We start from the raw sequence: 134,119 nt of genomic DNA, 5'->3' as shown, positions 1-134,119 counted from the left end.
TCAACATGTGTTGTTGCAAAATGGAATTTATGTTCACGTGGTTACTTTGGTGAGACAACATCACATTCTGGAGGACATTTGTATGTAAAATGTATAGTTTTGCAGTCTTTAATACCAGCAGTTACAGTATTATAAATGAAGTCATTCTAAGCTTTTTCTACACAGGGCTGTTAATCCACTTTTGGTTTTGTTGCAGACTGAAGATCTAAGCGCTGCTGCTGTTTTTCCACAATATAACCTCTAGCTATAACCTCACAATATAACCACAAAAGCAAAAAGTGTTTTGCTGTTTAAAAAAAAAAAACTCACCAAAACTACTGTTTAAAAATAGGAGCAAAACTGGATTATCTTGACATCATCTAAAGGACCTGTAAACAACTATGAGTAGGCAATGATGAGCACACAATGGGCCTGTTCAGACAACATGCTAAGCCATGGTTAGCCACTAACTCATTTGCAGCAAATGGTTAGTGAGCATGTTAAAACTGTGGTTATGTAGACAGCATTGTTAGGAATGGTTCACACAGCATGCTGATTCACATGATATGCTAAGCCTTAATGTGTTGCTCAAAATACTTAAACCACTATGGCTTAGCATGTTGTCTGAATAGGGTCAACAAATACCTCATGTAGAAAAAATTTCTATATTTAATACCAGTTTGGACTAGTACTTGCTGAGCAGTGGTTTATGTGTTCCTTCCACATGGGAATGCAGATATATATACACACTCCTGCAGGAATGACTTAAATTATATAAATTCATAATATAAAAGGAGAGTCTAACTATTTTGTAACCTCCATAAAAAAAATGAGAGAGTTCATCAGATTTGTTTTCCCTCTACTATGGAGCTGGATGTTTAAAACAAAGAAGTCCAAACATTTGCAAACATATCCCCCCCCATATTGTAAGATCTGCATTTACTATAGATCTGGCGGTGTAGAGAATCACCACTTTTTGTTTATCTGGGCAGAAATCAGGACTAAAGAACAATTTAGCCAGGAGTTGTGCAAACGTGATGAATTCATGGCAATTAGGCAGGGCAGCCCGTCTCCAATATTTCTCCTGAATGAGCTCTTACTGTTATTGTTGAATATTTCATTTCTTCAAGGCTCCTTCTACAACCCCACATCTGGAAGCTCTCTGAACAATGCAAGTCTCCTGAGCATGTCTGTGCTAGAGTACAGCCAAAAATGGAATCCCCATCCCACACGAGAGTCTGATGTTTCAAAATTCATTTCCATTTCCATATGGGATGGAAAAATATTGAAATAATAAACCATTGTTTTTTTAGTCCAGAGTTGTTTGGGTTTTGTACATCACACACACAAAAGGTTGCCTTTTGAAATTTCAGAATCTTAGGACACAACCCAAGAGCTGCTGGCTGAGGGACTACAGGATTCGGTAGAAGCCCTGCTATGACAGATATATTCATGGAACATCTCAGATATGTTGGTGGAATATTCCAGGAGTGGAATTGTTCCACTGGTGGAGATACACCAGCAGAATGGCTGAAACAAAGTGGAGATGTGGGTGGGATGTGGGGATCACAGTGGAGGAACACACTTTCATCACATCTTTTCCCCTTTCAATCCAAGCCACACACCCCTGTTGACTGGAACATTGCACCTGCCCACTCCTGGAACAGGAAATTTCCCTCCTGTTGACTTCAAAGCAATGGGGGAAATGTAAAAAATAAGCACCCCTATATCAGCAAATGCCCCATTGCCTTGACAGAGCATACAGGGCTTTTCTACATGAGGCTTTGAACCCACCACTTTACCAAGGCTTCTTCCAGATTCTGTATGGGATTAATATCAGCTCCTTTACACGTCCCACCCCCCATGGGGTTTCTTTCTATGCCTTTCTATATGTTCCATTACAAAATCACTAGGTGGCATTGTATGTAGTGGAATTGTAGAAATACACTAGATGTTCATGATACCGTTCAAGATTTACCCAACTTTCCTTGTTAGGGGAACCCACCCCACTAAAATAGTTGCAAAGCAAGGGAGAGGCCCTGAAGGATAACAACATTGTGTAAAGCACCCACAAACATGACTGAGGAATCACGAGTGCACAATAAATACCTTGTGTAGAAACAATATAGTATAACTCAGCACCCAACTGGAGCACACCACTACCAGTCTATAAATATCACAGAGGAAGACCATAACTCATATGAGGTGTGCAGCATGGGGCTAAATCTCTCTGGCCCCTTGTTGTAAATATGTCCAAGTTGTACTACTGTAGTGTACTGTACATGGGGCTGCCATTAAAGACAGTCTGGAAACTTCAGCTGGTGAAGAATGCAGCTGCCTGAGTGTTGGTGGGGGTGAGGTGATTAGATTATATAAAACATATACTGCACCAGCTGCACTGTTATCTGTATGTTTCTGAGCCCAATTTAAAGTGCTGGATCTGGCCTTTAAAGCCTTAACTGATTTAGGATGGAAGGACTGCCTTTACCCATATCAGTCTCCCCGAACTTTTAAGATCAACAAGAGAGGCCTTCTCTTTTGCCCCTCTGTGAGGACAGTTAGGTGGGTGACCACACAAGAGACGGCCTTTTCCACAGTAGCCCACACCTCTGGAATAAGTTGCTCTTGGGGGTTCACCAGGCCCCATCATGGAGAACTTTTAACATACCCTGAAAACATAGTATTTTACTTTGGCCTTCCCTTGATATATTTGCTGTTGTTGCTAATTTTAATTGCTGATTACTGTGTTTTTATTGCTTTTTAAGACCGTATCGGTTTTTACTGTACGCCATCTTGGAAGGACTTCTCTCCTGAAAAGTGGCCAATAAATATTTTAAGTAAATAAATAAGAAAGTGCAGACAGCATAGTGCATTTAGCATGAAGGCCTAAAAGGGGGTTTCTAATCGCATTCATCCGTATCCTCCCTGCAATCGGGAACCCTGATTGTATAGGGATCTGGTCGCAGGGAAGATTCTAAGCATGTTTAGCCAAACTCACTTAGAATCTCCCTTCAGGCTTTGATGCTAAAAATTCATACGTAAAGATCAGTCGTGGGAGGCAGGGATGTCGGAAGCAGGACCGGTACATGTGCCCCGCCCTCCCCATGTGTTCTTTGAATGTGCGTATACCTAACACCCCAATAGGGCTAATCAGAAGCAGTGTTAGAATAAAACAAGCCACATTATGTACAGTGAGTTGCTGGCCCAGGACTTTCTTGAACAGAGACGGTTCGCTTGTGCAGTTTAAGTGCGGCACAAAGTTTGAGATACAGGGAAATTTGTGTTCTCTTAAGGTATACCAGTCTCAGAATTCCTTGTGCATTGACAGGAGGGAAGGACAGCTGGTGAATCATAATCAGGTGACATTGATCCCAGGGGCAGTGAAAGCCAGTGCTGCTGGTAGGATTTATGTAAGTAAATGTTTCATGTATACACACACAGACACACTACAGTACCATGGCTGGCTATAAACACAAACCAACCGGAAAGAAACATAAGGAGGTTAAACAAAGGGAACCAAATGTTAAATGACACTAATCAATAAAAAAAACACAAGGCTTTTCTGCATTCTGCTCAGGCAATACACTAACTAGGAGAGCAGATTAACAAAATCAAAATGAAAACGACTTTAATACAGAGACTGCCTTTGAGGCAACTGATGAAGAGGAAAACCTCCCAGATGCATCATGCAGCTCCAACCTAATCAATCTATCTATCTATCTATCTATCTATCTATCTATCTATCTATCTATCTAACACTTAGGTATGTTTCCGTAAAGGCTTCAGCTGATACAGGTTGCTAAGCAACAGTAACAACATGTAATGTCAGCTGATTCAGGTTGCTAAGCCCCTCGCCTGACTCCTTTGGGCTTTCCAAGGTAATCCCACCCCCCTTTCTGCCTCTTCGCTCCAACCCCCCATGAAGGGGACAGCACCACAGTCCGGAGCATGAGCGAGGCACGGCTGGGGCCCTTGGTGGCCGGGTGGGAGGCCACTTGCCTGCTGTGAGCCTCGGCCTCGGCCTAATCTCATGCGAGCTGGGCATGTGGCCCAAGGCTGACAGGAACCCTGGGGAGAGGGTCCGGATCATGAGCGAGGCATGGCCGGGGCCCTTGGTGGCTGGGTGGGAGGCCACTCGCCTGCTGCGAGCCCAGGCCCCGGCCTAATCTCATGCGAGCTGGGCGGGTGGCCTAAGTCTGACAGGAACCCCAGGGAGAGGGGGACACCTGCTCCCCCTCCCCCCAAGCTCCCTGCCCCCCAGGTCTGCCAGATGGCGCTGTATCGGTGGCCTCCAAGCAGCCTGCGCCCCCCACGATGATATTTAATTAATAAACAATGGCATATGTTATGCCGGGTACAGCTAGTTCTTTCATAAGATGGCTAGGTGATCACCTTTAACACGGCCATATTCAGAAGAACTTTTACAAAAGCAGGAGAGAGTAGCATGACAATATCTGATAATATTCTATCTGGTGACCTGACTTTTGAAGAAATGTGGAAGTCAATGCCAAAAAGACATTTGTAGGCATAATTTTGCTGATTCCCCCCCTCAAACGTAGGACTTCCAACATGAGAATAAAATGCCAACAGACTGACTTGTTTGGAGTACTACCAACCAAGCACTGCACTGTTTTCCATGTTGACTATTTCCTGAAGTAAGACACAAACAACACATTATGCTGGCAAAAAATTAAGGGTATTCACTGACTGTGAAAAAATGGCATAAACTATTTATTACACTTGATGAACATGAAAATAACATAATGTTTGCTACTGCCAGTGGAAGGAATGACAACAGTAATTTTAGATGGTGCTGCAGTGGAGGCTGGTGGCTCCGATGTCAGTGGGGTGGTGAATCTTCTCCAGCTGTCAGGCAGAACCACTCAGAATCCTAAAGGATTCTTTGGAGTCTTCTTTTAGAGTCCTGGATGGTTTTGAGTGAAACCTGGAGTAGATTCACCACCCCACTGACTTTGGAGCCACCAGACTCCACTCTGTTGTGGTAGTTGTGTGGTCTGGGAGAATAGGGCTGTACCCTCTAATCCAAACCCCACTAGAGTTCTGTCTGCCTCCCAGCTGCCACCACTCTATGAAACCTTTTCAAAAGTTTCTCAGCAGATGAAAATGCCTGGGCATGATGTCAATTTGCGGCACTCTGTCCTCTACTAATATTATCACTGGGCTCCTTCCTTGAACCATTGTGCCTACTCCTATTTGATTATTTTCATACTTTGGACACTTTTCCAAGGTGAAGGGGCACAGTACATAATAATCAATCTTATTTAGAAGTTGTTGAGGCCATAATGTTGAAACCTTTAAGCAGAAGTCTTTACTGCCAGATGCAGGAGGGAATGTATTGACAGTCCATGGGGAAATGAAAGCCCCAGTTTACTTATCCTTAGTTGTTATGTTAAGTCAAGGAAGAAGGGGGGAGGGAGATAGGCACAGGCAAAGAAAACACCAGGGCCTGCTCCATTTGGCCTGCCCCCTTCCTCCATTTGGCCAACTGGCATCAACTGCCCTGTGGGATGCTGGTTCCTCTTCAAGCGGAGCTGGTTGTGTTCTTCAGTTCTGTTTTTGAGCATGTGGCTCCTCTTGCATCAGCTATGTTTTATAAATACTATAAGCCACTTTCAGGTCTCTAGTAAAAAAATGGGATATTGTCCAGTTATGGTTGTGTTGGGGCTCAGCACTATGGGAAACTAGGGGCAAGTCCATTTAGCAAACCCAGAAAGCAAAGGATCAATGCACAGTTTTATCAGCCCAGCAAAAGGGCAGTTCAAAGCAGGAGAAGTCACCAGGCAAAAAGGTCAAGAGCACAGCATTACCAGTCAAGGAGGAAAGTACCAAGAGTCTGAGAAGTGGTCAAGGTCAAAACACAGGTTAGCAGTCCAACACAAATGCAGTCCAAAGGTCAGCAACACAGAGGATCCATCACAAAGTGTGGCTTCAAGGCCCTGGAGCTAGTAGGAAGACAGCCCAAAAGCTGTCAAGTTCCAACTGAAAGGGAATTTCTGCAGGTATAATTTGTATGCATGCAGCACCTGGTAAAATTCCCTCTTCATCACAACAGATAAAGCTTCAGGAGCTATACTAGTGTGACCAGATATAAGATAGAGCCAGGCCCCTGCAGCTTTAACTGTTGTGATGAAGAGGGAATTTCACCAGGTGCTGTATGCATGCAAATGACACCTGCTGAAATTCCCTTTTCTACACAACTGTTAAAAATACAGGAGCCCTGTCCTCCTTTCCGTATGGTTACCCTAGCCTGGATGGTTGTGGGCTACATGTTTGGAGCAGGTCACTTCAATATTATATCTTTTGCACTGGCTGCCTCTTCACTTCTGAGCCCAATTCAAAGTGCTAGCTTTGACCTCAAAGGCACAATCCTATGCAGGTTTAGACAGACAGATGTCCCACAACTTCCAGTATGCTGGCTGGGACTTTTTCTATCTAAACATGCACAGGATTGTGCCCTAAATAAATAAACTTATCGTGAGAACCATTTTTGTGTGAAGGTAGGAAATAAGGCTGCAATGCTGTTCCCAACTTTGTTAAGAGCATAGTGTATTCTGTGTGCTCGCTTCACTCCGGTAAAAGCCCCCCTTAGAGTTCGTTTGTCATTACACATGTGCTCACTAGAGTTGCATGTCTGTGTGCATGACGATGCGCAACAACAGAGTAAAGCTAGGGTGACCATATGAAAAGGAGGACAGGGCTCCTGTATCTTTAACAGTTGTATTGAAAAGGAAATTTCAGCAGGTGTCATTTGTATATATGGGGAACCTGGTGAAATTTCCTCTTCATCACAACAGTTAAAGCTGCAGGTGCCCTGTCCTCTTTTAAATCTGGTCACTCTAGTATAGCTCCTGCAGCTTTAACTGTTGTGATGAAGAGGGAATTTCACCAGGTGCTGCATGCATACAAATGTCACCTGCTGAAATTCCCTTTTCTATGCAACTGTTAAAGATACAGGAGCCCTGTCCTCCTTTTCATATGGTCACCCTAGAGCTAAGGGCACCTACAATGGTGGAGGTGGAGCTTTTGTTCCGTTCTTCTTAAAAGGCTGGCCTTTCTGCAATGAGAAAAATGGTGGAGGAAGCACTGGGACCACTCAGAAAGATTACCAATGGATGATGGTGAGTGATGCTGTTCTAGTGTGATAGCAGCCTAAGTCCCAACCCCTCCCTTCCCTGGCCAAAAAAGATTTCTAAGATTGAAATAATTACCAGAATCCAAATTTTATATACTTCCATTCTGAAGGATCAAAACAACTAGCCTGTCTTGATTAGGGGTTTACCCTGGAGTGGATTTAGAACGGTGGCAGGTCATCTATATGACGCAACTGCTATACTGAAACCATCCAGGGGCAAACCACCTAAACTCTGCTTTAAAAAAATGTCAGGCACTTTGCTGGATCAAAATGCAATACTGCCTACTTGGGCAGTGCCCAATCCCTAAATTAGGCCATCCTCTCTTAAGTGGTGGTGGCAGTAGTGGCAGTTGAGCTGTATCAGTAAGGGGGACGATACCCTCCCATGCTGACTCCATCCACTCCCCAAAAGCCCTTTCTTTCTATTAACTCAGGGATCCTGTATACATGCCAGAGGGAGAAAGAAGCCCTCCTTTTCACTATTCTAATCCCCTTCCTCCTAATTAGGGTCTTCAGCCCCCTCCTCAAGTATGTTTCTCTTTTTATTAGGGAAACAGTTGCCAACTGAGGCAGGAAAACACCCGCCTACCCCTTTATCCCCTTGCTTGTTTGCCTCCAATTCATTCCTGGGGCCCGGCTGGCTGGGGGGAAACATTCCTATTTCCCTCATTCTAAAGAAAAGTGCCTGCTAATTAGTGGCATGAATAGCTTTGAAACCCCCCCCCCCAACCCCGCCTTTACTCACCTGCTTGTGAGGAAGACGCTTAGCAGGCCTCTGGACAAAAAAAATCAAAATAAAATGCCCAGTGGTAGGAACAGAAAATGTGTATTAAAAATGAACCTACTGAAAATGCTGATGCAAATATTATTCTCCTATAACCCAAGAGCACCCAAAGAAGGGACCCATGTACTATGCAACTCAATACTGATAGCTTTGTGCAGGTGCTTTGAGATTAATAACAGACCCTCGTAATCATGTAGTAAAATTAAGTTGACAAAACAATAAGATGAAAGAGAGATAAAAGTTAGGGCCCTGTAATCAAAGAAGTTTAGGCAAAACTTGCTGTTGTTGCTGTTGTTCTCTGGACTATGTGAACATTACTTCAGCGCCATTACTAGAGGGAACAACAATTCTGGAAAGTCTCACTGTTATCTAGCATATTGTAGAAGTGTTGCAAATATACTCTCCCTCTATGTATGCCTCCTGCAGGCCAAAACGGAGAGGTGTGTATGCCTTTGAGCACAAGCAGAGACATGCAGGCATGCAATTGCACACGCAGACATATCCTTAGGGCCACACAGTGGGTGGTTTTGTCCTAGAAGGAGGGGAGCACATCCTCCACCTCGCCCCCAACATTTCACTCCAGAGTTGCTTACTCACCACTCCCAGTCTGTACAGAGGAATTGGAAGTGTTTGCTAAGACAGACTCACTGGGGTGCCTCACCCACAAACCAGCTGACTTCCTCAGTCTGCCAGATGGTTATCATGGGAACGCCTCATGCTGTATACAAGTGGGAAGGGGGCTTAAAGGAAGACGAATCCCTTCCAAAGACACTCATCATCAACATATTTCTCAAAGCTGTTTTAGAATGGTGGGGGGGCAGGAGGAGGAGGAAACACATCCTGATCAGTGACTCATCCCGCTGGCCAGTACCCGCCCCTGCTCCAGCAGGCCCAATTGGGGCCATCAATCAGCCACCGATCAGCAGCTGACATGCATGGTTGTGCCAAGTAGCACAGTGAGGCACTGGTGCTTGTCTGGAAATACAAGAATAGTTTTCTCACCCATTGCTGGGTAGACTTCATGCACTCTCTCTCTCTCTCTCTCTCTCTCTCTCTGTGTGTGTGTGTGTGTGTGTGTGTGTGTGTGTGTGTGTGTGTGAGAGAGAGAGAGAGAGAGAGAGAGAGAGATGCCCACTGCGTCTCATTTCTCAGCCAGACCCAAAATAGGGTGCTGTCCCAACATGTAGGAACCATAATCATGCTTTCTATATAAATCTTGCCAGTCTTGGCATGATTTGTGGATCCTTTAATGTATAGACCCCACCCCCCACGTTACTGCTTGCCAAGAAGATTATTGGATTCACATGAAAAACATAATTAACACCAAAAATGGCTTGGGGAGAAAGAGAGAGAGAGACACACAGTTGTTGTAAGCACACTTCTTTGGAAGTAAATTCTATTGAGTTGAATGGAATATGCTCCCACTGTTTAGGACTGAGGAGGCAGCGAAGGACTGAAACACACACACCACAAAAAAGAAGAAGAAAAGAAATGAACTTTCCCAAACAGAGGGAGCATTTTGTATCAAAAATTAATAGTTTGGGGAAACTATTACTGCTCACCCATCCTAAAAGTAGGCATCCAAGTGAAATGGTGATAATGTCACAATGACCTGGTTTGCATGATCATGGCGGGGGAAATAAGCATGTGTGCTGGTGGAATTTGTGTAATTACCCTCTGTGGCACAGCTTGCCATGTCATCTGAAGCTGGCAGGGGTGGCTTGCTGCTGTGGTTAACAAGCCACCCCAGAACAGCCAATAGGTTCTGGATGGCTTGTTAACCGTAACAACAAGCCACCCTCGCTGGGTTTGCCTGACATGGCAAGCCGACTTGACAAGGGTAATTATGTAAATCTCCCCAGCATGCACAGTGGGGAAAAGAAGCCAATGTGGCTTCTTACCCCCACCATGATTGTGCAAACTGGGCCAGCCTTTGGAATTCACTGCCCCAGGTTATGAGTAATGGTAGAACCTAGTGAGATGCAGGATACCTGCATGAAGGCAACAGGAGCAGATAAAAATTACTGGTGTGAGAAGCATAATTATTCAACATTGCTGGATATGGCACCTGTTCCCTAGAATGGTGGGGCTCTCCTTATCAGAGGTTGTAGACCAGGTTATATGAACTATGGAGCTGCTTCGGGCTGTTTGACAGTTCTTGGGTCCTTTGGCACCAACATGATTGAACTCAGGAGCATAGATTCGATGTCAAAAGACTCCAGAATGGATATTGAATGTGGGACAGAAAGGAGAGGGCAATTTACAAGGAATGTAGCTTACCACCTACATTTAAGAAAACGTGGAGCAGTAAGGAGAGGAAAAGAAAGGGAAGCATTAGAAGGGATGAATGTGAGCATGCATGAAAACACCTTGATTTAGAGGATCAGATTAGTGGGTTCAGGACTTCTGACTCTGATGGTGCTTGCAGGTGAATCTTTTCTTGAGTTATCCCCCTCCCACAAACACAGAGGTTATGGGGGGTGTCCAGATGTTGTCTTCCATGTGTAACCCTCCTGTGTTTTCCCACCGTTCTTTCACCTTTTTTCTTAGCATATTTTATTATTATTTTTGCTAAAGTAGGAAAATAGCTGCCCCATGGCTCTTGATTGCCAGCACTAGGAGCCATGTGTCTGGAAACACCCTAAGTCCCCTTCCAAAATGTGTCTCTGCCTCAGTGGCTCCCTGCAACAGCTCATAAGGACTGCAGGGAGCTCAGAGCCAGTGCACAGCCAGGTCCCTTTGTTGAGCACAGGGGAAAGAGAACCTGCCTGTCACGTCAGACACTTGCATTTGTGTGCTGCCGTGGAACCAGGAGCATAGCAAGCTACTCCAGAGAGGGAAGACTTCTGTTTTGCTGTGTTTCCCTGCTTCTTGGGGATGGGCACTCCCCTCGCCCACCACCGTCTTTCCAGGCAATCCTTTGGCTGAGCTGCCCGTTTGATCTCTATGGGGGATCAGGGAAGGGCTGCTCTGCCTCCATGTGTGGCCCTACTACAGGCCCAAATTACTTTAAGGTGGGCGCAAAACCAATTGACAATTTGTTGTTTGGAAATGGTAGTTAACTGTTCGCTGCCAACCCGAGAGGCTGTGCTGGCGTCGATTGCAAATCCCTCTTTGAGGAATGTTTTCAGTGAGCTACGATAACAGAGTCACATGAAGTGCAGCAATCAAAACTGCAAAATAAAGTTGCAGTTGTTTATTTAGCAGCAGTTTAAATAGGACTGTAATTTAGGACGGGTTTGGTTACTTTTTGACAACAGGGTAGAGATTTACATGACAATATTTTAAAATAGATTGTACAGAAGTACAAATAGGGCCACAACAACAAAAATCCATCCGATATGTACAAGATACGGGCAGCTGCCTAAACATTATTGCATAGGCTGCTTGAAGGGTGGCATAGAAAAATGTAAAACAAAATAAGGGTCCAATCCTATGCATGTTTAGACAGAAAAAAAGTCTACAATTCCCAGCATGCCCCAGCCAGCATGGATCTACTGGTAGATCTCTGGATGAGTTGCAGTAGATCAGCAAGGGTTCCTCACACCCAGTTGTCTAACAGTAACAACAAAAAGCTTTTCCCTCCTAAATTAGGTTGCTGGAGGGAAACTAGGAGTGGGGTTTTATGTGAAAGAATTTGTGAGGTTGGTTCTGATACTGATCATAAATTCCTGGGCTGAGTATGTGCTCTGGGGCAATCTGTTCCTTAATTTGTAGTGTATGTACACTTGCTGAATCTCTGTTTTGCACCTGGCTCTGACTGATAAAACTCTAATAAGTAGATCCTGCAAGCCTAAACTATGCCTGTCCCTGAGCAACGGCCCTCTATCATCCAAGCCTAAAGTAGTACCTGCACTACTGAGGTAGCTCAAGGAACAATAGCAATGTCCTTTACAAAAGACTCCCAATGCAAAGGGAATTTGTTCAAAGCTTGCTTTCAAAAAAAGACCCCAACCTTGTCTGTTACTGTGACTGTTTACCACCCACACCCACACACAAACACATACCCTCATCAAAAGAAACCTTGCAGTTACAGGATAAGAAGCTTGGGTGCTTCCAGATGAGGCTTTTACCCTGTTATCACCTGGCCTCAACACAGAATTTTATTCAGTCATGGTCCCCTTCTATTTGTTGCCCTCCTGTGTTTACCCACTTCTACTTCCATCATTTTTCTTACCTGAAAAAAAATATTCAGGATGAAAAGCTGGAATGGTTGCACAATTTTGATTGGTAGCACACAGTAGGAGGTGGATATCTATTTTTGTGAACCGCCCAGAGAGCTCCAGCTATTGGGCGGTATAGAAATGTAATAAATAAATAAATAGAAGCACCCCTTGTGTGGGTTTTTCTGCCGCAATGCAAGCTCTGCTTTCTCCCACTTTCACCTCTCTATTGACACACTTAGCTTAACCCATAATTTGCTGTGGTGCGTGCCTGGTGCATGCCACCACCATTTTGAATATGCAACCTATGAGCATCTCGATTGGAGATTTTCCTGTGACGTCCAAAGCTGGATGTTATAGGTTAATTGTGCGTTAAACAACCCAAAGTTAACCTACTAATTGTAGGTAAACTTTGGAATGTTTAACCCATGATTAGCCCATAGTGTCTGGGTCCGAATAACACAAAGCAATCTTCCATCAGGCTGATTGTATGTGGCATATTAAGAGGCAGTAGTATTTGCAGCAACAAAATTCTGAGTTAATTAACCCATGGTTTGCTGCCATTACATATGAACTGGTCATACCATACCTGGCTCGAAACCCAGGATGGATTTCCCCCCTCCCTAATTTTTTTCAGTTGGGGTGTGTGTGGATTTACAGAGGTCTCATCATTCAAAATAAGTTCATCTGCATGCAGTCCTATATCAATCCTGTGTTAACATTCAATGTTGTGTATATATGTATATGTATATCTATATCTATATATATCTCCAGGTGCCCAGAATGTTTAACCAGTTAAACTTTTATCTGGAACTTTTTTTTTTAAGAAGTCAATCTTTTTATTTATTTCAAGCATTGTTCTAGATGAGAAGGAAAGCGGCTTTGTGATTGCCACAGGGACTATCCAATCAGTACTATATACAGCAGGTTTCTGCTGAAAACAGGAAGATTCAGATGCTCCTGAGTTTGATTCTCCTAGAAAGTTGTATGCCTGACCAAATAGAGGCGAGTGTGGATCCACAGGGGTCTCACCACTCAAAATATGTCCATCTGTATGCAGTCCTAGATCAATCCTGTGTTAACATTCAGTGTTAATCTTGGCTTTCCTCACTCCTAGAATTTCTGCTCTATTAGTTCTTGATTTATTACTGCAGGTGACACAGTTTTCCTGTGGTTGGTGAGTGGAGTAAGGAGTAAGAGATGAGTTAATTAGGATAGGCGGACACCTATGTTCAAAATCCTAATCCGTCATGAAGTTCACTGGGTGGTCCTGAGCAAGTTACTTTCTCTCAGCCTAACCTACCTCATAGGGTTGTTGTGGGGTTAAAGAGGATAGAACGCCATGAATGCCAATCTGAAATCCTGGAGAAAGAGACGGTTAAAAATGTATGAAATAAATAACAGGGCCATGCAAGTACCCAGCCATGGGTATTTAACCCTGAATCTACAATGTCATAGACAGAATGAAGCTAAAAGAATTACAGGCAGCATCAAGTTCAAGGCCCTTAGTCCAGATCAGCAGGGTTAGGTAGGTCTTTATTATTGCCTTCTTCCCAAGGCCAGTCAACTACTGTGTTCTCTCAGAGCAACCGGTTAAAACACAGGCAGGCAGCCCCACCTGCAGGTAAATCTGCAGAACAGCAGATGTCCCAGGGAGAAATTCCTATGACTGCTTGTGGGTTGCAACATTTATTTCTGAGCATGTTTACTCAGAAATAAGTCCTATTCAGTTCTATAGAACTTACTCCCAGGTAAATATGTATAGAATTTGAGGCTGAAAGCTCCATCCCACGAGCGTTTTATTGGACGTTCGTTACTGGGCTCTCACGGAGTTTGCTCAAGTCCCTCACAGGAGTCGTCTGCCTCCCGCGCGCCCCTTCTGGCCTTCCTTGCGCAACAACAACAAAACCTCATTAAGTCCGATGTTTTTTAAAACTCGGAATCACTGCTCTCTCCTGCTGTGTGCAGGAGAAGCAGCGCCATTAGAACAGTGGATTCAATGGGCCTCCTGCTACTTGTGTACTTCCTCTTCTTGAAAGAGGAAGTAACTTGAAGGAAAACACGGGTGGAGAAGCAAGGTAGGGAGCGTGTTAACTCCCGGGTGATGGAGCTATTTTTTTTTAAATTGATGACTATAATAAAATTAATGGTAAAGAAAAATGGAGGGTGGAAGGGGAATTCAGCTGAGACAGTGCTTGCCTTTCCCCATAGTCTTTCCCCACAGCCCTCCTTCACACATGAGCCCCAGGCTGAGCCAGCCAGTCCAACCCTGGGAACCCAGACCTCCCTCCTCCATGTGCAACTGAGGCAGGAGAAGAGAGTCGCTGAAGAGCTTCCCACACCAGCCACTGCCAGCACTCTGGAGTCTCTCTTGGTTTTACCACTGCTATACAAAGTGCAGAACAAATGACTACTGCTTCCTCACTCTCAACTGATAGGAGATGTGGGAAGCCCCTTTGATGTGCTCAACCTCACCAATCTGAAGATGTAGGCACCAGAGGAGACATTTCACTAAGATAGGGTGACCATATGAAAAGGAGGACAAGGCTCCTGTATTTTTAACAGTTGCATAGAAAAAGGAATTTCAGCAGGTGTCATTTGTATATATGGAGAATCTGGTGAAATTTTCTCTTCATCACAACAGTTAAAGGTGCAGGAGCTATACTAGAGTGACTAGATTTAAAAGAGGGCAGGGCACTTGTTAAAATCTTTCCCCGTTAAATATACAGGAGCCCTGTCCTTTTCATATGGTTACCATAACTAAGAGGAATGGCAGGACAGAGCTTCTAGGTAAAAAAAGACCAGGAACAAATCCTATTTCCTGAGAGAAAAGGAGTCTGGCAATTGAGTTCAGCAACAAGGGCCCACATGGAAATCAGCAGATCAGGAAGTACAGCCTTTCTCCACTTGCCGGTGGTTTTTAACTTGCAAACAGTTGTGAAACTTTATATGCAGAAATAGAGAAGCAACTTGCATGGGCAGTGGGCACCAATAAATTAGGTTTACGACAACTCATCCACTGTAATTCACCACTGCAGCCACCAAGGCTGGATTCTTGATTGGAAGGTTGCATCTCATGCACATTGCAGCTAATGGCCATCAATAGTCCTCTTATCAAATTTTGTTAGTCCTTGCTTTTAAAAATACCCAGTTATATCAAGGTTGCAATCCTTTAATCACTTAACTGGAATAAGCCCCATTGAACTTAATGGGACTTATTTCTGAAAAGACATGTATAGGTTTGCCATTGTGAGCATCTTTATGGCAGCAAATAGTGCATTGTTTGTTTGGCAAGCTTTAAAATTGGCTTAAGCTTATATTATGTAAGTTTGATAGATATCTTTGCTTCTTTCAGTGTGATAAGAAACAAACAATTCCTCATTGGCCTCATCCCCAGGGTTGAACATCAGAGCATAGGAAGACTCTAAAAAGTAGCAGGTTAAGCCTACACCCAAGCCCACAGCAGGACTCTCTCTGCTCCTCTGCATTGGGCAGAGCTTGAAAACAGGCATGCAAAGGAGGGGCTGTCTAGCTTGCTGCTATAACAAATTATATTAGAGTTAAATTCTTCTTGGTAGATTTTCATCTGGCCTCTTCTCAAGCTTTTCCAATGACAACCCTGCTGCTGTCTTAAGCTGGAGCTAGTGCAGAATGCTGCAGCTCGGCTGCTGTCTCGAGCTGCCCCTTTTCAGCATGTAACTCCTCTGTTGAGGGAACTGCACTGGCTGCCTATTCGCTACTGGACCAAGTTTAAGGTGCTTGTACTTGTGTATAAAGCCCTAAACAACTTGGGACCAGGATACCTGAGAGAGCGCCTTCTCCCCTACCAACCTGCCTGGTCACTGAGGTCATCCGAGAGCATGCTCCTGGTGGTTCCACATAGACCCATCCTCCGATTGGAGTCCACCAGGGAAGAGTCTTCAGTGTGGTAGCTCTGCTGAAGACTCTTCAGGCACTTTGTATTCCTTTCGGCACCTCCTGAAAACATCATTATTCCAGGAAGCCTTTCCTTAATGACCAGCCAAGGTTCACTTTTTATTTTGCTTCTTTTAAAATCTATTTCAAAGTGTTTTATTCTGTTTTTATTTTATTTTATCTTGTACACTGCTCTGAAATTTTGAATGGGGAGTGGTATATAAATATTGTAAATAAATAAATAATCTGTTTGGCTACAATTTGACCCTGTTGCTTCTTCTCCTTTGCCTAATGGCCCTAAACACTCATTCTCCATCATAACTTTTGTGAACCGCCCAGAGAGCTTTGGCTATTGGGTGGTATAGAAATGCAATAAATAAATAAATAAATAGATAAATCTGTTTAACTATTAAAAATAACACTATCAGTCCCTCTTCCCTGCACCTAATCTTATTAAGTTCCTTCTGCCTTCCCTCCCTCCCTCATATTTGAGGCATTATTTTAAAAAGTGAACAGAGCACAAAGAAACTGGATTCACTCCTGTGGACTGGCAGCATGGGCCCCAAGGCGGAAGGAAGCATTTGCAGTTCTCAGCTGGAATATCCGAAGGGCTTAAAAGAAGCGCTCCTGATGCGCCAAACTAGAGCTGTGCAGCCAAACTGCGAGCTGAGTGATCTTTGTTGTTAAGAATCAAGGAACTTTCTGTCTTGCGTTCTGTTTGAAGATCAAGAACTGATCCTTGTTTTGTATTTTGTGAACCGCCCAGAGAGCTTCGGCTATTGGGCGGTATAAAAATGTAATAAATAAATAAATAAATAAATAGAGTCCTAGTGTGCTTCCAAATGAGGCTTTTATTGTGCAATCATAATGCCTCAAACACAAAATTTTACAGGGGGCCAGATGGTCTTCCATTTGCAAATTCCCCATGTTTTTCCACCACTCCCATCATTTTTCTTACCAAAAAAAAAATCCATTAAGGAGACAAAGTTGAAATAGCGTTGCAATGCGTTTTGACTGGTAGCACTAGGAATTGTCTGTCTGTAAGCATCCTTGGTCTTGCTGATCCCAGCAACAACTAACTGATGCCAGATACCAGTATTTGCTTCCGCCACCAGAGGGCAATAGACAATTACCAAAAAAATCTCTCTCTCTCTCTCTCCCTGGTCTTAGTTGAGTAATATATTCCATTCTGGACTGGACAATGGCCTATTGGTTTACCTGAGACCATCTAATATTGTATCCTAGCTAAAGGGCCCAGGGTTCTTTGTCTTTCCACAAACCTGCTTACTATCCCACAACCCTATTTCTCCATACCCCATACCCCATTTATAATTGAGGCCATTGCCATGAAGCTCAGTGATTAATCTTCAGCAAGCCATACTCTTTCAGCCCCATCTGTCACACAGGCCTGCTGTCAGGCTAAAATGAGCTTCCTGAGTTCTCTGGAGGAAGGGGTCGTGTGTGGGAGAGGTTGACATCCAATCAGATATGGAGCATACTTTTAAAACACACTTTTCTCCGGGCTAATGTTTATTGAAATATGAGCACATTCTGGAAGAGTATATTTTCCCCTCTGAGAAAGATTTTTACAGCCTTATAGCTTCAAGCTGTGCCCATAGCATATTCCCAGGGATGGATGTCAGACTGACTGGTCTGTAGTTCCCAGGTTCCTCCTTTTTGCCCTTTTTGAAGATAGGGACAACATTAGCCCTCCTCCAGTCGTCTGGCACCTCACCCGTCTTCCAGGATTTTGCAAAGATAATAGACAAAGGTTCTGAGAGTTCTTCCGCTAGCTCCTTCATTACTCTAGGATGCAGTTCATCGGGCCCTGGAGATTTGAACTCATTCAAGAAAATTAGGTGTTCTTTAACCATTTGTTTATCAATCTCAAACTGCAATCCTGCCCCCTCAACTTCTGCTTCACTTTTTCCAGGGGGGTCATAGACCCGCTTTTGGGAGAAGACTGAGGCAAACCCTAGATCCAAGTCCCCACAAAAAAGGTGACTAGAATGAACCAAGTTTCACAGTCCCTCTTCCAGCGATGGGAACCTGGCTGCTGCACCATGTAACAACTGTTGGAAGATGCATGCCTTACCCTGTTGCGTGTGGGTGCCAATCCAGCAAGAGAATCCTCATCCATGCATGAGAGCCCACATCAGCAGAATCAGGGTGCTGAATCAGGGTGAATGCCTTTTATTTGACTAATTTCTGTTAGTGTAAGAATCTTTGAGAAGGCAAGGTTTCAAGTTAAACAGGACTGACCATCTTGCAGTCTTGGGTATATAACAGAATATGACCTGCTACAAATGCAAATTATCAGCCTATTTGAAAAGCTTTTAGCACTCCAAAGGAAAATTACACTGACCCACAAAGAGTTACAGATGGTTGTAATGACCCCATTACAACCCTACTGAGTTATTTTCCTAAAAGAAAATATGCACCACTCCTTTCTAACACACGCCCTTTTAGGACAAGGAGTTAGAGGGCAGAGGAAATGGCCATGGTAGGAATGAATGAAATAGTTGTTGTTGTTGTTGTCCATATAACTGAGTTGTTGACCATATAACTGAGAATTGTTTTCCAAGTCTGCCTGATTAAGAATTTTGTGTAACAAAGAAACTTACATGCTTTAGAAGTTGATCCAACCCAGTAAAAGATATCATTGTATTTGCTTTGCTTATGCCTGCACAGAAAATGCTACAATCGGGCATATGACTCCTACTGCAGGAAATGTCTCTGGAAAGCACAGGCACCTTTCCTCCCAAGCTGAGACTACATAGACTGGAGCGGCTCCATTGGTCTTCCAGCCCCCTCCAGCCATGATCCCGCAGTCCCCTCCAAGCAGCAGGCCTTCTAGGCAAAATTGTGGTACATGTGGATGTTATTTGGGCCACATGAGGTCAACGGGACCTAGAAGCGCTTTGTGAGCATAACCTTATTCCCAGGGATCAAAACAATAACATCTATAACAAGCCTCATTCCACACCCACAACCTAGCCTTCTGCCTTGAGATAAAGGTGCAGCATCTGGAAACAATTCCTGTGAAGTCCCCATAGGCCTAAGAGAGATGATTTAGCTGATACAGGGAGGAGCCGTCAGTCAGGGTGTGTATAGTTTTGATGTTGCCTAATAGGAGGCGTGTGGAGATCATTCCAAGGACTTTGTATTTTCAATTGTATGTACTAAACACTCTCTGTCTCTGTATATAGAGAGAGCGAGAAGGAGATGGGGAGGGAGGGGAGAGATTTTTCTTTTCTTTTTCACAAAACATTTTGTGTAAATGTGCAAGAGCAGATTAAGGAACAGCATAACAGACGTACATGCAAAACAATTGGTATAAGACTGAACAGCCTCAGGGCCAAACTGTGTGAGAGAGGTGTTAGAGATTTGTGGTATGTTTTCCTCAGCAGGACAGACAGCAATTTTTTTGTGGGGTGGGTGGGTGGGTGACTCCATTTAGATCGGACCGGTGCCCTTCAGATGGTCGGACTACAGTTCCCAACATCCTTAACCAGCATGGCCAATGGTCAAACTGCAAAATGGGAAAAAAAATCTCCCCCAATGCTTTTACTCTGCTCTAATCTCTCCCTGCGCCCTCACCCCAAGGTGCTTTTAGTTAAAAACTGAAACACCAGGAGAACAGAACCCAAGGGGATCATCAAACGAGCATTTTATGGCATGCTCGTTACTGGGCACTAACGGATTTTTGTGGGTCCTATTCATGACGACGTCCACCTCCCAGGCATCTCACACTCTTTTTGGCCTTCTTCCCATGACAGCTGTACTTCAATTACACTCATGTTGCACAATTGCAAAAAAGGGTTGCATCTTTGTCCAGGGTGGCTAAACATGCTTCCGCTCTTTCTTTTTCCACGCCAGAGAAGCAGGTAAGAGCAACGCCTGGAACCAGGTGACTCAGTAAATTCCAATAGGGTGATGGCCAGATTTTCTCTGTACTCTCCAGGCTATCTGTTTGCCTAGCAACCAGGTACCCAAACAAACAGTACCAAGGAAGGGCTTACCAGCAGCTTGAGCAGTTGTCATCTACCTGATAGGAGTGGCAGGCAGACAGGACAGGACAGTAAAATCCTAGTCACTCTGAGTCCTGGCTACACATTAACAGCATCTGCCAATTGTGAAATTGATCCCCCAATGTCCACTGGAGCCATGGTGGTAAGGGAAAAAATTGGTCATAATAGAGATACTACTACCAGGCTCTTTTCATGCAAATCTGGCCATTTATTTATTTGCTTGCTTGTTTCTTGGCCTTAAACACACACCTCATCCTCAATGTTAAACACGCAAAGCACCCTAAAGCATCTGTCGGGGATGCTTTAGGGTGGATTCCTGCAATGAGCAGGGGGTTGGACTCGATGGCCTTGTAGGCCCCTTCCAACTCTGCTATTCTATGATTCTATGATCACTTTTGCATATATAAGCCACCAGGGCTCCAAATTCCATATATTCCATTCCAAAGTGTTGGGGCCGTTTAGGCTGCTTGCTTGCTTGTTTGTTTGAATTCCCTACAGGTTAGAACAACATTCTGGGACTGTCTGCTAGCTGAATCTTCTGTGGCAGAAGCAACTTTGGAAGAAAATTAGTTTGTTCACGACTGAAGGAGCTAACCTCTAATTTGTACTGCATAGAGAGCAAACTGCATATTGAATACAGCAAGATCCAGCTGCCCCACCCCAGTCCAATAGAGATTCTATTTACTTCAAAGTTGTTCTTTGGGCTATTTCCACAAGGTTGTCCGTTAGTTGAACAATGGATTATTTGGCAAAGTCAAAGCATATAAGAAGTGATTCTGATTACATATGTGTTTTATTTATTACTTATTTCATAACTTTTAGTATTGTGTTAAGATGAGGTTTTGTTTTTCATTTAAAATGAAACAAAACATTCTTTGTATAAAGTGTCAATAGATCAGGCATTTTCAGGCCGTTACCAAACCATTTCCCCTCATTTGACCACTCTTAAACTGTTGTCATCTGATAGGGAAAGGGGCACACACAAACTTGAATAAATTAGTTTAGGCTGCTGAGCAATGGTTAGCCTCCCCCTCCCGCCCAGGTAACTCCTAGCTCTTGTGCTTTGACATAGACTGACAAACCTGTACAAGTAGTATTCTGAGCTTTTGCAGTTTGATCCCCTGGCAAGAGCCTAAGAAGAGCTATGCTGGATCAGACCAAAGGCCTACCTAGTCTAGCATTCTCTTCAAACAGTGGCCATCCAGCTGCATGCAGGAAGCCCACAGGTAGTACTGCTGGTATTCCCCAGCAATTGGTATAGAGAGGCATACTGTCTCGGATACGGATGGTAGCTTATCGCCATCATGACTAGTAGCCACTGTGATCTGAGTTAAAGGCAGTGAGTAGATTCTACATTCCGCCATTATAAAGCAGTAATTGGGGGGTGGGTCATTCTAACGTTCATAAAATGGAAAATATTTCACCAATCTTGCTGAAATTTACATGTGCCGGAAAGAAATGTTGGTTTTACATACCCTGAAAATTTCAAGAAGCTTGGTGAAAGATTGAGGAAAGGATGGCAGTTTAAAGTACAAAAGAAAAAAACACCTCTCTGAATCAAAATGACACTGAAAACATAGGCTGGTGAGAAAAATGATTGGAGTGGCAGTTTTCAAGAGATATGTTGACCACCTAGCAGGCAGTGCATCCCAGGTGGGCTATCTATGCACCATCGCGTTGATATCCGATTCCCTCAAAACCCTGCAGTATCACTGCAGTGAGGCAGAAATGACAAGGTTAGACAGCAGGAGGGAGTGCAGGCTATCCGGCCAGAAAATCTTCAGCGCCGGCAGCCATTCAGCTTGTCAGCCCACCCCTTGCCCTGCGTTCCTGGCCTGCCCAGAGCTACACCCACGTGTATAACCCGAACAGAGGCCACCACTGACACACATAAAAACAATCTGGTGACCTCGGAGCAAAGGAAAAAGTCCTGGTAAATCCACACTTTCAAAAAGTGCAGTTTCAGTGATGGGGGGGGGGAAGCCTCTCGTGATTGCAAGTCGGCGGCTGTGTCATATAAACAATGCAGCGCCACTGCGCAGCCATGGTAGGGTAAATAGGGCATATAGACACCTGCTCAGGTGTTAAGGAAACTCTCTTTCTGTGGCAGCTGTTTGATGGCAGCCACCAGGATTCCCTAGGGCACACCTGTTTCTCTTCAGCAGTAGCATCAATGCAAGAGAACCCCTTGCCCCCCCCCCCCAGCTTCCAATTTCCAGGTCTTTCATCCATCCCAGACACTTCAAAGCCATAGACTGTTCTCTGCTCAAATCAACACATTCCTCCTGCCCTGGGCCTTTTGTGATAAATCTGCAGTCACTTGCCTTGCTGGCTGGGGGATGATGACAGCTGTGGCCCAACCCACCAGGAGGCCACCAAGGTGGGCCAGGCTGGCACAGAGCTACCTGCCACGAGGGAGAGGAATGGGTTGGAAGAAACACCAGCAAAGACAAGGAGTCTAAATCCAATGCATTAGCTGCAGCCCCAGCCAGGAAGGGACATGGCTAGCTCTGATGGAAATCCTGTTCTTCCTGCTCACACACTGTTCTTTCTGCCAATTGGGCTATAGCTCGGGTTGCAGGCAGGATGCCCATGAAGCACTCAAGCAAGCAGCAGCTGCCAGTTCCCAGTTGTCACACCAAAGCTGCCCAGCCTGGGCACAGGGGTACCGCTTCCTTCTCATTCAGGGAGCACCATGTCCCTTGTGCTGTGGGTCCAGGTGGCGATGATGTTCCCGGGGCAATGTGCCACGCCGACGCCGGCACCAGGAGGACCGCATACCACGTCCCTTCCCTAGGGCATGCATCTTCCAGGCCTCGGCCAGACTCTCTACCTACACAGGAGCAGAAGGAAACACATTAATGCAGGCCAGTGCTGGGCAGGAATGAAGGTGAGCAGGAACCAAACCCAGATGAGCACATCAGGGTCTAAGCAGGAATTAGGGAGGGTAAGCCAAGACGCAGACGGAAGTCTTCTTCTCTCTCCTCAGGGTCACTGGGCCCATCACCTAGATTGACACTAGTGAATGATCGTCAGAGAGCTCCCCATGTGCCCTCTTTACACTCCATAGCATTGGGATTACTTATTTACATGGGACCTGCAACCAGCGTTTGCGGTGTAGAGTGCTCTTTGTCAGTGCTCCAGCCAGCCAGCCAGCCTTGCCTCCTTTGAGGATATTCCATTCCATTCCATCCAGCCTTCCCCCACTCCCACCATCAGTCAGGCCGTGTTCTGTGGACATTGAGCATGCTCCGTCCTCATTGAGCTGTGGGTGTTTTCTTTGGGGGGGGGGAGCTATGCCCCAACTGTAATTTTTTATTTGCCTAAAATTTTGGGTTGCCTCAAGCCTGCTGATACCTGCCTCCTTCTTGTGAGTGAATGGTGCTGTTTCAGCTATATAAAAATCCATGCTGGGAGGATTACGTTGCTATACAGCAGCCGTTGCCAACCCTGGCACCCTCCAGGGGTTTTGGACTACAACTCCTATAATTCACAGCCAGCTTGGCCATTGGGAGCTAGGTTGGGGAAGATTGCATTACACTTTTATCCTGCCCGAGAAGTTCTAGGCAGCATGTGTGGTTTCACCCCTATTTATCCTCGCCACAGCCACATGAGGCAGGTTAGATATGATGAGCGATGCAAAAATCACCTAGTAGTGACCTTCAAAAAACAAAAAGCCATGTAAACATTTTCTGAAAAATAAATAAATAAAATAAAATAAAATAAAAGACTACCCAACAGTGGTAAAAGGAATATAACAGGCAAACAAGGGTTGAAGGCAGCCCAAGGTATCTCCAGATGGATCTCCAGGGTAGAACGTTCCATGAAGTGGGGGTCACCATGGGAAAGGCCCTGCTCTGTGCCATTCATGTCATCTCATGAAATGGAAGAATATGGAGCAAATCAGACCCCTAAGGACTGTGAGGGAACCACGCAAGCTGAATGGGGAAACACAAAGCCACAAGCACATGAAAAAGCTATGTGGCTAGTGCTGAGTCTAGGAGCCTCTCACCGGAATCATCTGGTCCTTTCTGTTCTCCTCCTCCAGCGTGGTCAGCTCACTTGGGGACAGCAGAGCCAGGCGCAGCCCCGGCACAACTGCCCCCGCCACATTACGCACAGACCTACCCAGCACAGCCTGCAAGAAATAAGAAATAAGCCGTCAGCTCAGGGTAAGAAAGGACAGCTGACAGCCATATAGTAGTATTCATGCCATGAGCCATCCTCACCCTGGGTTGTTAGGAACAGGGTATATGGAACCAGAATCTCTGGAAGCCAGTCATGCTCTTTTCCTAAGCAGCTGTATACTCTTGCTATTGAGAGGGAATAGGGGAAATCATAAATATGGGGGGGGGGGGGACCAGCTGGGGTATGTTTGTCTTCTGCAGGTGGCTTGTCTCTCTTTCTCAACAAATCCAACTTGCTCTGTTGGCAGATTTTTGATGCGCACCTGCGCACTGCAGTGCGAATTGCTCAAGCTGTTTGGTCCTAAACAAAGTTACTAAAGGAGAACACTGGAGTGGGCCCAGCTCACTCGGTATAGAACACTGCACCTGTGCCTGATCGGCTGGGTTAAAAGCTAAGATTATATCTCAAAGGTGTTGGCAGTTCACTGAACGAGGTTGTTTGGTAACTTGGGCAGGGAGAGGGGGAGGGAGAGGAGAGAGAGAGAGAGAGAGAACACCAATCCACTGGAGAATCCTGTAAGTAGCTACAGATAAATATCTTGTTATTAATGTGCAGTGGTTTGGTGGTCCCAATTTCCCTACTCTGCTCACAAAACAATACTGGGAGCCTGAAAAAGCATGTATGTATCCAAATAAGGTGGAAGATGCTGCCTGAGGCCAGTGGTTGGACTGCATGACTTTAGCTTCATCACACCAGCGTTATACTGTGCAATCACTGCGAACTGTGTGCAAAGGACTCCTTAGTTTTCCAGCTTATCACCTGCTTTGATTCCCATGCATCCTGCTTTAATTGTGCTTCTTAGCCAAAAAAAACCTGTTGTATTTTACTACCCCTTTAAGAGCGAATCTTTTGTTGTTCTCCGAGCGGCCACTGGGGGCGCAGGAGGATGATTTGATATGTTTGAACTACAAATTAAACAAATGCTTACATCTGTGTAAATTTTAAAGATAAATACGTCAAAATTGGTAATAGATACCGTATTTCTTCGATTGTAAGACGCCATCGATTGTAAGATGCACACTAATTTCAGTACCACCAACAGAAAAAAAACCCCTAAGACACACCCGCGATTCTAAGACGCACCCCATTTTTAGAGATGTTTATATGGGATAAAAAGTGCGTCTTAGAATTGAAGAAATAGGGTATTAAGGAGGGCTTTCAGCATACCAAATTTTAATTGGATTGGATCATCTGTTGATTTTTTAATGATTTTTTACATTTCTCCCCCTTAAACCCTTTTCCTGGTATGCAAAGGATCTTAGGAGTGCCGCCGCCTGGGGTGTGATTTAGCTAACAACAACAATGACAGCTTTACACTATGGGGATAATTCGAGGGAAACGGATACGTGGGATGAAGCTCTTGGAGGGATGAGACCATCACCTGCTGTTTGGGTCCTTACTCATCCTGGCTTCTGAAATTGGCTGGGTCTGGGCTCTTTACAGGTATCGGCTGTAGTAAATGCTTTGCTAAGGGATGGCTTGGCCCCAGTGGTTTAGAAGGAGGCAGTGATTAAAAAAACACTTTTGAAAAAGCTTTTTAAAAACCCCACAGCTTTGCAAACTTAGTACCCCGTTTCTAATTCACCTTTTTGAAGCAAGATCTTGGAGCAAATGATGTCTTGTCAATCCCAAGTAGTCTTGGAGAACACTGTTTATTTAGATCCTTGCAGTCTGGGTTTGGGTTGAAAACCAACTTGATGGGTGACTTACATTGGGGAATGGATGGGTGGAGTGCAACCCTGTTAGTTCTCTTGGTCCTCTCGGCAGCTTTTGATAACATCAACCATGGTATCTTCCCCGATCATATATCCAGGTTGGGGTTTGGCAGCCCTGCATTGCAGTGGCTCTTGTCTTATTTGGAGGGTAGGGTCCAGAAGGTGGTGCTGGGGGTTCTTTTTCCACCCCTTGGCCATTGGGGTGCCTCAAGGCCCTGTCTTGTACCCCATGAAACCACTGGGTGAGGTCATCCAGAGGTTTAGTCTTGTCAGGGCTCCACCATGGGCAGTGTCTGGAGTGAGCAAGGAGCTAGGAACGGGGAGTCAAGATCAGATCCTGACCAATCAGGCTCAGAGGGCAAAGCAGAAGGCAGGACTGGAGAACGAGCCAGGAGTTGGGACCAAGGAGTAATCAGGATCAGAGGTCAAGCCATGAGGTAGGACCAAACAGCAGGATCAGAAATACAAGACATTCCAGAGCTCCAGTAGACTACTGAGACAGGAAACCCTCTTATACCTCTTCCTGACCAGGACGAGCCAATAGGCAGCCTGGACAATCAGTCCAGAAGGTTCTTCTCTGAGACCCAGCTGCAGGGACACAGCTTGCCACATGCGGCAGTGGTCAGCAATTATGGTGCTGAGGTGTCCTCCTCACTATGCAGATGACATTGACACTCTACCTCTCTTTTCCCACTTTCTAATCCCAAAGGAGTGATGAAAACCTCTGAACAGGTAGGTGCCTGGGGCAGTTTTGGGATGGATGAGAGTGAACAAGCTGAAAATTAATCCAGGGTTTTGTGGAAGTTTTGTGGGTCAAAAATCTGCTAATCTGAATGGTGGTGTGCAATTGGTCCTGACAGTTTTGCACTCACTCCCAAAGGACACCGTTTTGGAGTATTTCTGGACATGGCACTTTCTACTGAGATGACCAGGAGTGCTTTTACAAGTTTAGGCAAGTTTGCCAACTATGGCCTTATTTAGAGAAGGCAGATCTCACCTCAGTAACACGTGTTCGGTTTACATCAAAGACAGATGATGGTAATGCTCTCTGTGTGGTTCTTCCCTTAAAGATGGTTCAAAAACTTCAGTTGGTGCAGAATGTGGCAGCAAGAATGCTTTATCAAGCTAGGTGTTCTGGTCACATTACATCACATCTGTGCTACTTACAGTGGCTGCCTATTTGTTTCCAAGCCCAATTTAAGTCATTGATATTAACCTTTAAAGTTCTCAGTGGTTTTGGATCAGGTTATATGAAGGACCACCTCACTCATATGTACCTTCCTGAGCCCTAAGATCAGCATCTGAGGCCCTGCTCTCTGATCCATCAGCAGGAGCTGTTAAGATGGTGAGTACCAGGGACAGGGCCTTTTCTGTGGTAGCTCCACATCTCTGGAATACCTTCCCCAGAGAAATATGCTTGATCCTGCTCCTTGTTAGCCTTTAGGCAGGCTCTAAAGATCTTTTAATTCCAGATGGCTTTTGAATGATTTATGATGCTGTAATTGTTTTATCTGCTGATATTTTATGTGATTGTTTTATCTGATTGATTTGTGTATTGTTATTTTAATAATTTTTATGTTGCAATATTACATTGTTTTATTGTCACTGGCTATTTGGAAAGATAATTTGTCCTGAAATCTAATTTCTAAAATCAATTAAATGAAATAAATATAAAATTACTGCACTATGAGCTTTATCACACCAGTGTTATACTGTGCAATCACTGCGAATTGCGTACAAAGGACTCCAAAGTTTTCCACCTTATAATCTGCTTTGACTGTGAAGTACTCCCATGCATCCTGCTTTAATTGTGCTATAAAGGGGAAAGCCTCGCTGTATTTAGCCACTAGTTTTCGAGCGTATCTTCTGAGTGGCCACTGGGGCGCAGGAGCAGGATTTGAAAAAAATTAAACAAATGCTTACATCTGCGTAAGCTTTATAGATAGAAACATCAAAATCAGCACAGTAATAGATATTAAGGAGAACTTTAAGCATACCAAATATGAATCGGATTGGGTCATCCGTTGATTTTTTATATTTTTTTTACATTTCCCCCCTTAAACCCTCTTCCTGATATGCAAAGCGCGGCTGCCCGGGGTACAACAACAACGAAAGCTAAACACTGTAGGGGATAATTCGAAGGAAACAGGTATGTGGGATGAAGCTCTAAGACTCTCACAAGAGAACTCCTTAAGTGGAATCTTAAATCTCTGCGGCATTTTCTACCACCACCATCACCCCATCCACACACACAATGTAATGAGCACTTACAGATCCAACATGAGCCCATTCTCGAACAGCGTGGATCAGCTTCACCTCATCGATGGCCAAGCTGTTGCTTTGCAAGATAGTTTGCATGGCCAGCTCTGACAACTCCAGGAAACCGCGTGTTTGCACCACCTCCTGCGGGGGGAAAAAGATGCTGCTTTTCTGTGGGATGGAGAAAATGCCTATGTTATGAAAGAGAGTAAGGAGCCCATTACATGTCCATAGAGAGTTCAGGATTGAGGCAGTTCGGTCTGTGGGTGAGATATTTCATTAAAGTTCCTACCATGACACAGCACCAACACTACTACTACTACACACACATGCCCCATTGCACCATGGTCCCTCTTTTGAGTGAGATGGATGACAAAATCTAGAGGACAGGTGGTGTCATGTTCCTTGTATTACCAAACCTACCCCCAACATGGCCCCGGGGCATGGTCTGACAGCCCATGATACAGCAACGTTGCTGGCATTAAAGAGGTCTGATCAATGCCTGGTAGGGTGACTGCCTGGAAGCCCTACATATGACACCTTGAGTTACATAAAGGACATTATAAATTACAATTACAGTACCATAAACAAATATAGCCTTAGAGGAAGGGGGGCTATCGTGGTTTAACATGAGGCCTGATCCTTTCAGCAGTGGCTGTGATTAAGATGGTAGATGCCTCACTTGGCCTCTTGTTTGCATGGGAGGTTCTCCATACCTATTCCGTGCTTACCCGAGTACAGTTCTCAATGAAAGCGAGACAATGCGTCTGCAAATCTACCTGCCCATATGCCACTGCTGCCTGCCAAAAAGAGAACAAAAAATTATTTATTTATTATTTTAAACATTTATATTCTGCCCTATATCAATAAGATCTCAGGGCAGCGCACAGATAAAAGCATATAGTATAAAACAGTAAATATACACAGCTAAAACCAAATTAAACCATAAACCAAGTTAAAACAATATATAATTTAAAAGCAGTAAAACTATTAAAACAGTTAAAAACGATGTGCCAGCTTAGTGAATTCAACCACTAAAAGCTTTGTTAAAAAGCCATGTTTTCACTTGGCGCTGAAATAAAATCAGCATTGGCGCCAGTCGGGCCTCCAAGGCGAGGGCATTCTACAATTGGGGTGCCACAACAGAGAAAGCCCTCTCCATTGTCCCATCGTAGCGAATGTGTTGTGCTGGTGGGCTGCGGAGAAGGGCTCCTTCAACAGATCTCAAATCTCTGGCAGGCAGATATATAGGGAGAGGTGCTCCCTCAAGTATCGAGGTCCCAAGCCATTTAGGGCTTTAAATGTCATTACCAACACCTTGAATTCCAACCGGAAGCGTATAGCCATGATAAAAGGCTATGCATGAGGAGACAGTAGAGTTAGGACAGATTGAAAGAGCATCAATAAATCAGAGCGGAAGCTGTTGTGGCCTGGGTATAGGAGGAATGGGAAAGGTTCATGGGTTGAGATTGACAGAGCTGGCTGTAATTTGCTTTGCATTTCAACCTCTACACACCAAGAGTGGGGAACCTCAGTCCCCACCCCCTTCCCCCAAGTAATGATTATTTGGAGATTTCCTAGCTTTTGTGCAGTTTTCCCCCTCTTCTAAATGATTGAAATGCCTCTCTTAAGGCTTAGTTACTGACAGTAATTAAGCTACAATACACTGGTGTTTTTCACCCAACCCCTTTTGCTTCCAACCCCGCCCACTTTGCCTTTGGCCCCACCCACCACTGGAATGCAGCCCCAAGGAGCATCTCCAAAATTGAATTCAGTCCATGGGTTGAAAGAGGTTCCTCACCCCTGCTCTGAGCACAGCAACCCCAAGAAATGCCATCAGATTCAGATCATCATTGTCCTTCTGTACAGAATTTATCCCAAATAAACAAAGGAATGCCCGCTAGCACTGGATAACACAAGCCACTGAAAGAAACCATTCAACCTCACAAAGACAGTAGGTCTTTGCCTATCCTTGTTCAGGGAGCGTCTGCCAGTAGAAAGTAAGATGCCTGCCATAGTGCAATGGGATTATCTGATAGAATTTATTAAGTACCCCATTGAACTCACAATCAGTATGGCTGAAGCAGTCTTTCCCAACCTGGTGCCCTCTAGATATGTTGGATGACAATTCCATCATCCCCAACTAGCATGGTAATTGGATGTACTGGCTAGGAATGATGGGAATTATAGACCAACACAATTGGACTGAGTTAAAGAATGAAAAGAGAGTGGATTTTTTTTACCTTTTCAATTCATGTTATGGGTAAAGTGGAAACCGTAATCCTCATTAGCAAATCTAAATGAGAGAGAGAGAGAGAGAGAGAGAGAGAGAGAGAGAGAGAGAGAGAGAGAGAGAGGCTGCCTCTTGAGGTCTCTTCCCTTCCTAATCTCACCTATCTTCTTCATAAAGTCTAGTTAAACACAATACATGATGTGATATTATCAACAGATGTAATGTCGTAAGTATGGTTCAAAACCCAGTGCTATTTTTGAATTAATGTTGTCTGCGACAAGATCATTTTTTTCTCCAGACATGAACATACTTGAAAGGTCAAGCATGGCCATCTCTAAAACATAACTTGCAGATGCCACTCCTAATAGATCACAAAATGTATCTGTGGGATCTGTCCTTCATACCGTTTCCTGCAACTCCAAATGGCAACTATATAATCTAGTTCCAATAGAGTAATAGAAACATCAGTGGATTCAATGCTGAGGTCATTCTGAGGGCAGAAATACAGGCAGGAGAGAAGATTGCACAAGGCATCAGGCCCCATATGAAGTGATGATGTCTTACTCTGCTCACTCCATAGCTTCCCCTGGGGATAGAACCACTAACTGTTCTGTCAGACACAGCGGGCACAAGCTACAGGTGGGAGCCAGGAGGAGTTAAACGTGCAGACAGCAAGAAATAAACAATTTATGTTGCAGTGCGTCTGTGTGAAAACAATGTGATTGTGGCAAACCACATTATCTTGCCAGTTGCTTTCAGGATACAGCAGCCCCACCATATGGCCAAGCACGTCGTTTAAAACCAACGGTTCCAATAACGGCACCAAATGACCACAGTAAACAGCAAACATCAGTCAAACCACATACGACCACAGTAGTATCATTGTTTATCCACCTTTATTAGCCCCAGTAAGAGAGAGAATACAGTAACAGTCATGGCTTCCAGCCCTCCCAACCACTGATTCCTGAAATGGGAGGATCCTGACACATTGGCTATCCATCAGCTCCCTGTTTCACTTAGGAACTGCCAGGAGCTACATTGACATTATTCGCCCCCAGGAAGACATATAGGCCATGTTATTATTTATTTTTATTGGTTTTTTCATTACATTTCTATACTGTCCAATAGCTGGACCTCTCTCAATGGAGGTGTTCAGACGATTAGGGAGGAAAGCAACGCAGCATCGCTTGTTTCCCCAGCCCTCACGCGTGTGCCAGTCACTTGACTGGGATTACCCTAATGACTTGCACCATGTGACGGGTTGTTGTGTCACCCAAAACCAGCATGCCGCATAGTAGTGGTGACTTTTATAGGGTAGGTGAAAAGTTAGCACTGCCATGCCACATGCTGGATTCGTGCAAGTAATTACCATAATTAGCGTAATCCTGGTCATGCAACTGGCATGTGGGGGGGGGGGGCATTGTTTTCCCTGCTGATTGTCCAAATGCGGACCTAGAAATCGATGTAACAAGGTATTTTATCCTCTACCAAATTTGACAGCATGATTCATTCCAGCCTTAGTTATTCCTATATTTGTTAGAACGACTGGCTCTTTTAAGGAGAACACTGGCTCTTCCAGTGAAGAGCCCAGGCCCAAAGTCTGTAGACACAATCCCAGAAGAGCCGCACAGAGGCAGGAATTGAAATACAGTACAACTGGAGGAGGCCAGGCCTGGGGTGTAAGGACATATGTGGAACAGGATGAAGAGGGATTGGCAGAGCTGTATCCTGGCATCATAGGGCACAAATCTCTTGTCCAGCTGTCTGTGGGGAATGTAATTGTGTCCCTGGTCCTCCATCTGTTGTCAAAACATGATTAAGGTGCTCTGTAGCAGTCACTGCCTAAGGCTTGGGTGTCAGGCCAATGATACGCTCACTGTGCACACTGAGGGTGTAATTCAGGCTAGAGAGACATGGGGGAAGGGAGATTATCTGGCATGGACCATGGCAGCTCTCTGCCTTCAGTCTGGTCTGATAGGCTCCATTCCTCATCACTGCCCTAGGTAGCTGCAGCTGCCAACTTCTAGGGAGAAGAGTGGGATGGGTGAGATTTAGGGCTCCTGCTATGACCTCTGGAACAGCTAAAGGTATGAGGGAAGACAGAACAGAGGGAGTTTCCCTTTTCCTCTTGCAAACCAGGAGCTGTTAACCCTGCTATCAGGAAGCACACAAGTAGTAGAACCTCAGCAGTAGAAACTCGCTCACTGACCTGGTTCACATGCAAAACTAGCACATCATGAGTTAATTAACCTGCAGGGCTTTGTGGTGTGCGCTTGCTGTCATTTTGAATATGTAAAAAGCAATGCATGTGCACCATGGCCTGCTTGTATGTGAACCCAGGCAGTATTGGTTATACAAGAGTTAAAGAACTCTTGAGATAATTCCAGAAAAGCCCATGTTCCCCTTCCCCAACTAGTCTCAACATGGGATTAAGATAATAACACCCTAAATGTCTTGGCACCAGAATACTTGAAGGACCACCTCCTCCCACATGAGCCTGCCCAGCCACTGTGTCCGTCATCTGAGGACTTGCTCCATGTTCACTCCAGTTGCCATTAGAGGACATTTGGGACCTGGGGCAAGGTCTTTTTGGTAGCAGCACCCATATTGTGGAGCTCCTTCTCTCACAAGGTTTGGTGGGCCCACTCCCTTATTTTTTTAGGTGGTCTGTAAAAACATCTTTATTCTGGCAGGCATTTTGATCTGCCCTGGATTTATTTCTTGCTGCTTAGTTGTGTTTTAACTGGCTCTGATTTAATGCTCTCTAGTCTTATTTATTTTATAATTTTTCTAATTTGTATATTTTTTATGACACTAAGCAGCCTTGGCTAAAAGGCAAAGCATAAATTATTTTGTAAAATAAAAAAAATTAAATGTGCCCACGTTGTCAGACACTGTCGGGTTGTTTCTCTGGTAATGGCGATTGGAGGGGGCATAAAGGGGAATCCATTCTTAAATGTGTGGGAGAAGGTTAACCTTGCAGACAGATATGGGGGAGTTTGGCATACATCATAGTGCTGACGACACTCTGGTAAACTAGGTTGGCCCTAGCCACAAAGTTCATCAACCGTACACAGAGAGGTTTTTCCCTTCGCCCTGTTCTGTTTGCAGCAAAACAGGAAGAGGGAGGGAGCATCTATGCACCCACAGCTCTGTTTGTAACCATTGCTTTCACTCCTGGCCTGGGAGTGCTCATTTTAGTCTCTCATCCACCCATGTTCCACTGAGAGAGTGAGGATATGTGATGAAACTAACCTGCACACGTGTGTAGAAGAGGTTCCACATCTACGTGACGCAGCTGTAGACATTTATCACTTAGTTTGGGGGGCAAAATTCCTATTGATATGCACTGTGATGGGGGAAAGAATGAATAGGGTATTGGTGACCTGTGCACTTTTGATCACTTTAAGGATAAATGTGGGTGGTGAAAACTTAGCGATTAAAATGTCTGGACTAAATGTGAAACCCGAGTTCTTGTGCTAGTTCAGTTTTGAATGATCCATTAGTCCTCTCCATAAATTAGCCTTCATGTAGAGTTAACCTGTGGAGAAAGAGAGGAACCCCACCTGCTGGCTTTAACCCTCAATATCCATGCCAGGGGACAATCAAACCACTCTTGAGGATCCTGATTGCGTGGACCACTAATGCATAAGCAGCTGCTTATATGCAGGCTTCTCTTTTCAGACCTCCATCCTCAAGGTGAGGAGGTTGGGAATGCAGGGCTTACTCATCACACAATGGCACAGGTGGGGCCAGGAGGTAAAATCCTGCTCTGTCCTCCAGTCTTCCCCTACACGTGATGACACAAAAGGTATGGGTAAAATCTACACGCTAACCTGTTAGTCTTATAGCTTCATCACACCAGCTTTATACTGTGCAATCACTGTGAATTACGTGCAAAGGACTCTGAAGTTTTCCAGCTTATAATCTGCTTTGACTGTGAAGCACTCCCATGCATCCTGCTTTAATTGTGCTTCTTAACCAAAAGAACCGACATATTTTACTACCCGTTTAGGAGTGAATCTTTTGTTGTTCTCTGAGCAGCAGGAGGATGATTTGATATGTTTAAAGTACGAATTAAACAAATGCTTACATCTGTGTAAGTTTTAAAGATAAAGACATCAAAATTGGCAGTAATAGATATTAAGGATGACTTTAAGCATACCAAATTTGAATCAGGTTCGGTCATCCGTTGATTTTTTAATGATTTTTTTACATTTCTCCCCCTTAAACCCTTTTCTTGGTATGCAAAGGATCTTCGGAGTGCCGCTGCCTGGGGTGTGATTTAGCTAACAACAACAACAACAACGACAGCTTTACACTATGGGGATAATTTGAGGGGAAAGGGTACATGGGATGAAGCTCAGGATCATCATTAAGACAAGGAATTCTGTGACATTATAACCGTTGACCTCTTCTTTTATTTACATATTATATTTAATCCTGCTTTTGAGTGAAAAAAAAGGAGCCCTTGAAGCAGCTCATAATACAATACAATACAAACGCAATACAATCTTAATAACAGTATATTTGAGCACTCTGTGTACGATTCTGACATTGCAAATGGGGACTGTGGGGATTAAGAAATGATGGCCTTATTTACTGAATAATTTTGGGGTAGCTTTTGATATACCTAGAAAGAAGAGCCTGCATACCACCTCAGCCTGCTCACTGCTATGATATAATTTTCCTAAGGTTATAGAGTTTGCTGCTTAGGGGCAGATTTGATCATTTGCTTCAGGCCAAAAGGGAAAGCAGTGCTGATAGTGCAGGGATAACAGAACCACAGGCCCAAAATCCTGATCTTGCTCTCCAGGGGACCCTGGAAAGCCACTGCCTGGTCCCACCCCCTTCCCCACAACCATCAATCATTTCCTTGCGTTTTTCTTAATGTTTCTTCTATTCTAAGGCTTAGTTACTGGCTGTAAGAGCTTTAAGCTAAAATATGCCAGCATTTTTGGGAATTTTGGCCCTGCCCCCTTTTGCCTTTGGCACCGCCCAATAGAATGTCGACCCCAGAGCTTCTCCCAAATCAAATTTAGCTCTTGGGCTGAAAGGACTGGAGGGAATGACTGCAATGTAGAAACCACAGGAGAGCTGATTTCCTACTTTCACCACGCACAACAAATGACTGGCACAGTGATCGTGTCACCAGCTGTCAGGTGGAGTGAGAGCGGGGCCTGGAGTGAGTGCAGAGTTTCCCTTCCTCCCTATCATCAGCACTGAGACAGCCCCAGCCCCTTGGCTACAGAGATATGGGCCAGAGGCTCATTTAACAACAATAATAACAACAGCATTTTTAAAAACATGTTTTTTCACAAAAGTGCTAGACTAGAAAAATGTGAGACCTCAACAAAGCATGCACCTAATAAAACAGAACAATACTTTTGTAGAATGACTTGATGACCCCAAGGGCAAACGGTACAGCAGCACTGGGGAACCTTTGGCCCACGGGCTGAATTCAGGCCATGGAGGTCCCCAATCTGGCCTTCTCCCAGGCCCCTCCCCTGCATCCATCCCTACCATTTAGCATTTATCTTTGAAGAGAGAGGCATGATGGAGTTCTGGGCCTCTCTCTGCACAGAGAAAGGGACTCAACGGTACTTGGAGGAATCATAGAAAAGTAGAATTGGGAGGGGAAGGGCCTACAAGGCCATTGACACCAACCCCCTGCTCAATGCAGGAATCCACCTTAAAGCAAACCTGACAGGACTTCCTCTAAGTATTGGCTGAGTCCTTTGCCTTCGTGTGCTGCTCACCGTCCCAGCTCGGATGATGTGCAGTGCACAAAGGAGGAAGGAAGCTGGTTCTTGAAGGGTGACATTAGCGGAGGGGGAGAGGCTTCATGGTAGAGCCCCACCTCATGATGTCATCCAGCAGGTTGGATTGGTCCAGGAGGTAATCTGGCCCCGGGATCAAAAATGGTTTCCTTGCTCCTGTTGTACATCCTGTGATGGTCCTACTTGCAGTGCTGCAGGCAAAGGACAAGCATAGAATGAAGCTAGTGTGACCATATTTTGGAAACCAAAAAGGAGGACAACATGGCTGCCCCATGGGGGTGTGCCCACCAACATGTCCAGCCCCCAAGGGGGCGTGCCCACCAACATGTCCAGCCCCCAAGGGGGCGTGCTCACCAACATGTCCAGCCCCCAAGGGGGCGTGCCCACCCAAACATGGCCTTGGTCACAGGTCTGATTTCACAGCACACAATTAAGACAAACCTGTTCTACATTACATCTTAATGTTAAAATCACTGGAATAAAGTATAAGTGAGACATTCAATGTATCTGAAATTAACTTCACTCATTCCTACTTCTGTAGCTTTTGCTGTACGTTGAAGCTTTTGCTATACTGTGTGCTCAGCTACACCAAGCAGGGTATTCCACTATGAAAGCGGTATATAAAAGGCAGGAGCCACACTATTACTTTATAGAGGTATTCAACTGCACTGCAGGAGCTACACTACTGCTTTATAGTGGTACTGAAGTGCACTGACAACTGTTGGGGCCCATGACACATCTACACCAAGCAGGATATAACACTATGAAAGTGTTATGAAAGTGGTATATGGTATGTGTCCTGGGCCCCAACAGTTGTTAGTACACTTCAATACTGCTATAAAGCAGTAGTGTGGCTCCTAGCTTTTCTATACCGCTTTCAAAGTGGAATATCCTGCTTGGTGTAGATGAGCCCTGTGTGTGATACAGTCTTCCCTTCCCTCAAATATCTTTTCTGACTGCAAATCCTTCACTGGATGACCATAGTCTAACCTTTCCTAACATTAAACACTGTTTCCCTATCACCTTACTGCAAACTGCTACCACTGAACAAATGAAGCAGTTGACAAGTATACAACAACTAAACAACCAAGCATTCAGAAAGAGTATAAACTACTATTAGTCTGCAAACGTTAGCCATGGAACAAAATGGATTAAAGCTTGTCTTAGCTTGTTTCAACTTCAACCAGACATAACAGTCAAAAACAACCGAGAAAAACACACCTACATTGAAATTGCAATACCTAATGACAAAAATGTTGCAGAAAAGAAAAATATACGCCACTGGATATGGAAGTTAAAGAACTATGGCAACAGGAAAAACTTACAATTATTTGTTAGTCACATCAGTCACCAGCATGATATCGTGGTTGTTTTTACAGAAAACCTTCAGAAATTAGGCCTACCAAAATACATGCATGCCAACATCCAGAAAGCAGTCATACTTAAAACATGTACAATAGTCAGGACATTTCTGAATCAGTAAAAGACAACATGACTTGGCAAAGCCCATCATGTTCTTCTAGAAAAACCACCACAAGCAAGAAAAGAGAGATAGATGATGATGATGATGATGATGATAGCAACCTTGTTAATTTTTTAAAAGTTTCTTTAAAAAAGATGAACAATTGTCAGCCACTATTACAAAATATAAGTCATGCCAATTATAGTAAACAAATTGGAAAGAAAGGTCTATGGGTCTAAAATGCATTATTAAATAGGAACATCACCTCCAAATCATCCCCCCAACTCACAGAAAACTACAGCTACCCCCACTACAAACATGCACATGCATTCATTCAGTCAAACAACCAGGCATCCCATTCAGACATCAATACACTCACAGTTAGCACACCTGTGCGTCTGCATGCACGCACGCACACACACACACACACACTCAGCATCACTCACTCCAAAAACACGCATGCACACACGCATTCACTCAAAGACCCCATGCACCCCATTCACCCACACATTCTCTCTCACACACAAACCTGTTTTGCCTCCTACTCTATCTTCTCCTCCTCCTCCTGTTCTTCTACTTCTTCTTCTTCAGCGCTGGGGGATGGGGGTTCTGGAGGCTGCATTGCTGGAAGTTCCTGCACGCAGCCCCCAACCACTCACCTCACTTTCACTGCTGACCCCTCGTGGCGGTCATCTTGAATCTCGCCCGAACTCACGCGAGATCTCAGCTGTTGGCTGGGTCTCACAGAGTTCCCAGCCAGCTGCCGAGATCTCGCGTGAGTTCGGGCGAGATTCAAGATGGCCGCCGCCACTCACTGGGGAAATTTAGGCCCGGTAAATTGGGGTTGTGGTTGCTGCAGGCCCAGTAACCACAACCCCGGTATTTTGGGCCCTAAGTCCGGTTGCTCCGGACCCCCAGCTCTGCCAGGAGGTTTCTGGAATTTTCCGGAGGGTATGGGCAGCCTAAATGAAGCTGTGGATGCATTTGGAACCCAGGGATTGGTGTATACTACATGTGCATTCAAGGCTGTCATCTGGGCACACTTCTGGTGGCGGTTTTTCCTGTGGCCTACCACATCAGAGTATCACATGTGCACCAGGTTGTGCCAGGTGTCATCAACACAATACAAGCTAGATATGGGGGCTCCAAGACTCTTAGTCCAAGATATGACATCAGCTGTCCACAAAAGCCAACAAGACCCAAAGGTGTGCATACTAATGTCATCGTCTACATCAGGCTCAGAGTCTAAAAAGGCACCACTGGAGAAGTTTACCTTTTATTAGATTCTTTTAGCAGTTGTACATTCTATCAAAAGCGGTACAACTGTGAGATCCTCAAGAGAGCAAACATGAGAGAAAGGTCAACAACTATGTTTATGTCAGAATGGAAACCTTTGATAGAATATTTGAAAGAGACAGAGAAAAATGATGTATTTGTTTGTGGATATTAGATTAAGATGGGGAAAAGAAGGAAAGAAGCATTATTCTGTGAACCCGATGTATGTAAATGGGGTGGACATGTAAAGGGTAATTAAGAAATTGAGGGGCATTTCTGGCATGAAGAGGGCAAAAGAATAATATATCCTAACCTCACCCTTAAATGTTTTTTAGTGTAACTGTAGATGTTATATGTATCTTTGTTTGCATGTATTATGTGTGACGTTTGTTTAGATGTTGTTGTTGGAAAAAATAAAATAAATATTAAAAAAAAGAAAAAAAGAGAGCAAACATGAGCAAGGCCGTTTGTGGCTGAGAGTGCCTCCATAATGCTTGATGGCAGAAATCCCTTTGGATGGTAATATCCGACTTTCTGTGACACGGATCTAACCATCGACTGGTGCCCCGCCTCTCACCAGACTGCACCGTTGTTTCCTTAGCCTTCAGTGCAACTGCAGCTGCACAGCACAAAAGACTGGCTGCTCTGGAAACAAAGTCAGCACAGGCCCTTTTGTTACAGCAACGCTCCTCTCCCTCCAGCCCCATCCATGGTGTACGTGGGGGTGGGGGATGAGATGCGTATGAAGAATCCACAAAAAGGCATTGAGCATTGTTGCTTTACACCACGGTTGCTTTACACCCCTGTTAACATTCACCAAGCAACAGTCCTTTCTGCAACACAAAACAATCCAAGCAGACTCAGAGGGAAGCAAGAGAAATCAAACACAACAGGAACCCTTGTTTTATATGCACAGCCACCAGCTTAATGTGGCTTTTTTGGTCGATGCCGAAGTCCCATCAACCGGCTGCTTCCGAAGTTCAGCTGCTGAATTTGGCTTGTGTGTGTCAGCTGGCGTGAAATCAGCCAGTGGGACTCCATGTCAGCCTTGAAGAGGCAGGTGCCTGAAAAACAAAGGCTGCAGAACAACTGGAGGCCTTAGTAGGGTCCCACTGTGAGAGCTCAGATGGAGAGGGAGGGGTGAAGTTCAAAGGTGTTCTTTCTCCATTGCCCTGCGACGGAAAACACAACCTATGGGAGGTAGGGAGGACGGGCAGGCATCACAGAGGCAAGGCTGTTCGAATGCTCCTTGCCCCGGAACTAGAGAGCTGGAAAAGTTATTTTTTATAGGAAGCACATGCTAGTGCCCCTCCTTCACAGAGCGAGGCTACCCCCTGCAAAAAACCAACAACCTGCTGACCTTCTATTCCATCAGATTTGGATATGGCTTTCAAGATTCACCAATCCTTAAGAGGGCCCTTAAGCAAGAAAATGCTAACACTCCAAATCTAGCAGCCACTCTGTCACCTACTCGTCTTCTCCAGGTAGTTCAGGAATATTCGACTTGGACTGGAATATAAAACCAGGAGTGTTTCATAACTGGTAGTTATTTGGCCCCATTATGGTGCATGACCAGCTAATTGCAGGCCGCTGCTATGCACTGTGCAGTCAGCAATGGAAGACTATGAGCATCATCACCTGGGGGGAAATTGTGTTTCCTTACCTTTGCTTCTCTGCCCCCACTTCTGTCCCTCATTACTTCCTCATTCTGCCTGAGGGGAAAAAGGAAGTAAACAAAGACCACGTGGCCCATTCAGGGCCCATTTTTATCGCACTGCTTTTCCTGCACACAGCAGATTATGGCACATTCCGTTTTAAAAAAAGTCAAATTTTTTGGTGTCTATTTTGCGATGGAAAAACAAGTGGAAGGAGCAGGAGGTGGACAACATCGCTGAAAGGACGCCAGGCTATCTGAAGGAACGCCTCCTCCCATATGTACCTGCCCGGACCCTAAGGTCATCCTCAGGGGTCTTTTTCCGCGAGCCCCTGCCAAAGGAAGTGAGGCAGGTGGATACCAGGAGTAGGACCTTCTCTGCTGTGGCAGCCCGGCTGTGGAATGAGCTCCTTAAAGAAGTTCGCTTGGCACCTACATTATATGCCTTTAGATGCCTGGTGAAGACCTTTTTATTCTCCCAGTATTTTAAGAGTTTATAAATAAATTTTAACTCAGTGTTTTAAATTTGTAATTTTGTATTGCTGCTTTTTTTATCTGGTTGAGCTTTTATATTGTATTTTATATTATGGTTTTATACTGTTGTTTTATACTTTGAATGGTTTAAATTTTTGTAAACTGCCCAGAGAGCTCCGGCTATTGGGCGGTATAGAAATGTAATAAATAAATAAATAAGTGGGCAGTAGTGAGCGTGCAATAAAACGCTTGTCTGATGATACTCTATACTGCACAGCTTCACAGAACAGCAATCAGTCAGTCAGAATATTTAGAGGAATCCAGGGAAACAAGCATTCGATCTTCATTTGAAAGGAAGGGAGAAGGAGAATATTCTATTGATTGCGCTGTTGAAAGGAAGAGAGTCAATTTGGTTAATTGAAAGCTTGGTGTCATTTCTGTGTTGGGAGCCCTGGTTTATTTATAAGGCCAACCCAGGTGTCTTTTGTTTTGGAATCTCCTGGAGTCTTACGCACACAGCTCCTCAGTTATATTTAAGTAAGACTTGTTTTGACACCTCTGCATCTTCCATTTGTTAGATTGACAGATGTAGGAAATATGGCTGTTATTTTCAACACCTGACACTTTTAGGGAACTGGCTGATTATATTGGTTATTAATACTTGACTGCATTGGGAAGTTTTATTATATCAGACTGTGGCTTATGTATTTGATCAATTGAGAAGTAAGGGTGACCATATGAAAAGGAGGACAGGGCTCCTGTATCTTTAACAGTTGCATAGAAAAGGGAATTTCAGCAGGTATCATTTGTATATATGGAGAACCTGGTGAAATTCCCTCTTCTTCACAGCAGTTAAAGGTGCAGGAGCTATACTAGAGTGACCAGATTTAAAAGAGGGCAGGGCACCTGCAACTTTAACTGTTCTGATGAAGAGGAAATTTCACCAGGTTCCCCATATATACAAATGACACCTGCTGAAATTTCCTTTTCTATGCAACTGTTAAAGGTACAGGAGCCCTGTCCTCCTTTTCATATGGTCACCCTATTTAGCAGTGTCTTTTAATTATTGATACTGCTTCGATCATAATGAATTTTAAATGTTTTAATGTTAGTATCACTGAAATTAACAATTTCACTTAGATTGCTATATTATGTTTTGAAATGTTTCTTGTAATAGCGCTTTGATATACATTCTTGTATTGCTCTTGTGCTCAAAGCAGCTCATAACACATCTATGTAGGAAAATGTCATACAAATTAAAGTAATAATAATGATAGTGATAATACAATTAAAATAAATGATTGCCCAGCCACGAATGTTACAACACTTTTTCCTAACCCACTTGCACACATATTTTAAAATTAGTAATTTTCCATCTGCCCGGTCTCTCTCATTGAGGCGATTCTTCCTTATCACAGACAATTAGAGACGTGGATATTTACAAGCTTGCAGGTACCATTCTTTCCCCACCTATCCCGCAAGATCTATTCTAGTATGAGATAGTTCCCCAGCCTGTGTTCCCTGCTGTCTGGCCTGTGCAAATTATCCCTTGTCTTTTATTACGGTTGCATGTCATTGGAAGCAGTCTAGCAGTTTGTGTGAACTGCCCAGGGAGCTTCGGTTATTGGGCGGTATAGAAATGCAATAAATAAATAAATAAAAGCAGGAAGGATATTTGCAGGGAGCTTTACAGCTGGTGACATTCATCTGGGTCATTCATCGGCTATCCTAGGAAAGGTCACATCCAGTCAAAGGCTCTAGGACTGGCAGAGACAGGCCAGGGTAGGAAACATGCAACTCACCTGAAAAGCCTCACAGGCTTGTTCCACATTCAGTGTGTCTTTGATGAATTCAACACAGAGCTGGAACAAAAGAGACAGACTCCTGAACACACTTGTAGCACTGGCAACACTCCCACACCTTCCTCAACCAAATCAGAGCTCCCCAGGATTTCCAATTTGGAATGGGAGACTCAAATTCCTGCTCTGAAATCTGATCTCTGAATCTTGCCTCTGTTCCAGTTTGACCTTCAATGAGGTTTTCTGCACAATGTTATTGCTAACTGAGGGCTTCTTCACCTATTATTGCAGAGAGAACTGACCAAAACAACAACCTCCTTCTCGGCCTTACAAAACCCAATTCACAGCCACACCTCAGCTCCTGCCATGCAATAATATTGATGGTACCTGGGGCATGTCTACACAAAGGTTTGCCCCAGGGTGGCTTCCCATTAGCTGCACGTCATCTACATGACACAGCCACCATTGCAAAGCCATCCGGGGGCAAACCCTGGAAACCCTGTTCCAAAAAAGTCGGGTACTTTTTTGGCAGTGGAGCCCATGGCACCCCCGATTGGTCGCCATGGATGGCCCCTGTAAAAGTAAAAAAAAAATTAAAATGGGAGGGGAGGGGAGGAGAGGAACGGGCAGTCTCCCCCTTTTTTAAGAAAATATCTGTATCTCCACAGCTGCGCAGATTCAGATAATAAAAATAAAGAAAAATGGGGGAAGGAACGGGCAGCCTCAAGTTACTGCCCCCTCTCCTCACATCCTCCCTCTGGCTGCCCCCCTTTATTATCTGTATCTATGCAGCTGCAGAGATAAATAATAAAAAAAAACTTTAAAAGGAGATCTGGGAGGAATGGCCCCATTCCTCTCCCTCCCCCCCAATTTTTGTTTTTACTTTTAAACACCGGAAAAGTTCGCACTTGCATTCCTTCCCATGCAGATCTTGGGAAGGAACGCAAATGCGGGTGGCAAGGCACCTTGCGGCGCCAAAGCACCACCATAAAGACGGGGGCCTGAAGTTTTTTTCCTTAACCTGTGAAGTAAAAAAGGAAAGGACTAGCAAGAGCCATGTGGCGTTTCCTTTCAACCTGCCACATTTTGCATGGGGTGCAGTGGGAAATGTATTAGGCAGGTCTTGGTAACTGTAGTTGGGGGAAGAGTTGAAAGCCTCTTGGTTTACAAGCCTTTTCAGTTTATAATTTTTTTAGCAGTTTGCCTGAACCATGGGAAAAGGGGTTGTGGGAAAGCAAAGTTATTCCATATCGGTGCCTTCTTCTGCCTTGGAGATTGCTTTCTCTACATTTGCACAGCCAGAGAGCTCCATCACACCTACTTTTCCCCCCTGATATGCACCAGTGATTTTGACCTCCATTTCATTAGCGCAGCAAGCACTGGTCACTTCCATATGCACGCGCTGTTGCGCTATTTCATCTGGTGGATTATTCACTCTCCCATTCCACCGTGTCCCTTCTCCTTCCCCCTCCAGTTCATTGGTTCTTGTCCTTGATGGATGTTGTGATGGACGTGGCCTGGCCACTTCCATTCCGTTTTTGGATAACCGCATCATTATAGCCTACTGGAATTAACCAAAATGCTTACAGCTCCCTCATTTTTAAAGACAAAGAGATGGAACTTGGCAGCATGGTAGCTCTTAAGTAGGGCTTTAGGCATGCCAAGTTTGAAGATGAAGGTTGAAGCCGAACTTTTGCGTCTACGGATCAAAAAAATAAAAAAACTGGGGTGTGTGGGGGTGGGAGGAACAGGGAAGCCAGAGCAAGGTCAGAGGGTGGAGAGCCAGCTGCCCCCTTCCTCCCCCTTCCCCTGTGCTCAGCCCCCATTCCTCCCCTCTCCCCGGTGCTTGGACCGGCAGTGGCAGCAGCCTCCCGGCTGCCCCATTCCTCTCCTCCCACCCCCCCTTTTTTTTAAAAAAAAAATATTTTTATTTACAGTGTGGAGCCCAAGTTGGAGCTCCCTGTCCGACCCGTTCCCTGTCCAGCCCAGCCGATGGCGACCAATCAGGGGAAACCATTATTATTATTCCTATTATTATTATTTATATAGCACCATCAATGTACATGGTGCTGTACAGAGTAAAACGGTAGATAGCAAGACCCTGCCGCATAGGCTTACATTCTAATAAAATCATAATAAAACAATAAGGAGGGGAAGAGAATGCAAACAGGTACAGGGTAGGGTAAACAGGCACTGGGTAGGGTAAAACTAACAGTATAAAGTCAGAACAAAATCAAGTTTTAAAAGCTTTAGGAAAAAGAAAAGTTTTTAGCTGAGCTTTAAAAGCTGCGGTTGAACTTGTAGATCTCAAATGTTCTGGAAGAGTGCTCCAGGCGTAAGGGGCAGCCGAAGAAAATGGACGAAGCCGAGCAAGGGAAGTAGAGGCCCTTGGGCAGGCGAGAAACATGGCATCAGAGGAGCGAAGAGCACAAGCGGGGCAATAGTGTGAGATGAGAGAGGAGAGATAGGAAGGAGCTAGACAGTGAAAAGCTTTGTAGGTCAACAGGAGAAGTTTATATTGGATTCTGAAGTGAACTGGAAGCCAATGAAGAGATTTCAGAAGTGGAGTTACATGGTCAGAGCGGCGAGCCAAGAAGATGATCTTAGCAGCAGAGTGGTGAACAGAAACCAACGGACTGATGTGAGAAGAAGGAAGGCCAGTGAGAAGAAGGTTGCAGTAGTCCAACCGAGAAATAACCAATGCATGAACAAGAGTCTTGGCAGAAGAGACTCTGCAACCAAAAAACTCGGGGTAATGCCTGACTTTTTTTAAGCAGAGTCTCTGGGGTTTGCCCCCGAAAGGCTTTGCAATGGGGGCTGCATCAAGACAAGCCGCCAGTGAGGCCTACTAAGCAAGTGGTGAAGAGCAATGATTAAAACACCAAAGATGATGTGTACACAAATAAACCCCCCACAACAGAGATAAATGCAGATAAGTATATACTAGAGCAGAAGTGGCTACACTGACAAAACTAGTCAAAGCCTTCGAATTTCATCAGTGAGTAAAGCTGACAAGAGTTGAATGTATGAAAGTCAGGCAAAAGGGGAGTGATGCCACCCATTTGACAAAAGGAAAAAGGTCGCTCTGTCTATGACACAGCCCCTCAGCTCAAAATAACTCCTCTTGCGCTTGTGAGTTGCAACTGAACAGTGCTAATGGATTAAATCACACACCATGCTCTACAAAATGTCATTTTTCTGACCCAGATGCATACTACTCAGCCTCACACGCACACACCTACACCAGAGAAGCAGTGGAAAGCGACTGTAGACGGCAGGGCGAGAGGGCAAAGAACATTTCATTTTTAAAGAAAACAACAGCAACTAAGAATTAGTATTCTTTAATAAGGTAGATGTTTGTGATTATTCTATATCATTACAAATATCATCTTGGACAATTTAAATATTTGAAGGTATAAAATTCAGACTGGGAAATCAGTTAGGAACATTGTATGTGAGATGCCAGGGACGGGACATTGGACCGGCTCCAAGCTTCAGTTCTATTGAATGCAAGTTCTTTGAATGTATCCCTACGACACTCCCCCTAACCTGGTGCCTTCTAGATGTGTTGGACTACAACTCCCATCATCCCCAGCCAGCAGGACACTTCTGGGAAGCACCAGATGGGATCTGGCTGCCCTAGCACCTGGCAGGGCAGATGAACTACTAGGTGCTGCCAAACACACAAACAGGTTCCTTCATGAACATTAAGGAAGACCACAGACAAAGAGGCTTCTAGCATAGTCTGCAAAGAGGAGGAGGCATCATAGCAGCAGCCAGAGTAGAAACAGGCCAGATCTACACCAAGCAGGATATAGCACTATAAAAGCGGTATGAAAGCAGTATATAAGAGGCAGGAGTCACACTACTGCTTTATAGCAGTATTGAAGTGCACTGACAACTGTTGGGGCCCACTGACACATGCCATATACCACTTTCATACTGCTTGCATAGTGCTAGACATTCACACTCCTAAAAAGGATGTGGTGCATATGCTCTCCCATTTTGTTTTGCTCTGCCTAAGCGTGTTTTATTTTGCCTTCTGTGAGCAGGGCTGGGGGGGGGGGGCAGTGGGGCCAGTTGGCATGGGACTACGATTTTGAGGGGGTCTACTCCAAGTTCCCCTGGTAGAGACAAAGATGTCTTATATACATCTTGAATAAAAGTGCTTGCCATTACCTTTTTAATAAATCATTCTAGTTCATATGTATTTAGAACTGATTAGAAAATACTTAATGAGCAGTTTGAAATGGGACCTTCATTTCCATTCTGGCCCGGGCCTGTTACCAGCTTTGCCCAGAACTCACTGTCTGTGAGTTCTTAGCTCTGTCTACTGTAAAATTCAAAAGTGAGGAACAGGCCAGGCAATTTAACCTCTAGAGGCACAACTGCTCTGGCTAGTAGGGATGCTATTTATAAGGCATCTTACGCACAACTTTGCCACTAAATGTCTAGAAATTCTAGTACTGAGCCTTGGACTGGGATGACTGGGTGTCCAAGCAACTGTCTTCACGGCACCAGGTTGGCACTGCCTCCCTCCCAAACCCCATATTTTTTCTCTCCTGGGGTGGCATCAGGTAATCCTGACACTGAGGAGCCGGGAGCACAGGATTTCCAGTGGCCATGCAGGTACTGGAGTTGCCCCCTCCGCCCACTTCCTGGTGGAAAACGACCAATCACCGGTAGCTTTACACTAGGGCCCACCCCCCAGACTGGCCCCACAGCAACGTCAGATGGCAAAGACTCATACTGACATTACTTCCATTGAAAAGGTCGGGGTAAGTCCCCAACTTTTTCAATGTGCTGCTCCATGAGAAAGCCCCGCAGATCCACCGCCACCATAGGGGTTTCCCAATGTATAGACAGCCCCCAAGGCTGCATAGAGGTTTGCGAGAGGGGTGGGCTTTAATACACAGATTCACTGCATTCCCCACCCACCCCCAGCAAAACTTTGCTTGTGCCTGCTGTACATGGGAAGAAACTGAAGTCAAAACAACAGACGGCTTATTTCACAGGCTTAGAAATCGAACGTTCCGTGTGACATTGAAGACTGAGTAGCAGAACTCTTAGAATTAGCATCTTAGCAGTGAGTGACTTTTATGTGACAGAATACCTTACATACATGATGGAATGCCTCTCTGGAGTGCTTGATGACAACTATATTGCCCCAAATTCACAGCTGTTGAGATCTGATATCTTGTCTGGCCACTTGCCCAGTTAGCATACAACTCCCAATGATTTGCTCTTCCATGAACAGGGATCCTTCTTTTTGCAGAAAGGTCTTTGATCCACTGGAGGCTCCCATGGGGGAAGAAGGGTGGGAGAGAGGAATTTTGCTGAGTTCCACCCCTGTAGACCCCAGCAACAACTCCCACGCTTTTCTGGAGGATCCTCAAAGTAGATTTTCAAGGGGCATGGCAAGGGTGGGGGGAGGATGTCAGGGGACAATAGGTGAAAGTCTCCCCCACCTCCGGGTTCTGCCAGTGGGAGCACTCTGTGAAAGGAGTTCCACTCATGGGATCTCTAGACAGAAGTGAATACATTTGATTTTCTGAATTATTTTTTAAGCATTATTATTTATCTCTGCTTAATTGTTGTTGTCAAAGATAAAGAAACATTTTCAAAAACTGTAGATAAAAAGCTCATAGGTGGTACTCTATTAGCTTCATCCCATGTACCTGTTTCCCTTGAATTATCCCCTACAGCGCTAAGCTTTTGTTGTTGTTGTTGTTGTTGTTGCTAGCTAAATCACACCTGGGCAGCAGCGCTCCTAAGATCCTTTGCATACCAGGAAAAGGGTTTAAGGGGAGAAATGTAAAAAAATCATTAAAAAATCAACAGATTACCTAATCCGATTCAAATTTGGTATGCTTAAAGCTCTCCTTAGTATCTATTACTGTGCCAATTTTGATGTCTTTATCTTTAAAACTTACACAGATGTAAGCATTTGTTTAATTTAAAGCTTAAGTGTATCAAATCCTGCTCCTGTGCCCCCAGTTGCTGCATGGAAAACAACAAATGATTTGCTTCAAAACTAGTAGCAAAATAGGTCGGGTCTTCTGGCTTTATAGCACAATCAAAGCAGGATGCATGGGAGTACTTCACAGTCAAACCAGATTATAAACTGGAAAACTTCAGAGTACTTCACAATAAAAGCAGATTATAAGATGGAAAACTTCGGAGTCCTTTGCACGCAATTCACAGTGATTGCACAGTATAATGCTGGTGTGATAAAGCTCTATATGGGAGAAAGAGGTTCAACAACAATAAATAGTAGATCAGGCAGGAGAGACGGGACTATTGCTTTCCATGTTCCTGGTTGTGTAATATTTATATTTCTAATCAGCACAATAATTAATGTTCTCCACAGTAACAAACTTTATGTACAAAGATGCCTTTCTACAGAGAAGGCTGGTCATTCCATTTAGCAGAACGACATAGCTCCTTACCAGTTGCGGCCTTGCCTGAGACAAGCTGAAGAGTGCAATCGTATTGCACATTTAGAGCTCCATCACACCACCGTTTTATTGCACTTTCATCCTGCCTTGTTTACCGTTTTGCCCTGTGACCCTCACATGACGTCGTCCCTGTCCTGCAGCCACTCGCCTCTTCCCCTCCATTTTCCGTGTTTTTCTGGGGTGGAGAAAGTGTTTTTTTTTCTCCCCATGCGGGATAAAACTGCCCTTCCATCCCCATGTATTGCTGTCCTCGTGCTATGTTGCAGAATGTCCCTTCTTGGTGGTGTGTGTGTTGATGGGCAGTCTTGCTGATGAAAGAGAATGGTGAGGACAGTTCTCCTTCAGCGTGTCAAGTCGGTTGAACGGACTTTGGCTGCTCCAACCCCACTCTCATTGCTCTATCATCACCCGTTTCAACTTCCGTCTCTTCCCCCCACCCCGCTGTACAAGGTGCCCAGCCGATGAAACGCTAAATCTCTAAACTTTAGACAACAAAACCAGAGCGGCGGTGGGGGTGGGGAGAAGCACCACCCATTGAAATGAATGAGAATTAAGTCAGTCACGACTAACAACTCCCATTCATTTCAATGGGTCTACTGTAGGTAGGACTAACATTAGATAGTACCCAAACAAATTTAAAGCATTTAGCATTAACAGCATTTAATGCCAACTTACGAAAGAAGGGTAAGATGATGAAAATAATGTGGGTTATCTTTAGTTGTCTGGGAAAAGAAAACCAAAAACCAAACAAAAAACTCTCTTCAACCCTGTTCATTTTTTTTCTACATACCGATACCAATTTTAGTGAGTTTTCCAAGGCTCAACTAGGATCTGGTGGCTTGCTTGCAGAACCCAGATTAGTGAGTTGGAGGGAATGAACCAGAAGGCAGGACCCCTAACAAAGCAAGTGTCAGACTGCCATCTCATTTCTAGAGGAAATCATAGTCTTGCACTCCCTCACCTCCTGTATAATGCAATTGAAACTTTCTATGGAAATTCATTTGACCTTCCACCCCTACTTGCAGTCCCTTTGATTGCAGTGCTATAATTAGTTTCCTAGTAATGAATCAGGATGTCAGAAGACTAGGAGCAGTAAGTGCAGTGGATTGCGGGGGATGTAGGATTTCCCCTAGAAGACTAACGAGTCTCCTCATTAGCATTACCCACTGAACATGACACATTATAGCCATGGGGGTGGATCCTGTCCCCTTTCAGAGATAAATCCCAGTAGCAGTTTCTGGGAATGAGCCAAAATTAGGCTTTGTTGAATCACACAGCTTCTTAGCAACCATGCAATGCAAGTAGAAAAAGAAGATGATTAGTCCAATAAACTCTCCTTGCCAACTGGTCTGCCCACCTATTGCTGCTTCAGCCAAGGAAGAGGGCTGGCAAGTGAAGCTAAACAGATGCCTCTTGCAATAGGAATCAATGCCAATAGGTAAAAATTGCATCCAGGTGGCACAAAGTGGAATTGCAATGTCTGAAATAAGTGACACGTATTTAGGACCAAACTGTTTGAACTTTGCAGTGGAAAAGAGACAAGGGAGGAGGGGCTTGACCATTCCCCTGTCCACCACTTTTCTCATGCACTCCCTCCGCCTTAAGAGGTGGCTAGGGATGATGGGAGTTGTAGTCCAAAACATCTGGACGGCACAAGATTGTGGAAGGCTGTGCAATGGGAACTGCTTCCCACTGTACTCTTAGCTCTATTCTTATAGAGGAAAAGGTGCTATCTTCTGGTAGAGCTGGCACAGAAACAAATGTATTTCGTAAATATGCAGCAGCACAGAATGAGTAACTGCAGATTGTTCAGTCAAGGTGGTGAAATATGCATACCCCTGCATAATTTTTGCACACTGCCAATGATTGTGGCAGAAACTGAAAGCAATGTTAGCAAGCTGGGCAATATCAAAAACTGCAGGCATTCCACTAAGGGACAAGAATGGTTAAGCTACCTAATTGTTTTGTCTCTGAAGTGTGACCTTGGAAGAGACATTTACTTTTAGGAGAAAATTCTTGATTATGCCTTGAAAAGGTTAAAAGAAAAATAAAGTTTTAAAATAAATTGGTCTATTTGTATAAACTTTGCAAGTTAAAACATCAACAGTACAATATCTTTATCAGGACAGCCAAACAGTTACAAAGTCATCACACAAACTTTCCAGGACTCTTCTTACTCTTACTCTTCTTTTTAACAGAGGCTGGAAGCTTTGTTGAAAAGAACTACCACAAAAGGTTGTATGTGTTGGGTGCATGATAAAAAAGCCCCCAATATGGGTCATGATATAATTTCAGAAAAGCAGAACATGTGATTTCAGAATTAAAACAGGAACTTTTCTTTCTTGACTCATGAGAGTCATCAGATAGGAGTTCATTATAGAGGTGTATTACAAGTGTGTGCCAGTGTGGTGTAGTGGTTAGAGAGTTGGACTGGAACTGGAGAGATCTGGGTTCAAGTCCCCACTTTGCCATGAAGCTCACTGGGTAACTTGGTCCAGTCCATGACTCTCAACCTAACCTACCTCACAGGGTTATTTGAGGATCAAAAATGAGAGGAAGATGTTCATGTACACTGCCCTGGGCTCCTCGGAGGACATGGTGGGATATAAATATAAGAAATAAATATAAACATTGTCCTGCCATGGCCCCCCTCCCCCAAATTCTGATGATGAGTGTCTGGCTGAATATAAGGAGAGCCAGCCCTCACCCTTCACTGCAGCTTCTGCCGTCTGGTGACAAGTGTGCACAAGAGGAACAGCAGCATATATACAATAGGAACATCTGCCAGACTTGGAAGCCTTCTGGGTCAAACTAGAGGAGGAGACATTTTTTAAAAATTTAAACTACTTATATACCACATGATATCATAAGACCTCTAAGAAATTTACATAAGAAATACATAAAATATAAACACCAATATACAAACATCATAAAATAATAAATGCAATAGAAGCTACAGCTATTGGAACACTCCCCATTTCACCCAGCATTTAGAGATTTGACACCTCATGTAGAAATCGCTCCAGGGGCCTCTATGTCATACTGGTCTAAACAGTAACCTCATGACATGTGAAACAGCATCAAAGGAGTAACTCCAGACATGCAGAGATTGGGGAGGGAGAGACAGGAATTGCAAATGCCTCATCCTTCCTGTTTCTCCGTGATGTCCGCAATACCCAGGCTGCCATGGTAGCAGGGGAAATTGCAGGAGAATGCAACGCCCAAAATAGAACTAGTATTGAGATTCTAGAGAAGTTAGGCATTGCTTATTACTCAGGACTTGGCAGGCCCATAGCCAGCCTAAACGTTCTAGGGGTGGGGGGATGCCAAAAAGGTAGGGGGCGAGGTTTGCCTGGTTTGCAGAACTTTTAAAGACAAAATTGTAAACTGTTTTTTAATTATTTGTTTGTAAAAAAAATTAGAGGACAAAGAAAATGTAGGGGAGGCAGGACCTCCAAGTCCAACCCTGGCTAAGGCTTGGTTACAGGTTGAAAATAGCCACTTCATTTAGATTTTAGACTTCCTGAAGGTACCAACAAAGTATGTTGAGGGGGCTGGTATGGAAGCAGATAGAAATTGCTATCAGGTAAGCATATTACCAGATACAAACCCTAATATACAGTTCTAGCTTGCAGGGTTTTATATCAGGGTGGGCCGCATGCAGCATGTCCTGACCTTTACTGTAGCATCCTGCTGCCGCCACCAAAATCTGGCAGCATGGCAGTGGTGTGGAGAGAAAAAGCCTCTTTTTAAAAGCAGAAAATTGAGGTTTCCCGCTGGGATTTGGCAATCACAGCCCTGCTGCACTACCCAATTTCGGCAGTAAGCTACGAATTTCTGCTTTCAAAGGCAGCTTTTTTCTCTCCATTCCCATCACGTCACCAGATTTCAGCAGCATATTTGTCAATGTGGGTGGAGAGCAAGAAGGCAATGCAGCCCCCTGAACCTTGGAAGCTGCCCACTCCTGGTTTATGTACATCCCTTTACTGCATTTGTTTACAGTACTACCTAAAACTCATAGACACTATAGAGTGCCCATCATAGAGCCAGTGTGGTAGAATAGGAACAGAGAGGCCCAGGTTCAAATTCTTCCTCAGCTACGAAACTCACTGGAGGACTTTGGGTCAGTCATTGGCCGTTTCTACACCAGCCCAAAAATGTGGTCTGGTCACGGCCGAGTCCCTGTGCGTCCAAATAACACATAGGGACTCCTGGGGGCAGGGGGGACGAGCACGTGTTTTCCCAGGGATAAATAATCCCTGGGAAAGCCTGATTCCTCCCAGGGTCTCAGGATGATCCCGAGACCGCGGGAGGTGTGTGGCCGCCCGTCCCGGCTTCTTCACTCCTCCCCATGAGAAGCGGGGATCAGTAGAGGGAAGGAGCCAGACTGGGAGGAATCGGGGGGGGGAGTGGGTTTTTCCTCCCCACTCACCTTTCACTGAAGCGTGAGTGTGCTCTAGCTCCTGTATGGCCACCTCCACTCACACAACGTCCCTCCTCCCATCCCAGACATCATGCTGGCCATTTGGATAGGGGGGACGATCCCAGAAGGAGGTAAGTCCAGGATTGCCCCCCCTCCCTCTACACCTGTATGGTGTAGAAAGGGCCATTGTCTCTCAGCCTAAACTACTTCACTGGGTTACTGTGAGGATGAAATGGGGTGGGGGTGGAGAAAAACCATGTAAATTACCCTGAATTCTTTGGAGAAAAAGTGAAATAGAAATTTAAATAATAATGTAAAGTCACTTCTAATATCAGTTTAGGCCCTGTAATTTGTGTGAATAGCTCCAAGGCATAAAGTCTGAGGAAATGAGCATTCAAATACCTAATCAGTGGGTCTAAGATAGACCTGCCTTCCTATATACACTTTAACTTCAATCAGTTGCAGAAAACACTTGATTAAGATGTGGTCCAAGTAGGTAAGAAAGCTTGCCATGTCCTGTGGAACAATTCAGATTTATCCAGATTTGTACATATTAGCACGCCTATTACTCATAACCCACACTGAAATTCCAAGACAATGTAGTTGTAAGCAAGGTTGGCCACCCACGCTCAAACTACTGGAAAAAATTCACAAAAGGAGTACTCATAATGTAATGCAGGGGTGTTGAACTTATTTCAGCCCAGGGGCTGAATGCTATTTAAGAACAGCTACTGAGGGCCACATTCCAGTGGTGAGTGGGGCTGAAGGCAAAAGGGATGGGGCCAAAAATACCAGTACATTTTAGCTTAAAACTTAACTAAGCCTTAGGAAAGGCATTTCCACCTCTCAGAGTGGGGGGAAATTGCACAAAAGCTGAGAATCTACCAAATGATCATTGATCGGAGAAAAGGGGATACAGCCAATCTAGGGAGCGCCAGAGGGCAGGAATCAGCCCCAGGAAGGTCAGATTTGGCCCCTGGCCATGAGGTTCTGCACTCCTGCTCTTGCACATACAAGTTCCCAGTTCCAGTTCCTGTGACCCTCTCCCATTAAACACCCTGCCATTTTAGAGAGTTGCTGCTAGTCAGTGCAGACAGCAGTGGCAAAGGTGAACCCTACGAATATCCTCATAAAACCTGATTTAAGAAGATCTAAATACATCTGCCCTCATTCTTAGTTTACGTTCTCTCTCATTATAAAGGTTTCCATCTTTCAAAGGGGACGGGAAGCAATGTCACTGGTTTATTAGTATTGATAATTTAATGCATACCATGCCTTTTTAAAAGCATAATCATTGCACAGTATTTAGGGTAAAATTTAAAGAAACAGATGGCCAAAAACCTAATGGATCAGGCCTGTTTAAGACAATCCTATGACTGCAGTTGGGTAACTTGATGCTACAATAAAGATATTCGCAAGTTGTTTCATTATTTCTGTTTAGGGGGAATTATGAATTTAACATTCAAAGACATAAATAAAAACATTTTAGAAATAAATTCAGGATGGCATGGGCCAGAAGGTAGTTCTTAAACCATAAGCTATATCCTGGATCCTGAAAGATCACATCTGTATCCCAAGCGACAAGTGGAGATGCCCATATTTTCCAGGCTCCACCTCTGCCTGGCTTCTGGGTTTCAGCTACACCACTAGCTATTCCAGTTCCTAGGAAATCTAGGAAACATATTTGGCCAGTGTATAATGGAATTGGTTTCAGAGCTATCTTGTGAGGGAACCTAACATATAATCAAGATATACAACTGCACTATTTACTTCTCTAGTAGTTTCATTACATCTATGCCAAATTCCCTTCTGCCATGGAAGCAGCATCTACTGTGCAGTTGCCCAAATCACCCTCTCCATTTGCTCCATTAGTTACTCCTCTCCACTCATAGCTATACCACAGTAGGTAGTTGGAGGTGATTAACAGGAAGTGTGAGAATGAGAAGCTGGGGAGGAGCCTGAAGGCAAAACATTTTCTTAAAATTTGCAACTACCCCCCTCTGTCCTTCAGTGTTACAACAACTGATGGGGAAACAGTAAGCTCCATCTGATGAGTGTTTTATTGCACACTCATTACTGGGCACTCACGGATTCCTCGAAGGTAGCTCACATGACGTCGTCTGCCTCTCGCGCCCCTTCTGGTCTTCCTTGCACCACAAGAAAAAACAGAAAAACGCTGAAATATTTTTTGAACCAAAGTTGCTGCACTCTTCCGCTGTGTGTGGGAGAAGCAGCGTGTTCACAACGAGGGTCCGAATGGCCCTCATGCACCTTGTTTACTTCCTGTTTGAAAACAGGAAGTAACTGAGTATCCACGGAGGAGTGACGGTAGCCAGCGTTTCTTTCTTCCAAGGTGTGATGGAGCTTCATATGGGGAAAACAGCTGCAGGAGTTCCACCATTTACTTCTAAATGCATTTCTCCCAGTATAATGAGATAGTTCCGGCCTTTGAACGTTTACAAAGGAAAAAAAGATAAATCCTAAACCAAGGGTTCATTTTCTGTTTTCAGAGGATTTGGAGTTTGCTTCTCAGCCTTTTGGCTAAGATCAAGTGTAATCATACTTTTGTCACCTCTTCATTTACAAAGGCCAGCCATTTTTGTTCTATATGTGAAAAATGGGAACACTGGATATAATCCTAGAATATATCCAGCAAAAGCAATACAGACGTTTAAATGTTATTTCTAGAGCACAAGAATCTGCCTTATACCAATTAATCCAATGCAGTACAGTCTATATACTGACTGGCAGTGGCTCTTCCTAGGGTTTCAGACAAAGGCCGTTTCTACACCTACCTTTTTTCCAGGGATCGTCCTGGGATCATCCCTGTGCATGTAAATGACACCCAGGAGATCCCGGGAGCAGACATGGACGATCCCTCCATTTCCCTGGGATAAACCTTAGGTGTAGAAAGGGCCCAAGTCTCTTCTTGCTATGTTTCTTTGGATCTTCTAACATACACTCTAGATGTGTTCACAGCAGTACTGTTGTTACACTTACAGTTCAATGCTACTCATGTTTACTTGGAAGCAAATCCCGTTAGACTCAATGATGCTCACTCCCAGGAAAGTGTGTTTAGGACTGCAACCTTAATTTCATTTCAGTCTCCACAAATACCAGCAAAAAGCTGCTTTAGAATTATGAATGATGCAGAGGAAACCAAATGTGATGCTTGAACTAAACCAAGGCAAGAGTTACAAACATCACAATGTGTTTGTAGCGTGGCCAGATTAAAAAGGGGGCATTTTAAGTGGGAAAGGAGGAAGGATTTCAGCAGGTATAACTTTCCTCACACCTACATAATAAGCTGCACTTATCAAAAATATAATTAGTATTAATGTATTAACCACCACTACTAAAGGCACAGAAGCTTTGTTCTCCTCTGCATCTAGTCACTCTATGTGTTTGCTAGAGAAACCACTAGTTACAGAGTTAGCAAATTTATGTTTGAGCCATGTATTTCTTCAGTTTCAGTCAATATGTTGATCCTTGTTCAAATAGGCTCTAATCGAAAGGCTGTCGCATGCACTGCTACCCTCCCTGAAGGACCATAAGCAAGGGGTAATAATTAACAACTGAGGTATGAACATGGCCAAGGAGCGTCCGAGAAGTGCATTCAGCAACACTAATGGGCTGGAAATCACATAACAAGACAATATGTAAGAAGTCTTTGGCAGAGATGCAGGAACATGGAGGGAAGGTGGTAGTTTGTTCTAAATGTGCCACAGTTCAACAGTGAATAAAGTCAGTTGAATAAAGCAGGGGCATATAATTCAGATAACAGCTAGTTGGTATGCAAATTATTTGGGGAAGCAGAATTGGTTCTGTCCATTTTCTCCATCTGGAGTACACAAATCACAGATTAGCAAAGCTACTGTGGGTTTGGGGCGGAGCCCAAGAGCCATATAGGACAGTTGTTAAAAAAACCAGAATCTTTAGTAGTTGTGCAGAAGAGGGAATTTCAGCAGGTATAGCCTCTCTTTCTTTTGACCTGGCTACCCTAGCAGGTGACACGTGCCCTCGACCCTAACTCCCTTTTACAATCAGCCTCCCACCATCAGAAATCTTTACTGCCAGAGTTCAGGGACCAAAAATGTGAGCAGCAGATTTGGTTATTAGGAGTGGGTTTTCAAAACAAGCCGTTGAGCTAAGGGTGGGGACAAGTTATCACCTCCTTTTCCTGCAAGGACCCAGTGAGATGCAGTAATGGGGAAAACGTCTGGGTGAATTTCTGCTCATCCTGCAGCTGTTAAAGACATAGCGGGGATCTAAACTATTGCTTTTAAAGCGCTTTAAAGCACTTTGAAAACGTTTTGAAAACTGTATATGCAGTGTGTCCTGGGCCCCAACAGTTGTCAAAACTGTTCTAAGGCGCTTTAAAGCAGTAGTGTAGATCCCCCGCCCGGGTCTGAGTAAAAGTTGGCATTCATACTATGAGGTAAAAGGCTACACCAGGGAACCATTGGATACTGACAACTCCATCACACCTACTTTTTTTCCTGGTATGCATCTGCGATTTCCACCTCCGTTCCATTTGTGTGCATGCGTTCTTGCACTATTTCGCCTTGTTTACCTTTTCACCTGTGCTGGCTCACGCTTCCTGGCATTGCCACTGTGCTCACCCCACCCCCTTTCCTTCCTCCTCCAGTTCACTGGTTGTTGTGGTTGATGGCCATTGTGATGGACATGGGCATCTTCCCACCCACCCCTCGCTCTGGTTTTATTGTCTACTGTTTTAACGATTTAACGTTTGTTCAATTAGGTGCCATTCCTTTTGAGGGGGAGAAATAGCAATGAGAGAGCAATAAGAGTGGGGTTGGAGCAACTCAGCACAAGCCTGGTAGTTCAAACAACTCAGTACACCCTCTTCTTTCGTCAGAAGACCGCCCTTCAATGCAGACGTCCCAAGAAGGGAGGTTCTGTGACATAGCATGAGGACAGAAGGGCAGTTCTATCCCACATGGAGAAAAAAATGCCACACTTTCTCTGCCCTAGAAAAACACGGAAAATGGAGGGGAAGAGGAGAGATTACTACAGGACAGGGACGACGTTGTATGAGGGTCGCGGGGGAAAATGGTAAACAAGGCAGGCCGACTCTCGTGTGATGTTGCTCTGAGATGATTAGGAACAAGTAGCCTGAAATCTTGAGGTAGGGTTGCACTGTCTGATAACAGGAACTCTTACTGCAGCCTGTTCTTGGTGCCTATTCGGTTAAACTTGTCCAGGGGGAATCCACACGTCGTACTGAGGCCGCTTCCATGAGGCCCCAGTGCACCCCGAAAACGATCATGTAGCTTGCCTGTAAAAGAGACGAAGAGGCGTCCTTGCTGGCGCCACCGGCGCTGCCACCACCCACCTTCCTCCTCACCGGTCGGCGAGGAGAGCTTGGCAGAAGAAGGCGGGGTGGAGAGCGGAAGAAGCTCTCCACCCCGCCTTCTTCTGCCGAGCTCTCCGAGCCAGCCGGCGAGGAGGGAGGTGGGTGGCGCCGGCAAGGACGCCTCTTCCTTGTCTCTTTTACAGGCAAGCTACACGATAGTTTTCGGGGTGCACTGGGGGCGGATGGAAGCGGCCTCAGTACGACGTGTGGATTCCCCCCAGTTTTCTTGATTATCCTGTAACTAAACTGTTTTTTGCTAATCAGAATGTCATGGGGCACTTTGTCAAAAGCGTTCCTGAAGTCAAGATATATGATATCCACATAATTTACCTTGACTTCAGCAAAGCTTTTGTGAACTGCCCAGAGAGCTCCGGCTATTGGGCGGTATAGAAATGTAATTAATAAATAAATAATAAATAACAAATAAATATTTCTGTTGTAAATAGAACGCAGTAGTGTGCTTCTAACTGCCTGAAGCAAATATGCCTAAAGATTATATTAAAGGAGTTAGGGGTGATACATCAATGTAACATTGCTGCGGTTTCAGACTTTAACAGCTGGTTGTACCATTCTATCTGGAAGACTCTCTCACACACAGTCCCTTTAGCTTTGATGCTCCTTATATCCATGACAAAAGCCAGACATCTATAAGGTTTCAGTGATCCACTTGCTGATTCCATATGGGAATCATGGGCCTGCAACACTCATGAAAGGGCACTGTAGTCTTGTATAATATTCTAATGTTTAGATTGACTATCACGTTACATTTGTAGTGATGCAACTACAGAGAGCTGGGAAGCAGACCTGGAATGACTTGGTATGTGAAGTCACATTCAACTCAGCACTCAGGAATGTAGCTCATGGGGTTGCCTGGCACATGGCAGCTGAGCCATGATGATCTCATTTTCCTTTGCTACCTCTGTGGTCTGGGGCTCAGCCAGCTTCCAGAGGAAGAATTGGGATGAAGCCAGCTGATTCTTGCTACCCAATTCCAGCCCCTTAATCACCCTCAACTTTCCAGGAAAATCCCTTTCTTGGCAGGTAGTGTTCTGACCTGGGTATTCCTTACCTCCTCTGCTGCCAGCTATACTTTTGCTGCATCATGCCCACATTCCTTTCCCTTTACCAGTGCCACAGGAGCACATATTTGACAATGCTCATACCACGTGTTGCTTCTTCCTAGTTTCATGTTGGGTTCCATGGCTGGTCCTCTTCCTTCCATGATGCCAGCAATGTGTGATCTATTAGCAATTCGTTAGTTATCACAGCAATGTATTAGCTGCTGAAAAACCACTGCCAAGTGGTCCAGTTCCATGATGTCACTTCGGTAGCTCAAGGAAGCTCCAATCCATATGAGTTGCTCTGGCTACATTTCTTCCCACAGCAAACACTCATGACACCAATAGCAAGGAGAGGTACTGGTTGGTGAAGCAAAGACATGATTTGGACAATCCATGTGACTGATGCTTCCATTCTTCAATGCAATGTGAAATTGGACCACAGAGAACTAGATCTTTGGGTGCCTACCATGCTGCCTCAGTAACAGAAATCAGGCACCCACAATTATGGGAAATGACTCATATATATACTACTAAGGTACTGTGTTTGACAGCTTTACAATCAAAACTGGGCTGTTGAGATAGAAGAGCAAAGTACCAGCACACTCAGGGGAACTTTGCAGAAGTAGGAAACAATGTTAAACCCTGCTAAACCCAGCCCAGTCAATTAAGCATGTTTAGTGGGGTAATAGAAAGCCAGCATGGTGAATGGGAGATGGAATAGAATGGAGTATCCTGAAAGAAGGCATGACAGGTGGGCAGGCTGGAACAGCGACGAAAAGCACTCAACGCTGCAACATTTTGTTGTAGGCCCCACCTAAGTACAAAATCCTGAGGGTAAAAAGCAGGGGGAGTCTGTTATTCACTTCAGGTGTTTTCCAGAGATATCTGGCTGGACCCTGTTGGGAAACAGAATGTGGGACTAGATGGACCTTTGGTTTTTATGTTCTTATTTTACATCATGGGTGGGGAACTGCCCCATCTTGCCCACCAGTCTCTCCTCCCAAGCCCATCTACTCTACCTATCCAACTTGCTCCAGTCCTTGACCAATGGCCGTGCTGGCTGGGGCTTATGGGGGTTGTAGTCCACAACGTCTGCAGTGCACCAGTTTGCCAATCCCTGATGTAATTTATGGTTGTAAAGGATGCCCCTTGTTTGTCTGTTTATTTATTTTAAAGAGAAGCCACTTACATTAAGCAGAGTCTCTTGCTGCATGACAACTCCATAAAACACAATTCAGGGCCATTATTTCATAGCCCAACCAGTGATTCTTACTACTGAACAATGGAAATGTTCACTAAAATCAAAGTGTACACATAAAGCTCTTCACTTCAGGGCTTCATCTGAGCCAGTGATTATCAGAACCCCACCCTGGAACGTGTGAATTAATAAAGAGAGTGCCTCTGAGGATGCACATAGTGCTTTTCCCTGACCACTGAGCATCCCCAACACCAGTCCTTGGACTGCTGGAATTAGAGGAGTTCAGGGTCAAAGCAAGTATCTTCAATGTCATCTAAATAATAAAACTGCCCCCATTGTAAACATTTGGAGGGATTTCATTTGTTCAGTTTCGAAATGTTCAGTTTCGGAATGCAGCCGGGTTAGGTATTGGCATTGTGAATATGTATTGCTTGCAAAGATTGGAACAACCACTATCAGAGTTAGCATGTGAACCTCTTTCGGGTACGTGAGTAAACTGAGCTTGTAAATCCTCAATGTATCAGTCGCAGAAACTCGAACGAGTTTACCCTAGTAGCCTAGGAATGCAGCTTTGTTTATTTAGCTTTTATTTCTGCAGGCTGGTTATGCTGATGATATTTCCTAAAAATAACATTCCGATAACCCCACGCGCGTTCTGGGAATAGCAAGCTGTGTTCTTCTACCATCACCACCACTCTATTCTGGCTCTGGAATGGGAAGTTATTCTACTGAAAGCAAAGGCCTGGGAGCGGTGGAGGGGAGGGGGGGGTTTGTCAGGAAATCATCACAGAGCACATGGGGCCCAGCCAGCTCTGTGCAGCTGCTGACCTACAGACAATAAGCAGCTCGGAGTCATGGGGCCACGGCAAGGGGTTGCATTTCCAAAAGCTGTTCCTGGGAAAAGGCATAACAAAGATTTACTCCAGCTCTTGAATTAACGGGATCTCTGTTCCTTCCGCTTGGATCAGTTTTGATTCAGGACAATCAGCTGTATCCCTAGTGAAAGAAGGGAAGTTTTTATTTTCAGTCTGGGCTATGAAGCATGAGTCAGCTGCTGCCTCTCCTAATGTCCTTCTGCCAGCATGTCCCCGGTCCTGCCTTGGGGGCAAATAGCAACTTTCTAAAGGAGCCATTTAAATTGGGAAAACAACGTGGTGCAGGGAGATTTAACCCTAGCCTGCACCCTAGTACCATGGCTCTGATCCTATTCCCCAAAATCCATGTCTGCTTTTAACTTAAAAAACCAAATGAAGGGTGGGTGTTTTCCTGATCACAGATTGTGTCATGCCTAGTTTGATGATTCAGTGCCAAGTTGAGGCACCTTCTAAGATGCACCTGACTCTGGAGGTTTTGATCCAATAACCCTTAGGAGCCTGTATTTCCATATTATGTTACAGCATCACATTGCTGTGAGTTATTTTGCTATGAAGTGTGACAAAATATACCTGGTCCAATTTACTATTATCCAGACTAATTCATATATGTGGACAGAAACCCCCAAAATTAAAAGTCACGGCTGGCATCCATGGATGAAAAAGCCTTTGGGCCTCATTTTGTCAGTCCTCTCCCACTCTTTGTACATTCCTCCTAGTTCAAAAGGCAAAGTCTGCAGGGAGTTTTCTTGATTACGTTTTGCATAATTGTGCAGCTTCAGCAGATGAGCCTAGTAATCCCCATGATGGGGAAAAACAAAATAAAAAATAAAAAAAAATCCTTAATGCAGAAACAAGCAATGCTCATTTTATGTGTACTGTTGCAATTCTCCCAGGAAGATTTTTACAAGGAAGAATGTAGGTGGAGGAGCGAAACCAAACCACACCTATGCATATTTATGGCCAGTTGCCCTAGAATAACCCAATACATGCAGATGCTGCAGGATATATTTCTAATAATTGAACACTAGAAGAAGCATGTGATCAGAAACAAATATATTACTGCTTACGCAATGCAATGTAAACCAGAACCATGCAACATGAAAACAAGTGAACATGCAATGCTTTTCTACTATGTTATCCAACATAGAACTGTGATTTAGGGATTGGTCTGAAAGCAAACAATGTAGCAGCTTTTCTGAAGCTAAGTAGGTTTGGGCCTAGTGAGTGCTTTGATAGGAGACATCCGGGAATCTGATATATGCTACTTGACGGTTATTGTGGAAGAAAGGTGGGATAAGAATCAAAGAAATACTACTGTATGCCTCAATTTCCCTCTCATCTGCAGCTAGTAATTGGGCAAGGTCCTTGGGCAAGGTCCTTGAGCGGGTGGTGGCGGCCAGCTCCAGACACTCTTGGATGAGACTGATTATCTGGATCCATTTCAGTCGGGTTTCAGGCCTAGCTTTGGCACGGAAACAGCCTTGGTCGCCCTGTATGATGACCTATGTCAGGAGAAAGACAGGGGGAGTGTGACTCTGTTGATTCTCCTTGATCTCTCAGCGGCTTTCGATACCATCGACCATAGTATCCTTCTGGAACATCTGGCTGAGTTGGGAGTGGGGGGCACTGCATTGCAGTGGTTTCGCTCCTACTTAGCAGGACGGCTCCAGAAGGTGGTGCTTGGGGGACATTGCTCGGCCCCGTGGACTCTCCAGTATGGGGTTCCACAGGGGTCGGTCTTGTCCCCTATGCTGTTTAACATGTACATGAAACTGTTGGGTGTGGTCATCTGGAGTTTTGGAGTGCTCTGTCATCAGTACGCTGACGACACGCAGCTCTACTGCTCCTTTTCATCTTCATCAGGTGTGGCTGTGGATGTGCTGAACCGGTGCTTGGCTGTGACAATGGACTGGATGAGGGCTAATAAACTGAAACTCAATCCATACAAGACTGAGATGCTGCTGGTGGGTGGTTCCTCTGATTGGATGGGGGGCGTTCAACCGGTTATGGATGGGGTTGCACTCCCCCTGAAGGAGCAGGTTCGTAGCTTGGGGATTCTCCTAGAACCATCTTTGTCACTTGAGGCTCAGGTGGCCTCGGTGGCATGGAGTGCTTTCTACCAACTCCGGTTGGTGGCCCAGCTACGCCCCTATCTGGACAGGGATAACCTAGCTTCAGTTGTCCATACTTTGGTAACTTCCAAATTAGATTACTGCAATGCCCTCAACAAGGGGCAGCCGTTGAAGACGGTCCAGAAGCTGCAGCTTGTGCAAAATGTGGCGGCCAGATTGATAGCTGGAACAGGGAGGTTTGAGCATATAACACCGATTCTGGCCCACTTGCATTGGCTGCCTATATGTTTCCGAGCCCAATTCAGGTGCTAGTTTTAACCTATAAAGCCCTACATGGCTTGGGACCGCAATACCTGATGGAACGCCTCTCCCAACATGAACCTACCCGTACACTGCGCTCAACATCTAAGGTCCTCCTCCAAGTGCCTACTCCGAGGGAAGCTCAGAGGATGGCAACAAGGGAGAGGGCCTTTTCAGTGGTTGCCCCCCGACTGTGGAATGATCTCCCTGATGAGGCTCGCCTGGCGCCAACATTGTTATCTTTTTGGCGCCAGGTCAAGACTTTTCTCTTCTTCCAGGCATTTTAACAGCATTTAACAACGTTAAGTTTGTTTTTAATGAACCCCAGAATTGTTGTTTTTAAATGGCTACTGTTGTTTTTATACTGTTTTTTATGTTTTTGATGGTTTTAAATTTTGTATACTTTTAATGTTTACCAGTTTTAATTGTTGTAAACTGCCCAGAGAGCTTCGGCTGTGGGGCGGTATATAAATGTAATAAAATAAATAAATAAAATAAATAAATAGTAATTCAAGTGCCCTGGGAAGTGAAGACATTTAGAGTTAAACCATGAGTGCAAAAAGTATTCATTTATTTATTACATTTTTATACCGCCCAATAGCTAAAGTTCTCTGGGAGGTTCTCGTATGGTAGCCAAGTAGTTTCTGGCAGCCCACCAGCACCCTCTGTGTTCTAGCTCCCCCTAAAAAAACCACAGTGCACTGCCTGAGGTTTCCCACATTAAACTATGAAGTTTAATGAGTTTACCACAAAGAAATAGTATTTAGCATGTTAGAATCGGATAGGAGCCAGGAGTCCTTGGTCCTCTAGGGATGCTCGAATGAGGAACTGTTTGAGAGAAGTAGGCTCGTATAGTTTAAGAAGGCCAGGCGGACCCAGACTCTGGATTCCATCCCAGGTATAGGAAGGAATTCAAGTCCAGTACGCTGTGTGTGTGTGTTGGGGAAGGGGGGAGCATCTGCTAACAGATGATCTGTACTTGGTCCCAGATTTTAATATGTATTTTTCTTTGCAGAGAGTGAAGCAAACATTTCCTTGAACTGGTCATTGTGAGATGTGCTATGGAGTGTCTCTAACACAGATTTCCTAGGTAGGATCAGAGGCAGAGCAGTTGATTTCCCTGTGCTTCGTGATTAATGGCTCCCTCCTGCTGTGGATTTCAATCCCTAGTGAAGTATTACAACACACACACACGCACCCAGTTTAACAGAGCATTATGTCCCCACCTGGGTGGCCTTCAAGGGATCCTAACCCTCCCCAGCACTGTAGAACAAAGAATATGGAGCAGGTCCTGACATGCCTATGGCGTGGCAAATGGGAGAGGACTAGAAATACGCTGGACCAGCTGGTTTATCTGTCCAAGGGGGCCGAGCCACCTGTAATCTGTGCTGGCAGGGAAGGAAAGCAGATTAGGCTACTGTAATGCACTTGACTGCCTTTAAAGATAGTTTGGAAACTTTAGCTAGTACAGAATGCAGCTGCCAAGACAGTTGTGGAGACTGGGTATTTGGATCATGTGACACTAATTCTATACTAATTGCAGTGATGGCTTATTTATTTCCAGGTTCGTTTTAAAGCACTGATTTTGACACTTGTGACCTGAACACTTTAGGTTCATGTTGCATGAAGGACCACCTGCACTCATATAAACCAGCTCAGGCCCTGAAATCAGCCTTGGAGACCCAGCTCTCTCTGATGCACCATTAACAACCAACAACACGGCCTTTTCAGTGGTGGCCTCACGTCATTGAAAGCAGCAAGAAGGTGATCTTTACAATTCCTCCTTCCCACTGCAGCCCCCCCCCCAACCCATCACCCTGGTTCCTCCTGTAAAGCTGCTCTGGAGAACTGGGGGGACCTTCCAGAGGCACATGAGTGGCGACACAGGGAATGTCCAGAACAGGCAAAGATGCTTCTCCACCCCTTTCCTCTAGCGGGGAGCCTCTTCTGGACCTTGGTGCCTTTCATAGACAAGAGAAGCCCTTCAGTTTACAGAGTGGCCACTACAGATCCAACGCTTTGTTTTTAATATTTGATATATTGTTTTCATTAATAGGATGATATAAATTCATTAATTAAATAAAGAAATTGCAGAGCATCGCCTGGAGGTTTTTAAGAAGAGGCTGGACAGCCACCTCTCATGGATGGTTTAAATGGTTTTCCAGCACATTGCAGAGGGTTGGACTAGATGATCCTTGTGGACCCTTCCAGCTCCACAATTCTATGATTGTATAATTCCCCCTGCTGTGTGTACAAGCCATTTGCTCCTCATCTATCTTTCCCCATCTCTCCTCCTAAGAGCGACAGCTAAGGGGTGAACTAGATTTTACGCATGGGGTTCCAGACATCTGTTGTGAGAACAAACAGCATTTAGATTGCAAGGGTGGGAGTGGGAAGAGGCTTGGGGTCAGTCAAAGAGTGGAGAAGAGGCAGGTGGAAGATGCTTAAGCTCTCCTGCCCCACGGCTTCTCTGCTTCGAATTGGCCCTTCTCAAAGCTGCTATTTGGGGCAAGGGAGCAAATTATATGGATTTGCATGTAATATCTAGCTTGAACTTAACAGAGGAGAATAAAGGGTAGATATAGGGGAGAGAGGCATAAAACAAAAGGCAAGAGAGGTCTTACGGATGTTAAAAGAACAGAGTAAAACCACATGGTGTTCCCGTCACAGTGGCAGGGCGATCCTTTCAAAAATTACACTTAGAAACTTATTCCAACTTCATAGGAGTAGCAGTGCAGTGACTGCCAATATTTCTAATCCCCTGATTGGCTAGCCATTAAGGGAACTACAGGTTTGGAAGGCATCCAATGGATCATCTATTTCCACTCAGTACTCTGAATCTGGAAATCCTATGCCCAAGCACATCCTCAGCAAATCTCTTTCCAAATGTTTTTTCAACATCTAAGCAAGAGTATAATCTCTCTAGTGAACTTGTTTGTTTACTCTTTGTAATGGTAAACATAAGACTGTATATTGGAATTCTTTCTGTTTAGTATTACTATGCCACTAACCTTGATCCAGCATTGGTAATTTGTATAATTATCAGTCATAATTGTCAGGAGCTGTCAGGGCTAGAAAGAGGAACTCACAACTCTCTATGCCCCCTATGGGCTACAGATTAGCCACCACTGGAGTGTGCCCTGGATAATCAGGGGTCCTTAAGCTTGGGAGTGACTCTGCTCAACCAGGCTACATATTTGCAACCCTTGATCTGGACAAACTAAAAATGTTTTCGGGTAAGGCTAGGACTTTGAGCAATGACAGTATCCACTGGTTTGTGATGCCTGCCTTTTACATCATGATTCTTGCTCTGTGGCTGCCTATGGCACCTTCACAGCGGTAGAGCTACTCCTTTAATCCCTCAATCTCTCTCTCTCTCAGACACATACACACAAATTAATGGGGAGGTGAAATTGACTATACCAGATTGCCAACAGCTGCTGGTCTAGTTAATTTCACTCCTAAGAAACTGAAAAGGCATTTTTGAAAGGGACAGTCTTTCCACTTTTCTTTTTAAAAAGTTATGTATGTACTCCTATGGACGTGTAGACAAGCATTCATCCTTTCAGGTACCTGAAAAAATAATTTTAAAAATGTCTCTAAAAGTTCTCTAGCCATTGTTGGAGAACTGTGATAGTAACTGCCAAATGAACACATGTCTGTTTTAGTAATATTTGCTGCGCTTCTGGAGGCTGATTTTTTGCTTTTCCAGGGTTCATTAAAATTGGGCATGAGTACTGCTTATAGGCAGTGTGGTTGCATGTGTTAGTTCCATCCGCTAATTAGCAACAGACTAATACCAGTCTCATAATTTATGCTGAACCAAAGGAATTTCAGTTCCCCTTCAAAACGAAGAATCGATTTTTGGCCCTCATGGCTTCAGAGAAAACTAGAATGAGTATTAATAGGTTTGAAGTCTGTTGCCAAGTCACAGGCTTAAATGTATTTAAGTTACAAAAATATATTTTATTAATGCCAAACCATGTTCAAAACCCAGTATGCAAAGAACTCATGTTACAAAGTACTCATATTTCTCAGGGCCCCAGAGGCATGGAAAGCTCAAACATATGCAGAAATTCCCCAAGGCCTATGCAAGGCAATGTGGAAAAATCTGTATATAGTCCTTTTTTATATATAAACATCTGCACATCTGCAAGGGCATGGCTCTCCTGGCTGGGGTTTTCTCTCACACCAGAAACCTGTTAACAACCCTGCCCTACTCTCATAGCCATACTCACATGTCACTGGTGTTGGGGAATGGAATTTGCATTCATTCCCAGGGGTTCTCAGCAGGTTGGGTGGTAAATCAGTCAGAACAAAAGGTCAGGGGTCTGGCGTTAAAAACACACTGGGGGGAAGAAGCCAAGTATCTCCCCAGAAGTCGCTCTCCAGGACTTCTTTCCTTGTTCCCTGGGGAGAGGGAGAGTCTACATTCTCAAGTGTAATTCAATTCCATGGTTTGAGGGCATAAAATCCAGGTCTGTTGTTGAAGCAAAGCAGCTGAGAGCTGCCTGGATCACCTTGGAACCCATTATATGTTAGCTGTTCGGAGATCTTTGGTGTCATAAACAGCAGCATACTATATTAGTAAAGCAAATTACATATATAACCCTTTCCAGTCAAATGCCTATCAGGTTTGATACCCTAAAGCAGACTTCCCGAGATTCATGCCTTCCAAATATGTTGGACTGCAACTCCTATGGCCACTAATGACTGAGAATGATGGGAGTTGCAGTTCAACACAGTTGGAAGGCACCAGTTTAGGAAAGACTGCAGTTTCCCTTCCAACGGGAACCTGGAAAATTGGGAAATGCCCTCAAATAGGCTGGCAGATCTTTTTGCCCAGTAAATAATGATGCATAAAAATAAGCTGCAACTGGATTAGACTCCTGCGTTGACCGTTGTGATTTCATTGATGGTGTTCCCTTTCTAATGAAGCACAATTAAGTATTGGGTTGTCTTTCCCCTTCCTGAAACAAGCCGTTGCATTCCCTCTCCAAACTCTTCAGTGATATTCCATTGACAGAGCCAGCTGTTGCTAACATGCCATCTATTATTTTTTAATTGGAAGCTTAAGGGAAAATCAGTCTATCCCTGATCTGTCCCTTTACATTTTAGTAACACCATATTGTCCTGTTAGTATCTTTGATTAAGGACTTGCCTGCATATGGATGCCTTTAAAAAAGCTTTGAACCTGTTTAAAATGAGGAAGAATTGAGGAATGCAGGAGACCATTCCATCTCCCCTCCTCATGGGATTAAACAAACATTTCAAGCTTTATTTATATGACTCTGAAGACAAATGGGGCAGAGTCACCATAAACTAGTTGAATAGTAGACACTTCAAATCAGAAAGAAATCATAAATCGGTTGTGCGTTAGCTGCTACCTCGGATGGCATGAGGGAAGGACTGATTGATGCAACAGCTAGCAAAGCAAAGCGAATCCTAAGTAATACATTTTAAAGTCTACATATGGGGAGCCTAGAGAAGGGGTGAGGAAACTGTGGCCCTCCAGATGTTGTTGGATTACAACTCTCATTATCCCTGACCACTGGCCACGCTGGCTTGAGATGATGGGAATCAGAGTTTAACAACATCACAGGTCTCCCTTCCAACACCCTAGAGGATGCCGTAAACTTAATATGAAAAGGCACAAAGAAACCAGCATATAGATACAGAAATCATTACTTGTCGTGTTACTTCTAGGATGAAGGCCTGCCAGATAAGTCAAAGAACCCAAGGTAAAGTAGTACCTGTATGACATATCCATCAGATGACCTTTATTAATCACTGATTTCCTTCAGTCCTTAACAATAAGCTCATTCTGGTTTTGCCTCCCCACTATGAATTATTCCTTCCTATTCTCCTCTTACACTTTCAATTTATATTACAACCTCATCTACTGTTTGAAATCTTCAGATCAAATCCTTCATGACTTCCCACTCTAACTCATTTTCTGAAACTTCCTTCCCTTCAATTTAATTTCACAAGCGGAAGCTGGTATTTCCTCCCAAAGATGCCGAGACAATGGCATTAATTGCTTCCCAGTTGCATTCGTGAGGTATCCTATGCTGTATGAAGTCACCAGAATGGAGTGTCCTGCTACTCCCATATCCTCAGAACCTTGCCACAGAAGGGGAACTCCTGGCAGTCACGTAAGATCTATTCTTGGATCTCTGACCCAGCAGGGACATGACAGGTCATTAAATTCCCCAGTGAACGCAGTGCCCCATGCTTTCAAGTCTCCCAAAAGCAGCTGGGGAAATTTCTATTCCTGACCAGCTTTCACTTGTCCTTTGTTTACTTCTCCACCACCACCCCCGCCCATTCCTTAGATCCTCTTCTTAACCCCCCAAAATCACCAGTTTGCTCACCAACACCAAGGCCCTTTCTCATCCAGCTGTGCTTACTTTCTCACAGTTTTATGAGTCCTTGCTGCTATGCTGTCTCTGGGAAGGCAGTCAAGAAGACAGGGGTGAATTCTAGCTAATCCCATGCTGCTACAGATCTGGGAAAACTATGCCTCTTTCAGGGGACATAATTACAAAAACACACATACACAGTCACATTGACACCAAAAACTTGTCCAACTAGAGAATGTTAATATTGCAGGCCAAATTATTATGTTTGGCTGCATTCACGCAGACATTTATTTTTAAATGTACCCATCCTCTTTTCAATATACAGCATCTGTTCTCACTCCATCTATATACATATCCAGTGGTAACAAAGAATGTCTGGATGCTTCCTCTTTTATGAAGCAAAGTATTCTATGCACCCCCAGACATCCCTATAATCCCTAGGAGCAAACTTTCCTGGTCTTTAAAAGTAAAAATAAAAACAAAAACGGGGGGGGGGCTGTTCCTCCCCCTTTTTATTATTTTATTGTCTGTATCTGCGCAAATACAGCTAATAAAATTTTAAAAAAACAGAGGGGGGAAGGAACGAGACAGCCAGCGGAGGACGTGAGGAGAGGGGGCAGGGACTCGGAGCAAACCACCTCTCCTCTCTCTGGCTGTCCATTCCCCCCCCCCCCATTTCTTTTCCTTTTTATTAGCTGTATCTGTGCAGCTGCACAGATGCAGATGATAAAAAAAATAAAAAGGGGGTAGGAACAGCCCATTCCTCTCTTCTTCCTCCCCACCTTTTTTTACTTTTACAGGTGCGGGGCCACCCATGGTGACCAATCAAGGGGCACCATGGGCTCAGCTGCCAAAAAAGTTGGGGTAAGTGTCAGACTTTTTTGGAGCGGAGTTTCCAGGGTTTGCCCCCAGATGGCTTGGCAATGGCGGCTGCATCATGTAGACGACGTGCCGCTACTGCGAAGCCACCCTGGGGCAAACCCTTCATGCAGACATGCCCGGGCAGTAGCAAGTGTGCGATGAAACGCTCGTCTGACGAACCTCCCAGTCACTGGTTCAAATCCACATAGGAATTATATTCTTTTCCCAGTAGCTACTGTTTATTGAAAAGGGGATGGTCAGTTCACTTGCAGAAACACATGAACAAATGTACTCTTGTGCCCAGGGGGGCACCAAGGGAAAAGATCTTACATGCACCCCACACCCAGGGAAGGTCTAGGAAAATAGGGAGCTGGTGAAGTACACAAGGAGCACATGGCTTTTGCAGGCCACTTCCACCACTATCCCCTGACAGAGGGAGTTAAGCACCAGTGAATGTGCTCCACTGTGAAGACAGCTAAGGCCATATGGGGTGTTGTAATGTGACTTGATATATGGGATCCACATACTCTGGCTGAGTAGTGAATATGCCTCGTGTGGAGTGTCATGATTGGCTGCAGAATTAGTTTGAAACTATCCCCCATTGCAGTTGTGGGGGAGAGAGCAATTGTCTTTGACTAGAGCTGCCAACTTTTGAACTGGCTCCTACAACAACGCCTTTAACAGCAGTTTGATCTTAATAGGTGGGAGAATATTTAGTGCAGAAAAGGGCAACTAAAATGATCAAGGGTCTGGAGCATCTCCCCTATGAAAGAAGGTTACAACAGCTGGAATTGTTTAGCTTGGGGGGGAAAGGAGGCTACGGGGAGGCATGATAGAGGTGTACAAAATTATGCATGCTGTGGGGAATGTGGATAGGGAGGCTTTTTTTCTGCCTCTCTCTTAATACTAGAACACATGGTCATCCCATGATGCTGATTGGTGGGAGAGTCAGGACTGACAAAAGGAAATACTTCTTCATACAGTGCATAGTTAAGCTATGGAATTCACTACCATAAGATGCAGTGATGGCATCAATTTGAATGACTTTAAAAGGGGGTTCGATAAATTCCTGGAGGAGAAGGCTATCAATCGATACTAGTCCTGATGTCTAAGGGCTACCTCCAGTGTCCGAGGCAGTAAGCCTATATACACCAGTTGCTAGAGAATATGGGTAGGAGGCTGCTGTTGCACTGTGTCCTGCTTTGTTGGTCCCTGGTCGACAGCTAGTTGGCCACTCTGTGAACAGAGTGCTGGACTAGATGGACTCTTGATCTGATCCAGCATGGCTCATGTTCTTATGCCCAGTTCTGTCCACAGACTTCAAAGGGAGTGTTATCAACTTACGCCACCTGTTTTGCAGGCATAATGTCATGCAGAACATATGAAGTTGGCGAGTCAGGCCATTGGTCCATCTAGCTCAAAATGGCCAACAGTGACTGGCAGCAGCTCGCCAGGGTTTCAGGCAAGATGTCCAAGACCTACCTTGAGATGTCAGGGATTGAACTTGGGACCTTCTATGTGCAAAACAGGTGCTCTACCTCTGGGCTACCCCCTCCCGATGTGTGCCTGTGTTCTTCCCACACTGTGCTCCCACCACTCTCCACTGGCAGTAGCATCTGGCCAGCACAACAGTATCGCTACACCAGCAATCATCATTTTCTGCTGACATTGCCCTGTGCTCCTTTAGTGTAGGGCCCCTAAGGACAACCTTAATCCACTCCGGACTTAACTCATGAATAGAACCACTCTGTTTATATTTTATTTATTTTTTAAAAAAATTTGAATGTGCACAATTGTATATCTCAGTTAAGTTGGCTTGTTGCGCTCCAAAATGGCAAAGAATCCTTCAGATGGGATTGTGAAGTAGCCCACTTTTAGCTATAAAGATATACATGAACATTACAGCATAAACTCGGTATTTAAAACTTTTTGAAAAGAAAAAAAAATACCCAGAGGCTGGGAAGAAGGTCAGCACTAACTTCTATTCAGATCAGTCACAGAAAGGTCCATCTCTCTTTAATGAGTTGCCAAATTTGCCATGGGGAAAAACCTCAACAACCTGGAAGACTAAAGAGTTGGCAAGTCAGGCAATGCATTGTGGATTTTCCTTGCACAAAACCCAGTAGCCATTTGCATACATACAAAAATATAAGCCCAGATGTATTATTGACACTTGTGTAAACAAGGAGTCACTCCTGAATCAGCAAAAGGAAAATCCAGCTGATTATCAGTTTGTCGGGAAGTTGATTGTGTATAACTAAGGATTTAAATAAAGAAGCTCCATTTCAGGATACCTGGACTGGACATGGAATTTGTCCAAATTAAAGGCAAACTAATTTGGGACACTATATCCACTCAGAATAGGGAATTATCTAGATTAGATGTGTCTGAATAAGTTAGGTTTTACTGGAGTCATTAGAACAGAGTTTTACAGTGTCAGCAACTCCTGTGCTAATAGCAATCTGCTATGCCAAAGCTCCTTTGCTGTCAGTAGTGGTGCATTTTTTCTAAAGCTGGTGTGAACCTGAAAGTCACCAGTATATGCAGCTTCCTCAGAGTCACCTGCAGTTAAAAGATATAGCTAGTTCTCAGTTCTCAAAAGTAGACTTGTTGTTTTGCAATTACATCATGGAGCTTCCTTACTTCAATTCCCCTGGCAATTCCCCTGTTTAAGCCCTTTTATATAGTTGAGAACGGCAGATTTCCCCCCCACCCATAAATATGGAATTAATTACTCATGTTTCTGTAATGCCTCCTGAGTTTCTGTAAGTGGTTGGTAGATACTAACTAGTGGGAAATATATATCTCGCAGAGTCAACTTAAAGTCAATCATGGGGTCCAACATTTCTGCTCACTAAACTGAAGGAGTAAGGTCTGAAAAACAGATCTCAGCAAAATTTCTTGTAAATACAGACCTTACTTTGCATCACACTCCTGTTCAGTCGAGTTTAGGCCTGATCCTAGCGCACAGCATTTATCTTTCCATCATTCATTTACAAAGCTATCATTTACTTACCGTTTCCCAAATCTCACAGGTAGGAGGAAGATAGCACGATGAAATGCTTCTCTGCTTTCACAGTGCCCTGCTTTGATAAGGGGCAGAGGTCAGTGTATCGATCTGGGCCTGTGCCAACATTTGCAGGGTTCTCCTTTCACTGTGAAGAACAGGGGCAGATCCACACACAGGCTTCGGGATGCCCTGAAGGCGCTTTAGGGCGCCCCGAAATTGATGATGTACACCCTACCTTAACCGTTCCAAGAAGAGGTGGAGGAGGAGGAGGAGGAGGAGGCGGCCCCACATCGCCCCTCGCGGGGATGGGATGAAGAGTTGCCGCGCCCGGCGGCTTCGCCGGGGAATCAGCTGCCGCCCACCTACCCGCCGGCCTCCTTTTGCCAGCGAAAGAGTCACCCGGGCCCACCCGGGTCGGAGAGCTCAGCAGAAGAAGCCGCCATCAGCTTCCACCCGGGTCATAGAGCTCGGTGGAAGCCGCCGGCGGCTTCTTCCGCTGAGCTCTCCGACCCGGGTGGGCCCGGGTGGCTCTTTCGCCGGCAAAAGGAGGCTGGCGGGTAGGTGGGCGGCAACTGATTCCCCGGCGAAGCCGCCGGGCGTGGCAACTCTTCATCCCGTCCCCGCGAGGGGCGATGCGGGGCCGCCTCCTCCTCCTCCTCCTCCGGCTCTTCTTGGAACGGTTAAGGTAGGGTCTACATCATCGATTTTGGGGCGCCCTAAAGCGCCTTCAGGGCGTCCCGAAGCCTGTGTGTGGATCTGGCTCAGGTCACAATGGAAGGCATACTTGCGTTGGATCCACTGATATCGGGATACAGGGAGTCTAGTCTAGGCCAGCTTACAACAGCCAAAGACACACCCTGCAGTGGACAAGCCAGTATTCACCTCTTATGATATACAGGGATCAGTGACTACATTGCAAATACATTCCATGGAAACTCAACATAAACCACAAGGCATGGGTCTTACCCTGCTGAGGTCATCCAGCCCATACTCCATAGATGAAGTCAGCACCTCCAGGGCCTGCATGGAAAAGAAATGAAGGCATTATCATAATGCAGATGTTCTCTGTCAGAGATGTCACATGCCAGAATCCATTGTATCTGACCTTCTCTGGGAAGTACCTGTAGCATTTCATTGTACTTCCCAATGTTTGTTTGTTTATTTATTTATATTACTTTTCTATACCAACCAATAGCTGAAGCTCTCTGGATGGTTCACAACATCAAAACCACAAAATACAGCATAAGATACATTATAAAAATCTGAAAGTTTAAAACTACAGTATAAAACTAAGAACCAAAATTCTCCCTCCTCACACCCTATTCTTTTTCTTTTTTTAACATTTACAGCTGGGCTCAGGCAGTCAGGCTCAGTGGAGCACCAGCCAAGGCTCCAGGTGTGCCTGCCATCTTCATTTCCATTTCATGAGCAGTGCATCAAGCCATCCAACTCGGGCTGTAAATGTTTATTTAATTATTTCAGCAGGATTAGCCCTCCCAAGCTAGCTTACTATAAAATTTTATTCTCCCAGCATTTTAACTATCTATAAATACATTTTAACTTGGTGTTTTAAATTTGTAAATTTGCATTGCTGCTGTTTTTATCTGGTTGAGCTTTTATATTGTATTTTATATTATGGTTTTATACTGTTGTTTTATACTTTGAATGGTTTTAATTTCTGTGAACCGCCCAGAGAGCTCCGGCTATTGGGCGGTATAGAAATGTAATAAATAAATAAATAAATAAATAAAACCACAGTTTAAAAAACACAAAAGCATCTAAAAGTTGCATTGCAACAGCAGGTAAATAATATAGCAGTATAAAACAATATAATTAGTAAAAAGTATGCAGTAAAAAATAATTGAAACAGCAAGTAGGTAAGAACCAAACCACTGGGAAATGATGTGTGCAACTCCTAATTCACAAAGGCTATGGAGAAAGATACCATGGTAAATGGTATCAAAAGCTACTGAGAGATCCCAAAGTAGCACTCTACTATAACTAGGGGTGTAAACTACAGGATGTTGGGCTCAAGCCCCCATCAGGATTTCCTGGGGGGCGGGCAATGCCCCCACTGGGATTTCCCAGAGGGGGCAATGCCCAACCAGGTAACATCAGTAAACTCACAGCCTGGCTGGCAGATTCATCAGTCAGTCTCCAGTTGTCTGTATTGTTATGTGTTTGGGAGTCAGTCTAAATTACCTCCAAGCAAACCCTGCCACCTCCTCAGCTGCCCAGAAGATCTCTTTGCAAGACCAAAGCCACTCTCCTCTTGTGTTAGATTCAGCCTTCCCCAGGTTCATTTCCTCCTACCCACTCAGGCCTTGTAGGACAAAAGGCTGCCCGTCTAGGAATTACAATGTGTGTGTATGGGCAATGCCTTTTAAATATGTCTGAACAACACACACACACACACACACACACACACTATATATAATGTAATGTTTTAATATGTACGTATTGATGTTGCTATATAAAATAATAATAATAATAATAATAATAATAATAATAATAATAATAATATACACATAATGGCATGACCCAGCTACTATTAAACACTTTTAGCTACCTAAACTTATGCACGTTTACTTAGAAGTAATTTTCAGAGAGCTCACTGGGACTCACTTAATTATAAAGAATCTCCTTAAATTAATACATTACGTGTTGACTAATGAGTCAAAAGCATATTACATGTAAGACATTTTCAGACTAAGCACAGAAATAGGGTCTTGAGGGAATGTGATAGTATTGCACAGAGTCCTGGGGAAAAAGTTTGAACAACAGTGGTATATTGTATAGGACTATAGATGGTGGGGTAGTGTGTAAACTATGATAATATAATTAAAATGCAATATTTTTGTTGAGGACTTGTTATTTTAATATGTGACTTTAAACCCTCTAGGATCCATTGTTGATGAAAGATAGTTTCCAGAAATAGAACTACGTACATAAATGTAAACAAATATGCCTAGCCTCTCTTTTCCATGTTTAGCCCCATACCCCCCAACACAAAATTGAGAAGTCTACGACCCTGCCCATCGCTCCACGATATACATTTTCAACCAGTATGACCATAGCAGTTTCTCTCCCCAAAACCAAGCCCCGAACAGAATTATATGGATCTTCTTGATCAAGATAATCAGCTTCATAGATACAGGAATTTCCATCTCAGAAAGGGTCTCTGAAGTTAAAAATCTGGCCTTCCCAGTTGACTTTGCTGCTAATGTGGCATGAGGAAGACAGAATTGTCTTCATTCTGCAATCACACTGCACAAGTGAACAAGATAGCCCATTCCCTAAATACTAATCTAAAATAAAACATAAAGCAGAGGAGGGACAGCAGAAGAGAGAATGTGCCAAAAACCTGATGGTGATTGGATTCACAAAGTCCAATTCTCTACATCAGAGAAACTTCCCTTCCCTTCTAATATGAACACTGATTCTGGCCCACTTGCACTGGCTTTCTGCACATTTCTGAGCCCAATTCAGGGTGAAGGTTTTGACCTATAAAATTGGACATAACTTGAGACCACAATACATGACGGAGCACCTCTCCTGGTATTTATTTACCTACATGTACACTACGATCGACATGCGAGGCCCTCTTCTGAGGAAAGTTCAGAGCACGGCAACAAGGGAGGAGGGTCTTTTTGGTGGTGGACCTCCAATTGTGTAATGCTCTCCCCAGTGAGCTCTACCTGGTGTCAACTTAGACAACTTTTCAGCACCATGTAAAGCCTTTCCTCTACTCTCAGGGGGCTTTTTAATGTTAGTGGTTCTTTTTATCTGGTCCTGGTAGTTTTATTGCTTCATTTTTTTAACCATTTCAAATTGTTTTAAATGTTGGTATGCTTTCTATGATGCTTTATCATATTGTGAACTGCCCAGAGAGCTTTAGCTATTGGTTGGAATCGAAAAGTAATTAATTAATTAATGATTTTAAAACACCTCCGTCTTATGGGCATGGGCATAGTTATAGTTTTGAAACCACTGACTCGCAAATAATTCCACTGCCTTCCTTGAATCAGGTCTGTGCCAATGGTTTTGGGATTGCAGCCAATAGCTTTAAATTAACAAAAAGCTAAGCAACAGTCTCATTATCTGGAAGCTGCTAATGGTTGTTGCTTAAGCCAAGATTCTTGCACAAACACCCGGCCCCTTCCCTCCCCCAACTTCAGGCTCTGCTGCAGCAAGAAGAGGCAGGATTTCAGAACTCAATGTGGTGGCTCTGTGTACAAGGCTCTATGGGGAAAAGACTGACTTCAAATATTAAGAACTGGGTAAAGCCGTGGCAAAGGATGGACCAAATCCAATACCAGACACTAATGCTAACTTTCAGATATCACTACTGTATTAGTAGAACAGAGTCTTAGCACATTCAGCCAAGTAGCAGCATTGCATTGTGTTGTTTTAATAGTAAGTTGATGTGATTTTTGTGTTATAGAATGGCCTTGCAGTTAGCCACTCACCCAGGGTACATAATTATTCTTTCTTGCCATGGCCAGTTCTAAAAAAAACCCATCATCATATGAACTTTACTAGACCTCTATCCTAAATAATCATATACATTTTACTAGATGGCTATCATAAATCATACCTGTGACTGACAATAGAAACATACAGTGAAAATAGAAAATCACAAAACACAAAACATACAGTGAAAACAGAAAAATAAACACATGATTAAAAATGAAATGAACACATTTGCAAATGGCAGCAGAAATAAGCATCAGCCGGAAGATGGAAAAGCTTTTGGGTTAGGGAGTTGGTTTTTACTCATTGCTAAAAGTATTTGGTGGGGCTGATAAGATTTTTGACCTCATCTGCAATGCTGGTTTAAAAGGGCTGTGTCTCCCAGACTAATAGCACCATTTACTAATTTTAACCCATCCTCTGTTTAGTCATTTGCCTGGAAGCCCAGCCCTTATCAGTGCAAGTCATACTTACAATAAGGTTGTTGAGGGTGACACTGTTAGTGTACAGGTACTCAATGACTGCAAGGAACACCTCTGGTTGTACGTGACTCAGGGTCAGTGGGGCTTGCTGTATCTCCTGGGGATGGCTCAGCATTGCACCGAATGCCTGGCAGCGGGAGGACAGGAGGCAGCGATGGGCAAAGACTTCCTTCTGCTCTCTGCCAACCAGAAATGTCACATCACTGTGGAAAGAGAGCAATGGAGATCTCAGTAGATCTAACAGAGTTTGCTATGCACACTTCTAAACTCCCAGCCAGCCCCTCTACCTACCTTTTCTCCAGGTGCCTTTCACTGAGCACCACCCTAGAGTTCTGTCTTGTGCACCCTATCTTGTGTTCAAAGCACCATGATAAAAATGAGCCCTTGTAGCCATGTACACGACCACTTCCGCCATTAATTATAACGTTTAAAAAACAAAGAAAAGAAAGGATGCTGCAGTCATCAGCGTCAGTTACAGTGGGCCCCAGCACGCCCACGTTGGCACAGGTGCTGCCACTAGGCCTTTTTGCTGTGACCTCCATTACCTGCCACTGTGTGTCCTCCATTACCTGATTTTGATTTTGTAACTGATACTAAACTGTGTTTAAAGTGGAATCTTTGTAAGGACTACTTATCTAACTCATTCTTTATAGCACTATCGATGTAGTCCAATCATGAATTTCACGTATATTACCTCAATTATTCTTGCAACAATCCCATAAGGCAGGCAGAAGAAACGTCTTTCAACTCCCAGCATGCCTCATCCAATCATGCTGATGACGATTGCAGGGAGTTGTGGGACATTTTTCTGTATAAACATGCATAGGATTGTGTTCTATCATGTAACTGATGCTCTTAAACAGCATCTGTAATAGAAACTGACTCAGGGCTGCCCCAAAACATTTTGCTTTCTGAGGCAAAGAAGAGGAAGGCAGCCCTCTTCCCATTCCATGTGCAAAAGCTACCTGGACTGGCAGTTGAATTTTACTTTGATACTGGGGGAAGGACAAGTTCCTCCACTGCAGCTGAAGGCAGCAGACTAGCTTAGGGGATTCAAGACAGGCCGCATGACACAAACAGCTCTCTCCAGCACCTTGCTGCCACCTTCCAGCATCTGCCTGCCTGAGGCAACTGCCTCACTTTGCCCAATGGTAGAGCCGGCCCTGCACTGAGAGCTGAGAATAGGTACGCAGTGATGAGCCACTTTTCTTAAGAACGCATGCAAATGGTGATCATGAAGGATGCCCACTTCATGACCAATGACAATGAGCAGGATGCTCCCAGTGTTTCCTCTCTGGGGTTGTTAACCTATTTGCTCCAGGCAGGCTCCTGTACCCTTGCAAGCTTCATGGCAGACAGTTATGCAACAGGTGAAGTGTTCCTAGCAGGCAGCTGTTGCCATAAGGATCACCACACTTAATACCCAGCTGACGGTTGAGCCAGTGTCCAAGAGCAGCTGCCCAGGTGACTGGTTGGCAGCCTTGCACATGTGTCTTCCCCTTTCATGAACTGCTCCACCCCTTTTGCTAGAGAGTGGTAGATAGGAATCCTTTCCACCTCCCTATATGATCTGGCTTCAGCTGGCCTCAGGATAGGACTCTTTGGTTGAAGAGCTTGGTAGGGTCAGCGCCCCTTCCTCTCTCCTCGTCACTCAGGTTCACAGGACTGTGGGAGGACAAATTCTCAGGATGCACAAGTGGGATGTGTGCAGCTGTAAGGGCATATGAGAAAATGAATTGGGAATAGGGTGAAGGGCAGTTAGGTCTGCCGGGTTACTGCCTGGAACTGCAGGGCTAGCTTACTAGGCAATGGGTCACATGAATTGTCAGGAGCTGAGGTGGGCAAGAAGGTCTGGTCGGCTCATGCAGGGGCCAGGCTATTGGTCTGTGCCAGAGGTCCCCAACCTTTCTGGCCCAATGGGAACATTTGGAATGTTGTGAGCATGATGTGGGCATTCCTACAAAATGGCTGCCATGATGGGCATGGCCAGGCACAAGACACCCATTTCCTAAAAGGCAAGTAGTGAAGTTAAAACAAAAATGGTTTGCCCAAGTCCTAAATATAAGATGGGAGTGAGTGAGTTCCAAAACACAAAACTACAATTTTGAACCCAGTGTTCTATGCTCCAATACCCATTTCACAAACACGTAAACATCTATCCATACCACACACCCACATAGAAAAAATGTCCCAGGGAAACCACACCTCACACATAAAAACCCAGGCAAACCGCATACATACACAAGGCAAAGCACACACCACAACGAAACAAACAAAACAGCTAACATACACACACACCACATAAAAGACGCCCGCAGAGCAGAGGCAAACCTCACCCCTTACTACCTACCATCCCTTTAGCCCCCTGGAAGCTCCTTACTACTCCTCAGCTTATGTTTTTATTTTTTTCAGGGGCTTGTCTTTACGCTCCATATTCTCATCATGGCTGCACCACAGCGCCCCATTGTATACGATGCAGGCGCCAACTCGCAGCCACATCATGCTTTTCCCTGAGAAACTGCACTTTCTCGAGGTGTCATTTTAACGCAACTGCTTATATTGCTCCGATGTCACTATGGTTTTTTGTTGTCTGTAAGTGGTGGGTGTAATTAGGGGTGGCTATCAGTGCAGGGGTGGCCTCAACAAGCCTAGTAATAGCTGCCATGACAATATTAAAGTATTGGAATGAAAACAGGGGCAGTTGTAATGAATATTCAAAGTTGTACATAGTTGCCAAGGAAAAAAAAGGCGTTGCATGGTTTTCAGTCCCTTGATATTTGGTGGCCATTACCTCCATCGGACAATGGCGCTATGATTTTCCCTGCTTGGATAGCCCACGCTCGTTCCTCCCATATAACCCTATCGCTGCCGCTTCGCAGTGATGCTGTGGAGTTTGGGGGGAATCAGTACACAAAGCAGTGTTGTATAGGCAGCCCCTTGGGCACCTGGGCATACTTCAAAATAAAGGACTGGGCTGCAGCCACCTACCACTTTTATTGGCGCACAGGCATTATTGGAAATAAAGATGGCATGTGGCACGTCTAGTTATTCCCATTTTTTAAAAAAAAATTGGCTGTGGGGGAAATATTGCATCATGCTATGTCTGTACCTGAATTAAGGGACTGCTTTGTGGTGTTTGCAATGTGGGGTTAAATCCTGAGAACGCCTTCACTCATGCCTTCACACGACAGTCCCCCCCACAGGTATGCCAAAGGTAAGAGGGCCATATATCCCCCCACCCTTCCCCTACTGGGACTCAAATTCCAGTCTCCTGCTTCCCAACCTTGTACCTTAAATAGTGAGCAACTGGAGGGTGTTGATGGCAGTGTGTGTCTCAGACTCCATTTGTTGTGTGTCCCGGCCTGTCTCCTTGACTGCTTGGCAAAAATGTCTTTTGGTCCCTGCATAGGACCTAAACCTTTTTCTCTTGTGGTTTAATCTTTTTATTATTTCCAAGAAGGCTACATGTGCTCTTTGCAAGCCCCTTGTCCAAGGAGCAATGGGATGCTGTGTTGGGTGGGTTCTCCTTCCTCCCCTTTGTATGTTCTGTTCCAAACTGTGGTTTTGGGCACCATAAGGAGATTCAAGCCCCTGCCTATAGGTACGCCTGGGGACTGGCACTAGCAGGATAATTGCTGGAAATGCCACTGGGACTGATGGACTAGGAGCATCAATGTGGCATTGCCTTGCTTATTGCGTGATGTAGAGGCGGTCCGGGGGACGGGACCTGATATTGTTGTGAATTCACTGGCTCTCTCCGTGTGGACAGCAGTGGCCCAGATGGCTGGGCACTGGCAAAGTTTCAGGGGATGCTGTAAGCATGTCTGCCATTTTGATGCTATTTTTGTATTTTCTGGTTGTGGGTTTTCCCCTCCCTTCCCAAGCTGACCACACATTGGATATAGCAGCTGTCCTACTGACATAGTGGTGGTGTATAACCCCACCCCACCCCACCCAACCCCACCCCAATGTGAGCATAGGACTGCTCTGTTAATTTGGGTTATCAATAGAATGCCGAAAGATGGAATAAATTCAGCATCTGGCAGCAGATGCACATGAACAGAACAGCAAGCACTGGGAGCAGATAACTGGGAAATCAATGTTGGCTTAAAAGGTGGTCAGGAGCATAGCCTCATAATCCTGATCACTGCATTCCAATCAGTACTGCAGATTGCCCAATTTTATATATATGGTCATCAGACTAACGATAAGGACCAACCACAGTTGCAGTAGGTTAAAGAGAACATGTAGGAGGATTTTCCTACCACACTACAGCTTGCATGGGTGTGTATAAACCTACATACCACAGCAGTGCCTGTTCTGTAATTGACTCAGCACTTCACTTCATTTTCCATTACATAATTACGTTCTCATTTCTATGGGTCGGAAAACTGAGCTGCGTCTTTTATTCACATTTCATTGTGAAATGACAATTCCTCTAAAACAACCAATTCTCTCAGTTGTTAGTTACACCAACGGAATAGCCATAGCAGCATAACAGAGATTATCAGATAGCTGTACTTTCTCCGGGACCTTTCCTACTCATGAGCTAGCACCAGTTGCATAATATCATATCCCCATATACTAAAAGGGGGGTAGCCTTGCTGTCGGCACTGCTGTAGAGAAAAAGAGGTAGCCTTGCTCATATTTGTACTCTGCCTCCCAGAAGTTTACTATTAAATATTATGTCATAGTCCTGCTTCCCACTAATGAAGTCATCGGCATTGTCCAATAGGTGTCTGTGATACTCATACAAGCACGTTTTATACAACACTCATGTCTAACAGTGGATGTATTAGATGGGAGGGGAAATCTCATTTTTTCAATGACAACATATTGCAGTTTGACTGCTAAGAAAATGCAGTATCCCAACTGAATCTCTGAACAACAATTGTGCACTTATTATGCAAAAATTTCCTTCTGTCTGGAAGGGCCCAATGTGGGTTTTAAATGGCCTCCCCGCATAAGATTTGTTAACACCTCATCAGCAATGTTCCAATCAGCAAAACACAATCTGCTTAAAATCACCTTGCAAATGTCTGGTGTTGAGGAGTGGGAAAGTACAGCATGCAAAGAAACTGTTGCACAGCTAACCATCCATGGAACGAGGCAATGGTGCATCTTAATGGCAATGTGTGCTATAATCAGAATAATAGTGTTGGAAAGGATCTGAAAGCCATTTAAGTCCAACACCTGTACTGGCGTACAGTCCTCTATTTTCAGTCAGCCACTATATTCAGTCAACTTGTTAGGTTGGCCCATAGAAATACACCTTGTGCCAATTCTCCATGGAAAGAGAACCTTGGATTGTTATTTCTGGATTAGAAATTTAACAGAAAAAATAAACCCAACATATTACAAAGGAGGTGGAGAAGATGCAATGTGAGAACTATATCCATAACACTATTAAGAGGAGGAATGTCTCAAGGAAGCAAGTAAAGCCACATTGAATAAGGGAAGAGAGAAAACCACCACCTTAAACTATGTTCCCATGTGAACTGTATCTGATGCTTCATTGGTTTTGAGCAAAATTAATCATTGTTCTCTGGAAAGCTAAGAAGAGAACAAATGCCTTGATACCCAAGCTTTTATTCATCCAACGTTCGCAGATTAGGGCTTTGATCCTGGTACCGACTGTAACTCCATCCTTCTGCACAGATCATGTACCTGGCCCATGTTGTATGCATTATCCAATACATAAACAGAATAAACCTTAGCAGAAACCTAGTTCCAGTCCTAGGCCCATCATAAGGGGTGAATGAGGCCCCATAATATATACAGAGCAGCCAAATTTGATAGAAGCAGCTAAAGCAACCACTTTAAAATATTGTTATCAATGTGGTACCACAAATCTTAAGGGAACCTGGTTGGTGGTCCAGCCATGCAGGGGCAAGTATTGCTCTTCCAGAGCAACTACGTACCACGAGTTCCATTGTAGATTTTCAAACGCATTTGAAAACTCATTTGTTTTCAATAGCTTTTGGTATTTTAGCTTGATTTACTGTTCTTATTATTCTCTTATTTCTGTTTTGTGAACCCCTCTCCCCCTTCATATGTTTTAATGTGATTTTAGGTTGTAAGCCTCTAGGCAGGGTATCGCTGTTTTATTTGTATATTTTGTACAGCACCAAGTACATTGTTGGTGCTAAATAAATAAATAAATAATAAGCATTACTGTGGGGAAGTGCTAATATTTGGCTCACTGCTAGAGCTTAGAGACAACTGGCTGTCCATATAGTTAAGAGCTACTATGGGGAACATTTCCAAGCAATAACCTATTAACCAGTATTCCACTAAAGTGAACAGCATCTTTGGAGAGGGTGACTGATTACAATGCATACACCACTTCAGGAACTATTAACTAACAAGTATCATTATTAACAAAGGAAGCCTATGGCTATATTGCCAAATGAATCTCAAAAGTATTACAGCACATGGGCCACCAGTCTGACCTGTTGAATGGCTGTATGGCTACCCCAGTGGCTCCCTCCCTTGAATATGAAAGCTAGTTCCAGGTTTTATAGAAAAGACAAAGCTGTGCCTTGGAATGAGGCAGACATGTTAGATCCCACCCCCCAAATATCCTACAACTCCCACCCATGCTGGCTGGGGCCTGCTGGGAGTTGTAGGACTTTTTTTTTTTTTTTTGCCTAAACATGCATAGGATTGTGCAGTGCCTTTAGTCATGTTGCCACACTACAAACTTAATTTCTTATCTGCAAATTGAGAGCAATGATCTGCTTCACAGGAATACACGGATGAATATAGCAAGAGCTGTAAAACACTTTGCACACTAGTGCTGCATATATGGTGATGATAATCATGTTATTAAACAGAACCGTGTCAACTAAGAGCAACTCTGTATGCAATATTTTGAGCGGGAAACAGCTCACATAACCATGCACAAATAATCATTCATGCTGTACAGCAAGCATTACAGTGTGCAGTTTTACCATCACTATCATTTCCATATTAAAACACACATTAAAAAGAAAAAGAAAAAACAGCCCTTACAAACCACTCCTAAAAAACAGCTGACCCATGTCTTAATAATGTTTTTTATATTCAGAAACCAACTGTTCCAATCCTGTGATTCAGCCCCCCTACACACACATGCATGTCTAAGAAAATATCACAAAATAAATAAAACATCAGAAAGAGAACTACCTTTTTTTTGCTAACCTTTACATATTTTTAGATAAGTATTTCCCCCTGAAACGATTCCCAAAGCAGATACCACCAAGATAACACCATCATAAACACCAAAGATAACACTACGTAAATTTGCAAACTATTTTACAAACCCATAACAATTCCCTGATAGTCCTTAGGCACATCTAAAAGGGGGAGTTGTGCAAGGTCATGACTTGGCAGGTCAAGAAGTCACCCATCCATGTACACACTCATGCTGGCGGTTGAGTGCAGCCTGTATCTTCCTATTCACTGTTGACATTGGGATAAGGCATGGGGCCTTCCTCATTTCCTGACATTATGCATTCTCCCAGCAAAACAAGCCAGCAGAACAAACTTAACGTTGCTTCCCAGCTTTCCTTCTGATCTTTAGCCTTGTTGATTCAACTGCGGCCTTTGCTCCCATCCACACGATGATCCCCAGGCTCTCTTAGCCGGCTCTCCCAGCTGGCTCACCTGAACTGTGGGTTGTTGATGAGAGTCCTGAGGGCGGCAGCAAAGGCAGCTGAATCCCCTAGCACCAAGGCTGAGCAAGATAAGGCCATAGGTTGGGAGGCAACTCCGCACTGGGACCTGGTGAAGGGTAGCCACATTCAGGGAGCTCAGGAAGGGCTGCCTTGGCTTGCTGTCTGTAATAAAGATATAACCGGGAGGAGTCACGGCTGGCTGGGAGCTCAGCTGCAAGGCAGGAATGCAGAGAAGGCCAGAGAAGGGGGAAGCTACACCGCTATTGCCAGGCAACAGGCAGCTGCCCAGGCCCTAAAATCCAGCTGCTGTGGGAGGGACCACAAAAATCCTGAAGGGAAAAGCTTTTGCAAAAAATGGGAAAAGGCCGTAGAACAGGCTGGAGAAAGCAGGCAACTGGTGAGTGTTAAATCTCAACAAAAAAAAGGGGGACAAGACCATTTTAGGGGCTGCCATAAAAGCAGCAGTTTTGTGCTCAGAACCAGCTCAACACTTGCAAGGGCTTAACCTTATATCTGGAAAGTCATCTGACTGCCAACATCTTTGTCAGCAAATTGAAAATGACACATCTCTGAAGCTGAAATCCTCGGGGCTTCTCCTTTGCTTGGGACAGAGTTGCCAGGGCCTTTTGCACAATTTCCTGGAGGCATTTTATAAAGGATTGCTTCAGTGTCATAGAACATGTATGTGGGCAAGCTTCTGGGGTGATGAGAACACATGACATCCATATGTAACAGTCTCCATCATCACTTTTCTGTCTATAGATCAGGCCACTACAGAGGGGGAAAGAAGATGGGAGAGAATTAGGATTACCACAACTACACCCCAAGCAGATTCCTGGGTTTTGTCTAGACGGGTGCTTTTCCCCCACGGAGTGGGGACAGGTGATCTACATGATGCAGCCACCACTCCGAAGCGATCCAGGGGCAAAACCCCAAAGTTCGGCTCTAAAAAGGTTGGGCACTTAACCCGACTTTTTTAGCTTGGAGCGAGGCGACAACAGCATTTTAATTAAAATTTAATTTAAAAATTAAAGGGTTTGGATATTCTGCAAGGGAACACCCCATTTCTCCCCCCTTGTTCCTCCCTCCCCCATTTAGCTGTAAATGCGATCCTTCGCATTTACAGCTTTAAAAGAAAAAGAAAAATACTAAACTTAGGCCTATATAAAAACAAACAAAGAGGGGGCGCAGATGCTCTCAGGTGCCCCTGAACTGCCGTGCGTGTGCTCGGCTGGGTCGGTCACGGCTGCACCTTTAGGAAAGCCCGCAACTGCTCTCCTTCAGCTGTAGATGGTCAGAAGGAATGCCAATACGGTGGCGCCCCGCACTGCAGACCCAGCATCGTCAAGACGAGAACCTGGTCAGACACTCAAGTAACTCAAAGCCCCTTGGCATCTACCATCCCATCTGCTTCTCCAAGGCCCAATTCTTATGTTATCTAATCTGAGTGGTGGTTTGCTGCTTTTGAGTTATTGTGTTTCACACTCCTGTAGTAATTTCTGACATAGGGATACCATGTGGGAAGGGTGAACGACATGGTTACTCTCCATCCCAGCCATCAGGTCCTAAAGAGAGGTACAGCTAGCCCAGGGGCATGAAGAGAAATCACCTAAACTGACTCCCTTCTCACAGTCTGCTTATTTCAACATTATCATAGTGGTGTCCAAAGTGTGATATAACAGAAAATGTGGCCCTACTAACAGCATTTGCAACTTTTAGGAGGTATCTCCTGTTTGGTATTTGCCTCAGGCTTACATTCAAAGTCAAATATTTTTGCTTACGTAACTGGCACGAACAATTGTCTGAAGTGCCAGTATATTGTCTCTCTTCACTGGAAAGTGTGTCGTGTAGTTCTATCTATGAAGCCAAGTTGGTCTGGCTGTGGCCAGTATCTGGATAGGAGCTTTATGAGGATGATAATATTCAAAATATAGATAATTACTTTGCTTTTACACAGGTATTTTGTTTGTAAAGGTGCAACCCTATGCATGTTTAGACAGAAAATATCCATACAACTCCCAGCGTACCCCACGCTGGGAGTTGTAGAATTTTTCTCTGTTTAAACATGCACAGGATTGCACCCGAAGTAACTTAAATCCCTCCTTAGTTAGCTCAGGAGCTGTCATGCATTGGCTCCATACATTTGAAAGGATATATTTGGGAGATGCCAGATCTACACCAAGCAGGATATAACACTTTGAAAATGTTTTGAAAATGGTGTATGGAATGTGCCATGGGCCTCAACCATTGTCAGTGAACTTCAATACCATTATAAAGGATAATGTAGATTCTGCCTGCATCTCCACAACCCTTCCTGGGACTGAAGGCTCCTTAATCAAATCCCATAAAGGTTTCAGGCCCAAGTCCATGCTGCGAGTAGCTAATTAAAGCCCAAGTAAAGGCCAATTTTTCACACGAACAAAGTGTATGAGGCACTTCCATTTATGTAACTGTCTACCTGGTAATTAAGTGCTATTCCTGTCAAAGTGGGTTTATTATGCATGTAAAGAATTATCTGACCGCAGCTACACCCTCCTCTTTTGCCTTTCTTTCCACCAAAAAAAGATAATCAGGAAATGCCTTTTGCTTTCTCCTTAAATGTCAGACTTAACTCTGCTTCTGTGAACACGTCCAGCAGGAGAATTGGTGAAACCCTGGCTCTTTGCTGGAAGTGGGTGGCACTTGCTGGACAGGGAGGGGCGGCAGAGGAGTAACCACAGATATATTGGAACAGATGGAGCCACGGGGAAGCAGAAACCTGGTAACAAAGGAATAGGCCCTACATTGTATTATAGTGCAAAGTCCATGTGTAAGAAAATCCTGATGTCCTTCTTCCTTGTGGCAAAGCAGCATTGGGAGGGGGCAATTTGGAGCAGAGGAGTAATGTGCTTAACCTATCTATGGCCTGCAGCTTATCTCCCTATTAGTTCCCAGGTGCATATTTGCAGAGCAAGCAAACCAGAGGTGCTGCAGGTGGGGAAAGCAACTTGAGTGAGAATTGCAACAATAAAAATGCAAGCAGGGATTAGTACCCGACCCTTACTTTGTTCCAAATTGCCCCTTCCTGCTTTGCAGAGAGATAGCAGGCCATCAGGTTTGATTGGTTTGTTCAATCTTTATTTTGTGACTATCTTTTCTCATAAAGGGCTAAAATCAACTGTCTACATGCCTTTCACCAAATCTCATCCAATTTATTCAACAAATATACTTTTCAGTTTTATTTTGGAAATGTCTGTGTGTCAACATTTTAATTCTGCCTTTCAATACTGGTTGGTTACACTGTTGGTTAGGGTGGTTACCCTGTTTGGCTGTATTGTATGCCAGGTGTTGATTCAGAGAAGACCACAGTTGGGAAAGAGATTCACAATTAGCCCTAGATGTTTCATTCACACACATTTGACAGCAATGTGGGATCACGTTGCTGGAAGCTGCCACACCACCACAGGTACACATGTAAAGGAGGCCGTAGGCTTTAGCTAGACCTAAGGTTTATCCCAGGATCATCCTGGGGTCATCCCTGTTCATGTAAATGACACACAGGATATCCCTGAAGCAGGCAGGGACGACCCCGGGATAAACCTTAGGTCTAGTTAAGGCCGTAGTTATGCTTGGATTGGTATGCAAATCCATGGTGTCTTGAGGTCACTCATTTGGAGTGAGGCTGGTAGCAGCTCTACCTCCATCAGGCTAGGGCTCGCTCATCAATCCCATTGAGGTTTATTGAATTACAGATAGATCTAAGGTAACAACTCCTCTCAGATCAGGCATCCGTCTGTAAATAACCATCTATTGCCCATTGGTATTGTGGAAGGAAAGAACCAAGAAAAATGAACTTCCCAAGGTGCAATTTGCAATGACTGACCTTTTAAACAACCATCTTGAGTTTCTTCAGGCCTGTGTTTGACTGAGGGCAGGAGGGGTCAACAATCAAAGGAAACTAGTGTGTGGGAACTGGTTCTGAAACACCTGGAATGAAATGCCTGTGGAGTTGTCAGGGGATTTTCAGATATTGCTTCTTCAATCATCCAACAGCCACAAAGAGTTAAAGGAGGAGAATGCCGTGCCTGGAGAACCTCTGTGTCACGTAGCAACAAAACGTTTCACTACAAAATAAATACACAGTACCTTTAACACCTTTCTCTCTTGGCAAGGTCTCCAAATGCAAAGTAAGACACCTAGGAGCCAACAGGTAACCAAACCAAAAATAAGCTCGAAATAATGCCTTCAGTGGAGTACAGAAGTGGGCCACAGATATACAGGTCAGCAAGGGGGTGGTTGGGTAGGGATGCAATGGGTAGGGTGAGTGACTGGACTTGGAGGGAGGGAGGAGATGCATTATGGCCAAGAAAAGCTGACTGGAAATCAGCAGATTTTTCAAATGGAGATGATTTTTTTTTACATCAGGACAATAAAGGCTAAAAAGTGTCAGTTCAGCATAGATGAGAGGGGAGAGAGGAGTGGTTGTGAAAGGAATCATCAGAGGAGCAATGTTAGGCTGCTCATGTCAAGGCAGGATGGCATGTGCTCACCAGGGCTTTGGCACTGAAGCCAGACAGGTACCTTAGAATTTGGATTCCGAAGTCACAAGAATGAAATGAGCATGGATTTGTTTTATGATGTGTTCTTTCTCCCCCCCTTTTTTTCCTTCCTCCTTTTCTTTTGTAGTTCCCCGCCCTTTTTCCTCTTTTGTTGCTGTTTGTTATGATTGTATTTGCACACACAAAAAAAGAAGTGAAAAGAAAAGACAAATTGGAGCATGTCAATCCATGAAGCTACCCTTGGCATACCAAAGCAGGTAAAAAGAAACTATAAAAGGAATCATAACAACTTAGGAGAAAGTGATTAAAATTTAGGAAGGAAGTGACTCAACAAGCAAGATTGAGGGAGGGTGTCATTCTTACCAGGCGACTCAGAGAACTCAGCACTCATCTGGAGGTACTAAACGCATCTCCCTTTCTAAAAACAGCGATATGAGGTCTGAAGCACTCCCAGAAATCTTTCTTCACAATCCTCTGTGAGTTGTAGCCACTCAGCACATGCTCAAAGGCAGCTGCAGGACTGATCTTGTTATAAATTTAACCACAAACTGTGATCCCATATTTATTAAGACATGTGAGCATTCTGTTGCAAGTTCGGTTCTTGATTGAAAGAGGAGAAGTCATAGTGGATTGTGTGATGTGAAGGTGAGTCTGATTCATGGGACCACTGAGAATAGGCAACAAATGTTATTGGCTGTCAATCCCAGTCACCTGACCTGGATCAAGACCATACAAAGCAATAGCAATCTCCACTTCATGGTGGTGTCTCTTCTGCCAAGACTCTCGTTCACGCACTGGTTATCTCTCGGCTGGACTACTGCAACCTTCTTCTCTCTGGCCTTCCTTCGTCTCACATCAGTCCGCTGGTCTCTGTCCACCACTCTGCCGCTAAGATCATCTTCCTGGCCCACCGCTCTGACCATGTCACTCCACTTCTGAAATCTCTTCATTGGCTTCCAATTCACTCCAGAATCCAATATAAACTTCTCCTGCTGACCTTCAAGGCTCTACACGGTCTAGCTCCTCCCTATCTCTCCTCTCTCATCTCACACTATCGCCCCGCTCGGGCTCTCCGCTCCTCTGATGCCATGCTTCTCGCCTGCCCAAGGACCTCCACTTCCCTTACTCGGCTTCGTCCTTTTTCTTCTGCTGCCCCTTACGCCTGGAACGCTCTTCCAGAACACTTGAGAACTACAAACTCAATCACTGCTTTTAAAACTCAGCTAAAAACTTTTCTTTTCCCTATAGCCTTCAAATATTGAGTTTGTTCTGACTCTATACTATTAGCTTTACCCTACCCGGTGCCTGTTTACACTTCCCTGTGCCTGTTTGCATTCTCCTTCCCTCTTTATTGTTAACTACAACTTATTAGATTGTAAGCCTATGCGGCAGGGTCTTGCTATGTACTGTGTTATCTGTACAGCACCATGTACATTGATGGTGCTATATAAATAAATAATAATAATAATAATAATAACCCACTGAATGAAACATCTACCACTAGACTAGGATGTAGTCTAGTTCACAAACTTTTTCCAGTTGCAAATCATAGACATACATTTTGAAGGCAAGCTTTGAGGTCAGAGGGCATGACTTCAAGTAAGCTGTGAGAGTGAGATCCCATTAACTTGGCCTAGCAGTTTAGCAAGGGCCATTAGTCCATAACCAAACTTTTCCTGGGTCCCAAAAGCTACCATGAAGCATAGAGGTATTCACCCACTCCCTTCCTCACCCACTCCAGGCTGTGCAAAAATAATGTGAGGGAGACAGTCTCCACAGAGACCATCCATTTTGGGTGGCAGGCTGCCCATTCCTGCTGCAGTGCTTTTGATGGCTCTCTCATTGAACTGTCACATCAAATGGCCAATGATTTACCATGGCGAGGGAGGGAGGGAACTTATTAAGGCAGGGAGATGGGGCGAGAGCCTTGGCAGGCCATTGCAACAAGCCTGAGCAAGCTTTAACAAGATAATGGGCATTAAAGGGCTTCTCTAACCCACGGATCCACCAGAGCTCATCTTCTAGCAAGCTCACTGGCCTCTGTGCCAGGCTGCGTTGCTCCCAGGTAAGATGGGATGGGATGTAATACCACTGAGAACCCGCTCTTAAGTCACACCTCTTGCTGTCTGAGCAGGGCATTTTGTTTTTGTTTTCCAATGATTGTCTTTTATATGCTAGAACCCATCAGGTCTATGCCCACAAAATCACTTCATGTGAATTAATTACCTTTCAGCACAATTTGGTCATAACTTGTGTTCACTTAATCAATATCAATGGAGGTTAGGTTTGTGCATATTTTTCACCTGTTCAAAGAGTGTTTTAAAAACAGAGGAGAGAGATTTATGCTCCATGTTAGGAATTGCGAAAGAAGTCCAGTTTGACAGATGCACAAGTTAAGAGAGGAATGTGGTAATACTCCCATCAAATTATGCAAAAGACCAGGTAGAAAAAAGTCCCTTTGCTATTTATTTTGTCTAATTTTGTCCTTGTTTTGTCCTTGTTGTTTGAATAAGACTGCTTGAGTCAGCTAAAAATTTATCTGTATTCATTGATCATGGGAACATTCCATAAAACGCAGAATACTGATTCTAATCCAGATTAGGAATTGGATTTAATTTCCTAGTCCGCTCTACCTACAATGCCTCAGGGCACCTAAAAGCCTTATAAAAAAAAATTACTTCAAAATGATTGATATCAGATAACTATCTTAAAATGTAAAAAATTAAAATTGAATTTTCAAAGTATTGCTAAAAATGAAAACTAATCCCTACATATAAGTAGTGTTTTATTAATAAATGTGTGATCTCTGAAATGCACTATTATTTACTTAAATGTAGTTTGTATCTATTGTTTGCAATCTCAACAGAAAAGAATTGAAGGAGGCTCACAAATAATCTTGCAGCTGTTCTTCCAATTCTCATGATAAAATCTCTCTTTGGCAATAGCTCATTTATTCCACTTTCTTTGATTCCCTCCACCCCCCATCCCACCTTAAACGTTTTCCACTTAGAATCTGGAGTCGTGGTTTTATAAAAGAATCTTGCCTTTCATGTATACTTTTTTTAAGGAACAGGATTGCTTCTCAGTCTCTCAGGATAAGGGTCTAGCAGCTAATAGCAACATTCTTACAAACTGGGTCACATCCAAATGCTATAAAACAGGCAGGGTGAGGTGGGAATTTCAACCAAAGAACCAGTGGGCAGAACCACCATGATTCTGAACATATAAGGTTGGAAGCAAATGTTGCTCGTTTCTGCATCTACTATACTCAGAGTTTTAAAAGCATCTCACATTCTTTGACCTCAAAAGGGGTGTGTGTGTAATGCCTTCATAAGGTCTAAAAGCAGGCCATAAATTGGATCTTGCTAAAGAAAAGAAATGAAAAGAAAAGATTTTAGAGCACAAAGCTGTTACAGTTGGAACAGCTGTGAGGCACTGTGGGCATAAGTTTCCCCAGACATCTCTACAGAGACCTTTAAACCACATGGAATGCAAAGACTCTTGCGGAAGGTAAATAGCAAAGAGGCAGAAAGTATAAAATAGTGAGATGGAACATGATGAGAATTCATGCCAAGACACTGAGAAACTTGGTAATAGACCAGTAACTGGCAATGTCTTTAGACTAGGGGTAAATCCACATGTCGTACTGAGGCCGCTTTCATGCGGCCCCAGTGCACCCCGAAAATGATCGAGTAGCTTGCCTGTAAAAGAGACGAGGAAGAGGCGTCCTTGCCGCCGCCACCCACCTCCCTCCTCGCTGGCTGGCTTGGAGAGCTCGGCAGAAGAAGGCGGGGTGGAAAGCTTCTTCCACTCTCCACCCCGCCTTATTCCGCCGAGCTCTCCTCGCCGACCGGCGAGGAGGGAGGTGGGTGGTGGCGGCGCCAGTGGCGCCGGCAAGGACGCCTCTTCCTCGTCTCTTTTACAGGCAAGCTATACGATCGTTTTCGGGGTACACTGGGGCCACATGGAAGCAGCCTCAGTACAACGTGTGGATTCCCCCTAGGAAAGCAACAGAAGGGCAAGGGGTAGGAGGGAGAGACCTTGAAGACAGGCAGTTTTTGAGCACTTACATTTTCATCTCTATCAAACCTGTCCCAGAGATGAATCTGTACTACCACACATAGTAAAAGAAAATACACAAGAACAAATCTATAGTGTATGCAATAAGGGGTATTCTAATTACAAGTGTATTATTTGAAAATGAGGTACACTGAAATATATAGGATTTTGTGCTGAAGACCTGGCTGTCCTTTAGACATCTTTCTTAAAATGCAGCCTTCCCCAACCTGATGCCTTCCAGAAATGTTGGGCTAGAACTTCCATCACTCCATTGGCTGGGGATTATGGGAGTTGTAGTCTAATACACCTGGAGAGCATCAGGTTGGGAAAGGCTGCTGCAAGGAAAGACTGAACAGGTGATAGTAGTGGTCCCTTCAGTTCACTTAATAGGTGCATCCTCAGCAAAACATTAGTTCCACAGAAAGGGATATGCTGCATTTGAGATAATTAAGGATGTTTATACTCTCTCTCTCTCTCTCTCTCTCTCTCTCTCTCTCTCTCTCTCTCTCTCTCTCTCTCACACACACACACACACACACACACACACACACACTTTCCAGAGACTATACAATTAAGCTTACAGTGGCCAGATACAGAGATGTCTTTCAAACTCTTGGAAAAAGATAATACATTATTCATTTACTTATTTAAAACATTTATATCCCACCCTATATCATTACGGTCTCAGAGCGGCGTACAGATAAAAACATACAGTATAAAACAATAAGTATGCACAGTTAAAAACAAATTAAATACATTACGGACACCAGTTGGCCATTGTAGTCATTTAACCTATCCCTACCTGTGTTGGTATTGCAAAAGTGTACGGGCTGGAAGGAATGCTCTTGTAAACAAACTCTGGCCTAGTCTATCAAAGAAGGTTGGCTGCTTGAAGAATTGTGGTCCCAGATGGTAATGATGTATCAATATAATTGTGCTTCTCTTTTCCTGGTGTCCTAGGGGTTGATTACTTAGACATGTCAGAGTGACCTTCAACAATGTCCCAGGAAATACTCAGTCAGGTAATGGCTCCAGAGGAAACTGATTCCACTCATCCAAAGGCAGGGTCCCTACCTCTCCACCGGAACTCTCAGTCTACCGATATGACACCCAGGCCACTGTTGCGTCTGCAGAGTATTGAAGAAGGGAAAGCTCCCTTTCCACCATCCCGGAGAAGCTCCATCATGAGCATCCTTAATGCTCCCTTTTCCAGCAGGAGGAACTCACTGGCTACTGGGGGAAGGCGCCTCTCCATTGGGCCCTGGATGCATTGTGGCCGAGTGAGCTTCTCTGGGCTACCACTCTTTGAACCCATTCGGGAGACGCACTATGAGAATACCTACAAGATGCAGCCAGATGAAGATTTCAAGTTTAATTCTTCCCGGACGCAGCAGGTTCTTGAATCTGTTCTGGCCAGCTACTTAGGTGATGCCAAGTACAACCCTGCAAACAGCGGGCAGTTGGCCCAGAACCTGTCTGACCTCATCCGGAACAGAGTCAAAGACGTAGCCCCACCTCGGTACAAGCTGGTGTGTAATGTCTTTCTGGGCCAGCAGGCCAACCAAGGTCTGCTCATTGCCAGCCGGTCCCTCTGGGATGTGGGGAATGACAGCTTTGCCTCTGCCACGTTCACCAACTCATCACTCTTTGCTGTGGCCACAGTACATGGACTGTATTTTGAATGAGCCTTGTCTACAGATCCTAAGGCCTTCCCTGCTGTGGCACCCCGGCTGTGGAATGAGCTCCCTAAGGCCTTCTCTGCTGTGGCATCTACACTATATTCTTTTAGACGCCAGGTGAAGACCTTTTTATTCTGTCAGTATTTTAACAGTTTATAAATTAATTTTAACTCTGCTGTTTAAAATTTGTATTTTAAATTTGTATTTCTGTACTGCTGCTGATTTTATCCTGGTTGTGCTTTTATATTGTATTTTATATCATGGTTTTATACTATTGTTTTATACTTTGAATGGTTTTAATTTTTGTGAACCGCCCAGAGAGCTTCGGATATTGGGCAGTATAGAAATGCAATAAATAAATAAATAAATAAATAAATTTCTCCTTACTGTTGCCTAACTAGAAATAAACATAAATCTAACAGGGTGGTTTTTGGTATTTAGTTTAAGCCGATATTAAATGCAGGAAGTGCTTACCCCCTCCATTATTCCCCAGATAAAAATATTTTACATTAATAGAATACCAACCAGAGTACCAAACAAGTAAATAAGCTGACATTAGATTCCCACTTTTCTTCTTTTAAGAGCTTGATTTTAAGCTATATATTTCCCTTGCCTAAGTAACATGTTCTTTATATTTAGGCACCAGCCTAAACTCTAGAACCATAACAACTAATTCCCAAAGATTATGAGGTGGATCTAAATCATACTAACTACTTCCCAAACACAATGCTAAAATGGGTTGATGCTACAGCACTTGTCAGTTGTCCTGCTTCTGTCTGTGTAAGAGGTTACACAGCAAAGTAGATGTGTGTACTCACTGGCCGGTTGTGGGTGTGTATGTGGTGGGGGGGAGGTGCTCAATTGTGAGGCATTCAGCCCTTGGGGAAAAGCGGTTTCCCACCTCTAGGCATCGGTAGAGATGCCTGTGCTCTATACAACATCATGCTCTCCTGCCACATTGCTGGCTTACAGGAAATACTCAATAGTCACACTCTGTCAGCTAGTTTATCTGTTGATAAACCAGCTGTGACCCTACCTAGACAGAGATAGCCTTGTTTTAATTACCCGCCACACTCCAGTAACCTCCCATTTGGATTACTGCAATGCTTTGTATGTTGGGCTGCCATTGAAAATATTCCAAAAACTCCAGTTAGTCCTAAATAAAGCTGCAAGATTGTTAACGGGGACTGGATGATTCTATCATACCATGTTCTGTCATGGGCACTGGCTTCCAGCCCATTTCCAAGCCCAAAGCATAGCATGAGGAAACAGCTTGAGATCAGGTTACCAGGAGGAATGCCTCAACTTGCACATACCTACCAAGTCCTTGAGATCATCTTTTGAGGCCCTTCTTCAGGTGGCCCTGCCAAGTGAGATGTGGCAGGTAACTACTGGGGAGAGGGGCCTTCTCAGTGGTGGCACCCTGGCTGTGAAATGCTCTCTCCACAGCCACTCAGGAGGCAACATTTTTTGCAATATTTTTTATTTTCCCAGGCTTATAAACTTTTTAATTGTTTGAAAATATCTTTGGTACTGCATGAGATCATTATTCTCTGCTGCTGGCATTTATATTGCATTATATAGTCTCAGTCTTGTGCTTGATAATTGTTATTAAAATCCACCCCGAGAACTTGATAACTATGTGCCATTGCAATACTTTTAAATAAACTGTAAGACCTGTATTGCCTTTCTTCCCCCAGTCCCATTATTCCCACCTTCCCAGGCCCCACAGATTTGAACCATAAGGCGATTCTGCACCACTCACATTTTGCACTTAAGACCACACACATCCCTATAGGTTCAAATCAATGTCTGGCTTGTGGTAGTAAGAGGTTGCACTTTACGGAATGCAATTTTGGTTATCTGTGGACAGATCCACAGGTGGCTCCATAGCTTTGCCCAGCCCCTAAGGAGGTGGTTGTAGGATTTAAAAAGGTAGTGAGGGTTGGTGGCCAGGCAAGAGTGGTAAGGACATAAGTGTGGTCACAAGAGAGGCATCTACCTAGAGGAGGACAAGATCAAAGTCCAAGTAGCTAATAAGGCAAATTCCCTTGGCCTTGGAAGACCAGCTGCAGGGCAAGAGGAAACTCAAGGTGCTCAGCTGGCTAATTCCAGAAAGGTGAAGGATGTGTCCACTAGGGCTAAGCAAACATGTTCTTCCTCGAACCTACTTGAGGTTCTTCCTCAAAGCTTGTTTCAGTTCACCTGCATTCCCAAATACAAACTTGGCTTCCCACCCTGTTTGGGGAAAAATGAACATTTTTAGAATTTTCCATTTTAAAAATATGGATTTTTAAACATACACATTTTCTCCCCAAAATGTGCATTCCTCCCACCACATAAGATAAAGTGTGAACATATGGGCTTGGGGGGGTGGGTGGATTTGTACAAATACACACTTGCTCACACGTGCATTTTTGAATGTGAATGCAAATTCAGGAAATTGCAAGTTTCCTGGGAATTGCATTCCTGCTCATGTTCGTGGTTGCAAATGGGATGTTTGCATGATTTGCCAGCAGCCACAAAATTCTCCTACATCCCTCGTGTCTTCCAAGGCTCCTCTGGAAAACGTAGAGTGCTTGAGCAGGCTAGGCATTTGTACAGCTGCCTAGGGTCTCAACCAGTTCCTAATGTCTCGCTCTCTGGCATTAAGCTGCTTCACAGGGTCTGTTCATATAGCAGCTGTGCTTAATATGTCTGCATGAACACTGCAGTGACTGCCCAAAACACAATGGGCCTGTTCAGACATGCTAAACCATGGTTAGGCCATTAATCCTTTTGCAGCAAATGGATAGTGAGCATGTTTAAACCATGGTTATATAGCCACCATGGTTAGGAATAGTTCACATGACACGCTAAACCATAATGCCAGTCTCAAAAAGTTTAACCACTGTGGCTTAATGTGTTGTCTGAACAGGGTCAATATATGTCTACTGCATCGCCAGAGATGTCCACATAGCAAACTGGGGAGATGTACATGTATGGATGAAGCAACTTTCCATAGCAGGAACACTGTGTCATATTTCAGAGCCCTAAAGTTACAATACAGATTGTTTAAAGGTGGTATCTGCCCACCCCAGGAGACATCCGGCCAGCTGTAGACCAACAAGATACTGCTGTGAGTTGAAATAACAATTTCTCTTCCATATTTTTTTTAAACAAAAATGAGTTTTATTATAATCAAACTGCTGGATTTTAGGAGACATGGTGTACACGATCAACAGGACATGGGTGCAAAATAAATAGTTCATATAAATACATAAATAAATCATAGGATGTTCACACCATTTAGGCTCCACAGCTGAACAGTTTGTCAAGTTCAAAACACCAAGTGGGCAGCTTGCATTGAAGCTGTTCAAGTCTGTACCATGGCAATTTAGAGAATCCCTCTGCTGTATCTTAGAGTGAAAGCAGCTGAGAAACTGAGGCAAATAGGGTATTCACAGTTTCAGCAAAAAGGGAGTCCTATTTGCTTAATTAGTGTAACAGTACCATTACCCCAAGTGCTTAGCAGCAGCACTAGAAATCTCAATTGACCCTGATCAAAGGCTGAAGATTCAGCTATCTGCTGAAACCCAACTCTTTCTCCCAAATTTAAAGTTGTAGCAATCCTTTTCTACCAACTCCAGGAGACAGCCAGCTACAGTTCCCCACCCCCACCCCAGCATCTTGGTTTCTACCAATATTACAGCTAAAGCAAGGAAGTCATTCACCTGGCTCCTTGGCTGAGTGGTCACCCATGCTACAGCTGCTCTGTTGCACAGGACTTTGGACTTCCTTTTCCCCTGGGTAGGGTAGCCACTCCCAATACACAGCTTTCTCGATTGGTCCATGAGTCAGAGCCAAGTAAGGACTGGCAAGTGATGCAACTCCAAGCAGCACAATAAGTCCAAGAGCAGAAAGCGGAAGTGTGGCCAGGGCCTGAAACGATTCACAACCAAGACCCCTTAATCTTGTATTCATGGATTGAATTCAAGAAGAGCTCTTCTTACCCATTAGGCTCTGGGATGCCAAGATGTTTGGCACTGGTCAAAAACTCCAGAAACCATCTTTTAAAATAAAATCGTCTCACACACCCCCCCCCCACTGCCTACTTAACCCTATATTGTTCCCCATATAGTATTCCTCTCTTCCCTCCCTCTCCCAGTAACACCATGTGCGCAACCAACTGTGCAATGATCACACAGAAGTAAAACTTAAGGCATCTATCTCTACACCTCCTCTCCATTGTGGACTGGAGCAGTCACATCAAAGCAAGTGAAAAATCCTCCCTTTGAAGAAAAAAAGAAAGATACAAGAGGCAGTTGGTGGTAGGCATCCAGAAGTTGACAGGTCCTGAAGAGCAGCTCAGAGCTACATGTGTGCAGTTTTGGTCTTGAAGTTTTTCCTTCTAGAAGATTAGGCATCCACAGAGGAAGAATCCTGGTGCCAACAGTTGCCATCTCTTCTATTACCACAAGGGTTCTTGGAAGAACAGAAAGTTCCAAGGAGACCAAAAGTCTGTCCTATAGTGTTAAGCATCTGCTCGTTGTTGCAGCAGTTTGAGGATGTACTTCAGACGACGTTGAAGCTCTGGTGAGCAGCCAAGTTCTGCAATACTGCTGAGCTTGTAGGTGTAGGAATTCCTGTCACGGTTGATGTAGGTAAGGAGGCAGGAGTGATCAGGTTTGCTAAAGATCACCTTGGTATGATCATTATAGAAGTTCACCTAAGGAATAAAGAAGAAACATAATGCCTATTGTGTTCCAATCCTTATTTCTAGCTAGCCAACCCTCTACCCTTTGGGAATCCCAACTGGTTTTAGGACCAATGCTGCATCTAGATATTGGCTAGGACATCCCAGAACTTTGGCAGTAGTTCTTTCCCAAATAAAAGGTGAGGTGGGGAGAGAGAAGAAAGAAAGAAGCCATGGACTGGGTCCACATGATCTCCTTTGTCACCCATGGGTGCCTATTCAGGCCTCAACCACAGCTTGTCATGTCATGCAAACCCAGCAAGGGTGGGTTGGTGGCAGGGTGAACAAGTCACCCGCAACCCTAAAACAGCCCATGGATTCTGGATGGCTTGCTCACCATGCCAACAACTCACATCGCTGGGTTTCCACAACATGAAAATTCAAAATGGTTACCCACCCGCACCAGTAAGACCCGGGGTTTAATTAACCCATGGTGGATTAGCATGTTATTCAAACAGGCCCAAACTGCTGAAGGGCTAGGAAATAAAATTTACAGGGAGGGGTCTATAGCAGGGGCGTTGGACCTCTTTCAGCTCAAAGGCAGAATTTCATTTCAGAGAAGCTATCGGGGGTTACATTCAAGTGGTGGGGATGGCCGAAAGCAAAAGGGCTGGGGTCAAAATACCAACGTATTTTAGCTTAAAGCTCTTACGGCCAGCAACTAAGCCTTAGGAGAGGTGTTTCAATCTTTTTGAATGGGGAGCAAACCACAAATTCTGGGAAACCATGAAACAGTCAGTGGTAGGGAGAAACAGGAAGTGAGTGTGGACATCAGGGCAACACCAGAGGGCCGGATTTGGACCCCAAGCCTGAGGTTATGCACCCCAACTCTATTGGAATCGGATATGTTTCAGCAACTCTTTGTGCTTTAAACACACAGAGGCATTTTTAAAAATTGTTTATTCCTTACTTTGATATTTCGCCTTTCCTCCAAGTAGCTCAATGCCATGTATGCATATCAGCTGGTTCAGAGGTGTTGGATAGGAGGAGCCAGCCTGACCCCTCACAATCAATACAGGACAGAGATATCTGCATGAAGGCCGTGGCACCATTACTTACTTGCAAGGTTCCATTGCTGAAGAGCATCAATAAGGCTTGGTTAGTCTTCACCCACTGTAAGAGCAGCAGTGGAGGCTCCCCAGTCTCATCTATGCTGGGCAAGTCTCCTCCCTTTGAAGGAGAGAGAAGTTGGAAATCAGTGATAAAAGGTGGGCTGGTCCAGTCCCAACAGTTCCTCCAGCATCAGGCTACTCTAAGGACAGGGAGCAAATATCCCATTTGCTTGCACTGGAATACAATAGCCCAGGCACATAGGCAGTAGAGGCCAAATTCAAGAAACTGGATTCGCATATCCATCCCACAGGCACATCTCAACATAATTTCAAGTGAGACTTCCTTAAGTCTGTGAAGAAGCCACAGTCATGTGGGAAGGCATGTCAGGGAACCTGGGAGTGCAGGACGTGAGTACAGTTTGTGTTTAGACAGCTGCCAAGCCTGCCAAAGCAAGGAGGAAAGCTATGGTGCTTTTAGCTGCATTTCTTGAAAGACTTGAGAGAGAGAGAGAGAGAGAGAGAGAGAGAGAGAGAGAGAGAGAGAGAGAGAGAGAGAGAGACACCCTCCTCCTGTGAACTTTGAACATGAATCAAAATACTTTGCAGACAGCAATTGTTAAGAACAAATGCAAGCCAGACACTTTATCCACATCCAGCTCAGCTGCCAGCAAGCCAATGCAACTTGAGCATGAAGGCACCCGGCTCTCAGCTACTCACCTTCATGAGATGCTGTTCCATGTACGAAGCAAAGTACTGCAGGATTCCCATCTGCCCCTGCAGCTGTTCAGGGACTGCTGAAGCCGGGAAGGAGAAATGCTTACTGTTTGTCAGGTTGTAACGTACTTTCCTGAAAAGCAAGAGAATGCAATTGTTTTATTTGTATCTCGAACCCACCCTATATCAATAGGACTCCGGGTGGGGTACAGTAATAAAAACCATTCAACGTAAAACCATAATCCAATATAAAATTCAGCATTAAAAACAATGCAAACACAATTAGCTACAGTAGCCAGGATTGCCCTGAACCTACATGTCATGGTCAAACAGATGCTAATATGTACCCATGGCAGTATCAAATGGAGAGTTATAACCTACTCATTTTGCATCATATGCAGGCACTGACCTTCAACAACTCCATGATTTGAGCACAAGCCTGTACTAAGAAGTCTCTACATAGAATCATAGAATAGCAGAGTTGGAAGGGGCCTACAAGGCCATCGAGTCCAGCCCCCTGCTCAATGCAGGAATCCTACCACAGGAGTGGGAAATTCGTGACCCTCCAGATCTTTTGGCCTACAAACTCCCATCAGCCTCAGCCAGCATATCCAATTGTGAGGTATTATGGGAGTTGTGGTGCTCCAGATGTTCTGTCTTACAAGTAGCCCACCCTTGTCCTTCAGCTGAAGCAAAAGGAGGGCATCCAAAACAGCTTTAAAGGTTGTCTGTGGATTCTTGAAGGCATTTCCGGATCAGACCTTTGGCAGCATTTAAAGTCAAAACCACATGGGGACAAACTTGAACTATTCCAGCCACCTTAAGCTGGTGTACAGTTCATAACTGTACACAGGGATCCAATTTATTCCTTGAGGATTACTCTTGGCTCTCTTTCCCATGCCTTTGGTTACTCAAGGATTCACTTCTTTTCCCTACCTTGCTATTTGTCTCAACATGATAACTAAGGGATGCCATGCACATACACTTGCAGCCCCAATAGAGTTCCCCAGGCAATCTGTTGCTTCCACTCACTTCCAGTTGGCAGAGAGGGTCATGTGGGTTCCATCGTTGAAGAGGACACCAATGCTACGGTTGGAGAGCTGGTAGCCAAAGCCATACTTGTTGGAATAGTCCACCCATTTGCTCACCCAAACAAAATGTTCATGGCAGGCCAGAGAAGCAGGATTCTTCTCAGCTGGTGAACAAAATATATATATATATATATACTGTTTCAGTGAAGCTAGAAGAAAGGCTCAAACTGTTCGTAGAAGGCACCACTATTGGTTAGGCTGAGAGTATTGAAATAGGTTGACTGAGAAGACCACATGCTTGGAATATGAACATGCTCAATGCCAATAACTGCATCATCAGACAAGGGTCCTAGTCAGCTTGTTGAGAAACCCACATTTCACCGGTAATAGTGCAATTCAAGTACTGGTTCAGATGGCCATTCTAGTTAGTCAGAGGGTGAAATAAGGGAGCAAAGGCCAACATCAGCAACATTTCTGCCCAGTTCTATAACCCGGCTTTCTTATACCAGCAATAGTGACCCAGGGAGGCTGAGAAATGTAATGCCTCACAAATGGTTAGGAGAGCTGTGACTGCACCTAGATTCCCTCTTCTACTCCTCCTGCCTAATATTAGCTGCCAAGGCAGCAGCTCTTCTATTTGGTGACAACCATCCCATATACAGGGTTGGCAAGGAGATCCCCCCGGAAGCTTAAGGGGCTTACCTGTTGGCATGGCAGAGAGACAGTTCCTCAGGAGCCCAATGGCAGATTCAATGACAGCTGATGCTGTGGCGCAGTCTTCAAATACTAGAGAGGAGAGGAAAAGCAACAGAGTCAAGGGAGACTTACATGGGGCATGTTTAAAGGGTTGCCTACTTGCCAAGCTCAAAACTGAATCAGGAGTGGGAGGCAAATCCATTTTTACTGGACGAATACCTCACTGGAACCATGACCTTTAGTTTGCTTAACCAGACCTCCTATGTGGAGCAAGTAAGCAATTTCCAGCCTGGCTCTGAATATAAAGATCTGCTTGACAAAACCAGGCATCCATCTTTAGCCCTCTCTGTTAATCTCCTGCATCTGGTACTGATATAGCATGGCAGTTTGCCTGAACTGTAACTGCAAAGCCAAAACTGCAGACCCAATAGTCCACAAAGAACAACTTCTTTTTACTTTTGCTTTATTTTGCTTGACCACTCTGGGGGGTGTCCTGAAGGACAGCAATTCCATCAGACCAAGGTGTCCTGTAGGAAGGCACTGATATTTTGAGATGTTGCCACTTCTTACCTTCACAGCTACTAGCCAACGTCCCACGAATGGATCTGGAGATAGATTTCTGTGAGCCCTCCTCTGCTACCGTCTCTACTGGGCTAGAGCTGGGACTCTGACCACTCAAGGGAGCGACCTAAGGAGATACAAAGCTTGTTCAGCACATCTTCTTCCTTTTCATTCCTGACAGCTCCCTTCTCTTCCCTCCGTCTTGAAAAGGCCCAATGGACGAGCCAAGTTCCTGCAGTTAGCTTACCTCATTCCCTTCCACAGTTTTATGGCTCAGTTGCCTACAGATGGAAGTCTTGACAAGTCCTGTTACCAGCTTGGAGATGTCATCTCTCTCTTCAGATGAAGCCTTCTTAACTGGAAAGGGAAAGGTGGGGTTAGTAGCAGAGCAATTTGATCCAAGGCTAGGCCTGCAGATATCGCACAAAGTGGGCTCTGTTAAGTAGGTACATTAGGGGTCTTATGAAGCAGTGGCTGCTAGGTGATGTGGTGCCAGACACAGAAGCTCTAGCAGTGAGCTCAAGCTTGGCCATAGTCCTACCCAAGCAGTGATCATTTAGGGATCCAAGATACAGTCCCGCCCCTGCCCTTTGGTACATTCCACGTTTCAGGTGGTGAAGGGTGGCAATTCAAGCCTATGGCCACTCTTAGTACCTCCCAGTTTCCCTATCCTGCAGAGGAAGCATCCAGAGCAATAGAGAGCAAGTGGATACTTCCATGCAACACTAGCATATTGGTACTTTCACATAATAAGTAATCATAGTATTAAAATAGCATTAGCCAGCTATGAGAAGAACACGGCTCACAACTTACCTTTGGGCTTTCTTTTCCCAAAGAGCGTCTTTGTGACTTTTACAAACAGGCTCTTGGCAGGGTTGGGGGGAGTTAGTTCCGGCACCATCACACAGCTGCTGGGAGGGAGCTTATCAGGCGTGAACCCCTAGGAAGTGGAAACTATTAGAAAATCTGAGCAAAACATCAGAACTGATTGTGCACAGCATATTGGATAGCCACCAGCGCCTTCAGCCCCCTAATTCCAAGTGGACGAGATTTGGCCATTTTTCACCAAGGCTCCCATATTCAGGGGGTTTACAAATAACATTGCAGATGTCCTCTAAATGAAGGCACCTCTAGCAAGAATATCACAATCAGGCCACCCAGTAGCAAAGGCCAGAGCAAATAGCAATGACGTATAAGGATAAGTGTTAATTAGAAGCAGGATGTAATTATCCAAATTGCAATCCAGGCAGGATTCCAGAAGCTCACACCCTTCTGAATAGGGCCATTGCCATCCCTGTGCTGCTGGGGCCCAATGACAGCCTTCACCTGGAGACGTTGCCTCTCAGATGGCAGCATCCCAAGCCAAAGAGACGGACACACTTGACTGTGGATTGTGCTTTACGGCAGCCCAATGTCCTACCCTGTCAGCGTCCCTGCCAGCAGTTAAAGCAACACATTAAAAACCAAAATAAATGCTGCTCACTTTAGTAAAGAATTCATGGTCCAAGATCTCCTCCAGTGTGAAGCGGTCCTGGGGGCTGCGTTTCAAGATGCCCACGAGCAGGTTCTTGGCCGAGATGGAAAGGAATGCAGGGAGCGTATATGTGACATGCTTGATACACTTGTAGGTCTCCTTGAGATCAGAAGTCTCAAAGGGGGGATTTCCGCATAGTAAAGTGTACCTAAGAAGATGCAGGGGAGGAGGAAAAGAAGGCAGCAAGGGGTGAATACCTGGGGGACTCAAGGATACCACTTCCCTGCAGTCAACACTGACAGGCTCATTTAAATTGCCACATGACTCAGCAGCAACTGTGGAGGAAGTTGATGCGAGGCAACACCCAGCATTAAGTGTTCCCTCGTGAGGCACTGCTGTTGCTCTGGGATCTCGCAGACCGGAGGCACATCCGGATAGCAGATGTCAGCCCTTCTCCATGTGATCAGAGCCAGAAGCATTTTAAGGTGCAATCTATGCATGAATAGACAGGGGGAGGGAAGCCCTACAGCTCCCAGCATGGCCCAGCCAGTTGTAGGACTTTTTTTTTGTCTAAACATGCGTCGGATTGCACCCTTCAGAAACAAACATTTCTGGGAGGGTTCTGGAATTAGCTGAAAGATGTGGAAGGGGAGTGAAATCTCCCCTATTCAGCTACACATTCAAGACCACTCTCCCCCAGCATTCGAGATAAATTTTCCATCTGCCGTGTTGTGAAAACTAACAGGAAGCTGTGGCTAACCAGGGCAGAGAGATCTGACAGCTCAAATGATTTCTTTTTAAGACACTCCGGAAAGCTGCTCAATAACACCTGAGCTCAATCGCAGCCCATGGCACCGCAGGGCCAGCCACTGTTTCCATTTGTTTTGAAGAAATTTTAAATAGATTGTGAAAGATTAGCAAGAACATTGCGATGTTTTGAGTTCCAGCGGTTACTTAAATTTGCCCTCAAACAGCCTGCCCCATATGTGGTCCAGAAAAAGAGACACAGAGAGAGTGTTAAGCTATTATTTTGGATTTATTTTCATGGGCTTGGCTACAGTCAAGTCTTGCTAGCACTGGATGCCTAGTACACAGTTTCCACTGGCCAAGCTCTCATCAGCTTCCCCATCAACTGGTAGGAGACAGGCTACATCCCCTTTACTGCTTTCCTCCATGTATTCTGGTGTTGCCTTCAGTAAGCATGTTTGGAAGCTTCATTGGGGGCAGAACACGGCATGCCAGGCTCCTGCCAAACTGCCAGCAATGCATCAACATTCGCAGAAGGCAAGAGGGAGCTAAAATAAGCACCATATAAGGTGCTGGCCTTACAAAGCCCTTTATGGCTTGGGCCCAACATACTTGAGAAAACGACTTCCTTGTATATCCCACTGAAGACTCCCAGGCTATGAGAGAGCCCTCTACCACCTATTTATTACAGACCCAGGCAGTGGCTACCCCACCATTTCCCCATGAAACCAGCACATGCCCATCGTCTTTTAGAAATGCTGAACCCCTTGTTTGAAACTGGTGAGTGGCTAGAATTTGGACCATTTGCCTACTCCATATTTCACCCATTTAATTTCACTGGAATGTCTACTTTGGTCCTTGGGAGCTGGTGCTCACCCTGAGCTTTCAGGATAGCCTAAACCCCACAGTTTCAGTGCCAAATCTTACTCAGGCTTTTTGGTTGTACTAGAGCACACTAGCCACAGGATCCTGCTTCCTTCCTTTAAATATGCAGAAAAGAAATGCTGCAGAAGAAGTGGCACTGAGGGCTTCTTGCAGGCTTGCTTCAGCAAGAGAAGACTTTCTGTGAAATTCAAGCTTTGGACTTACATGACGCAGCCCAAAGACCACACATCTGATTCTGGCCCATGTCCTTGTCGTAGAAGCACCTCTGGGGCAAGGTAGTTGGGGGTACCACAAATAGTTCTGGAAAACAAGAGGAAATAGGGCATTTAGCTTAATTGCACCTCGGATTATCTCAAATCCCCCCCCCTTTTTGATGCATCAATACAAGATTCATTAGGCCACAGGAGCTGCTACCGCCACAACACACAGCAGACCAAGCTAACATCAGTTATCAGTCCCAATAAAACCTTTTCATCAAAGGAAGAATTTCATGTTGAGTAGCACCACCCAGGTTCTCCCACTGCTTCTCTTCCAGCCCAATAAACTACAACATAACAGTAACAACACAGTCTCTTGCTCCAACAAGCAGATCTGCCAGAAGCCTCCTGCACAGCTTCCCAGTTAGAACTACAATGGTTTGAGCCACTGCCCTTTGCGCCTCCCCACTCACGCTGGTGTGCGAGTACAGCCACTCGGTTATGCACAAGATCCCCTCCCCTCCAGGACTCCTTTCCACCCAGTACGCTTGCCCTCTCCAGCGATCGCAGCCAACGTTTTGCATGAAGCATCACCCAAGATAAAGGCTGGCACTGTCTCCCTCCACTGTACAAACATGAGGCTTCTGCCGTAGAGACAATGGCATACACAGTACCTGCATTGTTTCTTTGGCGACCAAGTTGCAGGCTGAAGCAAAGGAGTCTATTTCGAGCCCCATGGTCCCTGTTGCACTCCAACTCCCCTCCCTCAACACACACACAGCTGCGGGGGAGGGGGAACTGAGGCAACGGGACAAGCAAGCACTATAAGAGAATGCTCTTTATGCCTACTCTAGAGAGAACTGGGGCAACATTAAAAAGAAGGAATGTAAGGACCTCTTCCAGACAGCATAAAGAAACCCAAAACACTTACTTTTTCCTCTGGTCTGCAGGCTCCTGTCGGGCAGCCAAACCAAAATCTCCCACCTTCAGCTCCATGTTTTCATTGATGAAGAAGTTACCTGCAGAAGAAAAGTATTAGGGCTCTGGCAATCACCAAACAATTGCCACGGCCTTCCCTCCCAAGGGCAGAAATTCAAAGTCTAACACAGGTTTTAGTACCTAGAACCCCAGCTTTGCCCGTTGAGATTAGGTGTTGCCTGCTCAAGGCTACTGCCCTCACAAAGGAATGCACAACTAAGTTTCATGTAAATCTACACTTTGGGTGAGATTTATTCCACATTCGAACAAGAGTGCAGCCATATTGTACATACCTAATTTGAGGTCCCTGTGCAGGATGCCTTTAAGGTGGAGGTATTTCAAGGCAGAGATGATTTGCTTGAGATAATACCGAACCTCTGGCTCCAGAAGGGTGTGTCGGGATTTCCAGATGTGTGCCAAAGACTGAAAAGGAAAAGATTCAGCTACAGAGATGCTACTACTCGTTCAGGCGTGGCTAACTGTCCTGGTGTATTACACGTAAGAGCCAGTGTAGTGTAGTGGTTAGAGTGTTAGCTCTGGGGAGTGCCAGGTTCAGATCCCCACTCAGTTATGAAGGTAATGAGTGACCCTGGGTCACTCATTACATCTCAGCCTAACCTACCTCACAGGGTTGTTGTGAGGATGGAGGAGAAGAGAGAACCATGTATACCACCTTGAGCTCCTTGGGGGAGAGCTGGGATACAAATGTAAAAGATGAATAGGTGAGAATCAAAGAATAGTAGAGTTGGAAGGGGCCTATAAGGCCATCGAGCCCAACCTCCTGCTCAATGCAGGAATCCACCCTAAAGCATCCCTGACAGATGGTTGTCCAGCTGCCTCTTGAAGGCCTCTAGTGTGCCTGACTTCAGCACTTTTCATTATGTCATCTTGCCAAGCTCAGATTTGCAAAAAGTGAAGTTACAGGGCTCCCCTCCACTATCAGCTTCTACCACCTTCTAAACTTTTAAGTCCAATTATGAGTATGTCTGCATGTTCTGCTGCTTTTACCAAGAGAAATCTTTCCAGATTCTATAATGTGCACACTCCTGCATTTTTATCAGTGTGCCCTATATACCTGTGGGTGGTTTCAAGCCCAGAGTAATTTTGAAACCCTAATGGACCAGTCCCCCACAAAATAAAAAAAGAACGGTAATTCGGTTATTACAAAATGTATGTGAGGTTTGTAGACAGGATGAAACATGCAAAAAGTATAAGCACACAGCAGGAAGATAAAGGAACCCAGAATGAAATAATGAGAAAACCTTCAGATCCCAATGACCAGCTCATTTTAGCTGAAGCCATGCCTGTGCCAAGTATGGGAGTTGATCCTGATGTTATCTATAGAAGCACTGTACCAACAAGTAATCCTCGTTGGACAGTTTAATACTAACTTTGATCTATTCCAGAGATGCCGACACCATTAAAATGCCAGTGGCTGACTTAATGTTTACAAGGGATTGAATTGCAAACAGAACATGCAACTGAAGTAGTGTGAGAGCTATGCTTGGCAGCCACAACTTCCATACCAAGGGTAGTTACATGACAGAATCTTACACAAGAGGTGCGTAGTATTTTATCAGCATCCTAGGCATGCTATAAAAAAAGTGGGCAAGGCAAAGAGGAAGACAGACATATTAAGCAGCAATGTGCAAGTCCAGTATCGGTAAGGAACCTGGAAGCGAACATTCTTATATTAATTTCCAAGGGTGTGGTAAATAATCTGTCTGACCTACATGGTTCCCAGTACTCTTGGACAATTGCTGCCAGCATTGCCTCCCTGCTGTTGTGTTGTTCCCATTGCTTTGACCCTATGGAGACAATCAAGTCCAGCAATTCCCTGTACTGGAGCAACCAATACCACCACTTCCTACCGGTATTACCCAGAGGACCTTCTCTTCTGCTGCTCCCAGACTGTGGAATGGCCTGATGGAGGAGACTCATCAACTTAACAGTCTAAGAAAGCTATTCAAGAAAGCTATAAAGACTGATCTCTTCTGGCAGGCCTATCCAGTGTAATTTTAAGATGTTTTTAGGATGTTTTAACAATGTATATTATGTTTTAATTCAGTTTTATGTATTTTATATTTACTGTTGTTACCCCCCTGGATCAAAATGGAGAGGCAGGAAATAAATAAATGTATTATTGTTGTTATTTCTCGCTGCAATAGAAAAGCATACTTTAATCCATCATATTAGTGAAAAGTCCCAATAAAAGTGTCGTCTGTAAGCTAACAGGACAAGCCCTACCTGGAGGAATGTTTCTGTGCAGCCAACCTACACTTTCCGTTTCTGCTACCCTTTGGCCACAGTGCTATAAAATAGCTTTGCTTCAATGGGCCACTCGGGCGCTCAGCAGGACTATTTGGGGAGCACGTGATCCTATGGCTATGATGCCCAGGTGGTGTGGCAGTCCACCAGGAGCCCCTTGGAAGCTGGCAGCTTTCTGAAGAAAGAGCGAGCTATAACAGAAACAAAGAAATTGTGCTTCATGAGAAGAACAGGCTCCCTGTACAGAGAGAACGCAGGTGGGGACTCACTTTCCGGCTGCAGTGCTCAAGGAAGATGTAGATGTTCTCTGAATCTTCAAAATGATGCGAGAACTTCACAATGTGTTTGTGGTGCAGGTCTCTGTGCAGCTCAATTTCATTGATGATCTGAAAGTAGCAGCAGCAGCACCAAAATCAGCCAGTTTAGTGTTTAGGTCTAACACATATCCAGAATCCCATCTACCCTCTCGTTGTGCTTGGGGCTCTGTGCCACACATACCTTCTCCCGTTGGTGTGGCTTCGCCACTCTGCTGTGAGGAATGACTTTCACCGCATAGGTCTTGTTGCTTGAGAGGTCTGTCACTTCATAGCATCTTGCAAATCCCCCCTGCAAACCAAAGAGGCAGCAATTAGAAGACTAGGCTCAAAAAGTCCCCATTTACTATAGCTTGCTATATAAGCAATTCAGCTGAAGGGTATCAGAGTAACTCATTTTCCTCAGGCATGTAAAGCATCCATTCTGCTTCCCGAATACAACAGAGTAGCCAAGTCCCTCAGCTGGTTCACCAGAAATTGCCTTCTATCTGAGCTAGCCTTCCTCAACATGGCGCTCTTCAGATATTTTTCAGTCCCATCAGACTCAGCCATCATGGCCAATGGTCAGGAATGCTGGGAGTTGCAGTCAAAAAATCTGGAGGGCACTAGGTTGAGGAAGCTGGCCTGGGCTAGCTCAAGAGCATTGGTTAAGAGACTTTGAACCCTTTAAGGACAGAAGTTACAGCTCAAGTTTTGTTTTACGTTCTATAGAGATACTGGGTCAACTGCCAGCTTTCATTCATTCTTAACATGTATCAAAATAGAAGTGCCCATAATTTGAAAGTGCCACAGCTTGGTCATGGAGCTCTGTATGCAGAAGATTCCAGGTTTGAACTCAGATTAGAAGGCTCAGGAAGGAAATGATGAGGAAGACCACCCTCTGCCAGACCCCCTGGATTGCTGCTGGCGGTCAGGAGACAACCCTGAGCTAGCTAGATGGACCAATGGTCATAATTCCTCAAACATATGTCTGCTTGTAACCAGTGGAGGCTGGTGGCTCCAATGTCAGTGGGGTGGTATATCTGCTCTGTGTTTCAGTCAGAACTCTAAAAGAGCTATCCAAGGTGCCTTGCAGAAGTTGGTTTGCAACTTTGATAGTTCTTTTGAAGTTGTGATTGGTTCTGACTGAAATCCAGAGCAGATTCCCCACCCCACTGACATCAGAGCCACCAGCCTTCACTGCTTTTAAACACAATGCATTTTCTCAGACCTTCTGCTCTTCCTAACAGCACTGAATGTTAGGAAACAAAGATGAAAACCAGAACTAGACACACTGGCAAGCCCACAAACAACAAAGAAACAGAATTCAACAGGCCTGGATTCAGCCCTTGGCAAGATGAGTTCACATAAATGCAATTGCCCCATGATTAATGTCATCCCTTAAAGTGTGAGAAAGATCTAGCATCTGCCAGAGATAATTGCCTCATCACCTTAGGCAAAGTATACAAAAATGGAAGCCAAACCAGGTAGTGATAAGTAATCATGACCTATAGTCTCTTTTTTAACATTTGATTTAAAGAGACCTTCAAAACACATTGATGGCTGCCTTAAAGCTTCATGGTGCTACAGGCGAGACTTTGGTTCTAAGAGCATCTCCAATACTGCATGCACTGGTTTTACATTTCCCTTATTTGAGACAGCAGGATATTGCTTAAGCGAGTGTCCAAATGCAGTACCACAAATTCAAGTTTTGAAACATGCCCAGTACTTTTTATTCCATTCTGTCTACTTCCAGCAAGTACACTGCTTAGGGCTGATAGATTAAATTTCTAAATACAAGAGGGACAAGTTTAAGTAATTCAAACAGAGAGAAGTTCAGTATTTGCACACTACACACTTAAATATCCAAAATTTTAAGGCAAATTCATGTAACTTATTTAGGGCAGCCACGATAGTGCTGAGGGGTCTGGAAACGAAGCCTATGAGCAGGAAGGGTTGAAACAGATGGGTATGTTTAGCCTGGAGAAGGAAAGACTAAGAGGAGACATGAGAGTAGTCTCTGAATATCTGAATGGCTGTCATGAAGAAGATGGAGCAGAGCTGTTCTCTGTTGTTCCAGAGGGCAGAACTAGAACCAATGGGTGGAAGTTGTAGGCAAGCAGATTTCAGCTAAATCTCAGGAGAAATTTCCTAAGGCTAAGAACTGTTCAGCAGCGTAACAGACTACCTCAGGAGGTGGTGGGTTTTCCTTCACTGTTGGTATTTAGTTGCAGATTCCTGCACTAAGCAGGGGGGTAGACTAAATGAGCTTGCCTACAACTTCCCTTCATAATTTTTAAAAATGACATAATTCAGACATTTAACTCTGCTATGCAGTTACACATTTGAACACCTATTTATACGGAGAGAGATATTTGGCCTGCCAAAACACACATTTTATCTTCTGAATATGGTTTTTAACACATACCAAAGGTATAATTTCATTCACATCACACCTCCCAATATCCTAGAGCTGGTGTCTACTCCTCTGGGCCTCCCCACACCCACTGGCATTACGGTGTTTTCTTTTCAGCAGAGTGTGGTGAAGCCCTGCTCACAGGACACCCAACAATGAAAAGATGACTCTGGAGACAGGTTTTTCCAGCAGTAAAGAAAGTACATCAGTCGCTGCAGCATGCACCTTACCAGAAATAAGCCTTACACCTATATAACATTTTGCATTGAGAGGAACCAGTTTCTCTGCAGCAGAGAATACAGGCTTGGGTATCATCACCAGAGAAACAACTCTGGCTATTATCACCAAAAGAGATCACTCAAGAGGCAGTAAGAACAGAAAGAGCTCAACATACTGCCAAATTCAGGGTAAACTTGACATTTCAGCACTACAACATTTAGAAGTGCCAAGACACCTCCATGCACGATGAGCAGATTTTCCATATGACACATCACATTGTTTGATGTGGGGCAAAGGCAATCAACGAACTAACGCGGCCCTGCCTTCAAAGCACGCTCTTTGAAACAACACCAGTTTTGGTGAATGAGAATAGAGAAGTTTCCAGTGAATATGCTGGTTTTACCCTGCCTTCTCTGACATCTGATCACACAGATTGCTCAATGAGCGTGGGCATTTTGTAAATCCCAAAACAACGATACTTGAATCAGGAGAGTCATAAGGCAACAATACACATGTACATTTTGGGAAAAGTAAAACTGGCATATAAGTAGCATGTCATGCAATATAGTGCACCTTGGAGATATGTTAGCTACAAGTCCCATCTTCCCCAGCCAGCTTACCAATGTGAGCTGCTACCATCACCCCTGCTGACTGGGGATGATGGACTTGTGGTCCAACACGTCTTGAGGGTGTTTGGTTGGGTAAGGCTGCAAAATATAATCCATCGCAAAGCAGGAGGGAAGATATTATCAGGTGCCTGGAAAAACACCTTATTGGGCCCAACACATTTTTGAAAGAGAGTTGGCTTCCTCAGGAACCACTTATCTTTCCCTAACTATAGCGCAAAAAATCTTACCAACGCTTCTTCTGTTTCAAAACGCTCAACAACAATGAAAAGGTTTCAGAAAGAAATCCACATATTGTGGTAGAGGTTCCAAAATTGAATTATTCTCTCAGACTATGAGACACTCTGGTGTTGAATGTGTACCTTTGTAGATTTTAGGAAGTGTGTAGAAAAGCAGAATCCTGGGGTTGTCGCTGCACAAAAACGCACATTCTGTTCTGAGCACTTTGAAGCAGAGGACGCAATGTTAAGATTTTCTGCAGTGTATTTGGAGGAAGATGAATGGCCCCCGAGGAAGGATTTTTCTTCTTAAATATATTGTGCCCAATAAAAAGTTTTCCAGGCACCTGAGAATATCTTCTCTTCTGTTTTATGATACATTACTGCCTTCTCCTCTTGCTGTTCCCTGCAATATATAATCCAACGTTTTCCACCACTATTTAGTATCAGATTTGTTGTTAAAACAAATTCTATTTTGGGGGTTTGTTGTTTAAAAACCAATCACCAACTATTCAGGCTCACATGCACTTTGCTAGCAATTCTGCTAGCAATTCTGCTGTGCAACATTTGCATTTACCCAAGCATGATGCTGTAGGACAGAACAAAGGATGACATTTGTTCCATTCTATAGCAAGTAGGATAAATGCAGTTTTGAAGGAAATGGGCACTGAAGGAAGATAACATAGAGAAGAGCCCTTTCCTAATAATTGAAACCATACCTAGACCTCTTTTAGTTTCAGGATCTTTAGCAAGCTCACATGGCTAAAGCAATATGGATCCATAAGAACTAGATATGACCTTCTAAAGCACGAAGATACTCCTGTGTGACTATTGAAACCTCAATTTTTATTTTTAACCAGAAAGATCTACTGTGACACTATAGATTTCTAGGCCTCCAACAACATGTACTGCATGAGGATTCAGGACATTGTTGCTGAGCTACCAACTCAATACTCCTGGATGAACAACATAATACAGTACATCAGGATCTAATCCTCAGATCTTAAGCTAAGTATCTCTTGCATTTATGCCCTGCTTTTCCTTCTTGATATTCACAATAGTATATAATGGGATAGCCCTAGCCTCACAACTCTGTGAAGAGGGGGTGGGGCTCTAGGCTGTGCTCATGACTAACCTAAAACCACTTGAAAAGCTCCATGCAAACAGGACTTAAGTCAGCCTTTCCCAACCTGATGCCCTCCAGATGTTTTGGTCTACAGCTCTCAGCATTCCTGACCATGGGCCAATGGGAACAGATAGTTGGGAAAGGTTAATATAAATCAACACCACCCAGATCCAAAACCAGCACTACACTGGCAATGGAAAAAGCTAGAAGTTTGAAGATCCAAAGAATAATAAAAAGAAGGCCACTGTTAATACCCACTTTAGTTGCAATAAAGCTATTACAAGTTTGGGTCAAGTAGCCTTTACTGATTAGAATAGGCAGATTTCAGTCTTATATGCCCCCCTTAAAACAAAACAAAACTGTAGGCCATGGATATTTACATTTACAAAGCAAGAGCGGACACTCAAGATTTTAGCATAACTAATCTGTGTTAAGGGATCCCAAAATATAACACTGAACCAGAACAAGGGCCATCCAGTGCAGTATTTTGAAGAATGCCAACACTAAGTCCACCAGAAAATTGCCACTAGCCCAACAGCAAACTGAGGTCTACCTTCTAACGAGTAGGCAAGTAAGGTCTCCTGCTGGGGCAGCCCTTCATACACTGAATTCCCTGGACACAGAAGGGTTTAAACTTCTTTGGAGAAGTCCAAGGATGTATCTTATCTTTGACAACAACAATAGTGATGATGATCTGACAGCAGAGAACAATCACAGCCTCGACCACAGCCATTTCTCTCCTGTACACAACAACACTGCATTGCCCTTAGCCCCACAGTCGTTGCAGTCATAAAGGAAGCCTCCTCCTCCTCCTCCTCTCCAGGGAGCACAAAGGGTTCCTAATAAGGGGGAATCTCCCAGGCTTTTGAGAGGGGGGAAAGAGAGAGGAAGAGGAAAGGAACGTAGTTATATTCTCAAGCATGGCGGGGAGGACTGAAAGAGGAGAATTCGGTTGTAGTATTAAAGAATTTAAGTATCACCTCTCTCAACTCGCGCCCCACACAAACGGAGGTGGCGGAGAAGGAACCATGCCTAGACATGCCTGCCTCGGATCAATCGAAACGTTGGGGGATGGTGGGGGAGAAGAACCATCAAGGCGGGCGTCAGAGAAGCGCAGGCCCGGGAAGGGTAGCGCTGTTTGGAGAGAGAGCCCCGGCAAACAGCGAGACGCTTTTGGCCCACCGATTAGAGCCATCGCCCCAGCGAGCTATCTCTAACACGAGCCTCCTCTGTTGTAACGAAGGGTAATCAGGAGGAAAGGATGGGCCCTTCAATGCCACCTCACAGGGGCTAACGCGGGCCCTCCCATCCCCAGGCACGCAGTGGAAGGTGGCGGCGGCGGCGACAAGCCAGGCTTTAACCCTCATCGCTAACGAATGGCCACATCCTGCAGTGCGGAGCGGCTCAGGGGCAAAGACAGCCGCCTTTGGCGACCTTATGCATTCAACGGCTCCGCTCTTCGTCCTGCGCAGCCGGGCCCTCCACAGCCGACGCGAGAGCGCAGACCCACCGCACGTACCTTGCCAAGCAGACGGCCCTTGCTGTACGACCTGCCCGTGACTGGGTCGCTGATGATCCGGGTGGGTTCGGCCGCTTTCGGTTGCTCCAGATGGTCAGATTTGGGCGCCGCGATCGTCGGCGGCGAAGGCTTGTACAGATCCGAGGCCGTAACATTGTCGCTGAACGGATGAGGCGAGAGAAAACAGGCGGGCTCCATGGCTCACGGGGGTTCCTCACTGCGAGGTCGGGGGGCGGCCAGGCGGCCCTGACCCCGACACTTTCCCCGAAGCACGCACAGAGACACGTGGCGGGCGAGCCGGCAGCGGAACTTTTTCCACGCTCTGTCTGTACCTACAGCCAGGGAATCCCGGTGCTTTTATCAATGGGCGCGGCTGACGTCATCGGTTAGGGAACCCCTCCCTCCAGCTAAGGGGGCGGGGTTAGTTCTTAAAGCGCCGGCCGCTCAGAAACAAAAAGAAATGGGAACTGACTTTCTTTCGCTCTCTGCAAGGGCAAATGCGGAGGGATATAGTGAAGGAAACAGAGATTAAAAAAAACAAAACAGCCTTTCTCCTGCCCCTCCCTTTTTCCAATCCAAGGCCAGGAGCACTGACACCGGAAGGCAGAGAACTGAGTTGATCGAGGGGTCCCCCTGCTGTCTGTCGGAGCTTGGTAGTGCCGGGACAGTAGATTCCGCCTTATTTTTCAATTCAGGCGCTTCCTTGCGAGGATCATCAAAGATGCCTCGTTGTACTTAAATATGCAGTCTGCAGATGTGAAGGGGAGACAGGCTGCTGTTCAGTTTAAAAGAACGGAATTGGCATTGATGTGGGGACCTCAGTAGATGCAGAATGTGGTTTATTTTAGAACTTCAGGTCATTTTCAGCCCCCTGGTGGGAAACCTTCTTTCTGTCAAGAGCCACATTCTGTAAGCTGTCCGGAGGTGGAGCCAAAGCTAGTGATGGGTTGGGCCAGAGCCAAAAGTGGGTGGGGCCATTCCCCCCACCTCTCCCTCCCCAATGGACTGCAGGGGAAGAATGTTTATTTATTTATTACATTTATATCCCACCCTTTTTCCTCTTGCAAGACATCCAAGCTGCTTTACATGGTCCTACTCCTCTCCATGTTTTTCCTCACAACAGGCCTGTGAGATAGGTTAGGCTCAGAGTCTGTGACTTTGCAGTGAGCTTCCAAGGCCAATTGGGAATTAGAACTTGGATCGCCTCTAAGTTCCAGTCCAACACTCTTAACCACTGCACCACACTGGTTCCCGATATAATAGCTTGCACTTGCTAGAGGTCTGAAGTGATTGCTTGCAGAACGGCTTTTGAAATTCACTGGAAGGTGCCATGAACTAAAGCCAAGGCCCCGCCTGTGAACTAGAGTGTCAAGTTTAGGAGCTGGAAGACCCAGGTTTGAATCCCCATTCACCTAAGAAGCTCACTGAGTGACCCTGGGCCTTCTATAATGATAATTAAAAAAACATTTAAGCGCACAATCCTATGCATGTTTAAACAGAAAGAAGTCCTAGAACTCCCAGCTGGCTGTGGCATGCTAAGAGTTGTAGGACTCCCCCACCTCATCTAAACATGCATAGGATTGCACCCTTAAAAAACCTCCTCCATTAACCAACTTGCTAAAATGGTGGGGCCTGGAAAGGTTCCCCACCACCTATATATATTGCATTATAGGGCTATAGCTCTATAACACTCTTTCATGGTGCTTCACCATTTTATTTATTTATTTATTACATTTTTATACCGCCCAATAGCCGAAGCTCTCTGGGCAGTTCACAAAAATTAAAAACAACCAACAATCTAAAAACACAAATACAAAATACAATTTAAAAAGCACAACCTGGATAAAACCACACAGCAAAAATTGATATAGTTTAAAATATCGAATTAAAACAGCAAAGTTTAAAATTTAAGTTAATAGATGTTAAAATACTGAGAAAATAAAAGGTCTTCAGCTGACGACGGAAGGAATACAGTATAGGCGCCAGTCGAACCTCTCTGCGGAGCTCGTTCCACAGCCGGGGTGCCACAGCAGAGAAAGCCCTTCTCCTAGTAGCCTTTTAATACTTAAAAAAACAACAACGGGAAAGTGTTTTAGCACTACTTAAAAGGTTGACTTTAAATTATTAATAAATGGGTAAGAATGGGACCCACTGCAAAGGGGTGAACTGATAAGTCGCTTACCCATTTCGAAACGACACCTCTTAAAAAAGATAGAAGAGTAGCGCTAAGGCAGGAACTGGAACCCAATTAATTGATTTCTTATTTCTGTTGCTTTTCATTTAATAACTTTCTATTGCATATTAAAAACATCACAGGTCTACTGTGCAGCTTTAGACATGAAAAATCACAACTGTGGGTTTGTTTTTAATTTCATTTGTTTTTATCTTATCTTAATGTTAAGGTTAACTATAGTTATCTTTCCCTTCTGATTGGTACATTCAGTTGGCTGATCTGATTGATTGGTTCGGCTAAGGTTGCTGCCTTTCAAGAGAAAACTGCCCCAACTTGCTCTTGTGCCTGTAGCATACCCTTCCCCAACTTGAAGCCCTTCAGATCTGCTGGCCATATTTGCTTAGGCGTGATAAGAGTTGTAGTCCAAAATATCTGGAGGGGACTCTAATAGAAGTCTGATCTGCATAACAGGGGAAGGTTTTTTTGGTTTTTACATTTTAGTTAAAAGGATTATATAGCAGAATGACACGAAGACCATGGAAAGTTGCTGTCAGAGTAGACCAACCTTCCTCAATCTGGTGCTTTCCAGATGTTTCGGACTATAGCATTTCTCACCATTGCCCATGTTGCCTGGGGTTGATGGGAGTTGAAGTTCAAAATACCTGGAAATCATCAGTCTGGGGAAGGCTAGAAAACATAATACTGGGTTAGGTAGAATTCAGGAACTCACTAGCTACGTGGGCTGATCTCAGTATCTTCTCCTTAGTCCCTATGGATATTAAAGTGATAGAACCTAAGTAAGACCTGGTACAAAGCAGCTTCCTGTATTCACAACATGGAGATAAACATTATAAACTGCTAAAATCCACACATCAAACTGCTGTTAAAAGCACTGATGCAAAGCCTGGTTGAAAAGATAGCAACCCTAATATGAACCTACATTTTTGAGACTGTGGGACCTGAAAGTCAGCTTGATTCACATCCCACAAGTTGATGGGTTGTGAATATCACCTTGCATATCACTGTTAGAGTGACATTATTTTTTTAAAAAAAATCAAATATGTATTGTGTTTTAAATAGGATTCCTAATTTTTGAAAAACACCTCTGGTGCAAGAATTAGGAATTTGTGGCCCTCCAAATGTTGTTGGTCTACAACTCCCATCATTGGTTGTGCTGGCTAGAACTTGCTTTAAGAGAAGCTTGATATGAAATTATTAGTTGGTGATAATGTTCATCTCCATGCTGTAAAAAGCTTCATCTGCTGATTTTTGCAGATCAAGTTGCTGCCAAGGGCCCAAGAGCAAGTCAGGTGACCCCCCCTCCCCCATCCTGTTCAGTTGTCAGCTTCTGCTGGGACTTGTAGTCCAACACATCTGGAGGGTGCCAGGCTAAGAAAGGCTGAGTTAGACCAATTCAAAAGAAAATCTTACTGAAGGCTCTCTTCATGTTAACTTAACCCCTCCATGAGTTATTTTTCTAACATGCACATTTGAGTTAATCTTTTCAAAGGAAAATTTACCTGATGCTTTTGTTCCTGTGTCTAAATTGTCCCAGGGCTAATTTTCAAGGTGAGTTATTTAGGAATTCAGGTGGGGTTCTTGGAAGGGTGGGTGAATTTCTAGCTCTCATGGCAATTTCTCTCCTCCATTTTTGCACTCGGAAACGTTACACTGAACAGCAACAACACAAATTGCCATGGCAACAATGGGACAGGCAGAGAGACATGGAGGAAGCATCTCCTTGTAAGGGAAAGTTTTAAACACAGAGGAACACCCAGAAATAAATTCTGTTCAACTTTTAAAACGTGTGGGTTTATGTATGTGTAAATTAGCACCTTAGTGCTTCAGGTTCAATATTTATGTTAAAGGCTTAAGGGGAAAAGTGTTGTAGTCCAACATATCTAAAGAGCACCAGGTTGGGAAAGGCAGCCCTAAAAGTCAGGACAGAAGTGTAATAAATTAATAAATTAGTAAATAATACTTTAGAATATAACTGGACTCATTCCCAGGGCAGGCGCTGCCATAGAGGCAGCTCAGGTGGTGGCCTAGAGCGCCAAGCAAAGGAGGGTGCCGAATGGCGCACCCAGAAGCTGCTCTCCTAGAGTGTGTCCGGGAAAGCTGCCAAGTGGCTTGACAAAGATAAGCTCACACAGTTGGTATCTTAGTAACAAGGAATTTATTGCAGTTACAGACTTCGGAAGCAAGGTCCAGAGATGCAGTCCAAAGGTCACAGGAGTAGGCACGGGTAAATGTTGTCAGAGGCAGTCCAAGGTTACCACAGGATTCCGGAAGTCGTCAGGCGTGGTCACGGGGTCCGGGAGTCAAGGCTGGGTTCAGGAACTCGGGATCTGGAGCGAGGTGCGTGCTCAAGAGCTCTGGGAGCCAGCTTCCACCGAAGAGCTCAGATAATCTCTGACAATTTGGCAGGGCTCCTGGCTGCTCCTTTTATCCTCAGTCAGAGTGCTGAGTCAGCGTTCCGCAGCTGATCTCTGATTGCTTGGCGTTTCTCTTGAAGCCGGCTAGACCGCCGTCGGGTGGACTTGTCCGCCCTTAACTGGCTGAAACTGGGCTGGTCCCTCTCCTCCCCAGATCCCTGCGGCTCTTCCAGAGTCTTTGCTGGCATCAAGCCCTCAGAGCTGGCAGAGGTTCCTGCTGGCCTTGGCTCCTCTCCCTGAGGCTCTGCCACAGCCTCTGCCAGTCCATTCTCTTCTCCTGAGCCAGGCCCCTCTGCACTGGGTCCAGCCTCTGCCACCTCCCCCTCATCTCCCGACTCCGGTTCCATGCAGGGCATGACAGAGTGGCTTCCGGGCACGCCGTTCCAAAGCCGCAGCCCCGGCCGCCCCCCAACCCCAGCATCCTGGTTTCGAAGCCAGCTCCCGGCTGGAAGCCGCTCCTGGCTTCGAAGCCAGGATGCTGGGGCTGGGGGCGGGGCGGGGCGGCAGATTCAGAACAGCGTGCCCGGAAGCCACTTCCGCGCGTGCCGCTTTGAAGCCTCCACCCCATCCCCAGCGTCCTGGCTTCAAAGCCGGGAGCGGGGGGGTGGGGGGCAGCTTCAGTACGGCACGCCTGCCTAGGGTGCATAATAGTCTGGCACCGGCCCTGCTCATTCCAAATTATCAAATACACTGCCATATTAGTTTACTGGTTATAACTACTGATGCACATACAATTGAAGAAAAATGTTGAAAAATAAAATAAAAATCTATTGAAAAAAAGCCTTATTCTTTTTAAAAAGGGTTTTATTATTTGAAGAGAGATATGAACAGCGGGTTGGACTAGATAGCCTTATAGGTCCCTTCCAACTGTACTATTCTATGATTTTATGAATATTGGATACTACTCAATTCCTGTTTTACCCTGAAGCACTCCCAAAACTGTTGCATGTTCTTGCAGCTATTTTGTAGACCAGCTTCCACATCCTGGAACTCTGCTGGCTAGGGCTGATGGGAGTTGTAATCCAACACATTTGGAGCACACTAGGTTGGGGAAGTCTGCTAAATGTAGACCAGCTTTTCCAAAGCTGATGCCCTGCAGATGTTTTGGACCAGAACTCCCACCACCCCTAGCAGCATGGCCGATTGTAGTCCAAAACTTCTAGCAGGGCATCAGATTGCAGAAGGCTGATGTAGACCGTGAAAAACACTTTTATTTAGTCAGGCATTTAAATAAGCACTGTGTGGACTTAATATTTGGTTGTTTTGAGATGTTCCAGTTCAATTATACTAATGGTGTAGTTGTCTGTGCCAGAGATGGGGAATATGTGCCCCTCCAGATGATATTTGACTGCAACTCCCACCATCCTCACTGTTGGCTATGCCATCTAGAGCTGATGGCAAGTGAAGTCCACCAACATCTGGAGGGCCACACATTCCCTACTCCTCATCTATTCTTTATTATAAACCACCTAGAAATGTATTGATTAGGGAGGATAGTGCTGTTGTTGTTTTTAAGTAAATGAAATAAGACGATGCCAAAGGTACCTTTGCATGGTAATTGTGAGGGAATTAAACGTGTTCATGCACAATCTGTGTGGCACTCTTAAGTGTGGATTGGAATTCCCCCACCCCGCCTGATCTACATGCCAGGCAGAAAAGGCTGCAGGTCAAGGGTGAGTTGTACCATTTGCTCAGCCAGCTTCCCAGGACTGGTGCAGCAAGTACGGTGTCACAGATGAAAAGACATCTAGCTTTCCTAGGGCTTCTGCTTGCATTCATGAAAACCCTTTGTGTCCCCAAAGTGCCAGAAACAACCATGAAGTAGACTGGCCCAGATGTAGCCAACCTGGTGCCCTGGACTACAACTCCCATTAGCTCCAGCCAGAATGGCTAATGGCAAGGGATTACGAGTTCAAAACATGCAGAGGGTACCAGGGTGGCTAACCCTAGATAGAAAGGAAAAGGACATTTCAGCAGGTGCATTATCACCTTGTTACTAGTTGCATCTGCCAAAATTCTTCCTTCTGCACCACAGCCAGTGGAGGCTGGTGGCTCCAATTTTGGTAGGGCTGTGAATCCATTCTGGGTTTCAGTCAGAACCAGCCAGAACTCTAAAATTGCTATCCAAGGTTCTAAACCTATTTTGGGGATAGGGTTCAGAACTCTAGCTTCTTTAGAGTTCTGGCTAGATCTGACTGAAACCCAGAATAGATTCACAACCTCACCAAAATTGGAGCCACCAGCCTCCACTGGCCACACCCAAAGTATAGAAACCTTGTCTTTCTTTGCCTCCAGTCACCCTTATGTACACATATCCAACCAGTGCAACCTGGGCTCAGTTTTGCTCTGGCATTACAGCAGCTAAAAATGCCAAGGGAGGTGAGGATCTGAAATGTCACTGCGTCTGTCACTCTTGCCAGGGCAGGCCACAACACCCTCAAAGGAAAGTAAGTTTCATAGTCCAACTGACACTGTGTTTAGGGTAAGCAGAAGTAAGTTTGTCTACAGAGAGCCAGCGAACCTCATCTTTTGCTGGTTCCAATCAGGTCAGTTCCAAAGAAACCCAACCTGGTAGAGTTTTTACTTGCAAACTGGAGCTGTGCCTGAATTCTCCATAGCGGTGTCCAGGTGTCCTACTTTACAGAGAGCAGTCTATTTGAAGAGCACTCAAAGGACAGTCCTCTGCAGTTGTTCTCTATTTGAAGGGTTGCCCAATCCAAAACCTGTTTAAAGAGTCAGAATCATAAAAAGAGAAGGAATGCAGAAGCCTTATTGTTGCTGGGCAACAGCTGACAGAGCAACAGTGGAGGCTGGTGGCTCCTATGTCAATGGGGCAGTGAATCTCCTCTGGGTTTCATTCAGAACCAGTCAGAACTATAGAGGAGCTCTCCAAAGTGCTGAAGCCCAGCCCCAAAATGGGTTCAGTGCCTTGGATAACTCCATTACAGTTCTGACTGAAACCCAGAATAGATTTATACCCTCCCCCCACTGACATAGGAGCCACGTCACCTGGGCATGGTCTACCCTATTATGGTCAGATGTACTGTATTCCTATTTGAATTGTAGTGCGGTTTTTTTTAAAATAGTATTTTTAAATTTGCCAGGTCTGCTGGTGAAGCTTTTCTTTTCTCCAAGCCTTCTCTTTTACTGGGAATTGAAATACCTGCTACCAGGAGTTGAGTCATCTTGGCTGTGGTGTTTCAAAACTTTGGAATAAAGGTTTAAGTATGCTCCCTTCTGGTTTTGTTCCAGAGACAAGCGGAAACATCTTTACTTCTCCATTACTTGGAATGAACAGGAAATGTCCTTTACTGTTGCTTTTGTTTCCATTCAATTGTTTTATAATTTGATATGTAGTTTTTAAAGTTATTATTACTGCTTTGTGAGCCACCCAAGGAACACTTGTATTAAAAGGTGGTACAAAAATGCTGTTAATAAATAAATTCTACATGGCATTAATGTTGAAGAATTTATTCTTAAAATATTCCCACTTGGCTGCTTTTTTTTTTAAACAGGTTATTTCCACGCAGTAACCCAGGGTTGCTGCAATGTTTCCTACCAGCAATGAGCAGTATTAATTACATGAAGGTACTGCCCTCTACTGACCAACCTGCAAATTGTGGGATTGTGCTCCTTGCTGTTACTTTTGCTCGCTCAGGTCATGTCTTCCCACAGAGGGCTCATTTTGAGCAAGGTCACACTTCCATGAGGTCTGTGCTACAGCTGATCAGATAAATTGCATTGTGGGTAGGGGGTCAGGATATGGAAGACAAATTGAGCTTTATGGGGGTTTTCCTGTCTTTTGATATCCTGGGAATGGATGGGGTTCCTTGGATCTTTATTTTCAAGGCAAACAAAGCTTGGCAGGGGGTAACAACTTCCCTGAGAAGCCTCATATTTTGCTAGAGTTGCCAGCATTTCAACTGGCCTCAGTAGCTGAACAGTAGTTTGATGTTCAGACATTAGGGGTGATAATAGTTATCTTCATACTGAGGAAACAATAAAGAATCTTCTGGCACCTTAAAGATTTGCAAATTTATTATGGCATAATTGTCATGGACTAGAGTCAGCTTCATCAGCTTCATAAGATGTTCCTAAACTGGCAGGTATACTACACACATCGGTGTTGAGGAGGAAGAATGTGCAGTCAGATGGAAATGAAATTTGGAAACTACAGACTGTGATAATTATATTGAAGCTTAAAAGTATGTCAAATAGTTGCAGCAACATTCACAAAGTAGTCTTGGTGGTAATGCAAACAACCTGGCATTGTAAGAGAGTTAACACCTGTAATGGAACAAAAAACCATAATCTTGATTCAGGCCAGAGGTGATAAAATTGAATTTTTTCATATGTTTCATATCAGGGATTTTACACTGGATTTTCCCTTTGAAGCACCTTTATTCAAGAATGGCCATATTAATGTCAGCAACAGAATGTCCTGAGAGCATGACATATTCTCCCACTGGTTTCTGAATAACACTGCCTTTGTGTTTCAGATTTATGTCCATTTATTCCTTTGCGTAGAGCAGGGAGAGGAATCTCTTGTCTATGGGGCATATCTTGCCTGTGGAGGTTTCCCCCTTCTGGCCCAGTCCTTCTCCCTCCATCTCTGTGCTGGAAACCCCATGCTCTGAGCTGGGATTTCCCAAGAATGACAATCTTTCTACAACACAATGCAGGGAAATCCCACTTCTATCTCCAGCCAGTGATTGGAGATAACAGCAATGGAATTTAAAATATCTTTACATTTTCTTGCCTGCTAATTTTTACAAATCAGCCTAAAGGTATGAGAGCAAACCTAGGGTGACCATATGAAAAGGGGGACAGGGCTCCTGTATCTTTAACAGGGGCATAGAAAAGGGGATTTCAGCAGGTGTCATTCGTATGCATTCAGCACCTGGTGAAATTCCCTCCTTATCACATCAGTTAAAGCTGCAGGAGCCCTGCCCTCATTTGTTTCTGGTTGCTCTACAAAAGAAAGCTTTAACTGTTGTGATGAACAGGGAATTTCACCAAGTGCTACATGCATACAAGTGACACCTGCTGAAATTCTTTTCTATACAACTGTTAAAGATACAGGAGCCCTGTCCTCCTTTCCATATGGTCACCGTAGCAAACCCTCCTCCTCCTCCTCCTCCTCCTCCTCCTCCTCCTCCTCCTCCTCCTCCTTCTTCTTCTTCCTCCCTTCCTTCTTCCTTCTGCCAACTGGCTATGCTAACTTCTGTGGAACTGGGAAGCTGAACACATGAAATAAGCAGGATGTGGGCTGACATTCACATCATTCTCTCTCTCTCTCTCTCTCTGTGTGTGTGTGTGTGTGTGTGTGTGTGTGTGTGTGTGTGTGTGTGTGTGTAAAGCCCTGGGTCTGGAAGAATTCACTCACAAATAATATTTTAAAATGTCTTGAGCAATTAGCAATGCTTCTGCTAAACTTATGCAGTGAAGCTGCCAAAAAGCTCCTGCCTCCTTTGCCTGAAGCACAAAGTTCAATACTCCAGCCTATATTGGAGCAGATTGTGCTGCTGTCCAGTCTCCTTAAGGTACCAGGTAAAGGCCTTTTCATTTTCCCAGGCTTTCTAAACTTCCAGTTTTTTAAAAAAAAAATGGGTTGTGTTTTAAGATTCTTTGCAATGCTGCTGATTTTTCTTTGGTTTTATTCTGTTTTAAACTTAGGGTTCTAATATTATGTTTAGTACGTTATTGTATTTTGTGGTTTTATATTTTGTTTTGTGAACAGCCCAAAGAAATAGGCAGTATTGTAATGTAATAAATAAATAAATGGTGCAATTGTATACAAATTTAGACATAAAAAAGTCTGACGACTCCCAGCATTCCCCAGCCAGCCACTGGGAGTTGTAGGACTTTCCCCCCCTGTCTAAACATGCATAGGATTGCACCCTAAGGGACTGCAGCTTTAAGATTTTTGCTGCAATTTTGGGCTTGGGACTCAAAATAGTAATCTTAACTTTAACGCAACTGACTCAAGCAGGCTTTCTCTTATGGTGGTGGGGTGAGGGTGGAGGGACCATATCCTTCTGTCAATAATCCATAATCCTGTACTAGTAGTTGCAGAGAAGTCATACAAGCAAATGCATTGGGGATATGCCTTTTGCACTTTGATACATTCTTTCCTATCAGATGAATATCAAATTATGACTTTTTTTAAAAAAATCCCTCAGTCTCCTGTGAAATGCCCAATACTGTCTTAGCTCCTACAAATATACATAGTGTATAGGGGCAAACCCCTGGGTTGCCCACTTTGCCCCAGGACTACTTAATTTGGCTTTGAAGCCCTTGGCATGTGCCATGTAACAAAACTCATGTTATACTGGGCTTGCAAATGTATGGATGTGGGTATAAATGAGGCCCAGTATTGGGCAAAAGGCAAGATACAAATAATAATAATAATAATAATAATAATAATAATAATAATAATAATAATAATTATTTAATATTGTTCTTGGGCATTATCTTGGACATAATGCTCTTAACATTATCAGACCTTGAAATACCTCTTCCAAAAGTGATCAGAATCATAGAAAATGTTCATAAACCATCAGGTACTACAAAATTGCCTAAGAAAAGGCTGATGCTACAAACAGTGTAGAATCTCTCTCTGAATACAAACAGCAAATGGCCTTGAAAATGAAAAGCAATGCAGGTTAAGCTACTTTGGGATTTGAAATCTATATGAGAATACGTTAGTGTAATGATTATTACTAGACACCTACAAGATCAATTTTGCTCATTTTTAAAAACAAGCCAATGGGTGGGATGAATCTTTTAGGTTTCAGCCCCCTGAGTCTTTCAGACCTTACAGAACTCTCTTGAGAACCAAAACACAGACTATTACTCCCAGGCTCTCCCATCTTTATCTCAAAGCAGCCCATGTGGGCTCTGGTTTTGGTTGAAGCGCAGGAAGACTCAGTGCCACTACTAGTCCTGATACAGTTCAGTGCAACTGTACCCTTGGTTATACACATCTGCAAGGCAGAGTACATCAGTTGCACATCTCCACACACCCAAAGAGTAAATATCTTGGTGCAAGGTCAGTTTGTACTGTACTGTTCTTAACAGAAGGGGGAGAAAGAGTCACTGTTACTCGTACCAGCTCTCTTTTTGAATTGTCTTATTCCTGTTGTCCAGCTCAGTGTGTTGCCCAATGATAAAATAAAAATGGAGAAATCTATATTTCCTCATCAAAATTCAGTTTAGTGACTCATCAACACTGATGTCCACAATTCTTCCTGGGTTGAAGAAGTTGCTTTGAACTATTTCAGGAATATAGGGCCTGTCCCTAAGAAACATGCAAATTTCTCAGACAGGAGATTGGCAAGTGAGAAATAACTTTGCCCCATCTCATGAGCAGGAAGAGTCATATTCTAATCTGATATACTTGCATCTTATTTGATTGATGGCAGATGCAATGTTCTTGTTTGCCGAAACAAGTACGGCATCTCACAGTGCAATCCTGTCTTGACTTACGCCTGCTAGAAAATCCCTTTGGGCCAAGAAAGTCAAAGATATACTAGCACAGGGAATCCACACCAGCATAGTAACGTTTCTGTGCCTGTGGTACCCTATTGCTAGAGAAACCTGTATGGTAGAAGGACATCATCAACACAATAGAGTGGGGTGAGCAGATCAGGTGGAGTTTATAGGTGTGCATCCTCTTTGAACAACCCCAAATACTGAATCAAAGTAGCTTGCTTTAGAGATAACAATGTGAGAAGAGCCATGCTGGATCAGACCAAGGACCCATCTAATCCAGCATTCTGTTCACACAGTCCCCAACCAGGAACCCCACAAGCAGGACACAAATGCAACAGCACCCTCCCACCCATGCAGGACACAATGCAACAGCACCCTCCCACCCATGTTCCCCAGCAACTGGTGTACATAGGCTTACTGTCACTGCTACTGGAGCTATTTGGCAGCTTGCAAAGTGAAGCAACTCTTGTTCAAAGGGAGCAGAAGCTTCAAAATGTGGTCAGTTTCACTTAGTACCTATGCTGTGATTTCTTCTGTTCGTCTGTTGCTTGTGCTTTGTTGCTGAGAGTGTATAGCATTGTGACTACACTATGCATGAGCCCTGGACTGGCTGCCTCCAGCATAGTGAGACCATAGGCTTAGCCTCCCCACAAAACAGGGTGGCCCACCAGGCCACCCCACTTGGCCCACAGGCCTCAAGTGGGACTCCTCCCCCTCTGAGGAGGGAGAAGGGGCAGGAGTGGCTGTGGCGTGATCTCAAGAAGCAGTCCCTGAGGCTGTGGCTCAGTCCATTCCACTCCTTCCTTCTCTTCCCCAGTCACATTCAAGCCACCATAAAGAAAGCATTCTCCCTTGTACAGTTTGCACTATGCAACCAAGGCCATAGCTAGACCTAAGGACAGGGGTCAAACCTGTTCATCTAGGTGACACACAGGCAGAGGCGAACTGTGGATGATCCCAAGATAAACCTTAGGTCTAGCTGTGGCCCAAGAAATTATTTTAGAGGTCTCCTGCCATTGTTGTTATTTTTCTGCCTATTTTACAATTTTTGGACCATGACCAATTGATATTAGAGCAACCACTTTTTAATCTTTTGTGCCCAATAGCTTGCTTTTTTATTTTATCAAAATGCTTAAAAATGTACTGCTTCATAGAGATTTCTTGAACAGTGGCATTGATAATTAAGATAAAATTTTCAAGATTTCCATCCATCTGTCTCTAACAGCGGTCACCCACATGCCTCTGGAAGGCTCATAAACAGGACGTCATGGAGATGGGCCATTCCTTGCTGCCTGTGTCTGTCATCTGGTAATCAAAAATATCCTGCCCCTAAATGGCAAAGTTTTAGCTATCCTGTTTAAAGGAAGAAAAGTGCTGTCTAAGCTAGAGGCCATGCCCACATCCCTGGCAAGGAATTTTGCGAGTCATTTATTAGTTGATGAAGAAATACACATTGCACGTAGCTTCTCTGCCAGTATGCTAAGCAAAACCAGTTTGTATGTGCCCGTTGTGAGGCTATTACATTTACCAACAGTGCAGCATTAAATGATTGGCAATGATTGCCTGGCATGCAGGGACCCTTCTAACCAAGCAAACACAAAAGAGACTTTTCCAGTGCTGTTTTTATGGGTATTTCGAGGGAGCGTAGATCCCTCGACCCACATCTTGGCACATTATTTGTGGGCAGGGTCAGCTCTACTATTAGGCAGAGTGAGGCAGTTGCCTCAGGTAGCAGATGCTGGGAGATGACAGTAAGGTATTGGTGGAGAGAACTATGGGCCGCGTGACTTGCCTTGTGCCCCCTAAGCTAGCCTGCTGCCTTCAGGTGCAGTGGAGGATGTCATCCACCCCCCAGTATTGAAGTAAGGTTCAACTGCTAGTCCAATCAGCTTGTGTACATGGAATGGGGTGAGGCTCTATATTGCCTCAGGTAGCAAAGTGTCTTGGGATGGCCCTGGTTGTGGATACTGGCCTAGGGGAAATGCAGAGGAAATAAGAAGGCTTTGGTGAGACAGATGGGGAAACAGAGAAGTGGAAGGAGCTGGGCTTCAATAGTGGGTGAGTGAGCTCACTTAGAACACGAGAAATCCTAATCTGGAGTGCTGTCAACTTCCAGGATGAAGAAAACCAGCCACACTTGGTTCAGGCTATAAGGACAAACAACCCGAAAAAAGAACACAATTGGGGCAAATGCATCAGTTCTACACTTGAGATGCAGTGGTGTGAAAGTCAGAAAATCATTGTAAGGCTGCATTTGGCATTATGCATAAGGGTACTTGCTTTAAAGGAACATTGTGCACTGCTCCCATCACTTGCACTGTTATGCAATAACTTGCAAACAAATTTGTGTCTCCCCCATCAGTGACTCCCCTGGGGCTAGATCACTTGTCCCCATTGCTTGTCTTATGTGCTGCACAGCAAGGAGGGGAGCCTCCTACAGACACACAGCAAAAAAGCTGCCTTTTTCCTGCTGTGCTTGTTGTTCCTGAGAAGTGGGACTTTGGGGGAGTGG

The 134,119-nt window shown here is 44.5% G+C and overlaps 3 protein-coding genes across 5 annotated transcripts; 1 reads left to right on the top strand and 2 right to left on the bottom strand.

The window, feature by feature from the left end:
* Positions 1 to 21,055: 21,055 nt before the first annotated feature.
* BTBD19 (BTB domain containing 19) lies at positions 21,056 to 87,572 on the bottom strand. 2 transcript variants are annotated; one of them, XM_063118569.1, is made up of 8 exons: positions 87,464 to 87,572; positions 79,809 to 80,019; positions 75,828 to 75,881; positions 42,868 to 42,927; positions 28,919 to 28,987; positions 28,200 to 28,331; positions 24,038 to 24,163; positions 21,056 to 22,858 (listed from the first exon to the last, which is right to left on the bottom strand). In XM_063118569.1, exons 1-8 carry the CDS (start codon positions 87,550 to 87,552, stop codon positions 22,709 to 22,711), a joined length of 891 nt encoding a protein of 296 aa, XP_062974639.1. In that variant the 5' UTR covers positions 87,553 to 87,572; the 3' UTR covers positions 21,056 to 22,708. The 2 variants fall into 2 exon arrangements, with proteins under 2 accessions (XP_062974639.1, XP_062974647.1); XM_063118577.1 differs by lacking the exon at positions 42,868 to 42,927.
* A 4,615-nt stretch (positions 87,573 to 92,187) lies between these two features.
* DYNLT4 (dynein light chain Tctex-type 4) lies at positions 92,188 to 97,756 on the top strand. 2 transcript variants are annotated; one of them, XM_063118562.1, is made up of 2 exons: positions 92,188 to 92,269; positions 97,032 to 97,756. In XM_063118562.1, exon 2 carries the CDS (start codon positions 97,070 to 97,072, stop codon positions 97,754 to 97,756), a length of 687 nt encoding a protein of 228 aa, XP_062974632.1. In that variant the 5' UTR covers positions 92,188 to 92,269; positions 97,032 to 97,069. The 2 variants fall into 2 exon arrangements, with proteins under 2 accessions (XP_062974632.1, XP_062974623.1); XM_063118553.1 differs by lacking the exon at positions 92,188 to 92,269 and adding an exon at positions 94,034 to 94,077.
* Positions 97,757 to 100,922: 3,166 nt separating this feature from the next.
* On the bottom strand, positions 100,923 to 119,725 carry PLK3 (polo like kinase 3). Its single transcript, XM_063139571.1, has 15 exons — positions 119,506 to 119,725; positions 113,587 to 113,694; positions 113,358 to 113,474; positions 111,114 to 111,243; positions 110,774 to 110,861; positions 109,850 to 109,945; positions 108,023 to 108,221; positions 107,353 to 107,479; positions 106,787 to 106,896; positions 106,549 to 106,666; positions 105,985 to 106,068; positions 105,284 to 105,446; positions 104,255 to 104,384; positions 103,545 to 103,655; positions 100,923 to 102,458 (listed from the first exon to the last, which is right to left on the bottom strand). Exons 1-15 carry the CDS (start codon positions 119,701 to 119,703, stop codon positions 102,264 to 102,266), a joined length of 1,974 nt encoding a protein of 657 aa, XP_062995641.1. The 5' UTR covers positions 119,704 to 119,725; the 3' UTR covers positions 100,923 to 102,263.
* Between the last annotated feature and the right edge of the window lie 14,394 nt (positions 119,726 to 134,119).

Source organism: Elgaria multicarinata, chromosome 1 (assembly GCF_023053635.1).
Source record: "Elgaria multicarinata webbii isolate HBS135686 ecotype San Diego chromosome 1, rElgMul1.1.pri, whole genome shotgun sequence".
In the NCBI taxonomy this organism is placed as follows: Eukaryota; Metazoa; Chordata; class Lepidosauria; order Squamata; family Anguidae; genus Elgaria; species Elgaria multicarinata.
The sequence above is the reverse complement of the archived record's forward strand: the minus strand, read 5'-3'. Positions and strand labels throughout refer to the sequence as shown.

What these genes read in the sequence shown, in the direction of transcription:
- BTBD19 (XM_063118569.1), bottom strand. Translation starts at nt 87,552, where the DNA reads ATGGCCTTATCTTGCTCAGCCTTGGTGCTAGGGGATTCAGCTGCCTTT. An exon ending in ATCAACAACCCACAGTTCAG is followed by an intron (nt 80,020 to 87,463) that starts GTGAGCCAGCTG and finishes CTCTTTCCACAG; the next exon opens with TGATGTGACATTTCTGGTTG. An exon ending in GAAAGGACCAGATGATTCCG is followed by an intron (nt 22,859 to 24,037) that starts GTGAGAGGCTCC and finishes GCTCCTGTGTAG; the next exon opens with GTAGAGAGTCTGGCCGAGGC.
- DYNLT4 (XM_063118562.1), top strand. Translation starts at nt 97,070, where the DNA reads ATGTCCCAGGAAATACTCAGTCAGGTAATGGCTCCAGAGGAAACTGAT.
- PLK3 (XM_063139571.1), bottom strand. Translation starts at nt 119,703, where the DNA reads ATGGAGCCCGCCTGTTTTCTCTCGCCTCATCCGTTCAGCGACAATGTT. An exon ending in TCTCTCTGCCATGCCAACAG is followed by an intron (nt 105,447 to 105,984) that starts GTAAGCCCCTTA and finishes TTTGTTCACCAG; the next exon opens with CTGAGAAGAATCCTGCTTCT. An exon ending in TGGAACAGCATCTCATGAAG is followed by an intron (nt 103,656 to 104,254) that starts GTGAGTAGCTGA and finishes TCTCCTTCAAAG; the next exon opens with GGAGGAGACTTGCCCAGCAT.